This window comes from Tasmannia lanceolata, unplaced genomic scaffold, assembly GCF_043159265.1.
Source record: "Tasmannia lanceolata isolate RefF3 unplaced genomic scaffold, GAP_Taslan_0.1 ptg000037l, whole genome shotgun sequence".
NCBI classification, from domain to species: domain Eukaryota; kingdom Viridiplantae; phylum Streptophyta; class Magnoliopsida; order Canellales; family Winteraceae; genus Tasmannia; species Tasmannia lanceolata.
In genome coordinates, this window is record NW_027518714.1 from 62,705,024 (window position 1) to 62,829,155 (window position 124,132).

The window sequence follows — 124,132 nt, forward strand, 5'->3', positions numbered from 1 at the left end:
TGGAAGAATAGTTTGTTTAGGAATTTAGGTTTAAGGGAGCGGAGATAATAATAAACATTAGTTAAATAAGAGTTAATAATAAAATACGAGATAATGATAAAGGAAGAGGTAAAAATTATATTCGATATTAAAGAGTATTTCACTTAACACGGTACAAAAACATGTCGACACACCAACATTAAGTCTAACACTTCTATCAGTAAGTTTACACGTGTCAAAATGAGTGTCGATGTGTGTCGACCCGTGTGTCAATGTTGACATGTGTGTTAGCAGTAAATTCAAAGTGTCAGCTAAATCATAGCAAAACATAGTTTCACGCAATTGAGAAACAGACATGTCATAAGTGACAGATTTAATTTAGCAATGGGAAATGGCATATTCGACATGTTTTCCTCCTTGGGACAGCCCCTTGTAGCGTAAAGGTAGTCATAAATACACGAGAGGAGGATGTCCAAGGGAAGAAAAGGGGGCGAATATATCACTTCCCATTAGCGATATGCCAGGTTTGACGAATTAAAACCATGTTAGGTCAAACTTTGTGAAATCTAAGTGTGGAAATGAAGCAAAAAGTGTCTCAAAATTGGGAACCGCCTCCTCCTAACCTCCTAAAGTTTAACTTTGATGGATCGAGTTTCGGTGATCCGGGGGGGGGGGGGGGGGGGGGGGGGGTCGGTCTTAAGGAATGATCATGGGGAAGTAGTTTGGGCCTTCGGGGGCCTCCATTGGGGAGGTGGATTCATCGGAGGCCGAGGTTCGCGCAGCAGATCAGGGATTAAAACTATTGGCTGTGAATAGAGTAGATAATGTGATAATAGAAGGAGACTCTTTGGATGTTATTTAGTTAAATGGGTCACAAAATAACCCATGGAGATTTGATAGATTCTTTGATGAAATGTTCGATTGGATGAAGCCATTATCTCTTCAATTTAAGCATGTTCACCTCTCGGCTAACGAAGTGACTGATAAGCTTGCTAGAGATGGAGTTTCGAAAGAGACTTTGGCAGTGTTCGATTCTCTCCCTCCGTGATGTTCTCTAGCTAATCTTTGTATTTTCTTTATTTTTGTTGCTTGCTTATCCATGTACCTTGATCATCTCGGTCTTTTTTTGCAATGCAATTGGCCATCATTAAAAAAAAAATGCATGTATTTTTACCAGCACCTAGTGGCTTGCCCTGCATCTTCCAAGGTAGCTAAAGTGTGGACATTCTAGGCACCTCCAAGAGTTAGCATCTTTGCTTGGGCGACCTTGTTAGAAAGGATTCAAACTACTGATTTCTTGAGAAAAAGAAAATCTCTCATCATAGGCAATTGTGCCTTATGTATCGAAGATGGGGAATCAGTAGAGCATTTGTTCTTGCATTGCAAAACTGCCAGGGAAGTTTGGGGAAAGTTATTATGTAAGTTCGGGATAGAGTGGGTGTTTCCATCCACTCTCATGGACCTTTTTCAAGGTTGGTCTCTCGCCCCATGGAAGAAATAAGGTAAAATTCTATGGGCACATGTCCCTAGTAGCTACCTTGTGGGTTCTTTGGAAGGAAAGGAATGCAAGAATTTTCAAAGGAGAGTCAAAGTGTCCTTCCTTCCTCTTCATTAAAGCAATTGCCTTAACAATTGCGTGGGCAAGGTTCTTCCTAGTTTCAAATTTGTCTCCGCTTATGATTTATGGGAAGAATGGAAAGAAGTCTGCTCTAGCGTGGAGATAAAACAAAAGGTGGTGCAGGAGTGGGTGCCTCCTCCTTCGGGCTTCCTTAAGCTGAACTTTAATGGTTCAAGTTTGGGAAATCCTAGTCCAGCCGGTATTGGAAGTGTCCTTAGAAACGATATTGGGGAGGTAATTTGGGGCTTCGCAAGGCCTATTGGAGTAGCGGATGCATCGGAAGCAGAAGGTCGGGTAGCCCACCGAGGTATAAAATTATTGGAGCAGAATCAAATGGCTTCCTTGGCAGTTGAAAGAGACTCTCTGAATGTTATACGGTGGCTAAAAGGAGCGCAAAAGCATCCTTGCAGATTTGATAGGTTTTTTGATGAGTTGTTTGATTGGATTGGTTAATCGCTTATAGTTTTTCAGCATGTTAGACGTTATGCTAACTCTATAGCGGTTAGTCTTGCGAGGGATGGAGTATCCAAAGATGTTCTTGCATTATTTGATGCCCTACCCTTGATTTATGTTTTTGAGGGGAGCTAGGGGCTTTCCTTTTTATTCATATTTTGTACTTTGACCATCTCGGTCTCCTTTTCTTTAATAAACTTTTGTCTATCATTCAAAAAAATGCATGTATTTTGCATATTACAAGGACTCTTGAGATATAAAGCAGCTTCCCTTAATTGAAGACACGGTAATATTTAATTGAAGACACGGTAATATTTTGTTTCAAAACTAGCAAGGGTTTATAAAAAAATGCAAAAGAAAAAAGAAAGAAGGGAACTTGTTCCATTTCAAAAAAAAAGAAAGAAGGGAACTTGTGTGTAGAAGAACTATGACGTTTTTTTTTCCTGAACGACTTGAAGAACTATAGCTTCAAAAAAGAAAATTTTGAAGAATTAAAACTAAATTAGGTTAGAATTCAATTGTAACAAATGTGTGTAATCCAAATAATCAAATGAAACAAAGAAAAAGCAAATGTATGTTTTCTACCTAGTGCAAGGACTTTTTAGATATAAAGCAACTTCTTTAATTGAAGACATGATAACCTCCTGATTCAAAAATAGCAATAGTTTATAAAAAATGCTGAAGAAAAGAAAGAAACTTGCGTAAAAATCATATTCATGTGTAATGGAAAAAAGATGGTCCCAAATTGTCAAAAACACGAATTCCTCCACAAAATCCAAATGTGTGCTCCTATGTTACAAATATCTTAGTATTGAGAGAAACAAAAAATTAACATGAACATTTTTTTTTTGAATAGTAATTAACATGAACATATTAAACTGGTAAAAACATGAACTTGAAGATAAATTCTTAGAAAGGACCATGGATGACCAGCATGCCACGCAAGAACATACCAATCTAGGAGCAATAAGAGACGACAAGGTGATCATCTTCTCTGGTGGGATCTCCGCCTTTGTGCTCGCCATGATCACCAAGCAATCACCTGAAGGAACAGCCTTCACTTTTCCTTTCAACCATCCTGTGACTGCAGCTTGCGAGGCCATGTCAACTGCTAAAACCTGCATCAATGGAACACCCTCAAATAAAACAAGGGGACGCAAAATATCTCCACAACAGAATTATTTGGGTTTTCCTATTTCCAACACTTCAGTCCCCATAGCTCAAAAGAACACACATAGTCGCCAAGAATTCGATCAAAACATGATATTTAGTACTCGAAACAAAAGGGTAATCAAGACAGAAAAACAGCACAACTTAGAAACCTTATATAAACTTGTTTTAGAAATAGATTCAATCAAAGATGTCCTATCAACACGGAAATACTGTCTAATTTAAAAACTATAATCTCAATCCAGCTGCATGCAATCTATGAACACAAACAGAGAGTAAAAATCATTTTTTTCTTGATTCTAAACAATCAGTAAGCAGCATGGTTGTGATTCGACAATCAAAATCCGAAAAGCGCAGCAAAGACGTAAGTTTCTCAAAATATCATCTAACAATCGCCAAAAAAAATATCAAATACAAGTATTAATATCCAGATCCATTAAAAACAAAACATCAGAAGAATCGCATGAAATATCCATCATATCCTACCAGATCCAAGCCTCCTAACAACGATTTACAGTATATAATGGAATCACCTGATCCTCAACAACGGATTCAATTTCAGAAAAAATATCAAATAAAAGGCATCGAAAGCAAGCAGCAAAAGGCCGAGTACATTCAACTAAACAAAAGACACAGATTTTATGATGATCGCAACAAGAGAAGCTAAGGAAAAGAAAATATTTGCATGAAGAGAACAGATCTGAGCAGGTTTTCGAGAGAAAAACAGATCTGAGAACGACTTACCTCGATCTGCTAGCAGCAGTGTTCTCTAGATCGATCGGAGAAAATCAAAACGAAAGAGGTTCGATCTCGATCGCTTGAATCTCCCTCTCTCTCGCTCTCTCGACCCCTTCGCCTGCAAAATCGATGAGAGGAAGAAAAAGAGAAGAGAAGTGATTTATATAGAGAAAAAATCTCTATATTGGAGAACGGCTCGTGGAAGGGAGGTGGAGGCTCTAAAGAATGAATCTGAGAGAAGTGGAGAACGATTTGAGGGAAAACAAAGAAAGTTCACGGATAAGATTTGCCCCCCATAAAAGTACAGAATTACTAAACTGCCAGGACTTCTATTTCCTGATCGAAAAAGCTAAAACTGAAAAACGGTAGCGAAAAAAGATACGCCCTAGTTTTGGCATGAATTTACCCGAACTGTACACACCAACTTTGAGGACGAAAGGGAAAGCCAAAATTACTAAAATACCCCTGCAGTAAATAATAATAACAAAACTAAATTACCGCCAGAATGATTGTACAAGCTATCCCATCTCGGTTATGGATCTCGCCAAATGGACGGCCCAGATCATGTTGAGGTCGTGGGGATGGGCATAGTGTCTCATATTAGGTGCACCTTACAGCAACTGTATCTAGTGTTCAAAGCTTCATGTCCAAATTAAGTTGGTTGAAACTTCTAAAACTAGTTGTTCGAGGATCTTCGGATACAATCAAAATTGGCCCTTATTTACTGATATGATTATTTAAAGTCGATTTTAATTTTCAAATAGGAAATTGCAGCCACTTTGAAAGCCATTCATTTTAATATGTTAGATCATTACTTGCATATAAGATTATAGGCAAATTATGAGTGCTTGCTCAGAGAAATGTGTAGCTTAGATAGGAAGCCCTCCCCTCCATAATTTGTAGTGGTTAGCCGACTTAGGCCTCCTATGATGGCACTAAAATTGGTCCTTCTTTGTATATAATATTATCGGGTTTAGCGAGGTGATATATTTGCCCCCTTTTCTTCTCTGGGCCTACCCCTTAGTTTGTCACGTGGAGCGGTGGAATATGAAAAATCGGTGAAGGAACCCCGTATTGTAAAAATGGGATACACAAGGATTGCGAGGTGGGAGAAGTTCTCCCACCGTGTATGATTCCGTTTTACTTATAGATTATTAGCTAGATATACTATACTAACCATCTTTCTCTCCTTTGTCATTTCTTTTCTTTCCAAGAAAAATTTTTATTTTCGAAGCTTTTCTATGGAGAATTTTTTAACGTAATCTTTCAACCCCCACCCCAAATAGGATTATGCGCCCCCCTTAAATGTGATTTGACGTCAAAGGCGTTAAAGTCTGACCACAATTCAAGTTAAAAGGGGGGCGAAAAAATCGTCCCCCTGTTTTTACATGAAGGTTTTTTTTCCACCTCATGCATAGCGTGGGTGAAGCACTGACCCACCATTTTACTACCATGACTGGACGCACCACTCCTCTCAAATGTTAGAGGAATTAGGTCAAGCAAGAGGTTGCTTAAAGCATTACACCCAAGGTATCTAATTTAGAATACCAAGTTTGTTGCCTCCAGCCCCTATATATATTAGATACACTAGGGTTTTAATAGGTTAGTGGGCTCTAGCCCAAATAGGCCCACTACACCGGTCCATTATCTTATTGGGCTTATATTAGAACATACATGGGTTATATTATATACCCAACAATCTCCTCCTATGTTCTACATATAGCACAATCCAATAGATAGATAGTATAATGTTCAAAACAAAATAATTGAATCACCCACATCACCATGTGGTCTATGTCATAAAAGATCTGTAATCCAACTGAAAACATGAATCCTTTTATGACAAACTAAGAATTTTAGATATACAACAAGCTAGACTCAACCAAAAGGTAATTTCACATATAAGTGAACCCCACTGATCTTAGATGAATTCATTCATGGGGTATGATTCTCATCGAGATCCAAAATAAAGTTTCACAAAAAAGTGAACTCTATGCATACTGAAATGCAAGCATAGTTTTTATGACTTTAGAAGATTTACTAATCAAGTAAGTCATCTTCATCAAAGTCAAATCAAGACAAGCTCCTCCTTTTTCGCCAATCCCTGTGAATTACCAAATATGGATTTCATGAAAATGAATCCAATCATTTGTGTAAAACACTAAAGTATCTAGTTCTACCTGAAGAAGAACTTAGTACAATTCAAAATGGCTGAAAAAGTATCAGTATCACTCTCACCATAAGCATCATTGTCAAGTTTCAATAAAGAACAAGACCTAAACAGCTTATTGTGCAAATAACCATTCTGAATTATCAAGTTTCATTAAAGAACAAGACCAAATAGTTTCTTTTGCAAAGAATCATTTCATGTTTCTTTTTGGAATGTTACAGTCATCTTATCTATATTTGAGTTAAGCTGTATCATCAAGTTTGGAATGTACAACCTTTCCCAAAAAGGACATGTCATCAAATGTGGAATGACACACAACAACTATAAACATCATCGAAACATATCAGGTGCCTATCTTGGCCAAAAGAGAGATTCGAAGATTCAAAATAACATGGATGTAGGTTAAGTCCTGTCTATACAGACTTTAACCCCATCTCCCCCACAATTTTGAATATTCGATCGTTGGTCAATCCCTTTTGTGAGAGCTTCGGCCTATTGTCCTTCGATTTCGTATCAATCAAAGTGATAATCTCGTGTTCTTGAGATAATTCAGCATGGCATTTTTCAGCCTAAGATATCTCCTTTTACCATCAAAGAGTGAGTTCTTCACAACCATAGTTGTTGCTTGATTATCATAAAACATACTGAAGGAATTAATCGTCAACCGGGTCAGTGGAATATCCATAACCATAATTAGATTCTTTATTTCTTTTACTTCATTTGCAACTGAAGTTTATAGCATAAAGTTCAAATTCGACTTCCACACAACAACAGTAGATTTGCTGTCCCATAATTCTGATCCCCATGATTCATCAGAATATCCTCCCACAATAAGTGGATGGCCACCATAGTTTTGAGCATACTTTTGAGTATACGAAATGTATCTCATCAGCCTCATAAGGGCATCTCTATGCTCATGGCCAGGATTGTTAGTAAAACGACTCAGCATGCCAACTATAAAGGCTATGTCTGGCCTAGTGCAACACAAATCATACATGAGACTACCAATCAGTTTAGAATAATCTAACTGACTCACACTGTCTCTTCCTTAGAGATCAGCTGCTTGGTATAATCAAAATGGTGTCTCAATCGGTTTGCACTCATTGCATCCTCAAAATAAAGTAGGTTTTCATATAATGGGCTAGGCCAAGGGTGATTCCTTGCCATTCAAAAACTTCCTTTCATACCAAGAATGATGTTAACAACACCAAGGTCTTTTCATGTCGAATTCTTTACCCAAGGTTAGTTTCACATTACTCATCACAGAGAGAGATTGGAAACAAGAATCAACATCTACATACAAGCAAATAATTATGACTTTATTCGACACAAAACGATAGTAAAGGCATTTATCCGAGTAATTTGTCAGAAACCTAAAACTCTTTACTACTTTGTCAAATTTATGATGTCACAATTTAGGTGCTTGATTAAGACCAATCAAACTTTGTATAATCACATACAAATATCTACTTACCGCCCATAGTCTTAGCCCCTTTTGGTAAATCGACTAGCTGCCAAGTTAGATTTTCTAACAGAGAGCTCATTTCATCATGAATGGCTTCTGCCCACAACATTGAGTCCCTAGATCTCATCACTTCCTGATAGGATGATGGATCATTCTCCAATTGGTAGGTCACAAAGTTCTCACCAAACTCTTGGGTACTCTATCACATGGAGGAGCATGTAGGGTTTTAGGATGTGATTTGAAGTCAAAGCTGCCTCTCCCCAAATGCAACTATGCATGCCAGCTGTCATTAACATGGAGTTTAACACTTAAGTTAACGTCGTGTTCTTACACCCAGCTATGCCAATTGATTGAGACGAGTGAGGAGCAGTAGCTTCAAGGATTACACCCTGAAAGGCACAGAATTCCTTGAACCCTGTCAATGTGTATCTCATCCTTCTCTATCACTCCTAACTCTCACACTTGTCAAATTTAATTTACATATGTAATGGTATCTTATGAGTGTTAGTAAGTTGGATCATTTTCTGATAGTTTACATGTCCAAATCGGTTGTGTAACAACTTATGATCAATTAGCGGTGAACTATCCTAACTAACAATCTCATTTTCTAAATTTCAACCATACATACCATCTATCAAATATGCACAGCCAAAATAGTATGAGTTAACAATAAAAATTACTCTACCACACATAAATAAAGTGCATATACCAAAATAGTAGTAACTACTTTAACATCTTATAAATGTAGTTATTTACCAGAAGAAAGGGCCAAGTTCGTTGTACCAGTCTGAGTGACCTCTATGTCTGCTCCACTAGCCACTGCATCAGTCTCCTTTACTTAGGTAAAACCAGTGGGTTTTTTTTTTTTAGTTGCAAGCACGACAAATGGCATCTGTATCTAACCACCAATCTAAAGAAGTATTGGCCTTGTCTTTTCCCAACGTGGCAGTGAAACTTTTAGGCTCAATCTTATCTACTAACATAGTAGCTTCCTTATATGGTGACCAATCTTATCACAGGGAGAAAATTTAAGCTTAATGCTTCAAGATTGTTAGAGGAATTAGGTCAAGCAAGAGGTTGCTTGAAGCATTACACCCAAGGTATCTAATTTGGAATACAAAGTTTGTTGCCTCCAGCCCCTATATATATTAGATACACTAGGGTTTTAATAGGTTAGTGGGCTCTAGCCCAAATAGGCCCACTACACCGGTCCATTATCTTATTGGGCTTATATTAGAACATACATAGGTTATATTATATACCCAACATCAAATCCATGCGTGGGGTGGAGCCATCATTTCATACCATGTTTTGATTAGCCTGGGTCCTAATAACTCAACTTAAACTCATACATCAACTGCAGCCCACCATTTCACCTCATCTCCCCTCAATTACATGCATAGGGTGGGCCCACTATTTTACAGCTCATGATTTGATGGGACATGTCTCATTATTTTACGAGCAAAGAAAGCTAGTATTAGTAATATCATAGATAACATTGAAATTAGGTCTCTCGGAACATTGTAGAGACGCCTTGCATGTGATTAGAGAATAATGATTATACGGAGATGTAGTCCCTATTCTTTGTAGACTTAAACTGCTTGTCACCATAGCCCATAGGAATTATTAGAAGGAGATAATCTCTATTTCATGTAGTTAGTCTTCATTTTCACCCCCTTTTGCTTGCATAAATTTTTTTTTAAATGATTGCATCATGGCTCCCCTTTGTTTTATTTTACTGGGAAAGATAAACAAATTGGGGGAAATTGTTGAAAAGATGGTGGAAATGTCATTTCCCTGAAGAACGCAATCTCTTCCGCGAAAAATATGGCTCGTCAGATCAACGGCCGCAAGTAGGGGTGTAAACGAGCCGAGCCGAGCCGAGCTTGGCCAGGCTCGGCTCGGTTCATTAAGCTCAAAAGCTCGGCTCGGGCTCGAACCAGGCTCGGGCTCGGTCAGGCTCGGCCAGGCTCGCGAGCCTTATTGAGCTTGGGTATATTAAACAGTAGGTGAATGTTTGTACTTTACTAAAATATATATAGCAAAAAGAGGGAGTTTAGAAATATTTTTTTATGCGTGCGAAAAATGAGAAGCATGACACAAACTGACAAACGTAAAGATGAAAGCTCAAAATAAACTGCAATCAGCTTGTCAGTCCCCCAGGAGGCTGTCTAGTCAACTTGCAAAATCAGCTAGCTGTCTTGAATGAGTGGCGTTCATTATAATAATAATAATGAAAAACGCAACCTAGTCAACAGCATAGATGCAAGAGTGACAGCATTCCTACCTAGCTGTTGTTTAATGGCTCTACCCTCTATTTTTTAGTTTCTTCCAAATAAATTTATCTACTTATAATTCACACCCCTCATCTTCCCTGGACAGCCCTATCTAGTGTAATTTGACTACTCTTTTTACATTACGGGGGGTGGTCCAAGTAACAAATGGGGTTCAAAAAAAAGTGACATATTTTGCCTCCCCCTTTCACTCCCTGGACAACCATTTTAGTGTATATATTAACATATAATATATATATATATATATATATATATATATATTTAAATATATTAAATTCTTAACGAGCCGAGCCTGGCCTAACTCGGGCTCGGCTCGTTAAGCTTAACGAGCCTGGCCAGCCGGCTCGGCTCGGCTCGTTATGCTCTGTTTGGTTACTGGGTTTTTTTTGTTCCTGGGAGTTTTGTGGGAGAGTAAGTTAAATTTTGGTCCCATCCCATGTTTGGTTGCCTTTTAGCACTAGGTTTATTTTAATCCCACTCTTGTAATGATTACTTGTGGGGTGAATTTTTTAATCCCACTTTTGTAATGATTGCCTTTTCGTCCCATCCCAAGATAACCCCAGGAACAAAAATAAACTCAGGAACCAAAAATAAGCTTGAGAAGAATTTTTTTCTACCCAACAGTTCAAGCAACCAAACAAAGGTTTTTTTTTTCCCACCATATCTCCCAGGGTATTTTTTTTCTCCCACATAACCAAATATGGGAATTTTATTTTACCAGGATACTTCTAGGACTTTTTTTTCCCACCTATCTCCCAGGGTATTTTTTTCTCCCACATAACTCCCAGGAACAAAAAAAACCCGGCAACCATACAGAGCCAAGGATTCGAGCCGAGCTCGAGCGAGCTTCCGAGCCCGAGCCAAAATTGACACCCCTAGCCGCAAGTCATGTTACCCATATGATAACGTCTATAGGGGTACTTCTGTAGTTTTCATAATAAATGGGTTACTTTCTACTTTAAACACTAGGGATATTTTAGGAACTTCAAAATTTTAAGATGGGAGCAGATAAATAGCCAATGCCAAAACATTAAACATGTACATCTAGTATTCCCGTCCGTCACACGTAGGAAAACGGGGCCGTTACCGTCAATTGACAAACGGCCACACTTTCCGTCAAAACCGAGGCTTCTGATTCTGATAGAAACCGTGGGCTCTGAACTAACGGCAGGAAACGGTGAAAGAAACGCGGGTTCTTGTCAAAGACGTCGTTCGTTTCGTCACCAACAGATCTCATTGACACGTGGCATAATGCTGACGTCTTTATCTCTGTGTATGGTACGGCATTAGACATGGAAGTAAATCTAAGATTACTCATCGAAAATTGACTCCTCAAAAGAAATGATATTTTCACCCCCTTTTGTTTGTCTTTTCCTAAAAATAACTTTAATTTCTAAACCGGAAGAAAGATCTAAATACGTCGAACCCCATTGAGATACCATTTGTGAGTCCCTTTTTCTTCCTCATCCGCCCCTTTGTAGTTTGTGTAATCATAAATACAAGGATTTCTACCCACATGGAGAACAGCCCCATTAGATCTTGATGTTAAGAATTGCCTCATGGATGGAAACTTAAGGCCCTGTTCGTTTGAGATTATGATAACCGATGGTTAGCCCCTGAACGGATTATTGGACTCAAAATTAATGTAATTTGAGTCCCATAATCGGTTTGGGGGCTCACCATCGGTTGCCATAATCTCAAACGAACAGGGCCTTAGCCCCTGTTTATTTTGGATTTTGAAAACCGATTCGAGTCCAAGACTGATTATTGCTCAATTTTAGGTCCCATAATCAGTTTTGAATTAACAATCAGTTCTCAAAATCCAAAACAAACAGGGTCATTTAATTGGGAGTCGGTTGGAGGTTGATCTGCCTGACCATTTCTCATCCATACAGTGTTATTGCAATTAATTGATGTCGTTCATCATTGTATCAAGATCTATTTGCTCTTTTTTTAATATACAGGGAACATCATCTATTACCTATTTTATAAACCCGAAATTTATATAGAAACTCAACCAAAATACTGAAGAAATCTCCGACAGAACCACACCACAATATAAAATGAATATCTAATTCTAACATTAAGAATACCAAGCTGATCACATCTAACAGCCCAATTCTCTCTTGAGATCCAACCAGTTCCAAAAAGTTTCATTTAGTCTAGTGGAATAAGCCTAATTGGGCCAACGAATCCACGGCATAGTTCCCTTATGTACTTGTAATATAAGAATATTAACTTCCCTTATGCACTTGTAATATAAGAATATTAGCTTGGCATTAATATAAGAATATTAGCTTCCATTTTTGTACTTGTAATATAAGAATATTAGCTTGGCACAAGGCACTTTATGTGGAACTCTTTACCAGTTATCATTTCCCTATCGAGAATTATAAATTTATAATATCTAATAAAAGAGTTAGGTGTGAAATCCCCAAAAGGGGGTGACAATGATAGCTCCGTATATCTTAGTTTTATGTGATGAAACTACGAAATGGAACTTTTATACGTAAATTCAGTCCCTTGAAGGCTAGTAATGGAGTTTTAGCTAACATTTTTAAAAATTAGGTCAACCACCCATACAAAAAAATAGATGTTTTAGTGGGGTGGATGATTCAGTATGCACTGCATTATTTGGTGTGCAAGGCAGAAGGTGAATTGAGACCTAAGCTTCAAAACCTTGAATCTTATATCTGAAGGCTCGAACACAGATGCTCAACTTTTAAGGAGATGAGATGATACAAGACATCCAACTGATTTCAATAAATAATCAAACAACCACATATGATTTCTTGACACTAAAGATAGGACCAGTATTTAAAGGTAATAGACTCCAATAAGAGCCTTTGCTATCAATGCAACAACTATGCCATATGATTTGATAGGAACCCTCTGAGAAGGCAGAAACATCAAGCAAGCAAGTTGAGAATCCTTGCCCTCTCTCATTTGGTTCACAACACACAAAAGCCTTCACCAAACCATCAGTATGGCCTGCCCCACCGCGCACTCTAGTAGTCTTTTTAAGATCGCTCCTCATGTAAAGCAGTAACTCTTCATTCAAACTCACCATTTCATCACTCTTCATAGCTCGAAAGTCTGACTGGATTTGGCCCTTTCTTTCTTCACTTACTTTTGCTAGGCGATCTGATAGCCTAGCAGCAATGATGCAGTACAACTTAGTAACTCGAACATGACCCTTGGGTAGTGTATAATTCATTTGGACGCAGAGATTCAACGAGAGGCAGAAGCCTGGTGAGACAGATATTTCATCCGAATTCTGGGCATCCGCACTGAAAGCAAAGAGCTCGGCACCAGTACAAGGCCTAAGAAAATTCACAGTTTAAACAGTAAATATGGTTAGTGAAAAAAAGAAAACTTGCTTGATCAGAAAGTGGTATGCACATTTAGGAAATAAGACTAAAGATCAAACCATGTCAATGAATCTTTAGCATGACAGGGTTTTAGAAATGGACAGAATGCAAGCCATTACTTGAACTACGACACCCAGATCCTTAAAAAGAAAAGAAACATCCTAAAATACATCCATATTTATGAAACCCATTATCTTCAACAACATTTTAAGTTAGATGCGTTGTCTAGATTCAGAGTACAGAGTGAACGATTTATAAAGAAACTTCCCGAGTAATATTACCGGTTTTGAAAATAATTGGGAAGTTCCATTCACTTGACAAAATTAAGTCATTGATCAAAAGTCAAGCCTGAGTTTTGAACCATGGAACTAAATAGCTAGCACTGTGTAGGACAGTGCATATCACCAGTTGAAAAATAAATGTTTAAAGTTAAGACCCATTTCAAAAATTTGACTTCTTGATCAATGACTCTCCCATATGAAGTTCCAAGGAAATTTATAGCAGAGTTCAATTCCATACCTTACTCTAAAAAAACTCTTGGGAGTTTGGAACGGTATGTTTATCCATTTTCTAACTATGTTAGACAGAAGCTGTAGTCCAGCCCTGAAAACCAGACAGACATCACTCTCATCTTTGGCTCCCTTTGCCTCTTCTTGTATGTGGAGAACATTTGAAACAGCAAACCTACAAACACTTAATGTTGCTCTCTCTCCACGGCCAGAGTGAGATATCTGTGTTGTAGACTGTAAATAACTGCTTCGATCTCCAGTAACGGCCAAAAATAGCCAGAGATCCATACTAATCTTGCTGTCTATATGCCTCAAGCGCTCAGCTAGATCTTGTATCAGCACTGAACGTGAAGTTTGTTCTGAGTTTTCTGAAATATGGGTTCTGCCATTGTTGTAAGCTGGAAGGTTTGGGAAGTATATAGCAAAGCTAGTGCAAAAGGCCAGTAACGAACAGTTAAGTGCAAGTCTCGAGATGCTTCTAAAGCTTTCGCGGTCAATGTCCATGAAAGATGTAGCAAGAAGATCAAATTCTTTTGCCAACGTCTTCAACCGAAAAGAGATAAACATAAATTGATAGGCCAAAGAGCGCATATGTGGAGCCAGTACTGGAAGACTGGCTCCGGTAGGTCCGTCAAACCCCACGTTTTCATAAATGTTTCCCTCAGTACATGTAACGGAACTCTGGAGCCCGAGTACATCTACCACAATTTGAAGAAATTTAGCTCTTAGACTCAAAAACCACCTCTGAAAATAGAATGTTCTACCAGCAGCCTCCAACATTTCCTCTGCAGAGCAAACTCTGCTGTAAGCCCGTGCAAACTTTCCTCCATAGTCATGCATATCAGCATTGCTAGTAACACTTTGATCAACTAACCCTGTAGAATTATCATAAGGTTTCCCCCTCTCACTGTTTACCTGTAATCCATTGATTAACTGGATGCCTTGTTCTGGATAAAGCAGCAGTCGGATTTCACTTTCGGCGCCAGCGAATAGTGCCAGAGACTTCAACCAGTAATGACAGGCATCTGATTTCACCTGTTTTATTAGTAGCCTAAATGTAAATGTAGCTGAAAACCAGGCACCCTTACAAGCGGCATACTTTCCTGTTCTGTAGGCTGCCCAAAAATCGGTTTTTCTCATTAACTTCTTCGCAAACTCAAGTGTCATCCATTCATGGTCAACCCAACAATTATCCTGAGATATGCTTGAGTGAGCACTGATTTTTGGTTCATTTAAAGTTAGGTCAGTGCTGCCGCTAGTGTTATTCCCATTTCCACAACAATGACAAGTGAGACAAAACTGCAATCTAAGTGGGAAAACTATGCACATATCACGAGAAGAAGATCCAATTTGTTGTATGCATTCAAGAATAAACTTCACTGTCTGATATACTTCCACAGAAATTGCACCAGCTTTATCAAGTGTTCTAAGGCAAGCACCCACAAACCGGCAAAGGCATAACACAAGCTCTTCGGCCATGAGAGCACACTCTTTGCCTTCAAAACCTGTGAACTCACATACTAAGGAACTGGGTATTTCCGTATCTGTGTCCATTGTAGAGGCTTCCCCATTACCACCGGCAGCTTTGATGTTGAAACCATACATATCCACCAGTGCTTCCAGCAAGCATCTGACTCTATCCAGTACCAATGGGCCTAATGTAGGATACTCTTCAACCAAAAGCATAATAAAATTGAGCAAGCATATGCATTCTTGCTTCAAATCTCTACAAGGCTTTAGTTTTGGAGTAAATATTGGTCCTCCGCTATCAGGTCTAGCACTCAATTGGTCCACCAGCAAGGTGATCTGATCCATAACTAACAAGGAAACATGCTTTGGGAAAGGCACGAGACCATTTCCATTGGATATAAAACCTACACCACCTGAACTATCTTCAGAAGGCACATTTGTGGCTGACCGTTGTTCATGAAAGTGGTACGAATGTCCTTCCCTTACCATTTTCAGGTTGCATGATATCTCCACAAGTAGGCCAAGAGCTAAGAATCTTTTATCAGTGATGGGTGATTGAGCGGCAGTTTCAACAATCAACATCTTTTTCATGAATTCTGGCATATCCATGTAAGGCAGGCTTGGTGGATTACAACTAAAGATCTGCAAATTTCAATGAATACCATCCATTGGAATTAGAAATATGAGAATCAATTAGACACAGGAATGCCTCGGTGTCAGATGGACACTAGATGTCAGATATCGGGATCATGTAAAACCCTAGATACCGTAAACCTTCATACAGTAATGCAATATATAAAGGGAAATGATATCAGCACAACCATATTTTGATATTTTCACTTGTCTTTTAGCAATTAAAGAGCTGTCAACAGTTTATTACATTTCCCAAAAAGCTCTCACAAGCCAATTAAAAAAAAGAAAAGACAGTTGGGTTTGTGCAAATATCAAAATATGGTTGTGTTGATAACATTTCCCAATAAAAAATGTTAGTTCATAAAAGTAACATAAAAACAAACAAAAAAATGACTCAAGACTCTTTTCCTAATGCCCATGTCAGTGTGTCCAGCACATGTGCTCGATACAAGTACCTGGCATGGCGGCATTTTAGAAATAGAGTAGCCTTGTTATGTGGATCTTGAAGTATAAATAGAAGGCGACTGAAATTTTAAACTAGAAATAAGAGCAGAACAGAAATCACCTTACACAAAACCCGTAAAGCTTCATTCTGTGAATTGAGCGAAAAGTCAGCATTATCTAGCACATGGAACAATGTTCTGAGTACATTAGCATTGATAGGTAAATGACAGACTCCTGATGAGAGAAAGCGCAAACATCTCAGTGCCTTAGAAGGTATGGAGCAAGCGGATTCCCGATTAATGAATGATAAGAGCAACTCTACCTGCATCACAACAGATCAGTGAAACCTCATGAGATATTATGTTTTAGTTAAGAAGCTTCATTGCAAATTAGATGGTTCAACATAATTACAATGGTAAATTATCATGTTTTTCAATAAATTTCTAGAAATCCACCTCAGAAAAGTCGATAATTTGTTTTGGAGGAAAAAAATTTATTATAAATTGTCATCAGAATAGTCAGGGCCTTGGTTCCAGCATTAACAATAATAACTAGTTACCCCATCTACACTATTCCTCCATACCACTTACAAAATTAAATAGGAGCCCAAACAAAGCCATCCAGTTCTAACCCGTACGGGTGTGGCTCTTTGGCTTAAAGTCAAGGGTATGCTCCCCAGTGACGCGAGTTCAAATTCCCCGGGCTTACCTGATGCGCGTGATTTACGGGTGATTGTGTGCATCCATAGGGAATAGTCACACCCTAAAAATTGGGGTGGGGATCATAGTTAACAAAACGTGATTCGGAAAAAAAAACGGGATGGCAAAAATTTGAGTTTAATACCGCACAGGTTCAAAAAAACGTAATAAAAAAACGGAAACACAAGAAAATGAGTTCAGAATTTAGTCATTTGTAAAATATGATGGGGGTAAAATTGGAAAGTTGGCCAAAAAAATGTGTTTAACGTTTAAAACGCATTTTAAACGTGTTTAAATTGTTTGCCTCCAAAAAACGGAGTTTTATTCGTTGTAAAGTTTTAAACGGCACACCAATAAGATGCGTTTTTTTCAAAAATACCCCGTTTAAAACGGAGTTTTGCTAACTATGGTGGGGATACCCTATGTCATAAAAAATAAAAATAAAAGACATCCACTTCTGTTGACCAAACAAACTAGGATGGAACTTTAATCGTGCCACACAGTTCGTATTTCACAAGATCCAAGAACCAAAGATAATTATCTATAACCTATTACATTGAAAAGCCAATACAAAATATCAAAGATCGTAGTTTAAATTTATGCAAGTTGGCCTTGTCAGAGCAACTTTTCATAGTGATATTATATTCTACACAAGTTTCCAATATAAATTGCAGTGCAAGAGAACAGATATGGTGCCAGTGGTTTTTTTCGAAACAAGACATAGAGTGACATCCCTTATTTTCTTCCAAGAACAACATATGGAATCAAAATCTAGAATAAATACTCTGTATCAAATTGAATATGCATACCATACGAAAAGTAAATAAAATTCATGCCTTGACTCCCACAATTCTGCATGTGTGAACAGGATGGATACCTGTTCAGGAATCAATAGCATTGACTTGAAAGCAAGCTTTGAGAGTGATAAAAGCATCTCAATCACAAATTCCTCTTGTGATGAATCTAGAACCAGCTTCTTGCCAGCCTGTGATGGGACAAAAATGGATGGTTACGACATGACTACAGTCCATAAAGGTGACAGCCACTTCCAAAAAGGATTAGATGAAAATTATTTAAACTACATTATCAAATTTTATCATATAATCAAAAGTGATCTTCTACAAATTAGCAAATCCCCCCCCCCCCCCCCAAAAAAAAAAAAAAATAGCAACAAGGTTAAAGACACAACAGTAAGCTGGTTCGTCATATTGTAAACAAGCTTACGCGCTTACTCCACATGATTGATGCTATCAATAAGACTACCGTGCTTTATCTTCTCATTATCAAAACAACTAACAAGATATGCTACAATCAAGATCAAGACCTTTTAGTCGGAAGGAAGAGTTGTTCGTGTAGGATGGTCCCTATCAGCATGGTTTTAAATTTCTCCAAAATTTCCCCGAAACGACCGAAATGTTTCCATTTCTATCCCTACCGAAATGAAATCTACATAATTTCCTTTTACGTCATTATTTCCTTGAAATTTTGACCGAAATTCCCGAATTTTGATCGAAGTTCCCGAAATTCAACTGAAATGGTTGGAACAACAAAATAATTTTTGATCTGCTGTATAGCTTAAAACACCTTTGTACTGGGACATCTTGTCCTCTCTCTTCTTTTTAATAATATTTTTGTTATCTTTCAAAAAAAAAATGGTTGGAACAACAAAAGAATGGAAAGATGTTATTATTTGCATTTCATTTCATTTCATTTCATTAATGTAGAGAACGATATTTGGTAGGCAACATCATTTAACTGCACAACAAAATAACCGTATCTTATGCATGGGGTCCAATAATACCTCGTAACTCTATGGGGTATTGACATAGAGTTGGGGTCCTTAGAGGAGAGACTGCTCATTGTACTTTCTTATAATTCATGACATTGTACTTTATTGACTTTACTCTTCGAGGGCGACAACGCATGTCACTAGGTGTTCAATGTGATTAAGCCATTATGGATGGCTTTCTTACTTATGTGCTGGTTTCTAAGTAAGTATTAGGGCTTATTCTAACATTTCCCAAAGTTTGATCTTAAAATTTCATCGTTTGCATATGTTTTTTAAAAGATTAAAAAATTTCATCATTTGCATATGTTTCCGTGATTTTACCAGATTTCCACCGAAACCGAAATATTTCCGTTTCCGTGCCAACCAAAATCGAAATGTAAAACCTTGCCTATCAGTAGCCTTCCATTTGGTTCTATGAAGTAATCTACTATCAGTGCATTGCATAAAGCTCACTTCTACTTATGTATTCATCACAGAAAATAAGTCGAATCATTCATGGTTTCTGGTGGTGATCTTATTCAACTTATGGCCTATTGAAAAGTCAAAAAGCAGGCAGCTATTTTTGCCAGGATCTTATCCAACGATCTGTAATGTTTAACAACCCACTGATTATTTAGAACTTGCTAGGGTTGCTAAAGTTTCTTAGAAATCTAATACTTTCCCAACTGAGCATCCCTGGTGAGAAGGGAACTCCATTCCCTCTGCAGTATGAGCATTACCTACGGGTTCACACATGCCCCACACCATCGGGGATCAGGCTTGGATGAACTTCTTTTTTTTTTTTTGAGCGGTAACAAGTAACTTTTGCCAATTCGTCAGCCATTTTGTTGGATTATCCTGACCTATGCTTGAAACTTGGATTGTAAAACAAGTGCCATTATGAACCCCACAAGACCCACAGACCCGATGAGAGTATCTGAGCCCATGAAATTACATTTCTAAAACCTCCAACCATAAGATTACCAGATATTCAGAAAGTCTGATGGGGACGGCTCTAACATCTGCTTCGTTTGAGTTTACCTCTCCAATTGGGACAGAATTGTTTGGTTACTTTGCCTGAATGATTGCCCCCCGTCCGACTCGGATGAATTGGTAGGAAGTAAATATCCCTCGTTTCAAGTGACATTTTTCATAGCACAAAATCAAATTGATATTGTAAACTAAGAACCAACAACAAATGCATGAATACCATGAAGCGTGTATTCACCAACTTTTTTCTTGATATTGTAAACTAAGAACCAAGAACATACACAACAAATTTATGAATACCGTGAACCATGTATGTTACCATTCACCAGCTTTTTCCTCCCTCAAATTAAAGAGGGAAGCAGCATAAAATAGACATGGAAAACACAAGATAAAAACTTTACATTCACTAAATTAATAAAGAGCTCTAGCAAGCACACAGAAAGAAATGATTAGTGAGTATGTATGTTTATCTATATTTGAGATGGAGGTTGAAGGATTGTAGCACCTTGTAAGCTCTACTTGCAACTAGAGTTGAGCATCCCATTTTCGTGAAAGCACGTACAACTATCAGCTTCACATCAGAGGCAGTTTTAGATGAGGTTATCATGTTAATTAGAATCTCTAGAACAAAACATGAAAATTCCTCCGACAATTCGCAAAAGCAACCAGCAGCAAATAACGATGCTTTCACCTAGAGAAAACCAAACGCTCATTGGATTAAAGATGGAGTGATGACTATATCAGCAAGGATTCCTTATTAAATCAAGGGTTTATAGCATCTAATTTGTAAATGCAACAAACTTCCAAAAAACCATAAATTTCTGATATTTCTCACATGTATCACTTCACAATACCACATGGCATAAACCATACAAAGCATAAATGCATTGTCCAGTTTAGTAACTTTAGTTCCCCATTAAGTCGAGACGAATTTGAAAGAAATAATAACGAAAATGATTTGTTTTGACACCTCCTCGACCAATCTATGCCCAAGCATAATGTGCACTTTTGATTTCTTATTGTGATGAAGAAAGTGTTCATTGTAAAAAAAACTGAGTTGAGATTGTGAATAAAGTTTGTTGTAGATAAATTAGAGAAAGAAATGGCAAAGCCACAGATGAACTAGCAATAACAATATCTAAATAAAAAGCACTAATGGGGAAGAGATACTGACCTCACCTCCAAAACTTCACATGACTCTAAACTAGATAGTATCATATATCGTATTTCAGCACTATTCTTTGCAAGATCCGCCCAACAACCAAGGAGACGTAAAGTTAACGCTCTAGATTCAACACCACCATTGTCGAAAACTATCTTTACTCTTCTCAGCAGTTCTAAATAGTTAGGCACCCTCTGCTTCGCCAGAATTCCATTATATCTTTTACCCTTAGTCTTCTGATGCCTCATCTCTAAAAGAAAAATCTTCAGTATACATGCCCTCATCTGGTTATCCCCAGTCCTAAATGCATCTGCAAGCCGAAGAAGTATTGTGTTTGCAAACAACCTATCCTCCCCGGGGACCAAGCCAAACATGTTCGATATTCCCATTGTAATGAATGGCTCTCTGCTCCACTGTTGGAGTTTAGGCCCAAGCTGTAATATAGCCTCGATTGGTCGACCTGAAACAACAGAAATAAAAATACAATAAAGATGAATAATGAAAATGAGAGTAAAAAAAATCATTAAAGATATGTCCTGGCCGAACAGTACAGTACTTGTTTAGTAATAGCATTTGAGGGAACTTGTAAGGTATGTGCAACTGGTCTGCTAAAATATCACCTAAAAAAATGAAATAAAATGAAAATACGTATTGAGCTGTATTGCTAGAGTGGAAATTCAGTGCGAGAAGCGGTGCAAGGAGATGAAGCGGGAAGCGGGAGGTCTAAAAAAGAGAAAATGGCGGAAGCGAAAAGCTCTAAAGAAAATGTCGTTGAAAGTCAGAATGAAGAATGTATTAAGCCTCATTGAAAGCGAATAAAAAGTGTATAGGAGCATAGGTATAGTAGGTTAACGAGGAAGGGTTAATGTGGTAAGGGTTATGTGAAAAAAACAGTACTCCAAAAGCTTAAGCTGTTGGAGAAGGCGTCATTTAAAGTTGGCCTATGTGGCCCCTCTCTTGGGTTTGGCCATTGCATGTGGATTCTGCTATCAAGGAGGTTTGAACTCAGGACCTTTGGCTCTAATACCATGTGAAACAACCAGTTACTCCAAAAGCTTAAGCTGTTGGAGAAGGCGTTATTTCATCTTTGGGATTTGCTAGGGACCATCACAGAAGGCATTTCGCAGATGGTCTGTTGCATGTCAGACCAGCCACCTCGTGAATGATGACAAAATCTGCTGAAAAGTGAGCCTCTGTGGCTGGTCTGACATGCGACTGAACATCTGTGAAACGCCTTCTGTGATGGTCCCTAGCAAATCCCTTAATCTTTTATACTTTAACAGGTTACAAGTAGTAAAGATGACTTTGCTGCTGATTAAAATTACACGTTTTAGGAATTTCTAATTTCACATTTTTACTCATGCAGAATTAATGCTAAGTTTTTGGAAAAAATATCGATATAAGTTTTATTTGGGACTAAAGATGAGTTTGAAGTTTTAAATACAATTTTCTTTTTAAATATGCCCATTCGACATTATCAAAAGAAGAAAACACTCTTTTAGAAAAAAATAATCACTTGAATGGGAAGAATACTCTTAATTGAGAGGAAACGTGTGTGTGTGTGTGTGTGTGTGTGTGGGTGCGTGGGTGCGTTGGGAGAGAGAGGGGGGAGAGGGGCACTTCCCCTAAATTTGGAAAACAAGAAGAACTTAGCTTCTGAGGCAAGTTTCTCATCCAACTAGGAGGCAAGCTTCTCATCCAACTAGGAAATTTCCAATAACTATGGTATTGAGTGAACTGGGTTGCTTCAGATAATGAGAAATATAGGCTACTGATATTGGCACTACCTTGTTTTGATAATGGGCCAAACTCACCTTGTCATTTCTATTTTAATTAGCTGCTCAGAGCAAGGAGAACTTAGCTTCTGAGGCAAGCTTCTCATCCAACTAGGAAATTTCCAATAACTATGGTATTGAGTGAACTGGGTTGCTTTAGATAATCCCAAAGAATAAGATATTTAATAATATTATGATAAATATAGGCTACTGATATTGGCACTGCCGTGTTTTGATAATGGGCCGAACTCACCTTGTCATTTCTATTTTAATTAGCTGCTCAGAGCTTATAGTAAAACAGGGTAGTCCCAAAAAACTAAAACAATTCCCAAAAAGCTATAACAATTCCCAAAATACTCTAAGCAGCTAATTAAAATAGAAACGACAAGGTGAGTTCGGCCCATTATCAGAACAAGATAGTGCCAATATCAATAGCCTAAATATATTGCATCAGTAAACGTTGAAATTTTGTTTTGAAAAGATGTAGACACAGGTAATAAAGGCCTCCAAACTATGCAGTTTAATGTTCAACTGTCCGGAAACAAAATCAACCCAAAATATGTGAAACCACAGAACATGAAAAACAGAGCCAATGACTACATAGAGATCATTCAAAGTATCCTATGCATACTACACCTATCCTCTTTCTATGTAACTAGCTTTCGAAATTCATTTGTTGCATTCAGTGTTCCAAAAACTGATTCTAATCATGAAATCCTTATAACGAAACAGAAACAAGAAGTTACATCGGCACCTAAATTGGAAGATTTTTATTTTTCTTATCGAATTAGTAAAAATATATAAGAACTTATAAATATGAAAAAATAGCATATTTTGTATACAACCATATCCTAACACTCCACGATAAATTTTAGTTATTTTACAAGCATTTCTCCAATTTATGGTGTAGCAGTGAACCTAAAGAATTATCATATTTAAGCAGGTCACACTGTACAAGGAGTCAGTCTAAGTATGTTACTTGCAAATCCATTTCACCTCGCTTACGAACTTGCAAAATTAATATCGTTAACAACTTATCACAAAGACATTGTTCCCGACCCTGATTTACCTTAATTGTTATCTGAACAAAAACATCACAATAAAATTTTGGTAAAAGTTATGTTCTGGTCCAGAATGGGATATCATTTCTCATGTTCACGGAGTTTTGAAGAAAAATGATCAAGAAACCCAAGGAGTTAGATTTTTCTATAAATTTTGATTAAAAAAAAAAGATTTTTCCATAATTTGCATGATTAAGATATTGTTTTTTGTATAATAGGATCCAAATTAAATCAAACAACCATTTTCTGCAGAATTTATATTGAATCTCATATGCACATGACTTTAAAAACAGAATCCATGACACTCAAATTCAAGCACGAAAAGAGAAGTTTAGGCCTTTGACAAATAAACTAATGAGTGTCAGTCAAGATAAAATCAGCACAGAAATAAAGAACAAGAAGTGCGGAAATTTAGATTTAGTAATCCATATTTGAAAACTATCAGTCAATCGATGTTCTGAAACGCAATAGAATTAAAGAGCTTGTTAGATATGAATAACAGACTTTACTTTCTAACCAAGATTTAATGAAATTCTTCAAATGAATGAAGGATTTGATAGAGAAAGGGTTCAGATTAGTGACCTGGCTTTTTCGATCGGATGCCTTTTTCAAGCTCGATGCTCCATTCCATGGCGCAAGCTGCGGAAATTCTCTCCATCTTTCCTTTCAACCAATCTCTCTCTGTGGTCCGTGACACAGATGGAAAAGGGAAGTGATGGAAATAGGGTTTTCAGGGGGAGAAACCTTTTTCTTCTCCCCTGTGGCTTGACGAGGAGAGGAAGACTGTCCACCACTATAGAAAATAGAAAAATTCCATTCCAAGCCAGAAAATTTCTCAAAAAAAGTAGCTGATGATGAAAATTAGAAAATTTGCCTTCCCTCTTTTACACACCATAATATTGTCTTCTAGCCATTGTGTTTCCAGATCCTAAAGGTACATATATACCATTTTAGTGCATAATCAATCAAAAACAATGGATGAAACCCATCCAATGAATCAGTATAAGAAAATATATGAATAAATGAATTATACAAATATCCATACTAACAGTGCACACAAGTTGCAGATAAGTAGGTCTGGCTCAGACCCTAAAGAAATATAAAATACAGAGAGCTATAAGAGAGTTTGAAGACAGGAAAACAAGAGGGCTGATTGAAATTTGATGTGAGGGAGATTGGGGTGTTTTTCCATAACTGATAAATTGTGCTTGAATGTTTGGTGTGCAGATAAGAGAAGGAACTGGCACTCCACTCCATTTGAGATGAAGTTCGAGAGATCCATAATTCAAAGTAAAGGTGAAGTTCCTGATACAAGTTATTGATCGAGGAGGTTTCTAAGCAGATGTCTGATTTACATTGTAATTCTAACTCTAAACGTGTTTCTTACCATGTGTTTCTAATGAAGATCCAAACAAGATAAAAAAATTTACCTTGATTGCAAATTCAATATTTATTACGTTTTCAAATCACTTTTCTCATATAAGTGCTCTCAATTTTATGAATAGAGAGGAGTTAATAGTTAATACAAGGGTTGCAAGGATTGAAAAGTGAATGAAACCACGAGATTTTGCGTGAACTATATATTTCTATTACAAGTTTTTTTCTTTTTTTGTTATAGTTACCATTAGAGATTATTACAGTGCAATGTTAGAGATGATTTTAACCGAACCTTCAGGATTAGAGATGATTCCTTGTAAAATCATACTCTTTTATTACACACACACACACACATGTTCCCATCAACGCTCTAAAATGTAAGCTTATTCGTTGGATGGGATGGACTGACTTGGAGGCTGACTAGAAGATGGATATTGCAAAAAGCTCCCCGTAGCTCTATGAACAAAGATAACAGAGTGATTTCATAACCGTCGCTAGGGACCGCATGTTCTGAACCTACCCCACTTCGCATTCCCTACTTGAAGCACAGAGGAGAAGAAGTAAGCAAGGCGTGAGATAGATAACAAATCAAAACTGCATATTCGTCTAGAGAGCAGTCACATGGATCAAGTGATAGTTGAGAGAGACTCTCTTAATGTTATAAGTTAGGTTAAGGGGACCTATGCATTCCCTTGGAGATTTTCTCACTAGCTCGATAAGATTCTGGATCAGAGTGGCTGGCTCATCCATTGCTTTCTAGCATGATAAAAGATTGGCAAATAGTGACTACAAGGCTAGCTAGGACAGGGGTACCCAAGGAGAGCTTAGAGATGTTTGATTTTCTCCCTCCTTGAGGGTGTTGTATTATTGTGTGTATTTTTCTTTCTTTACCTTGTTGTACTGACCATCTCGGTCGCGGGGCCTCCCATTTTTCTTTCGTTAATATAATCCTTTTCTGTTTTTAAAAAATGTAAAAGCCTGAAGATTGAACACAAAGCAAGAATTCAAGACACCGAAAACAACCTCCAAACTAAATTCTCATTGGCCATGGGATGTCTGCGAAAGGCTCTCTAGACTGAACAGTAACAAAATTATCTATTAGTATTAACCAAGTTTTTTTTTCTTTTCCGTTGGAAACTAGTACAATGTTACATATTGGATTATGGGCTAAATTTTTCAGGAACTGTGCTCTTAGAAAAAGACTCAATTTCTTTGAACAAGTTCCCTATACAATCTGAAGATATTGTGCTTCCAATGAAAATGGGCTTGCACCTTTATTGAAATACATCATATGTCATTCCTCATTTTCCTTGTCACAAGCTTATAAAGTTTTCCTAGTCAAACTTCTAGTAGGACTTCCTTGTACTAAGAGAAAAGCAACAATTCCAAGATATAAAAGTTAATAGTTTTGTTAAACTTTCTCTTATAGGTTGAATGCAGGTGAAGACGCATCTATGCTACTCGATGGCATTCTCTATGTAGCTTTTTAGCCTCCACCTTCTCACAGTCTCATAGTGTCCATATGTTCAGTCATGTCCGTAGTATTTTATAGATATCGGTCCATGTTATTCTACAAAACTCTGTGTTGTTCCATGTTACTCTACAAAACTCTATGTTGTTCTCCCTCTCTCGCATGTTCCGAGTTAGGGTTATTTTTGTGCTTTTACTGTATCGTCTTTCTCATTATCTAATAAATCGGTAGGGGTCCCCGCTAAACCCCAGCTTACCCATAAAAAAAAACATAAATACATTAGGTTAATAAACTTTGATGGATAAAGTTATCTTCAGTAATTTAATTCCAACCAAAAGACAGAGGGAAGAGGAAGCACCATATCTAACTAACATGGAGAACATTATGTTAATGAAGTTAATGGAGATATCAGGATTAATATCAGCATCACATAATAATAAGCTGCGAACAATTTTACCTAGAAAACACAATCTCAGAAGTTATCATTGTATATATATTTTTTTTTTGCTCTGTTACCAGATAAGAGAGAAGCAAAGGGTGGAGAAAGGGGATCTACCTCTGTATTGCTAGGTTACCAAATAGGGAAGAACCAAAATAGGGTTCGAATAAAGATAGAGAGGAGAAGTGAGAGAGAAAGTGCGATGGTCTGCTCCTTATCTCTACGGTGATCGCTGCCACGACGAGAGAGAGAGAGGCACTTGTACCATCGGGGTGGCTTTGTAATTTGGGACAGCTTTGGGCTACAATTGGAAAGTCACGATATCAAACGGGTTTACTCAGGGGTGTCAATGGAGTGGATCAGACCGTCCGATGGACCATATGTAAACGGGCAGGATATAGACACATTACCAGGATCCATGTAGTAATTTGGTAGGTAAAAAAGAAAGGCTTTCACTTTTCTAGTGAAAGAAGCTTCCCCTAGAAGTCTCCAAGTTGCTCTCCATTTCAATATCCCTATCCATCTGAAACCTGATCTTATTCGGACCTCCTCCTGGATCAAGCCCCCTGTCGGTGTTGCCAAAATTAACACCAATGCATCCCTTTCTGTTAATGGTGCCTCCTTGGGAGGTCTCATTAGGGACCCCAACTCTGTCCTCGCCCTCTTCTCTATTCCTGCTTCTGGCGACGACATCACAATCTTGGAACTGAAAGCTATTGACTATGGATTATCTTTGGCTCAGGAAAATGCCCTCGACAGAATCTGGGTTGAATCTGACTCCCTCAATGCAGTCAATATTATCAACTCTCAAGCCCCCTCCCTGCCCATGGAAGGCCCTCACCTTGTTGGACAAAATCGGCCTTGGCCTGGCTGCCTCTGTTGACTGGAAAGTCACTCATGTTTGGAAAGAAGCAAACTCAGCTGCCAATTTCCTTTCAAAAGAGGACTGCCCTTGCAAGGGTGATGACATCCCTCCGTCGTCCATCTCAATCTCTCTCAAAGATATTATTGCAACTGATTCCGATGGAGTCCCCTACACAGGGATATAGCTCTGTGTCTCTTATGTTTTTTCTTGTCTCTTTTGTTCTTTTTGTTTCCTGGGAGCATGTTCCCCGCCTGTTCGCCTTTGAGCCCCCTTAGATTGTAATTTTCTTTCTCATTAATTTTAGCTGGTAGGGGTCCGCCTAACCCCAACTTACTTACCAAAAAAAAAAAAAATGGCAGTGGTTGGTACCTACATGATTGATTCCATTTCAAAAGCGTGCCAAATTATCAAACTAGTGTTAAACTAGAGATTTCCGACTAAGTTAACTAGTCAATTATTGACTAAATCAACTTTTCTTTTTAAAAGATTGGGGACCACCAAGGAATGCTTTAGCCAATGGCGTCTAATCTACGACTACTAACATGTGATCAGATTAGGGACGGTCGGGTAAAAATATCTGGGGTGCAGATATCAAATTAGAAGCCCCTACTTCCCCAAAGAAAAAGAAAAACAGAACCCATTAAAAAGAACATGGCCGGCTATTGAGAATCTGCGATTCTCCGTTATGTCTCACCAGGCATGGGCACTAGATATCTTCTTGGCCTTCCTCTCGGTGCAGTTAATGGTGGGTGCACAAAGTCCAGTCCAAATGGTCAGTAGCAAATCTCACCTTGTTTTTTCTTCCTTTGAATCTTGGTATTCTTTTCAATTTCTCTCATAAGCATAGACATTATGATGATGAATTATAAATAATTAAACAACACCAACTCTAACAGCTTAAGTTTTTGGAGTAATTAGTTGTTTCACATATTGAAATGTGTAGAGTTTCCATATCGTTTGCTTATTTTTTTTTCCCTTTGGTTCTCTCTAACTGGAATTTTATTAAATGGTGTATTCAACGATTGAGTCGTTCTGATATTAAAGGAGTTGGTAGAGAAGGTGAATTAATTAGAAGGAATGTTGATTGATACTGTATGTCGTGTATACACCGATTTAATGGTGTATATACAGAACGGAATCATTTGAATCGAGGGTTGTGGATCACAGTGATCGTCTTGGTATGACAATTGGGTGCTCTGTGTACACTATTTAACCGATGTTTACACTGTGTTTCATGTTTAAATACTCCCCGAGCCAGTAGTGGACTCACCCAAATTAAATCAACACCCTTTCGAGTTCTCATCCGAGTCTAGTTTTGTCCTTCTTAACCAATCAGAGTGCTCTTGACTTGCCTGAATTAGTTAAAAGAATTACTTTCAATCATTGACTTGCCCGAATCAAGTCTCTTGGCCAAATTGTCATGAAGTTATAGTTTTTAAAGTTTATACTTTGATCATTTTGGCAATGCAATGCTTCAACAGGGTGCACCTCATTGTAGTACAATGTGGAATGGGGCGCACCCACTATTACACAATGAGCCCCACATTTTGTTTATTTAGGCCTCTATCTGATAGGTCCTATGTTGGATCTTCAATGGTCAAAAAATCAGAACAATTAGAAAATTTAACATCCAATAAAATGCAATTTTGGTTGGCAAGTGTGTATGAATAGTAAAAAATTATTTGTCCGTTTCAACACCCAAAAATACATATTGTGGCTCTTCACATAGAAATCCTTGGATAAGTTGTTCCTTGGATTAATTGGCTATCATGGTTAGTTAATTTTATCTAAAACATTATCCACCACCAACTTTGTTTTGGTTATCCAATAATAAAGGTCGACGACGTGAACAAAGGATAACAAGTCCATCCAAATATAATGAACATCGGCTTGATATTTCTTGGTGAATAACCCTGTTATTGGATGCTAGGATTGTCTAGTTGGTGTAATTTTGGCATTCCATGGTGAATTGGATGTTAGGATTGCCTAGTTGGTGTAATTTTTGGGCAATTGGAGATCAAATGCATGGCATGTCAAATGGATGATATATAAATCAAACATGGGGCTTATTATGTAATAGCAGGTGTGCCTCATTATATTGCAGTACTGAGGTGCCTCCTTGCAACAACATTACTTGGTTTGGTAAGATAAAACCTTTGAGAATACAATTTACTATGAGTTGCACTTGAAGTTCTCATGAGATGCAGTGATGGGTGTTCTGTTTGCTCGCCTAGATTGAATGGGTCAATTATAAAAGATATGCAAAAAAATCATATGAGAGCTAGGGAGATAAACGACCAAGATGCCCATGTAGAGCTCCACTAAAAACACAAATAAACACTAGAGTATACTTTTTTATATATCAAAAACACTTACAAGAGATGTGTACTTCACCTTTCTCTAACTCTATTTTTTTCACTACTTTTCACCTTACTTTCTCTACACAAATGACTACATAATTATAGACACAAACCACTCTTAAAATAGCTAACCACATTAAACACATAGTTGTAAACTTGTAATTCCTATGAGTCTTTTAGGTATCCCAAACAACTTTATAGAAATTCCAATGACTCTACAATTTTCAATACATCATGAGTATCATAGAACACCACAATGACACTTCATTTACCAAGGCACATTGATTTTGATTTATACATTCCAACACCCTCCCTTAAATCAAAATCCCAAAAAACAAAATTAGAAAATTTTATCTTCCTTTTCCCAAATTTTTGCACATGCTCAGCTTTATCTTTAATAATTTCACCTTTGAGAAGATTAATGTGATTCTTCAAAGCTTTGAATTGTTCTGTTTCTTCCATGATATTGCAATGATTGGCATTGAAGAAAACGGTAGAGAAGCATTATGGCAAGAAATGCAAGGCAAAGAGAAGAAACTTATTCTCTTTCTAGGCATACAAAAGATGACATTTGTCCCCAAAAAATCAAAATTTGAGAAATTAGAGAAGAAAATTGTTCTTTTTCTCAATTCATTAAAGATGGTATAGAGAAGAAAATTGTTCTCTATTCTAACAAAAATACTAGGTAAATCCTATCCTTTAAAAGGGATTTGCTAGTGTCCATCGCAGAAGTCATTTCGCGGATGGCTTGTTACATGTGAGAGCAGCCACATCATGAATGAAGACAAAATCTGCTGAAAAGTGAGCCGGTGTGGCATATACATCCTAAAAACTTTTAAAAATGATTCATCCTTCTAAACTAAACACTTTACTGTGAAAAAATATGCTAGACGTGCCCAACCGGGTGAAAATTTTGAATTAGATCGTGCTACTTTGAAATCCGATGGTGTTTTTCGTAGCAGTCCAAGGGAAAGAAAATATTGACTTGAAAACGTGCATATATTTTTGGACTGAACTCTCAACACCCAATACTGGTCGCTCTAATACCACTTGTTAGCCGAGATTAAATGGATCAATTATGAAAGATATGCAATAAAATCATATGAAGAGGATAGGGAGATACACGAACAAAGACACGTGTAGAGCTCCACTAAAAAACACAAATAAAGATCAAAATATAAACTTTTATATATCAAAAACACTTAAAATAAACTTTGTGTTCTTCTCCCTTCTCTAAATCTCTATACTTATTTTACTACTTTTCTCCTTACCATCTCTATACAAATGACTGCATATTTATATATTTGATGATCCCTATAGTATGTGGTCAACTAGAATTAATTATTGGGGACAGACCTACTAGGGAAACAACAGTAGCCACATATACTATTCTCAATCAAAAATGGAAAAGCGGACCATTCTAAACACATGACTATAGGTCTCATGAGTCTTTAAGGTAAATCAAACAATTTCATGGAAATCCTAAGAGACTCTTGGATAATCTAGCCCAACATAAAGAACCCTAGAAAACATAAAAGGACTCTTCAATTTTTAATTCATCATAAGTACCCTAGAATACCACAATGACGTACACTTCATTTACCAAGCACTTTCATTTTGATTTACACATTCTATCAATTGGGCCCATCTTATTTAATTTTACAAAATGTCTCCACATCATTTTTTTGATACATTTTTTCTTGTGTTTTTTGCTGTATTTCAACATTGCTGATCACTCTTAAGAAAGAAAGTCATTTTCATATTTTTATCCTGGAAAGATACACATATCTATACTCTAACTTGCTAGCCAATTTTGCGGAAAGCCATTTCGCGGCTGGGTTTTGCATGTGAGAACAGCCACACATGTTGACTTTTTTGCATATTTTATCTTATTCATTTACATCATCCGACCGAGATGGCTGTTCTCACATGCAAAAGCTAGCCGCGAAATGGCTTATCCAGAAATTGGCTACCAGGCCCCTTGTGTAACACATGTGAGTCATTGTAAGGAAAAAAACCAGGGGCCTATTTTGTCGAAAAATCTTTGTTCATGATCATCTTTTTCAAGTAAAGTAAGTTCTTTAAAGGTGGAAAGGAATTCAACTGATAATCTCCATTCTAATCAATGAATGTTCCTTGATCAGGGAAGAGAGGAGTTTATATCCAACAATGCTACCACATGCTCAGATAAAGGCAGTGATATTGACCTTCTTAAAGATGCTTTGGAGTTCTTTGATGCCGATTTCTTTAATGATACGGAGGTGACGAATGCCACTGAAAGATCCATCTATCACTCTGCTATGCTTAAACCTTTTGTAGTGCTCAAGTTTGTTTTTATTTTTTAACCTTTTTAAGTGAAGCTAAAATATTAATTTGTTAAGGTTCTCTTCCACTTTTCTCAGGTGAAGGAAATGGCAGAGGGTGCCAAAGAATTGAATATACCCGTGTTTAGAGTAAACCGGAAGTTGGTTGCTTCTGTTAATGGAGGATTGCATAACCCCTCCGTTTTAGTTTTTAATGCTGACTGGAATGTCAATACAACAACCCATCAGAGCGGAAGATTTAACTACCCTTCAGTATCTGGAGTACAGAGACCAGACAGAACAGAAGATCTTGCCTTCTTGACTGTAAAGCCTTTGCCCTATATATCATAAATGGACTCTCTCTCTCTCTCTCTCTCTCTCTCTCTCTCTCTCTCTCTGATGCCATGCCATGTTTTGACAATGAGACAAACTCACCTTGTCTTTTCTTCTTCAATGGACTGCTGACAGCTTTTTGGGAATTGTAATAGCTTTTGACAGCTGATTAAATAATAAAAGACAAAGTGAGTTTGTCTAATTATCAAACATGGTAGTGGGAATATCAGTAGCCTAGATTTATTACACAACGGGAATTGATATTTGCATTAGTAAAGGTGTTCCACTCTTAATTTACTTTTCTGATTATTGGTTAATGGCTGTTAGAATTTCCAAAAAAACTATATATCAACAGCCAATTAAAAAAATAAATAAATAGGGGACTGCTATCTACACTACAATATTTTGATATTGGCACTACTCACTTGGTTTTACACTTACCTGATTGGATGCTGATAGCATCTTGAACATTGCAACAGCAGTGCGGATATCAATCCCCTAAATGTATGTAGTATGTACATATGGAATATGGAGAGTTTTTATATGGCAACAACTCATAATCAAGGTGTCACCCTTGATATTCAATCCAACAGCAGCCGAATTTATAAAAGGCTGCTGTTGGATCGATATCAGAAGCGGCATTTTTGTCATGCCCCATATAATTTCACTGGTCGTATATGTAGCCTTCCACTTTGTCTGCCCTTGCATTTTTAATTTGGAGTATCTATCAGATTCTTGAACTGGGGGACCTAATTAGGACAAAGAAAGTTACATCTAGGGAGCTTACTGACATCTTCCTACAGAGACTAAAGAGGTAACAAACACAATTGAAACTATCAACTGTTTTCCTTTGCTCAAATGAAGTTGATATTGCTCTCTGAGTTGTGTATGCTGATCATGCATTGTGGATTTGACTAGGTATAACCATGTTCTTGAGGTAGTGATTTCATATACAGAAGACCTCGCATACAGCCAGGCAAAAAGCGCTGATGACCTGCTTGACCAAGGAGTGTATTTAGGTACTTTGATTAAAATAAATCTTATGTGAAATATGCTAGTTATCTTTTTACCAACCTGTTGTATATCAGTAAAATTAATTAATGACTATGCTGATACTGTCATTGAATTTGACTTGGGTTATAGGTCCTCTCCATGGAATTCCTTATGGATTGAAAGATATAATTTCAGTGCCCCAATATAAGACAACTTGGGGCTCGACCACTTTTGAAAATCAAGTTCTTGACATAGAGGCTTGGGTCTACAAAAAGTATTACTTAAGTATTTGATAATTGCACTTTGGAGATGCATTTGGTTGTTCATAGCTTATTTAGGTCTTGATTTTGTTGCAGGCTAAGGTCTGCTGGGGCAGTCCTCATAGCAAAGCTAGTTTCAGGGTCACTGGCATATGATGATATATGGTTTGGAGGAAGGACCCGGAATCCATGGAACATTGAGGAATTTTCTACTGGTTCATCTGCAGGACCAGCTGCAAGCACCTCAGCAGGTTTATTTTGGGGTTCTTGAAATGTTGATTTTGAGATTCTTCTCTCTATTCTTGCTCTTCCTAGTGATTTTGTCAAAGTTTTTATAAAGTATCTATTTTTTTCATAAATCTTTTTAATGTTTAATGAAATTTCTGTTTCTACCTCGCATCATTTCCCAGGCCCAATCATCTGCTTCCAAGCATCTTGAGAGGTTTCTATTTGAAAATTGAGAAAAGCTATTGAATTTGCCACTAAGACTCTAGCAAATGAAAACTTTTTGGTTTTACATCCATACCCATGGTTGTATTGGAACCCAAACCCCTCTGGATATTTTCCATTTCTGTGGCAAGTAATCCACGTTGAGTTCTTTAATCAGGGGGAATACTTGAAGCTTTGACTGGTCTCAGATAATATTGGTCTTCCTAGTTTTGAGTTTGGCTTGCCAAGTAATGAAAATTTCACCAATTTTAGAGAAAATCAACCAAGTTGATCAACTAGTTGGATCCTGGAGAAACAAAGTTGTCTTGGCTGATTACTAGATTGATACAATTTTCTTTAATTAATATTGATCAAAACAGGAAGAACTTATTCCCCAAGTGTGAGCTGCTAAGTTGCAAACCTGATTTGCAAGAAATTTAGATATTTCTAAGCACAGTTTATTGTGTCGTTGCTGCAGGTCTGGTTCCATTTGCGATTGGATCTGAAACAGCAGGCTCCATAAGTTACCCAGCTGCTCGTTGCGGAGTTACGGCATTGCGGCCAACCTTCGGGGCCGTTGGTCGTACTGGTGTTATGAGCATCTCTGAAAGCTTGGTACCTTGATAGTGTTCTTGATTTATTTGTCAGCTATTTTTGCATTAAAAAAAAAGAATTCTTAGATCTGAAGTCCTTCTTTTTAACAGGATAAGATGGTGTTCTTATTTTATGTATCAGCTGTTTTTGCTTTAGAAAAAACATGAAATCACAGAATCTAAAGTCTTTCTGGTTAACAGGATAAGCTTGGTCCTTTCTGCAGAGCTGCTACAGACTGTGCAATTGTTCTGGATGTGATTCGTGGAAAGGATCCAGATGATCTCTCATCTAGAGACCTTTTCTTGAAGGACCCCTTCTCTATTGACATTAAAAAACTTACAGTTGGGTACCTTGAAGATGCCGAGATGGAGGTCAGTTTACTTCTTCTTTTTTCATCTATAAGATTAAATGAAACCAAAGTTCTTTTGCGTTCATACCATTGCTTCAAAAATCCCTGAGTGTTGACTTTTTTTAGTCGGACTCCTGTTTACCTTGGTCAAGTTCTTGTGAAAGTCCCCCTTTTCCCTACAAAGTCCATAAAAAATCCTGACTCTCCAATTCAAAAGATCTATGGCATTTTTCCATCTAGAAATTTACATTTGGACACTAGGCAATGTCATGCACCACTCCAATCCACCAAATCCTTTGACTTAATCACTCAGGGAACTTAGTCACACCATGAGCTGATGCTCAAGACTGCGAGTCAATGCCTGAATGTCGGGGTTAACTGGATACAGTATCATAGCAAGTTGTGTTGTTGAGAATGTGGTGGTAAATGAAAATGACTTTGCTTCAATGTGCACTACTCGTTGTCGCTTTCCTTAATACAATATTTGCCCCCACCAGTTGAATATTTGATATGCAAAAGGGATTTGCGAACTTGCCTTCAAGATAGGCTAGCTTGTCAGCCTGCTCATGTTGCACAACACAGCCAGCCTTCTTGTCCATGTCAATTCGAACCAGTACATTCTTTATGTATCTCATTCGTGAAATTTAGCTTCTTTTGCTTCACATCTATCCCTGTGACAGGTTGTTCGAGTTCTTGCCTCAAAGGGTGTTAATATGGTTCCTTTCAAGCTAAATTATACAATTGAATCTGTCCAAGCCATATTGAACTTCACAATGGATGTGGATATGTTATCACACTTTGACGAATGGCAACGCGCCCGACTTGATCATGCATATGAAGCTCAAGATCAGTGGCCTGTGGAACTGCGCCGTGCACGCTTGATACCTGCAGTAGATTACCTCCAGGTATGTAATTTTGACACATTTGATGTTCTGAAAAAAAATAAAAAAAATTTGACTACAAAATCATAGACCTGGTATCAAATAATGATTTCCAGTAATCTGGAGGTGATTACAATTGATCCTAAATGGTGCTTATATAGAACACTTAAGGGATGGATATTGGAAGATACGGATAAGCATTAAGAGAATGATAACTCTAATCTAACCTCACTGACTAATCATCAAATCTAAAACCCCAGATCCAACGGTCAGGTATACTAGATCCGATATACACTAACAATTAGCAGTTTCTCAGAAATGATGATTGAATTGTCCGCAGGCACAAAGAGCGAGGGGTAAATTGATCAAAGAAATCAGTGAGAGCTTTATTGTCGATGCTTTTGTAGGAAATGCAACTGACTGGGAAAAAGTTTGCATGGGGAATTTGGTCGGCATGCCAGTCATCGTTGTTCCGACAGGATTGAAGAATATTACGAACCCACCAAAAGGCGGCACTCGACGGAGAACCACCATCACAACAGGCATATATGCTCCCCCTCACCATGATCATATTGTAAGTTTTCACCCCTTACCACGATCATATTGTAAGGTTTTTTTCACATACCATGATCTTATTGTAAGTTTTTTTATTACTGAAGCATCTCTACTTGTCATTTTCGTCAAGAAGCAAATTAAAATGTTTCCCATCCCCAATTAATCTGCATTCAACTTCATTAGTCATCTATCCTTTTAGTCATATATCCTCATACCCGTTATAGCTTGCTGATTTATTTGTTAAAAATAAAAGTAAAAAACTGGCTTTTATTTTCTTGATAGTTTTTTGTCATTAGCCGATGCTGTTTATTTTGAGCTGTATGTCATAGCAACTACTTCAAGCTGATAAAGGTTTGGGTACTGTCTCTCTCTCTGTTAGGTTAATGGAGCATGTCTTTCTCATCTTCATGTATTTGTCAATTTTACAATCTGTTTATTGAATTACTCATTCTTTTTTTTTTCTTGAATTCATTGAATCTGAAAACAAGAGACGAAGCATATATATTTGCATTTGCTGATGAATTCAAATATAGCTATCAACAAGTTGCAATTAAGTCCTATTATAAACTGCTGTAAGTGTTAAATATGAATCAGAGTATGCTAAGTGGTTTTAGTTTTTTATGTTTGCAGGCTCTAGCATTAGCTATGGCCTACCAATCAGTCACCAATCACCACAAGCAGAGGCCACCCATTGATGATCTTGGGCCGAACGATCCAGTAAATATTCATCTCACAGTGCCCTGATTTATTCCCAAAATTAAGGACATAACTTGTGACTGGTGCTGTTAACAATTCTACAGCTCCAGATCCAATGATTGTTTCGTGGGGCTTTTATAAAAGACCACCTAAGATTTTGCTTTCAGAAAACTGACTCTAGTTTTCAGAATTTTAAACAACCACTTGCTATTTGCCAATGTTCTGCAAAACCACCTCTTGTTAAAAACCACGGCCCACGTCACATGAATTTTGACTCTTAAAAATCTGTGTTTCAAAACGCGGATGCAGGCCGAAAAGCACAGTATGATCAAGCACTTGGTCGACTCGACTAGTACTCAATTGATGCAGTGATAACTTGGGAGAGCCAAAGGAGTTTTGGACAAGATGTGAATTTGGACAAGAATGCTGCCAAAGTAAGAGGGAGTCAATTCGGGCGAGTTGGATGTAGCAGAGTTTTAAAACTGTGCTTGAAATAAATAAATTAGTGTGGTATGGAAAAGACAAAATAGTCTTGTGTGCTAGAAGTGCATTCTTTGTAACATTCATTCTCTCTTCCGCTTTCTCAACGTTCCAAAAGTGGCAACCGAATTCCCAGAAGCTATGATCATGGCTGCAATGCCATGAATTGTCCTTCCATCACCCAACATCACAGAACCCATAAAAAAAGTCATTCACTGAAACAAGAAGAAGCTCGGATGGACTAAACTTCCAAATCAAGATACATATTCAGATATCATTTCCCATTTCTTTTCAACTAGGAATCCGACAGTACATAAAAGAGCTGTGCGGTACAACGACTAGCATCTGAACATGCCACAAATCAAAGACAAGACCACTGTAAACATCCAATTTAAGAGAGGAACTGATTTCTTGGTAAAAAAAAATTACATAAAAGAGATTCAAGACCAGGTGAGTCCAATTTTGATCCAGTAAGGACTTGCTTGTTTCCGATTTGAGAACCGATTGTGACTCCAAAACTGATTATTGGACTCAAAATTAAGGCCCTGTTTGTTTTGGATTTTGAGAACTGAATTTCAGTGCAAAACTGATTTTTGTTTGGGACACAAAAATGGGTTCTCAAGATCCAAAACGAGGGCTTTAGGATTTTGATTACCGATTGTGAGTCCAAAAACTGATTATTGGACTCAAAATTAAAAGTAAAAAATTGAGTCTAATATTCAGTTTTGGACTCACAATCAGTTCTCAAAATCCTAATAAACAAACAGGGGCCCAACATAATTTTGAGTTAAAAAAAAAAATCAGTGTTGGATTCATAACCAGTTCTCAAAATCCAAAACAAATAGGGCCTAAGCAGGGCCGGAGCCAGGAATTTACATTTGGGGGCTTCATGCTATATGTGCCTCCGCCCCTGGACTGAAGACCTTGTTCACTTGAGATTATGGCAACTGTTGGTGAGTCCAATAATCAGTTTGGGGGCTCACTTTAATTTGAGACCAATAATCGGTTTGGGGGCTCACCATCTGTTGTCATAATCTCAAACGAACAGGGCCTAAGTGTTTATATTTCGAACCAGATTCCTCCAATCCATAATCAGAACCAGTCTCGTCTTACTCATAAAGGTTGTCAGGGCATGGCTTACTCTTAAATCTCTGGTTAGCCTTAACAAAGACCAAAAATGATAAAAGTTAGTTTAAAGAATATAAAATTAGAACCATTCAAATATATATATATATATATATATATATATATATGAGGAATAAGATTGTACGCTCGACCGTACCTAAAGTTAGGTACGGTAGAGTGCCAAATCACATGGGTCCCACATTTTTGGTGAGCATCTAAACCATTCATTTGCAAGGCCCCATCATAGATAGGGTGCATACCAAAAATCAGCTCCATAGGATCATCCTAACCCATCCATTTGTGGAGGCCAAAATGGACAGACAGTGTTTGTCCACAAATCTGCCCATTTTGGCCTCCAGTTTTGGAGGGGTTAGGATGATTCAATGGTGCTGATTTTTGGTATGCACCCTATTTATGATGGGGCCTTGCAAATGAATGGTTTAGATGCCCACCAAAAACGGGAGACCCATGTGATTTGGCACTCTACCGTACCTAACTTTAGGTACGGTCGAGCGTACAATCCTTTTCGTCAATATATACTTTAGGTACGGCCAAAATGGACGTGTATAAAACCTTCATTGGATCATCCTAACCTTTCGAACCGTGGAGGTAAAATATGGATAGATTTGTGAAGGTTTTATACACGTCCATTTTACCTCCACAAATCGTAGTGTTGGGATGATCTTATGGAGCTAATTTTTTGTGGACACCCTATCTATGTGAGGGCCTATCAGATGAATGGTTTGGATCACCCAAACAATATGCCCTCCACTGTATTTTAAGCCGGTGGTTAGAAACCGTTTTCTCTTCTTTTTTTCTTGTTGTTGAGAAACGGCTATGTAGTGTCTGTATTTTCTTTTGTGACTAGAAATAGGCTTTGTTTTGTTATACAGAACGGGAATGCCATCAGCCGTCCTACTTGCCTCTGGCCTGACAATGGGGCACGATGGTTATTTTAGCGAAACCCGGGAGTAATTTTGAGATGAGTTGACAACTAAGGAATGAATAGCGAAAGAGCATCTGTGGCTATAATACAAGTAGTTAGATTTGGGCGATGATAAATTCAATTCACCTTAAAGGGTGCGAATTATCTTATAGGGGGTGTGAATTTATTATTTCCTATAGATTTTGCCACATTTTCCTGGATTTACAGCGTAGGCCGTAGGGTTGGACATGGTTCGGGTCCAACCCGAGGAACCGAGCTGAACCGGTCACTTTGGTTCGGTTCGGTTCCAATTTTAAATGGTTCGGTTCCGGTTCAGATTTTTGGGAACCGATTATATATGGTTCGGTTTTGAGTTTGGATTCCTGGAACCGAGAACCGCAAACCGAGCGTGCTGCCCCCCCTAGCGGATAAAATCATCCCCCCTTTGGCCCTTTACCATGAACCCTTGATAATTTGCACCTTCCAAATGTCCCAAAATATCATCTGGATTCGATCTTCTCCCACGGCCAACCATGATAAATCTTGAAAATCATAGCTTGTCGAGGCTCTTATGCCAATTTGATGTGGACACAATGATGAATATTTGATAGAAAACCAATATAACTGTTTGTAGTTCATGGAGCAGAAACATCACGAAAATTTTCTCTATTGAGAAGATTAGGCAAAATATCTCCATTTGGTTGAAGGTTGGGTAAACCCAGAACCGAACCGAACCGATCAAGTTCGGTTCTGGTTCGGTTCGGTTCCAAAGATAAATGGTTCGGTTCTGGTTCCAATTTTTGGGAACCGATTATATATGGTTCGGTTCTTAGTAGTTAGTGTGCTCCAGCCCGAACCGAACCATTTCCCTAGGCGGCCGTATGCTTGGATGACACGAATTGACGGAAATACCCTTGTGGGTTTTTGAGTTCGTGGAGCCATGGCTGGTCGCGGTGTGGGAGTGTTTAGTAAGAAAATATAGTGGGCCCAGGTGGATATCCAAATCATACATTAGTTGGGCCCCGACTTAGGGAGGCCATGCCATTAAATTCATCTCCGGCGATAATCTTAACCCTCCACTCTGTTGATATTTCAATAATGTGCCATTCTAGAATAGATCGAAGGGTTATGATCATCCAATAAAGATGATTTCCAGGGGTATTACTTGTCTAAGCCCATAAGAAATTAGGAGCTTAGGAGCCACTGTTGGATCCAATATCAAGGATGATGAGATCAAATATCAAGGATAGGATGACGAGCATGGTTTTAAATTTCGACTGAAAACCGAAATTTGGCGAAATTTTGAATTTCGGTCCGAAATTTTGAGAAAATGCAAAAAAAATTAAAATTAAAATTAAAAAAAAAAAAAAACAAGAAATGTTACAAAATTTCAGCCAAAATTTCGAAATGAATTAAATAAGCTTTTAAAATTATTTTCAAAATTTCGGAGGTCCGAAACCTGTACCGAAACTGAAATTTTAAACCACGATGATGAGTACATGTTTATAAGCCTGCTAAAAAAGTGAGCAGTTTCTTCTCTGTTCGGTTGCACTACTTGATTTGGAAAGGACATGGAAACACATGTTATATTTTAATTGCGTGGATCTGTGAACTTCTTTGGTAATCTTAGAAGAAAGAGAGTTAACTATTGAAAAAGAGAGGGATTGACAGTACTCGCAAAAACATGAGAAAGGAACTGTTTGACAAAGTCGTGAACACACACTTTCAAAAAACGTGAATAAGAATTGTGTGAGCCACTAAAAAGAAATATTAACAGCACTCTGTTGGAAGTTACTAAAGTTTAGAGTTTCTAAATTTAAAAGTTTCGTTTGATTTGAATTGACTAGAACACGAGTTGCCATGTTTAGAGTTACTAAAGTTGTATGACTTTGCATATTTAATAACCTTTCATGTTCATAGGGTAATCCGTTGAACTTAGAAACGTTTGGAGAGGGAAAGTTACCTCAATTACACTTGCTAATTGGAGTGTAAAATAGCCAAACGAATTGGGCACTGGAATAGAATTTCTATGGGAGCTTTTTGCCTGTAAAGCAGAACCTTTGTCCCTCTTGCTACACACCACAACTCATTGAGAAAGAGAGAGAGAGAGAGAGTTCACTTTTGAGGTTTCCCATAGACCTATTAGTGTGCAAGGTAAGAGAAGTATCAAGGGTCGTTTCTGGGCCTTTGCCGTCCTTTGAAAAGCTACTAGGATTGTCGGATTTATACACATTCAAGCACAAGCCATGTTGAAAGGCACATCAAACCCATCTATTAAAATTAAGTTTTTCTTTGATTTCATTGCCAAAGATCCAATGGATCACTAAAGTAATGTTTATAATAACACACACTCTGCCGTGGAAGCACTCTACAAATTGAAACCGTGGAAGCCATATTCTTTGCAAAAGGAAGACATGAACCGCACTCTCATTTTATTCAAACGCCCAACTTATATATAATACATCAATTGATTTGTATTGGGTAGCCCCAACCAACTTCCCGGATAAAACCAATCTCTTTTGACCGTATCTTCTAGAAGTCCAATTAAACATAAACTACCTAGTAACTAATCCTTCCTATTCTAAAAACGCAAACCAACGAAAGTTCGTCAACCAACTTTCACGAAAATTCCTTGCCCTTCCATTTTTAAATCTTCCGGTTACATCCTAAATTCTACTGGGCATTTTTGCCATTTCATTGCTGGGTTGCCCTGGAAGATACATGTAAAGAACACTTCGGCATGTCAGCCACGCGTTTCCATCTGCGAGTCGTGACGGAGCCAACCACTTCGATTCGAGGAGAGAGAGAGAGAGCAGAAATAATATAGAATTCGGGAACGGATTTTATCCCCTCTGTTTGGTGCTATGAAAGTTGAAGAAGAAGGATTTCAAGGAAGGGTTTTATCCCCTCTATCTGTTTTTTTGGAAGGTAGATTAGATGAAATTTATTTGATGCCCTCTATTTGCTTCACTTCTGTTCTTTCATTTTTTTTCCTGCAAATTTATTTCTTAGATTCAGTAAAGTCTTCGTAGAGATGTAATTCCATCTGGCTTTGTTACATGCACACTCACTACAGGCATATGCGTGGGGCATTTGGATCGGCTAACAAGAACATATAGCTGATGTTGTAGGCATTTTGGCTTGTCTATGTAATTGGTAGATTAGACGAAATGCTGATAATTTCCTGTCATATGCAGAAAGGAACTATTGAAGGAAGATAAGAAAGCACCAATTCTTTATGAAGTCAACGGAAAAACAATTCTTTATCAGTTTCTGAAATTTCATTCAAAGCAATTTTACACTGTAAGGACTATTTCTGACCTCCTCACTTGATTTTTGGTTTCCAGTTCTTACTCAGTTTCTGAAATTTCATTCAAAGCATTTACAGGAGAAGGCTTCCTTAACTGGATGAAATGACTGTAAATTTTTATTAGTTCTCCATTAATTAAAAGAGAAATTCTAGGAGACACGGTGCACCTGTGTTCTGTGTTTGCTTTAGAAGGGATTGAAGATGGAATTGAAGGTTCGATGTGTTTTTATAACTGCCCAACCGTTGAGTTTATATTGGTTCTAAGATAACAATGTTTTAAGCGTCGTTAAGATAAAATTGCTCAGGAAAATTGTTGTCCTTTATGTTTTTATTATGTTCCAAGGATGACACTAGATGATCGTGATGCCTCTAAAGTTGTTTTAGAGGAACTCAGAGGTAAAATGGGATGCGTGCTTATCACAAAATATCTGATATTATTCACGTGTTAAATATTCCATTAAAAAAAAAATCATGTGTTGTATATCTGATGGCATTCATGTGTTCACTTTGTATTGTGCATGATCATATTAGATATTTTCACTTAAAGTTACTCAGTTCAATTGCCTCTGTCCACGAAAGTTTACATATGAGTAACATCATCTTAATTTCATGCTGAGAGATTAATTTAATAGCAATCAGTTGTTATTCATTATGTCTTTTGAAAACGTTGTTATAGATTATTATTTAGAGCAATTTAGTCAGAGCTTGGAAAATGAACAGGCAAATGGTAATAGATCTGAGCAAGTTAGGTAGGTTGATCATGACGAGAACCAATTGATTTTTGGGGGTAATTTCACTGAAACTTCAGTGCATTCCATGAGCTGAGTTTTAAATTTCAAATCAAACAAAGTTTTATTTTTTACTAATACAATAGGATGTTTTGGGTATTTTCATGTCTCCTTTCTTTCTAGAAATGGATGTTGTCCTCGATTTTGGACTGCCCTGCTCTCCAAGGCTAAGAATTCATTGGGTTTGGAGTCCACAGAGAATTGCATCTGTTTCCTCGAGGATGGTAAGATTTTTTCCTCGAGGATGGTAAGCTGAGCTCTTCAATACATTCAATTTGGAGGACACATACTTTTGAGGTATTTCTTCCAAGTGGGCATGATTCATTTGAATTTGGTCCCACTGTGGTTAAACCAAATCCATGGAAGAGATTGGCTTTCTAATCTTTCTATTTAGCTTGAGACCTCTACAATTTAAAATGCTTTTGTTTTGCACTCCATATTTACATTGGGTAGCTACCCAAATCATTCCAAATCATTTTTTTTAGTATGTCAGACTTCACACAGGACAAACCTATCTTAATTTCAAGGTGAGAGATGTATTTAGTAGCTACCAGTTGTTATTGGTTGTTATTTAGAAAATCATATTACTGATATTTATATATCTTTGTTCAAGATTTTAACAAGTATGTTAACTTTGTTTAGAACGAGTTATTATCAGTCAAGCAATCATGTTGTCCCAATTTGCTTCAAACATGCCAAAATGGACCAAAAATCATATCGAGGTGTCTTCTTATCATGCCATGCGTTCTTCCTCATATTGGCAGAGTAATAACTTCTCTCCAAATTTTAGGGGTTCCGTGTTTTTTTTTAAATGGTCATTTTAGGTGTTTTCTTCTCTTTAATATGTCCTATTTTTTTCAATCCATCATATAATGCCCACCATTTAATCATGCACCATTCCTTTCATCACCATTTTTTAAAAATTCCATCTTACATTATGTTTAAATTATAAATAATAATATAAATAGAATACCATGAAGTTTTTTACTTCCTTGTATTAAAGGAAATAGTTTTAGATTGTTGATCTCTAAAGGAAGTAGTTTCAGATTGCTTACATAAAAATTAATTTAGTAGCAATATTTTTCCCTTCACACACATTTTCCTCTCAAATTAATTTATTTTATTTTCCAGCCTAGATCCTATTCTTGGCTATATACACATCAAAATATTCTGTAACTCAGTCGCCAATAAAAGTAAGCTTCTAAGCATATAAAATACGCATTTCATAGGTTTGCCTCTTTAATGGTTTCTGAACTTATATGGGATGCCTATTCTCTTCCACTAAGTTTTCTCTTGCTTGGCTTGAAAAATAAATGAATTTTCTATTGTACTCTTCTTACAGCTCCCCACATCGGCCTCTGTGTTCTGTAACAATATAGGTTTAATAAAAGATAGACCAAATGGAAGTAGAGGATCAAAACTATGGCATTTCTGAATGTGAGCTCCAACAAAAGACAACTCACTAGCCACCTTTTCCCTGTTTTTTCTTGGTACACTTTAGGCCCTGCTCGTCTAAGATTGTGCCAATCGATTGTCAGCCCCAAACCTGATTGGTACTCTTCGTTGCAACAGAAAGATACAAGTACTACCTTCTATAAGAAGACAAATTTGATTCAAATCCATTTGAACATTAAAATGTGAGGGAACAAACTTCGCATCTGGCTTCGGCAAATTGAAGCTAACCTTAGTGAGTAAGCAAAAAATACTCTTTTTTCAATCATTGAACTACTTGAGCTTTGGCTTCAATTGATTCTTTGAACTCACAGACCTTAAAATGCTTTGGTTTCCTCAATACGTCATTATTAGTTGCACCATATGCTGATAAGTTGATAACAACATCACAACTACTACAAGTTTAACCAAATGCTAAATATGAACTCATTTTTTTCTGAGTGAGCCACTCATTTAAATTTCTTTCCCTTGCTCTCTTTTATTTTTCTTGAATCATCTTTTTTTTCTCCATATTTTTAAGTAGTGGGCAAGTTTAAGCAGATGCTTTTCAAGCTTTTTGTGTTTCTAAATTCTTGGTAGTCTTTATGCTCATACAATAACTTCTAAGCATGTACTCTTAGACAAAGGTTGCTATAAAAGTTGATAAAATGATTTCATTTTACTTATTATTGCTTCTCTGCCAGTTTTGAGCCATATTTTTGAAGAGGCCAATTACACAAGGAGTTCTTTTGTTGTTGGATGACTTCATTAAGATGTTCCTTTCATTCGGAGATTTAAACTTAGTTTTATATGGAAAAATATAGGCTCCCTCCCTCTCTCTTTTTTTCTGTTGAAAAATTGTTCAAGTTTATACTTTTGCACTTTTTTTCTCTATTTATTAAAGTATGGTGTCTTCGTCTACTACATATAATTTCAATGTACCTAATACAGTTATTTATGTATGATTAGAAAATGTGAGAGTCCTCATTTATATCTGTCCATAAAAGTTTTGAAGAAATCAGATGCTCTTAAACAATGCGTGTCGTTTGAATTTCGCATTTGAGTTTGACTAAGCAACTATGAAGAATACTTTTCTTTTTCATTTATTTTTGCTGCTTTGTTGTAGTCATTAGAAAAAACAAAAAAAGGAATAAAAAGATGTCTCCTTAGGCTGGAGAGTCGAAGAGAAGAATTAAGAGATAAAATCGAAAAGCCAATGATGTCGAATTAGGCAGGCTAAGAATTGAAGAGTGGGCAACAACTTTGGTAATAGTTTCTATTGGATCTGGTGTTTTTCATTTTTCTAAGGCAGGGAATGAATATGATAAATGAAAGTAGTAGTTTTGGTAGCTATTAGATCTGGCATCTTTTGGCCGGGTTGGAAGATTCCAACCACGTATACATGGCTATCAAATTGTAAATGTGACCTCAGTTTGAGTACTTGATTGTCTTTTTAATTGGTTGATATAATGATAATTTATATTAAAGCTACCTGGTGGCACTGGTGGTGTTCTTCAATCTGTTTTAGCAGAATACATGTGGCCATGGCATCTCTTATGGGCGGTGCCTAAGACAGTCACAGAGGAGTCAGCTAATGAGCATTTGCGTCAAAACTTCCATTCCAGTAGGAATATTAGAAAATAAACTGGTTTTGGACTGCCATGCCTTTGTTGCTAACCCTAAAGAAGGAGGCTTTGGAAGGAAACTGTGAATGTGGGCTGAAGGTCACAGGTGAGGGTCACAGGTGAAGTTATTTTCAAGAAAGAACACTTAATTACATGATTGATAAATGTTATTGCTTGTTACGTGCTCTGCTTGATGTTGTTGTCATTGCAGTTGTAACTTGTAAGGTGGTTTCTGCTTTCATGCAATCATCTGACTCCATGGTAAGAAAACTGGTGTAACACATAGTTGCACCCTCTCATAAAGAGGGTTGTTCTCTAAGTTCCTGTGACTAATCAGTTTGAAGGAAAAAGTTGAATTACATCTACTTGGGCGATTGAGGTCCAATGATCTTGAAATGGCAAACGATTGAGGTCCAATGATCCTGAAAAAGCAATTCTTTGAATAGCTTATTCCCTTTCTGTCTACTCCGCAGGAATTTTTATAACGGAGTCACTAGGATTTTTTTCCATGGGGTAAATTAGTAAAGCCACTTTAAGGACCACTTGAGAGGATGCTTTTTCTTACATGGTTGTTTCTTGTTTCTGTACTTTGACACCCATGCAATGCTAACATCAGGTTTGATTATAAAATGTGCCATTAGCTACATGCAAATTTGTAGTTGAACACTAGCTGAATTCCAGAATATGGCTCCCATGAAACATATGGAAACATATGGAACATATACTGATGCAGTTTCTCATATTTCTTAAAAGAAAAGAGACATTGATGCAGCTTTTGGTAGTATCAAAATGGCACTGTTCCTTAACTTTGTGTTCTGAATCATTCTGCAAGATTATGGGAGAACTAGGTATCGATGATTGATGGGGCCCGTTGTGGCTCAGATCTAGAATGACCCCTCTGGATGTATTGGTAGAATTCAATATATTGTTGGTGGTCGCTGAATGTGGAGATGCTAGATAATGACTAGGATAAGATAAAGCTGGGATATGGGTGTTGTTATCAATGGTACTAAGGATTGGAGGTCTAGATTCCTCTCCAGACACTAACAAGAAGAGAAGAAGAATAAGATGGTCATAATGGGATCTTAATTGATGAAGAGGCTTTCACTACCAGTAAAGACAATGCTTTCTTTGAATCCACGAAGAGAAAATAAAATGGGCGTCGCACTCCATAAAGTTCAAAGAAATTGGTGAAGAAAAACCAATTGAAGCGTATGGTATGGGTTTATTTCTTGAGACTGATTGGAGACTATCAATATTCCACCTCTCGTCGAGTTTGTAAATGTAAGCATTTATTAGTTTTGGATTTTTTGTATGGAAGTTTTACTACCTGTTTATATTATTTTGTCATTGAAATTGCTATTAGTAAACAAAAAGAAGTCCGCTTGAGAGATCTCAATAGATATCTATGATATCAAATAATCTTGACATTTGCTTGGATTTTTTCAAGATAAAACAATTATTTTTCATTTATTTTTAATATTTAGAAAAATAAGCTATCTTCTTAAAAAATATTGGACGGTATTCATTTAAATTACTGCCATTCATATAAACTACCGGCATGCCAGTCTTCTACAATAGTGAGTGTTTGTGATTAGTTCTATTGTCCCAAGATCATAACCGCAATATGATTCAAGACAAAAACTATTGATGCTTTGATGCTTGTATATGTTTCTCTTGGAATCACATATATGAATTAATCATTATTTAGTTAATTAATGAGCTTATGGTGTCAGTCATGTTTTGTATGCGATGTTTATTAGTGTTCTCTAATATGGATTATGGCCTTTCGAGGTGACAGATTGTTGGATGACACAATGGAGTAAAAGTTACAGCATTTGGAGTCTTTGGAGAACCAATGCTTCCTTGATGGAAATAAGAAATTGCATTGCACTTTGACAACTTTTTTCTAGCTCAATGTGGAGTTTTTGGAGTAGTTGCAACTTGCAACAACACCTTGTGAATGTATCTAACTCCAATTTTCACAAGGCTATCGGCCACCCCATATTTGTTTAATGTTTACATGGGTGCTGGCCAGCCAGGCACATAACACTATGAAAATATCTGATATAGTATTGTCTTGTAAAGTAAATATGTTTTCTGTAATTTTATGTTGTAAAATATCTCATTCAAACACGTGCAACGCACGTGCCCTTTTACTAGTCTATATATAATGAGGAAGGGAGGTTTACCGTTCACCGCTAATGTGGCAGCCCTCTCCTTCCTCCCTCAAGTCCATGTGGCATAAGAATTTCCTACGTGGCATTTAGATTTCCCAAATGAAAGAAATTACGTTTCAATTTATAACGCTTGGAGTTACCATCACCGTTGAAACTCTTCACTTTTTTTCTGATAAAATCTCAGTTTCCCACGTTTACCACCATTCCCATTAAATTCATGACATTTCAACTCCACGCCTTTCTGTTTCCACGCATTAGGGTTTTTATTTTCTTTATCAACAATGCAGAAACTCAGAATACGCATTTCTCTCGCTCCTGCCTATTGAACATAATAATATGCAGTTCCTCTATAGATCAGAGGGTTGGGATCATCCTATAGAAATGATTTTTTGGGCACAACCTATTTACGTTGTAGCCCATCACATGGACGGTTTGGATCATTCTATAGTGTGGTCCATACAGTAGAGGAACTATACAGTAGAGGAACTGCATATACTATTTCTTTCTCACTCCGTACAGTACTTTTTGAAAAATATATATATATTTTTTTTGAAGAGAAACAAAAAAAGAATAGGTGAATGTGCCGTTAAATAGGCTAAACAGAAGTTAAATGGGACCACCATTTACACATCATGTTTTTATGCGGCCCAACCTCAACCCATGCATGCATAGGGCACACCATTTAACACTTCATGTTTTGATGGGTTCATTGGGCCTAGGGGGCAACTAGGATCGGGTTCAACCCGAAAAAAAAGAAGTCGGGTCTGGGTTGAGTTGGGGCCAGGTTCTCATTGAGGGTTTGGGCAACCTGACCCAAGTGAAACCTGACATTTTTTATCAAAATTTTTTTTTGTAAGATTAAAAACTCGGTTTGGGTCGGGTTCGTGTTGGAAAAAAGGTTCCTCTAGTCGTGTCGGGTTGAACCTCATATGGTTGGAAATCAGGTAAGGTTGGGTTCAGTTGGAAAAAAAGGGTTTCTTGGGTTGAGTCGGGTGGCCTTAACCTGACTCGAGTTGAACCCCTAATTTGGCCACCATATTGGGGCCCACCATTTCCACCCAAATCCATTCGTAAGGTGGGGACCTTTATTTTACATCTTCGGTTCCACCATCTCCACCCAAACCTACTCATAGTGTGGAGCCTACTATTTTACACTTCATGTTTTGATAGAGTGGGCCCACTACTTTACTCCATGCACAAAGAGCTATAGCTGTTTCTTAGGTAGTGTCTTCTGTTTTTTCCTCTTCCGCTAGGGTTTTGTATGATGTAAGCCAGTACTAAACGGCTTACACCATAGGATGATACCAACCGCCCATTTGAAGGATTATACCAACCGTCCATTTGATGGCCACAACGTATCGGAAGGTTGGGATCATCCAATGGAAATGATTTTTGGGCACAACCTATTTACTGTGTGGCCCATCTAATGGATGGTTTGGGTGATCCTATGGTGTAAGCCATACAATACGTTTTGAAAAACACCATATAAAATCAAAATCTCGGCTTAGAAATGGGATGGAATTAGGGGTGCAACTAGGGTCAGGTTGAGACCAACCCGACCCAACCTGAGGAGCCCATTTTTCCAACCCAACCTGATTTTCAACCCGGCTAGGTTCAACCCGACCCAACCCGATCTGCAATTTTCTCAACCCGACCCGACCCAACCCAATTTCCAATTCGGGCTTGGTTGGGTTGGGTTGACTCGATTTGATATGGTACCAATAGTTGACCACCTCAACTCAAGCCGGGTTGTTTTGGATTTTGAGAACCAATAGTGTGAGTCACCAATAATAAGTTTTTAACTCACAATCGGTTCTCAAAATCCAAAACAAACATGGACTAACAATTAACAAAGGGAAATGTTATCCGCACTACTATATTTTGATGATCACACTCCTCACTTTATTAAAGTAAGGTATGGCCCACACCATAGGATTATCCAAACCGTCCATTATGGACTGTGAAGACTATTTCAATGTTGAAAAAGAAAAACACATACAGAACTTCTTCAATGGAATACAATAATATTAATATAAACTAGGATCATATGTATATGCTGGAATTAACATCACTACTAAATGGGAATTTGAAACTTCCAATACGGGTTGGGTCGTCCGACACCCCAACCCGATTTGCGAAAAGCTTAACCTGACCCAAATTTGGGTTGAACCCGACCCGCGAATTTGAAATTTCCAATTCGGGTCGGGTCGGGTCGGGTCGGGTCGTCCGACACCCCAACCCACCCGATTTGCGGAAAAGCTTAACCCGACCCAAATTTGGGTTGAATCCGACCCGAGTTGCACCCCTAGATGGAATGCACAAATGGTATGTGCACCACTCCTTGCCGCTTTCTCTTCAGCTTCTTCCCTACGCTCATTGTCCCCTCTTGATTTTCTTCTGCCTGTGCATCGGAACTCGATTTGCGAAAAGCTCTAGTCTAACTATAAACCAAAACAAAAAAGGACTCTAAAGAGAACCTAAAATCAAAAGGAGACCAAGTGGATGCGAAGTCGGTGCTGGTGTTCCACTTGACAGGATCGGATTCCACCGAATCTTTCGGTCTCGTACCTTTTTTAAAAGTCGAAATTCTATCCCCAATCTATACAAAAGGCCCAAATTCGTGCACGACTCCTTTGTGATCCATTCTTGCTCGCCATTGCTGAACCAGGTAAGGTCTCTCTCTCTCTCTCTTGGGGTTGTTGATGGGGTTTTCATGTGGGTTTCTAACGGAATGTTTATGCTGTGTTCTCTTGTTTCCTTTCCCGTTGGGTTTCCAAACCCGGGGAAACCCCTTATTTTTCCGCGGAAACTGATATTTGTGGTGTTCTTTTAGTTTCCTCGGAAACTATTTTATCAAACGTTGAAAATGAAATAAATTACGTGGAAAAGACTTTTCCGCGACTTTTCTCCCATCCCATTTCCGTTACAAACTATCGGAAAACCCTACTTTCCTCTCAAGTTTCCCCGATCGTAGCTGTGTGGAGAAAAAAAAGAAGACAAACAACTTTGTCGTCTCCATCCTCCGACTGTGGCGAAAAAGCCTCATCTCCGACCTCGCTCACGGTACATCCTCTTACTCTCTCTTCTCTGTTTCTTGTCTCTTTTCCCCATTCTTTCATTTTTTTTTTTGAAACCTTTGTGCTCATCTTCTCCAATCTGAAATAGGGTTTCTATAAACCTGATTTAGTAAATCTGAAATAGGGTTTCTATAAATAGCTCTGTAAAATTGATTTGAGAAATCCTATTTCATGTTTTTGAGAAACCCTATTTGAGAATATTTACAGAAACCCTATTTCGGGTTTCATAAAATTAAAATAAAGTTTCATTCTCCCTCTTTTCCGAGTCTAAGAACCGATAATCCAAGCTCTAGGTTTGTTGGGTTTTTTTTAGATTTAGGTATTTTTTTATTGCGGGTTTTGGTTGCTTTTTTTTTACTTTTTATGCTAAAAATAGGCATAAAAGGGGTTTGTTGGTATGTCTTTGCTTGGGGGTTTCTGTACAATGCATTTTGCTGGTGTTTATTTTTGTGATTTTGTTGTACTGAGCTTTGTAAGTTTAACCCTATTTCATTTCCTTGAAATAGAGTTTTTTCGAAATCGAAAGGTACTGAGATTTTTTTTTGGATCTTGGTGGTGGGTATGTTTGATTCCTTTATTTTGGTGGTGTTTTTGTGTTATATAGATTTTTGTGATTGAAACCTCTGTTTTTCTCATTTTTTTTATTCTGTTTTTTCCCTAGTTATTCAAAATAAATTTCTTCACATGCAACAAAAGTGAACAAATTTCTTTCACCCCTTGCGGTAGCTTGATTTACTTGCCCGTCTTTGAGATCTTTGTTATATTTGGGATTTGAATGTGTATTGGGAAGCTCGGCCTTGTTTTGCTCTTTTTGTTTACATTTTTTTGTTTACTTGGATTTGTCATTCTATTGTTGCATTATCATCTTTCTTAGTCATTTTTTTTGGGGCTTCTTCCTCTTGTTGTTGAGCACTATCCGCTTGTTACATATGTAGTTTTTATGTCAAGTCCATGTTGGTTGCCTGATTTATATCTTGGCAATTCTATCTTAGCAACTCTATATTTGTGACAATTTGATTGGCATTGTTATTGTTCAACTCTATCTTGGCAACTCTATATTTGTGACAATTTTATGTCAAGTCTATGTTGGTTGCTTGATTTATATCTTGGCAACTCTATATTTGTGACAATTTGATTGGCATCGTTATTGTTCAACTTCTGTTTGTCATGGTTTTCTTATTTTGATTGACTTCAGAGGGTTGGACCCACTTATTTTAGACTAGATTCTATGTTGGCATCATTCTGCATATCAGTTTGTCACAGTTTCTATTTAACATGTTTCTATTGAGTTTCCCTGCAACGAAACACATATTTCTGTAGTTTCTGTGAGGTTTCTGTGAGGTTTCTGTGAGGTTTCTATGCAACGAAACGCTCATCTGACAGGTTTCTGTCAGGTTTATTTTCCTTCACTTTCCTTTCTGCCTCATCAGCTTACTTCCCTTCACTTCCCTTTCCTTTCCTTTCCCGACGAGAGAACAGAGCATTAGAAACGCATGGAGGTGGAGGGATTCGAAAATGGAACCCTAAAAACAGATGGAAAAAAAGGATTTAAAAAAAGTATCATTCCGTGTCAGTTAAAACACGGGGAAATCATTGCTAATCAGAGGAGATAATGTCTTCGAAGATAAAAGAAAACTCCTGCAAATTACGTTGTCTTCTTTTCTCTTTTCTTCTTTAAATCAGGAAAAGAATATCTTTTTGGACATGCGTTTTAACGTGGAAAACGAGGGGTGAGAACTTAGAACACACTGCAATGGAGCTTTCTAAAGAAAAAAAAAAGGGTTTGCTGCTAGTGGGTTATCTTCTTTGTCTTCGGAGGTATAAAAGGAATTGATACATAATTAGCTGAATCTGGAGGGCCATGGTGGCTTTGGCTGCTTGATTAGCGTTATGGAGCTTTCTAAGGGGGAAAAAAAGGATTTCCCAACTCGGGTGTGGTGAGGTTTTCTTTTTATGATCTGAAGTTGCTTCCTCTTTTCTCCTTCTCAAGATGAATCTAAATTCCCTTCAGGTTTCTTTAGGCTTTTGTTGGGGTTCTTTTGATCTCATTGAACTTGCAGGTCTAGTGGTGAAAAAAGATTGCTTTTCTCTTACCTTTTGGGGTTATTTCTTTTCTAGATTCCGATTATCAATGAGAACAAGATAATTTGATGGCTGTATTTTATTTCGATTTATGTGTTTTCAACCATTGTTAGTTTTTTTCTTCTTTCCTTCTTAAATTGGGTTTTCTTGATTGCACTGATTATGAAACTCTCAGTAATTTGAATCTTTTGAAGCCTTTCAATGGTCTATTTTTCTTCATTTGGAGTCACAGTTTTGTGGGGGTAAGATGTGTTCTCCGGTTGAATCTAAATGTGAGGCTATATCAGAGTTTTTCTTTTCTCGTATTAAAACGAATCAATTTCTATGTGATTTTTGCTTTGTTTATTGTGCTTTCGTGATTATATTGCTTTGTAACTATGAGTAATTTGAAGTTTTTAAAAGTCTAAATTCCTTTGCGTAGATAAGAGGTTATGCAGAGTGAGATGATGAATTCTTTTTTTTTTTATAGGCAAACTGGGGTTAGGCAAGACCCCTACCAGAATGAAGATGATGAATTCTTTGCTATGGTGCTGACTTGAAATTGTATTAGAAGTTTTGACCTTTTTTTTTTGTGGGAATAGCAAGTTTAGTCTATTTATCAATCAAATGGTTCTTCATTTCTATGTAATTTCTCAATTGTTTATTGGGGTTATATTGAGATTTTTGTTAAGGTCTCATAGAGATCAAGTATGAAAAAGGATTCTAATTCCTACTTGGAATTTTTGCCCTTTGTTTAAGGATTCTCTTGATTGCATTTACTTCCAGTTTAGTAATTTGAAGTTCTTTGGTGGTGATGTGGATCAGCTAGATAGAAGAGTCCATCAATAACAAGTTTGAAAAGGTGGATCCCGGTTCTCTTTGACATTGTAAACTAAGGAAGGATCTAAAGGGAGTAATTCAGTTGTTGGTCGATATGCATGTAAGATTCTTGACTGATCTTAAGGAGATCTTTCAAACTATTACAGTTCATTTGTCGTAAAAAATAAACGATCGTAAGATGAGTGAACATGGAGAAGGATCAAAAGACAGTTCAATGGCTTTGGAATTATTGCAAGTAAGAGCAGAACTTAGAGATACATTAGAGAGATGCTGTCAACCAGAAACACCATTCGAAGAAAGGGAAAGGAAAGAACTGTGGATCTACTACATCCAATCCAGAAACAGTAAAGAAGAGAAGGCATGGATTTGCAAAAGAGAAGATTTATAAGAATGAAATGCTAACCGTAATAGAACTTTATTTGCAGAGGAATAGGTACAATCTTGAGGAAGGGCAGATAAAGAAATTTAAATTCTTCCAAGAATGTCTTCGTCTATTCCTTACACGATTCTCTCTCTCTCTCTCTCTCTCTCCAATTCTCCTCTAAACTCTCCTACAACAGAGAATTTTCCCTGCTCTGTCCTCTTATTCATTCCTCCAAAAAAAAAACCTCCTGACTACAGCCATATCTTGCCGATTTATAGGCAAAGTAGGAGTCTTCTAGAGGATCAGCTGGCTGCTAGCTGCCCATGTGAGTTGGTTGCTAGCTGTTCAAGTGATTTGGGTGAGTTAGTTATCTCCTTTGTCCAAGTGGCAGCCCACTTGCATCCTATGTGGCATTTCCTTCTTTCCCTTACACAAACAAAACACACTCACCCACATACATCACATACCCGCTCACAACATGCCCTACAAACATGAGGGGCGGCTCAGTGCACGAGGCTCCCGCCATTGCGGGGTCTGGGGAGTGCTAGATGTATGCAGCCTTACCCCTGCTTTGCAGAGAGGCTGTTTCCGTGACTCGTACCCGTGACCATCAGGTCACAATGGAGCACCCGTAACGTTGCGCCAAGGCTTGCCCTCTTATGCCCTACAAACATGAATTTTAAAAAAAAAATGCAACCACCCTAAGCTAGGTAAAAGCCTATACGCCTCGGTCGCCCCATGTCTACATCAGATGGCCCATGTTTCTTGCTTTAGAGTTGTAGATTTTTTTTGGAGTAAGAAACAGCAATTTTTTATTTTAATTTGACATTGCATTGACGATATTAGTGCTTCCTTGTATATAGACGGATTGCCATTTGTATGAGGCCTTTTCTTTGTTTATATTAGTGCTTTCTCATATATATAGGCAGATTGCCATCTGTATGTGGTCTTTTCTTTGTTTGGTTTTCATAATTCTATCGAATATGCAATTATAATGATTTTGAGTTTCAATAAAGGTCTACTGGGGATGATGATTCTAATTCTTTTCTCCTCTTATGTTCTTTTCTAAGGATTTATTTATTTATTTCTTGATTCAGAATCTGAGAATTCCTAGAAAGGAGACATCCTGATTGTCCAATTTAATTTTCAAGACGATGCTCAAGGTCCCTGATCATCAGGTAGGTGGTCACCAAGCCCTTGATGGAAAGCTTGGCCCACTCGTAGATGATTCGGGCCGCTTCTACAAACCCCTTCAGAGTGATGACCGTGGCTCAATAGAGGTTGGCTTCTACAGTTCCTTCTCTTCCAACTCCAGAGTCCCAAATCACATTCGTGGATTCTTCCCTGCCTTCTATGGGACCCAGCTTCTAGAAGCTTCCGATGGTTCTGGTCTGCAACCCCACCTTGTCATGGAAGACCTCACCTCAAAATTTCACCACCCATCTGTATTTGACATTAAGATTGGTTCCAGAACATGGTACCCAAAAGCAACTGAGGATTATATCCAGAAATGTCTAAAGAAAGATAGGGAATCCACAAGCTTGCCATTGGGTTTTAGGATTGCGGGCTTGCAGATCTATGAAAACAAAGACTCTGGGTTTTGGAAGCCCGTTAAAGAGCGGGTCAAGCGTTTTACAGTGGATGACGTGAGATTGGTTTTGAGGAAGTTCGTTTCTTCGAATCCATCTTCGGATTCGGACCCAGATTGTTCGTTCGCATCCATTGCCTATGGAGGTTCTGGTGGGATATTAGCACAGTTGCTTGAGCTGAAAGCATGGTTCGAGGATCAAACCATTTTTCATTTCAATTCTTGTTCAGTTCTTATGATGTACGATAAGGATGCAGTTGAGGCGGGCACGTCCGGGGCACAAATAAAGCTTGTTGATTTCGCTCATGTGGTGGAAGGTGAAGGTGTTATTGACCATAATTTCTTGGGGGGCCTCTGTTCTTTGATAAAGTTTGTTTCAGAGATACTTACTGGCCCAGATGCATACACAATCAAAGGTGGTTTGGAGAGATCTGAGAAGAACTGATCTTATTTTGGAAGTGGCCCCTACAATGCAAATGTAATTCAAAAGCTCTATATTAGTTTGCTGAGCTTCCAACCCACCCTATTTCACCTGCATTTAACATAATTGTCTTCCTGATTGGCTTCTTTTTTGTTTTGTTTTGTTTTACTTCTATCCGGTGGAAGGAAAGTTATGAGTACATTGATATTAATGAGGATGATTAACATTTTTTGTGCCATCTTATGATTATATTGTTACCTTTTTTTTTACTCTGTTATGGTGTATCTGATGATAGATATGGCATGGCCATGCTTGACCAGATGCCATTTATTGCACAAGTAAAAATTTGTGCTTTCATCTCTGAGAAGGATTCCGTAAGATGCTTGTAATGTAGATCAATGAACATCAGATCCATTGGCAGTCAATTATCATTAAGAATTACATCTGATTCCGAATACTGCATACACTTTGTAAAGGGAAAAGCAAAACTCCACTAAGCTGACGAGAAACAACTAAATAGCCAGAGCAGAAAAGAACAGCCCGTTTGCTTCATTTCTGTATTGGCTGCAGTCCATACATCTCACATGTTTGACATGCTCAAAGATTAATGTTGGAATTGCTGATACAGGTATTGGCACCGGTTCTAGTGACAAACTCAATCCATGAACACTGGTTGGGGGTTTGGCATTGTAGAAAAGCATAAATAATATCCAAAATAGTCTTTTGCCCTGACAAATAATAAACTGCAAAAATTCTCTCTGCCCTGACAAATAATATCCAAAATTGCCCTCAGCTAAGTTATATCTCACGTTTCCGTTCTGCCCCAACTCCCTCTGTCTACCCCATGGAAATGGTTTCTTCTTCCTATTCCCATGTCTTCCTCCAATGTACAGAAACTATTGCTAATGCTAGACCGATGTTCCAATGCGGCCAACCTGAAACAGGCTCATGCTCTAGTCATCGTAAATGGACTAGACCAGAGCTTTGGCTTGGTCGCAAAAAAGATGGGCCTCTGCAGTTCCCTATCTGATACCTCGGCTTATGCCTCGGCGATATTTGCCAGTGTTCATATGCCCAACACATTTTTGTGGAATACCATGCTAAAGTTCTATTCAAAGAGCAACAATTCTCTCACAGCTGTACTCTCCTATCGTGAGTTTTGTGACAAAGGCCTCCGACCTGACCATTACACTTTTCCTCCACTTCTTGAGGCCTGCAAGGAGACATTGGCTCTTAAAGAAGGGCTTCAAATTCATTCCCATATTCTCAAGACTGGCTTAGAATTGAACATTTATACGCAGACCCAGTTGCTCCTTTTTCTAGCTGATTGTGGCAGTGTTGAATCTGCACATCGTGTTTTCGACGAAATGCAACATAGAGATCGGGTGGCATGGACGGCTTTGATCTGTGCCTACAGTTTGGAGTGTGGAGATATCAATGAGGCCCATAGGCTCTTTAAAGAAATGCCTCTGGAAAGAGATGGGGTTTGCTGGAATGCCATGATTGTTGGCTTCATTAGATGGGATGGCATTGTCACAGCTAGAAAACTGTTTGAAGAATTTCCGCAGAGAGATGTTGTTTCTTGGAGTGCGATGATCAGTGGTTATGCTCAAAGAGGGGACTACAACGAGGCCCTCACTCTCTTTAATCGGATGCAAGTTTCAGACTGTAAGCCAAATCATCTTACCTTGGTAAGTGCACTTTCTTCTTGTGCCCATTTAGGCGCCCTAAGAGTAGGGATGTGCATACATGAATACATAGAGAAGAGTGGTATTTCTCTTGATGTATACATAGGGACAACTCTCATAAACATGTATTCAAAGTGTGGGAACATTGAGAATTCTATGAAGGTATTTCATCTTATGCCTGAAAGGGATGTGTACGCTTGGAATACCATGATCGACGGACTTGCAATTCATGGGCTAGGACAGCGTGCTTTGGAAATGTTCACAGAAATGCAAGAGGAAGGGCTCAAACCGAATGGGGTAACATTTGTCGGCATTTTAATTGCTTGTAGCCATATGGGTCTAGTGAGAGAGGGCCGGATGTACTTTTATTGTATGATCAACGAGTATGGGATTGTTCCTAGGATCGAACACTATGGTTGCCTGGTTGACCTTCTCGGTCGAGCCGGGTTTCTAGATGAAGCAGAAGAGGTAGTCAATACCATGCCTATCCAACCCAATGCGGTTGTTTGGGGAGCTTTGCTTGGTGCATGTAAGGTGGGTGGCAATGTTGAACTAGGAGAAAAGGCCTTGAAGCATCTCTTGCAGCTTGAACCTCAAAATGGAGGAAATTACATACTTTTGTCAAACATTTACGCGGCTGCGAATTGATGGGGTGATGTTGAAAAAGTGAGGAAAATGATGAGAAATCCTGGGGTGGATAAGATTTATGGGTTTAGTTCTATTGAAGTGGGTGGTTTGGTATATCAATTCATCCAAGGGGACAAAACACTCTCAAATGATGTTTATGAATTGTTGGATGAAATAGCAATGAGGTTGAAGGACATGGGTCATGTTCCTCAGACAGGAGAGGTTTTACATGACATAGAAGAAGAGGAAAAGGAGCATGCTCTCTCATGGCACAGTGAGAGACTGGCAATTGCTTTTGGGCTCCTAAACACAAGCTTTGGAAGCATGCTTACTATTGTGAAGAACTTGCGTATGTGTCGCAATTGCCACTCTGTGACGAAGCTTGTTACGGGGATCTTTCATAGGAAAATTGTCGTTAGAGATCGCATTCGATTCCACCATTTCGAGGATGGGACTTGCTCTTGTGGGGATTTCTGGTGATTTTGTTTTGTTATAGAACAAGGGCCTAAAAGAATATATGTTTGCTCTCCATGCTGTTTGTAATTGCTTAATCTTCAGAAGAAAAAATGAATTATATAATTCTCCAATCAAGCAAAACGTCGTTCTTGCTAGGAAACCATGCAAGTGAGCCCCATCAAATGAGATCCATACCCTCTGATGGCACCAAAGGGATCAAAACTCGAACTTATACCTTGAAATCGACTGGCAAGGGATCAAAACTTAATGTTATATTGTTTGGGATTTTGAGAACCGATTGTGAGTGCAAAACGGATTATTGGACTCAAATTTACGTTTGATTTTGTGTCCAAAAAATCGGATTTGGAGACAATCGGTTCTCAAAATCCAAAACAAACCGGGCATAAACATAATTTTGAGTCCAGTAATCAGTTTTGGACTCACAATCAGTTCTCAAACTCAACTCAACTCAACAAAGCCTTTGTCTCAAACTAGTTGGCGTCAGCTACAATCAGTTCTCAGAATGAAAAAAAAGGACCTAAGATGGGTTAACCAATGTTGCTTGCTCGATTTCAATAATCAGTTTTGGACTCCCAATCGGCTCTGAAAATCGAAAACAGACGGGGCCTTAGTGCTGCATTATGTTGCCTCGGTATGTAACCTACCTGTGGCAATTGAAGAAAAGGGATATCGAAGATATGGAACTTGAAGCTAAATTTCTCTTTCACAATAGTGCCATCTATTTCACGATCCGTATAAAACCAGTTTAGAATTCTAATACAATTCTGTCGGGTCTTTACAATAAGATAAGAATTAACATAAGCCATGCAGATACCTTCCTTTGTTTGGGGTGAAGAAGAATGAAAAATAAATTTGGAGGAGAAATGAAGAATCCTATCTTGTTCAATATTGGATTCTTCCTCATTGATTATGAACTGTTGGGGAATCCAAAGTAAGGCCCACTAGGTGGACGGATGAGATCGATCCATGATTGAACTGTTAGAGTCGGATGTACCATAGTTGCCAGGTCGGGAAACGGAACATGAAACGGAAACGTGAAACGCTTGAAAAAAATCAAAGGAGAAACGTGAAACGCGTTTTCTTGAAACTTTTTCCCTCTTTTTATCAATATATTAACCGAATTTTTTACTTGTAACAGCCCACTTTAGAGTATTTATGGCTCCTCTTTTACACTAGATGGGGTTGTCCCAGCAAACTACTGGTGCTAATACTTTATGCAGGTAAGTGATATACTCACCCCATTTTCTTACTTGGAACAGCCCCCTTTAGTGTATTTATGACTCATCTTTTACACTAGATGGGGTTGTCCCCAGTAATTTAATATCTGATTAAACCATCTGTCTTTTTTAGTATTTAAAGAGCTGTCAAAAGGCATTGCATTTCCTCAAAAAAGGCTCTCAAAAGCCGATTGAAGAAGAAAAGTCAGCTGTGCAAATCAAAATATGGTTGTGATATATTGCCCCTTTTGTTTACTGGGGACAGCCCCATCCAGCATAAAAAAGGAGCCATAAATACACTAAAGGGGGCTGTTCCAAGTAAAAAAGTAAAAAACTGGGGCGAATATTTTTAATATCTAAAGAACAGTCAAAAGGTTATTACATTTCACAAAAAAGCTCTAACAGCTCACAAGCCGAATAAAGAAGAAAAGACAGCAAATAAGGCTGTGATGTATAGCCCATTTCGTTTACCGTGGACAGCCCCATCTAGTGTAAAAAATGAGTCATAAATACACTAAAGGGGTTGTTCCAAGTAAAAACTGGGGTGAATATCTAACTTCCCTACATAAAGTATTCACACTTCTTTTTAATGGGACAGCCCCATATAGTGTAAAAGAGGAGTCACGAATACACTAAAGGGGGCTGTTCCAAGTCAAAAATGAGGTGAATATATCACTAAACTTTTTTCAACAAAACCCCAACTCACTCACTCACTCACACACACACACACTCTCTCTCTCTCTCTCTCATTGCTGCCGGCTGAGAACTGAAGAAAGAAGAAGGGAAAAATGACCTCTCTCTCCCCCCGCCATACGTTTTACGTCCATTTCCCAGGAGTTTTCAGCACGTTTCTCAGGAGTTTTCAGCACGTCCCATCCGTTTCACGGATTTTTTCATCTCGTACCGTTTCCGTTTCGGCCGCATTTCCCACTTTGTCCCGACGTTTCCTGCATCTATGGTATCTACCCATGTTTTTACTTTATAATTTTGTATTTGGATTTGGATTTGAGTTTTGGATACAAAAGACATCAATCATCCTCATGTTGTACGAGAGAGAGAGAGAGAGAGAGAGAGAGAGAGAGAGAGAGAGAGAGAGCTGGCTGCTGGAAGGGAGAGGGTGAAGGTAATTGCCACAAATATTGATTTCCAAATAATGTCTTGCAGAACAGATTTGAAAATTGGATTTTTTTCACTGGCTGATTTGGAAATTTAAGGATCTGATTCAGTTCAAAATCTCAATTGCAATTTGCAAATGTGAGAAATCCAAATTTAAATCTTGTAGGTATCCAATTGTATTTATGACTACTCATTGACACCGGAGGAGGCTGTTCCCTTTTTTTAATCATTCACAGTGATCACATAAAATCCCTAACTTTGCGTCTTGACACATCCACGTGGTCCATATGTAGGTGGGGGCAAAGGAATTGAACTTTACCAACTTAAGTAAGTAAGGAGCGTCTGCTGCATGAAAGAGCAGCCACCTGATATGGATTAAAGGAATAAGACAAAATCTGAGCCTATCTGGCTGCTCCTCCCTTATGCAGCAGACTCTCTGCGAAATTCCTTGTGCGATGAACGCTAGCAAATCCCATTTATCTAATCCGAAGTATTAAAATGCGAATGCGGTCATAAGACATAAATAAGGAGAGTCAAAGAAGTGTTGCTTGACTTTTGTAGGGCAAAATGCGGACTCGACCAGGAACGCGGAGCAAAATCGTAATCTGGGTGCAATTTGAGCGATTTTGGAAAGAAGGAAAAAAGGGAAGAAAATGGGAAAATTGGTGCAATTATCTACGGTGGCCGTCCTGGTTGCGATTATAGCGATTCTCGGAGTTAGAAGCAAGCAGTACGGATGGGAGAAGGACGAGGTTGTGAAGATATTCCTAGACTTGAAGGAGAGGTTAGGGTTTTGGGCGATCCCTCTCTACGTCTCGATTCACACCCTCTCCCTCTCTTTCTGCCTGCCTTTCGCCGTGTTCTTTGAGGGCGGAGCTTCTCTCCTCTTCGGTTTCTTACCTGCCGTGTTCTGTGTCTTCGTTGCCAAGGTCCTCGCAGCTTCTCTCTCCTTTTGGATTGGAAGGTATGATTTATATATTCAGGGCGCGTTTAGCAGTTAAGGGTTTTGATTTGGTCTTTCTAAATTTCAATTTATACAAGTTTTGGTCTATCTAACTTGCAATTTGTACAAGATAAGAAGGCCGAAATTGTATTGAGATTGAGATTGAAATTTGGGTTTGCATCCAAACGTATCATGGTTTTTGTTTTTGTTTCTTTTTTAAGTTTAATTCTGTCAATTGATCTGCTTTTGATGATTGAAATTAGGAGTTGATAACTTTGTTGAATTTATTTCGAGCAGTTTGTTAAATCAGAATTAGGAGGATAGTAGACTTTGATGTGAATTATTATTATTAGGTTGTGGGAATTTGCTAAATTTTGAGTTTTGATGATGGTGATTGATGAGTTGGGGAGCTTTTGATAAGAAGAAGCTGTTAGGTTGAAATTGGCAGATGTGAGGAATTGTGTTCGATAAGAATGCTGTTTCTCGTTTCTTTGGTTATCTTTGAATTCGTAGGATTTGGTTTGATCTGAGATTCATCGGATGCGAATGGTGATAGCAATTGCGTTTGTGGAAGATGTTGAAAAAAGGTGGAGTATTTTGGCATTTTTTTCATTTGGCCAATGAAATCATGATTTTGAAGTTTTCTGGTAGGTGGGCATTTAATTTTAATCGTATTTGTCGATTTTGTACTTTTGAGACTAGTCAAACTGGCCTAGATAGATCAGTTTGAATGTCTCAAGAAACTTGGTAGGCAGGTCTTTAAATTGAGATTTAGGACTGCAAATCCCTTTTTCCCAGTTCAAATCTTGGTGTCTCCTGGTATGGATTATCGAGATGAGAGGAAGTTGGGTGTACATCATATTTCACTAGTTCAAGTCCGACTTCAACGCCCACATACCAGCCCCCACAACAATCAAATTAGGCAATGGATCGTTTAGCTTGTGCATTAGAGAACGCTGACGAGTATTTGAGTGGATGCTCCCCACTTTGATGGTAAGCTTGATCCTGAAGTTTATTGTGATTGGGTTGCTTCTTTGGAAACTTTCTTTGGGTGGAAAGAATTACCAGATGAACAGAAAATTAATATTTGTGACCACAGAACTCAAAGGACATGCGTTACTTTGGTGGCAAGAATACCAAGTCGTGAGCGAAGGGGAAACCAAAGGATCAATACATGGGCTGAGATGAAAGTAAAAGTAAATGACAAGTTTTTGCCCTAGATTACTCTCAAATCTTATGCTGAAAGTTCCACCATCTCCAACAAAAGAATGATCAGAGTGTGACCAACTGTATTGAAGAATTTATATGTGTACCTAAGCTGGGTTGATTTTGTTGGGACCCAGGTAGAACTCGCCCTCAAAAGCTAGCCGTTAAGGGGAGGGAACCCATTCCCTTATAAGCCCATCCGCATCGTTACACTTTTCCGATGTGGGACTATTTTGCTTTGACATGGAACCGCCAACAATCTCCCCCTCCATGTGGAAGCACCGTGGACAATCTTGTCCCTCCACGCGGTAGGAACGTGGGAACTACGAGATCTTCCCCGAGGGATTTTTCCGTCCTTGGAGGCATACCAGGGTTACCGAGATATTCCCTGGGGGATATTTCCATCCTCGGAGGCTAAACCGGGGTTACCACATGCCCGGCTCTGATACCACTTTGTCGGGAAAAATAGTTACTATTGCGGAATTATAGGAGAAGATAATATTTTTCCAAATATGAACTGTGAAATTAAATAGGATAAAATAAATATGGAAGTGAAAAATAAATGACAAATAACACCATAAATTTTACGTGGAAAACCCTCCGGGGTAAAGGGAAGAACTACGGGACCGTAGTGCACTTGAAAACTTCCACTATAGTAATAATGGGTTACAACATCACCTGAAGGGTGGGTCTCTTACAGAGTGCATACAAAATTTGTGCCTTCAGTCTGTGGCTATGAGTAACTAATATTCCCTCATACACTGGCTCTCACTACACAGCTATCATAGAACTGTGTGTCTCTCTCTCTTCTCATTACACAGCTATCAGAGAGCTTTCTTATCTATTTGCATTTTGTAACTCTGTGCTTATATGTCTGTTCTAGTTTTCTTCCTCTGCTTCTGCTCATATTTATACGTGAAACAGAGGAGACATGCGCGTGCAAGTGCTGTATAAACTAACGAACGAAATGATGACTTTCTCGAATGCATGCGCCGAAAGCAACCGACTTTCGTCCGTGCTTCGCCGAAAGTTTAGATTTTGCACATGCATGTGCGAAATACGTCGATATTGCACATGCATTTCATTATTTTATTCTTCTCATCTCATTCCCTTCTATTTATTTATTAAATCTTCTTTTCTCTTGTCCCCCTCTTATTTCTCAAATTTCTGTCTTCATCCATCAAATATGACAAATCATTCAATATTATATTGAATGTTAGTTTGAAGTGGGCGACACCTCCAAATGGGAGGGCCCCACTTCAACAAATATGGAGAGCGCTTCCGAGTGTTCTACTTTGCATAGTGCAAATATCAGTATGTACCAGATCTAGAAGATTAGCCTTTCTAGATGGTGGGGAATTTCGAAATGCAACTCTGTGTTGTTTTCTCATAATGCAGTCAACACAAGTATGCAAAGGTGTTCCTTTCATTCCGGGCAAGAGTTTTTTTCTGGCGAGAATCTTGAGCCCTTTCTTACTCATGTGGCCGAGTCGCTTATGCCATAGCTCGGTCGGTTCTTCTTTCGCCATTGCATTCACTTCACCTCCACATAGCTTGGCTTCTTTGATGTAGAGGGTGTTACTTTTTACTCCTTTGGCTACCGCCATATTACCTTTGCAGGGGGAGCTGTATCGTGGCAGTCCTGATTACAAAAGTGTGTTGCCTTATCCACCACAGAAGCAGAATACATTGCTATAACAGAAGCATGTAAGGAGGTCCTGTGGATGAAGAAGTTTCTACAAGAATTGGACCAGAGTCAAGAGAAGTATGTCCTATACTGTGACAGTCAGAGTGCACTTCATCTCAGCAAAAATTCTACGTTCCACTCTAGATCCAAACACATCGATGTGAGGTATCACTGGATGCGAGATGTGTTGGAACATGAGTTATTACAGCTTGAGAAAATTCACACTTATAAAAATGGCTCCAACATGATGACAAAGACCCTACCAAGAGAAAAGTTTCAAGCTTGTAGAAAAGAAGCAGGCTTGACGACCCTCCCAAAGTGGTCGTGAGGGGGAATTTATTGGAGTGGGGCCCTCCCATTTGGAGGTGTCACCCACTTCAAACTAACATTCAATATAATATTGAATGATTTGTAATATTTGTTGGATGAAGATAGAAATTTAAGAAATAAGAAGGGAACAAAAGGGGGACAAGAGAAAAGAAGATTTAATAAATAAATAGAAGAGAATGAGATGAGAAGAATAAATTATAAAATGCATGGGCGATATCGATGTATTTCGCGCATGCATGTGCAAAATCTTAATTTTTGGCGAAGCACGCGCGAAAGTCGGTTGCTTTCGGCGCATGCATTCGCGAAAGTCAGCATTTCGTTCGTTGGTTTATACGGCGCTTGCACACGCATTCCTCTGTTTCACCTATAAATATAAGCAGAAGCAGATGAAGAAAAGCAGAACAGACACAGAAGCACAGAGTTACGAAGTACAAATAGATAGGAAAGCTCTCTGATAGCTGTGTAGTGAGAGAGAGAGAGAAACACAGTTCTCTGACACCTGTGTAGTGAGAGCCAGTGTGTGAGGGGGTATTAGCTACTCATATCCATACACTGAAGGCACAACTTTTGTATGCACTCTGTAAGAGACTCAGCCTTCAGGTGATGTTGTAACCCATTATTTACTATAGTGGAAGTTTTCAAGTGGACTATGATCCCTTGGTTTTTCCTTTCACCCCTGAGGGTTTTCCACATAAAATTTATGGTGTTATTTGTCATTTATTTTTCGCTTCTATATTTATTTTATCCCATTTAATTTCACAGTTCAGATTTGGGAAAATATTATTTGGGCCTGTAATTCCGCAATAGTAACCATTTTTCCCAACAGATTTACAATAACCAGATGATGAATTGGTTGCAAGATACTTAAGTGGCTTAAAGCTATCAATCCATGATGAGATAGTTTTACATAATCAAAGTAGTTTGAAGAGGCTTATCAAATGGATCTAAAGGTCAAAGAAATACGTTGGAACGTCTAAATTTAGGCAGATTATTGCACGGTCTGCGAAAGCCCAAACCCAAAAGATGGTAAAGACTTTGGGAACATATAGTAGCTCCACATGATTAAAATTGAAATGGTAATAAGTTCACAGCATGCTTTTGATGTGGCAATGGGACATTTTTCTTATGAGTGTCCCAAGAAGAAGAATGATAAGGGGCGGCCCACTGCACGAGGCTCCCGCCATTGCGGGGTCTGGGGAGGGCTAGATGTACTGAAGGTGAGGATGAAGGTCATCAAGAGTTGTATAATCTGAATAGTGGACTCAAAATCGTTCTCATAAGACGAGTCTTGACTGCTTCTAAAAGTCATGATGAAGACTGTTCGGCTATGTGAAAATATTCTTTGCAGCTTCTGCACAGTTTTATAGTTGAAATTGTATGGTGTATTGGTGTGGAAAAAGAAATGTTCTGAAAGTTAAATTAAAATGTGAAATGTGCTTGCAATGCTACAAAATCTCTTGGTTCAAGATGGGGGGGGGGGGGGGGGGGGCGAGGGCCCAATCAATGAAAGAAGTTTTCCATTGGAAAATATCAAAGATGAAATTTGGTGTGATGCTAATACATATTACTTTTGTCTCAAAAGGGTGACATATATACTAACTCCTCTAAAAGATTTTCCTCCAATAGTTTCCAGGGAAGGACATGTGTCTTCTATCCCTAAACGTTTTTGAGAGAGCATGTTAAAAAGATGCTCTTCTGTTTACCTGTTGACCCTTGCTATTAAAGATAAGGGAAAAAGGGGAAGAAGTGCCGAAATGCATAGCGAAAAACCTTTGGATCCGCGCCACTCAACCGCTTTTATTACTCCTTTAATTTTGCATTTTTTGTTTCTCTGTTACAATTTATAAATGTGGCTGGGTGACATGGATCAAATTTGGTGTCCATGCGGCTGGGTTTTTGCAAGGTTCCCCTTCCGTTTAGCATCCCCCCTCTCTCTATATATATTATAGCGTGTTTTGTGCGTCTTATCGTTGCTCTGTTTAAATAGGCACCTTTCCTTTAGTTTGCCCTTGTTTGAATTGATGTGTGTGTAATATCTTACTATCATATAAGCATGTGGAAATGTCGGGGTGTGGGGTTGCCAGCATCACTCTGTCAGGCATCTCATGTCAGTTTCTAGCACCAGCAATGTGTCTATGCGCAAGTCACATGGGTTATTTATGAGCAGCCTGATGGTGATGAATCAGTTGATACATTTTTTTTTTTTTTGAAAATCGATTTTTATTGATATCCAATGAAACCAAGAGGGGAAAAGCTGTCCCCAAACATAGCAAGATTACATTGAAATTGAAAATAGAAAAAAATTGTCGTGCTTTTAATTATCCATCAGGATTCACCATCGGTTTATCGGTGAAATGAATGGACATTGCTTCCAATGAGACCCTCTTTCGCTAGTTGAATCAGTTGATACTCACTTGTATACTTAAACATAAGCAGCGTATTTCGTTATTTTTCCTTTCCAATTAACTCCAAGAGGAGTTACCTGCTGCTCAATTCTGTTGATTACTCATTTGATTATCACCTTGGATTTCTTCAGAGCTGTTTTCAGGAGTTCAAGCTCGGCAATGGCGTGGGTACAGAAAAGCCGGTACTTTCATCTCGTTGTGCGAGGTGTTGAACGAGATGGCTGGAAATTCGTCCTCTTAACTCGTTTCTCCCCAATGCCATCCTATGTCATCAACTACGCTTTAGCCGCTACAAAAGTCAGGTTTCTGGTCGATTTTCTGCTCCCTACAGTTCTTGGCTGCTTTCCAATGATCCTAAAAAATACATCTATGGGAAGCCTTGCCAGTGCTGCCATAGCTTCCACCACTGGCTCGCAGAAATCTCATGTGTTTTCTTACCTCCTTCCCCTAATTGGAATATTGTCCAACATTCTCATCTCCTTAAGGATCAAAAGTTACTCGTCAGAAATCTCAGTGGCTAAGGAATTAAATTCCTCAAAATCCTTGTCAGGTGAGGACATTGATGAATGTAATAACACTGTAAACTTATCTCAGGATTCATCCGATAAAACAGCTCGTGGAGCACTGATAAAAGGACACTAACTTATTGTTATTACTTTTCTTTTATCCATTTTCTTAGATATAAAAGATTGATTGTTTTTTAGGAAGAAATCTAATTGCGAACAATGACTAATCTTGCACTGATTGGTGGCCAGTTCACTGTGGAAGTCTTTATATCTGTATAATGTCATGTAGACTATTTGTATAAAATGTTACTTGGTTTTTCTTCTCCAGAAAATTTAACCCACTCCAATATGTGTTTCTACCAAATGATTGAAATTCCGTGGTGTGTGCTTCATATGGACAGTTTTTTTATTACCTTGTCCCAATGAATTCATCTGACCTATGTGTGACCATGGGCGAAGGTCTTACTTTCCTATATTGGCAAGAAAGTTTGCTGGTTTTGGCCCTCCATCCTGGAACTTTGACATTTGAAAAAGTCTATCGAGCAATTTAGCCTACGTGGTTGCAGCTTTATGGGAATTTCAGACAGTGACCTTAGGAAAGCAGAACTTGGTAATGAAGTTGAATCAAAGGACACTTGATTCAGAAAGGTAAGAAGCCCAGAATCTCTTCTAAGCAATGGACTCCTTAAAACATAATCCATACCCAATCCAGTAGTGAACTTCAAGTCCCAGGCAAACTTCCCATCTTTCCAATCAGTCTTCTATTTAAACAATTAAGAAAGCAATAACAGATAGTTTACCACCAGAGAAAACCAAGATGAAATGCTCCATGTACCTTCCTTTATCACTTCTCTTCTGCCTCTGTAGCTATATTCGAACATGCTTTGCTGACAATGCTCCTCTCCAAGACATCTGCCCGACTACTACACAAATTGAAAAGAACATCTTCATCAATGGCTTCCTCTGCAAGAACCCCAACAATGTCACTGCTTCGGATTTCAAGACTTCGAGACTTAACCATTCTGGAGATACTGATAACTTCCTTCGCTCTTCAGTAGATTTTGTCACAGCAGCAGAATTTCCCGGCCTGAACACCATGGGCCTGTCGGTTGCGAGAACCGATATGGCGGTTGATGGCATGGTCCAGCCTCACTATCACCCAAGGGCCTCAGAGATGTTTTATGTAAGTAGGGGAGTCATAATTGCGGGATTCATCGACACTAGAGGCCGTTTATTTCAACAGCATCTTAAAGAAGGGGATGTGTTTGTATTCCCTCGCGGGTTGCTTCACTTCTGTCTGAATGCTGGGTTTGATCTCGCCACTGCATTCTCTGTGTTGAACAGCCAGAACCCGGGTGTCATGAGATTGGCCGACGCCATGTTTTTGACTGACTCTGATGTGTTACAGAAACTCATGAAGAAGATGATTGGCCTTTCTGCTATGGAGCTCGGGCATATGAAGAATACAACCCTCATGGGCCTCGAGGAGAATGTTAGCAGTTAGATTTACAGTTACAAAATTTGTGATTTGTGAGTAATTGAATTTGGTTTAACCTGTAATTATAGTTCAGCCACAGGGTTGATTTCTTGTAAGTTTGTTAACTGTCATGATGTATTCTAAATATGTAAATATAGAAAAAGAACAATAAATAAAAAAGAAAAAATTAGGATTTTATTATTACTAGTTTAGTAAAAATAACGACTAAGATCTCCATCTGAGACCATGCTATTAGTCTGACTAATCATAGGAGAAATCTTTCTTTTTAAGGGATTTGCTAGCGTCCATCGCAGAATGCATTTTGCGGATGGTATGTTGCATGTGAGAGCAGCAGCACAGATTCACTTCTCAGCAGGTTTTGTCTTATTATTTCATTCATTGAGGTGGTTGCTCTCACATGCAACAGCCGGCTGCGAAATGCATTTCTGAAATGGTCTCTAGCAAAAGATTAAATTAAATTAATCAATGATTTTTTCACCCCCTGTAGGATGATGCGCCCCACTTGCACCGTGAAGCGTTGAAGTCTGCCCATAAATCACGTTACAAGGTGGGGCGCATCATCCTAAGGGGGTGAAGAAATAATCTCCCTAATCCTATTTGCAAATAAAGGGTTAATTCCAAAGATGCCCTCTCTTTTAAGTTGAGCCGATACGATGGGAGAGGTCGAGGGTGGTCCTTGCAATGAAGGCCAAACCGATCAGGGAGTTTTCGGTAATTATAACCCAAAAGGTGACTACTCACTACTAGTACATCCCATTCCCGCCGACAATGACGAAACTCAACCGTCTCTAAAACCTCAGTTGCGGAAACCTCATGTGCAAAAGCAGAAACCATGGCGCTGCTCTGCTTCTTGCTCGATCTCCGAACCTTATCAACTCCACTTCTCAAGGATTTGAAACAGGTAATACTCCTTTGATTTTCTGAAAAATATCTCTTCTAGCATTTTCTCCATTCGTGATTTTTTTTTTCAAAGCATTTTTAATCACTCGATCTCGATCTCGGTCTCGACCTCGACCAGTGCCTGTTGCAGCTCGCGAATCTCTACGCTATCTCTTCCAGAAGATCCGAGATCGGATCGGCAGCGCTCCAAGATCGGATCGGTCTGTGCTATGTCCATAGAAACAGAGCTTCTTCTTCTGATGAGGTACTCTGCAAAATCTGATCTGTTCCTAGTATTTGGATTCTTCATTTTTAGCTGAGATTTCTCAGTAAATCGACCACTTTTCCATTTCATCAACTTCGCTTCCATCGTATCAACTTGACTAGGCTTGTTAGTTCTTTTTTGGCTGAGCTGGCAGAGAATAATGCATGCAAATTTTTAACGATGGAAAAGTTTCGTGGCTATTCTAATTGATTTATCTGAGATTAGTCAGTTATTATTTTAGATCTTAGAATTTAAGGATATGTATTGAGAATTATTTCAAATTTTTACGAAGGCCATATGTTGTAATTTACAACCCTAGATGCAATACTTAATCGTTTTTAGAATTCAAAATGGTTCCTCGTGTGTGTACTTAAATCTGGAAGTTTTGATTAATCTTGGATTTATTTTGCTAATGATGGAATGCATTTTCATTAGTTGAAGATCGCATACTGTCCGAGAGAGAATTTCAATCTCCGGGATTTTCATCATGCCGTTAACAACTTGCCAATAGATTGCTTCTTGCCTGAATCAACTGAACTTAGAGTTGCCGGAACTGGCGATCCTGGTAATAAACTAGATCTCGGTAATATACTAGCTCTCTTTGTTATCTCTTTAAGTTTCCTGACTATTCTAATCCTGAACGAATTAACTGTGAATATGATAGAGGAAAGATCCACTCCAACTTCCAATGTTATTGTACTACTCCTAAAACATTAGACACTAGGAAGCCTAAAAATAGCTTTGATTGCGTGCTCCTCATTATCCAAGAAAAACTTACAGATGGATGATTTGAAGAAGGCCGTAGATCCAGTCAGCATCTAAATAAATTCATTGATTAGATGGCAAGGATCATCTGATTAGAGGAATTTTCGGGCAATTGACAATACGAGACCTGCCCCCATCTATCCAAGTGGTCCAAATCAACATTTGGACCATTCATATGCACAATACATGAGAGTTGCATCTATAGTTTAAAAACTCACTATTTGAAAGCTCCTTCAGTGACTCATCGACTCCCCTTTCCCTTGAATTCTCAGTGATGGTTTGGGTCATTTTTATGCTAATCAAGAGGTCACGGGTTCAAAATTGAGTTGCCCTTGGATCCCATCATCAAAGTGTATCCACTGGTTCTTATACCAATTTCTCTTGACACAGCACTGATTCCTTTGGTGTAGATCTAGTTGTTAATGGTTTGTAAGAGTAATCCGATGGGCTTGCTATCCTTTTTCACGTTGAGAACAGTCCTAAAGGACCCATTAGGACGAAGGCTTAAACCATGCATAGCCTTATCTTGAAAATCAGAGCAAGAAATAAAAAAGCTATTTTTAGACCTTAGAAAATGGTTTTGCTAGCTGACCCCAACTAGTTAGGGACGAAGGCTTATTTTAGTTGAGAAAATGGTTTTGCTCTAAATCTTTCTTTTTTTTTTTTTTTTTTGCATTTTAAAAGCTCAATTTTTCTAAGTCTACATGTCCTTGCATGACTTGATAGCAGATGTAACCCTCTCGAGGCTCCTCACCAAGGAAGCTTTGTACTCGTGGGGTAGCAAAGACATCCTACGGAAACTCATTCTCATCAGCTCTTGCTTACTACAAAACATCGATGCTCTACGGAAGACTCTCACGGCAACAATTTCAAATTCTCTATATATTCCTCCTCCCATCATTTTTATCACAAGTTAATCTATTAACTTCTGCCCTTGGCTCTTTATCTACGATAGGACGCGGCAGAGGAATGTGTTTCGGTAGAGTTTGTACTGTTGGAACCAGAAGCATCCCAAGTGGAGGATATGTCTGAGTATGTCAAGGAATTTACTAACAATATCTCCGACCTCGAGAACTGCTTGCTTCGAAGGTATTTTCCAGGTAAGGACGTCTGTCTCACCCTACTTAAATGATTAGAGAATGGCTGAAAATTTGGGCTGCTATCTGATTCAGCTTGGGTCAGGCAGGGTTGAGATTTTGCTTAAAATGAATTGGATTCTGACCAGACCCGACCTAATAAATCCAAGAACTTGCACCCCTAGACAAAATTGTTTTCCCAAGGCCTATCAAATGTGGATCGATAGCCTTTGCTGATTGAAACAGGTCACTTGATGGCTTCTTCATCTATGTTTTTTAGTTAACTCTCTTTTATTCATGAAAAAAGAAACATGTGATCTTAATCTCTAGGTCATTGACATGCACAAAATTTTAAAACCTAGGTTACATGGTTTGCTCAATGCCATACACCATTGTGAATGGGTACACATTAACCAGTTTGTAATGCTGTTAACGACAATTTGCAAAAAAATAGCGAGTAACCAACTCATGTATATTTTTTTTTCACTACGCACTTATATAGGAATTTTAGAAGGATTTGAATGGTTTTCCTAAAGTATAACCAAAGATGATGTCAAAGTGAATTTGGTTTGCAAATGAAAGAAACTACCCCTAACAAACAGAGTTCATATGAAAACTGCAAACCACGAATCCGAACCAAGTGAACTTATGAAATATGTAGTATATGTTAAAACCAATATGGCCTTTTTTGGCTTTGTAGCCTCTGAATTGGAGAAATTGGAAGACACTACCATGGGTGATCCAAACTATAAGATTAGTGGTATGTAGACAATTTAAATAGGAAGGCCTTTTCTCTTTGCAAATGGTAAGATTTTCCAAGTAGCGAGGTTTATGCATCTTTGACCATCCCATTAGATACATAACTTTAAGAGAGATCCAAACTCTATGTGTTGCTAGACCATAGTTGCCGGAAACCCTTGGGGTGCTGGGGAACGGGCCTTTCCGAAACATGAAAAAAATGGGGAAACATTTCTGAAACGCTTTGGAAACATATGGGAAACTTATGTGAAACATGTGTGAAATGCATGAAAAACGTAGGTGGAAAACATATGTGAAACACACAAAAAACGTATATGAAACGTGTGGAAAATGTGTATGACACATACGGGAAATGTTTTGCAGAAATCACACCAAAAAAGTTGTGGAATGCATATTAAAAGGAAAACAATATTATATATAGTGATAAAAAAAATAAAATATGTAAGAAACATACATTCTTTTTTTTTGAATGGCAAGGAACATACATAAATAATCTATGTATGCCTGTAATTTAAAAAAATATGAAAAAAGGTTACCTGAATTTCTCTCACATATTTCTCTCGTGTTCCCCTTATATTTCATGTGTGTTTCCCTTGATGTCTTTTCCTCGTTTTTTTAAAATGTTTCTACTGCATTTCGACGTTTCTCAATGCATTTCTCTTGTGGTTTTTTATTGCTTCGCCGTTTCTCGTTTCCCTCTAATTTTTTCCCTCGCGTTTCCTACTTTCATTTCACGTTTCACTTTCCAAATTCATTTCCCAACTTGGTAACTATGCCCTAGACGATATCTCCAAGACCATAGAAGACAAAGACCCATACTCAAAAAAGAAGAAGAAGAAGAGAACACATAATGGAGAAAGCCAATAAGAAAAACTTCTATTCAGCTGAACAAAATATAATCTTACACCTCAATTTCTATTGGACACTTGTGGAGGTGTATATAGACCTTAGAGAGGTTTCTGGACCCATTCTAAAATATTAGCTCTCAATCACCATTGAGTTTTCTCTAGCACTACATTTACATAAGAATTTCTACACACTTCTTCTCTAGATACTTCTAACAAGTGGAACTTTTCATACAAACCTCTTCTAAATTATAAAATCGAATATTCCATTTAAATTAATCGAATATAATTCTCATTCAAGCTAGCACAATAATTCAACACACCTCCTTTATGCTAACTTCAGGTACCACATCCAACAGTAATCTAAGGTCTTTATACTTAACTTTTGCCTTTTGGTAATGGCTTGGTGAAGGTTGTTTCCACTTGATCTTAAAAGTCCATGTCAATCAACATATTGTACTTCAATATGTTTTGTCCTATCATGAAGTATCAGAAGTTATGCTAACCTGATAGAACTTTGATTGTAACATTTGATTTCAATCAGATAATCAATTTCTTGAAAAATTGTTACCGATAAGATACCTTAGCCATGTCCACTATTGGGCTACAAGAGTTGCAGCTTTATACTGCTCATGAGAAACTAGAAATGCACTTCTTATGATATGCTCATCAGTGAAGTCAAGAAATTTTTGGCATGTATATAACTTCTTTATACTTCTGATAAGTTCCTTAAATTATGGTCGGAAACGCTGTGTTGTTGTGGTGTTCAAGTGCACTTCATATGATATTCTCATAGTTGAAGTCAAGAAATTCGTTTGAAAAAATATTCCCTCCCTTGCCTGTTCTTAAGCACTTATTTCTTTCAACTTTCAAGATGCTCCCATCAACAACACTTTTATAGATTTTGAACCTTGAGAAAACTTCAAATTTTTCTTTCATGTAAACCGCTTGTGAGAAATGGAAAAATCATCAACAAAGACAAGCATACAACGAAATATTCTATGACTTGTTGTAAATGGTCCAAAATATCAAAATATCTGAATGAATTTCCAAAGGCCTAGAGCTACTTATAGAAGAGTTCTCAAATGGTATGTGATATGCCTTACATATTAAAAACCTTCACAAATAGCATCCTGGTGAAAATCAGTTATAAATTCCATTCAACCTTTTGTAACAATCTTCTTGAGCTTACCATATCCGACATGGGCTAGTCGTGAATGCCATCGTGCCCCACTATCATGTTGACTAGCCCACCTACTAGCTGATAAAGCATATGCATACTTAACCTTATTCCTTTTTGTAATAATATTGACATCTAAGGTTCTTGTTTATTTTAATGGCATCTAAGGTTCTTATGTTATCCAAACTTTCACATCATGTGGCCCAAATGTAACATACTTTCCAGAATCTGAAATTTATGTCACAAAGATTAGGTTTTTTGTCATACTCAAAATAAGATAGACTCTCTTCAATGGGATGACTTTCTCTTCAGATCCTCCAATCTTCACGTTGACGCTTCTTTCATTCTCCAATGAGTATATGGAATTGTCAACGGTCACAATTGTGTTTTTCCCTTTTCATTTCTGAATTTTTGAGGATAAAGAACTAGCTTCAATTAGGTGATGCGAACAACCCCAGTCAATGATCCAATCTCATTTGTACTCTATGGTTGCCAAAACAACATCTATATGTCTTTTGTTCACGAAAGATAGTCGGAGTTCCTCAAGCATGATCCTTAGTGTCTATCACCGTGAAAACTAGACAAGTCACACAATCTGCACCGCAATTCTTTTTTTTCATCCCTTGGTGTTCACACGAACCTTTGATTGTATTCTTCTTTATCTAATTCAGATTATGACCATTCTTTTGGATTTTGGAAACAAATGCTTCATCTTTATCGAAAATTGAAACATTTTCCATTTGTATCGCCAAGGCTTCATGATTTGATAAAAGATTCTAAGACACTTGGAGTGTGGGTTGCGTTGTTCACCCTTAGAGAGAAGTAACAAAAAAGAAATATACTCCTTTCGAAGACAGCGGATTAGACATCCTTTCAATCTTGTTTAGCAACAATCTTCCGCAGATATTGTCCCTGAAGATAAACCTTCATACATAGCTCCCAATATTGACAATTGGATTTGTTGAGCTTCTCCATGCCGGAATGACTTCATCCACTGTTGAAGTCTGTCCCTAGCAACTCCGATTGATGTAACCTTCTTCTTCTTGGATTTTAACTCCTTCAAAAACTGTTGAATTGCTTCTTCATCAAGCAAACCTCCACCGAGCTGGCTAAAATAGCTTTGCTACCATGAAAGAGAGATCCAAACTCTCTATGTGTAGCTAGACACCCTAGAATCCTAGATTGCATGCCCAAGACCATAAAAGACAAAGGCCCATGCCCAAAAGAACAACTAGAAGAGCAGTAGAGCACACAGAATGGATAAAGCCAATAAGAGCAACTTCTATTCAATTCAACAAAATTACAACCTTAGAGCCCAATTTCTATCTTACTCTTTTAGAGAATGACCCCTTGGTATGCAAGGAACTTAGGGAGGTTTCTAGACCCATTCTGCAACATTTGCTTTCCATTAAAATGGTGTTTTCTAGAGCATTCTATGTACATGCAGATTACTATGCACTGTCTCTAGATACTAATAGCAAATGACACTTTGACCTTTCCTATAAACTTTTACTAGATTACAAAAGTACCCTATGACAAAAAAAGTCAAAGATAACCATGTACGTAAATTAATCAATTACGTAAATCAAATAAAAATCCCATTCAAATGAATCAAATCATGGTTTTAAATTTCCCTGAAACGACCGAAATGTTTCCGTTTCCATCCCCACCAACACGAAATCTACATGAATTCCTTCCATGTCATTATTTCTGTCAAAATTCCCGAAATTCGACCAAAATTGTCTGTAAGACAAAAAAAATGGAAAGACGTTATGATTTACATTTCATTTCGTTTCATTAATGTACAGAATGATGTGGTAGGTAAAATCATTGAATTGCGCAGCTAAGTAAGAATATCTTATGCCTGGGATGTTAGATCAGCATGGGACCATCGCATGCCACTAGGTGTTTGATGTGATTAAGCCATTATGGATGGCTGTCTTGCTTATATGTTGGTTTCTAAGTATGTATTTGTGCTTATTCTAGCATTTCCCAAAGTATCATCTTAAAATTTCATCATTTGCATATGTTTTCATACATTCCCGTGATCTTACAAGATTTCCACTGAAACCAAAATGTTTCCGTTTCCGTGCTGACCGAAACCGAAATTTAAACCTTGATTCAAGTTACCGCAATCTTTCAACATGGTCTCAATTGTAGAATGTTGTTCTGGATGTAGTTGTATGTTTGTTCAGGATGCATCTTTAGACCATGCGTATGTGGCTAGCATTACTCAATTATACAAAATTTATAGATAGAAACTCAAAACCAGGTATAGGCATTCTAGTGTTCACTAATGACTGGTAATTCCGTAATTGTTTTCATTGAAATAATGGTTTTTCTGCTAAATTCCTATTTCCAACAAATTCATCCCATTTCCGTTCACCCCATGTTGATTAGATGATTTAGCCCCTTGATCCATCAAGTCTCATTTAGGTTCTGCTAAGAAAGGCTAAACTGTTGATTTTTGTTAGCCTTATATTACGGATGTGATGTCTCTTCGGCATGGGGCCAGTACCAAGTGGGTTGCTTGATGATGGTCTACAAGATCAATAGTTTGGATTACACATGAATTCCCTTGTTTTAGACCCAATAATTGATCGTTGGGATTGATCTGATGGTGACTGACAGACTGGTTGGACTCATGCTTAGAAATCATAAAAGTTCAGAAAATTTTCGGAAAAGCTAAAGTGTAATTTTAGATTTAAAACCTGTAAATCTATTCCTATAACATAATAAAAGTGGACAGCATAGTTCAGCTCTTCATGAAAAGTTCGTGAAATTTTCAAATAAATGCGGAATTTAAAACTGTAGTTAAAATCTTAATAGCAGATGATGGGCTTAATAAACCATTGAAAATTTGAAACCTTTCTTTCTTGCATTTCTTTACAATACTTTGTCATAGAGACAATTTTTTTCCATTTGTTCTCTCGTTCTTTTTTTCTGTAATTTATATGTGGTTCTTGTACATTCTTAAAACTCCCAACATGCAGTAGATACATGGGTGTTGCGTGCCCTTGTGAGGAGATGGCTCCAGGAGCTCAAGGATGATGGAGAGGAATCATGGCAAGCAGTTTTCCTCTTCAAGAACAGTCTGGTGGACTCCAAGAATCAAATCTTTTGCAACTTGTTTTCTTCCACCAACCAGATAATTGACGGATTCAGCCACTGCCAGGTACTAAAGATGGAAGGTTTGACACAGCACTAATACAAATCGGCACAATAAGCCACGCTAGGATATTGTATTCTGTCGTGGAGATCTTTTTCTATGCATTATGCATGGACTCACCGAATCCAATGATCTCTATCATGAATTACATTGTTTCCACCCTTTGCAAGTAGCCAAAGGTCTCGGGGCATTTTTTTGGTAAGCTGGGATTGGACCTCTGACCTCTGGGTTGAAGAATAAGATTCATCTGTCCAAAGGTCTCAATTGTCCACCTGCTTTTTTTTTTTTCAACGAATTGTACCGAGTATGTTGTTTAAAAACTCAGCCTCGGACCAGGCTTAGTTTTTCATCGATCCAGGCCATGTTTTTCAAATTTTTATCAGTTTGGTTGGAGCAAAACTGGGTTCATCTGCAGAATTGCGGTTTACTGGAATTTTTAAGCATGATTTATGTGATCTTTTTTAGAAAATTTCTACATGTTTCAGAGGCTTTTATTAACAAAAGCTATTTTTATGTAGGCATGCAGATGTCATGGTTTTCCTCTAGGTGGGGCTGTTAGTAATAAGATGATGATGCTTTCTTGTCCAGTCACGTATCATGAGCTTGGGGCACATGATTTGGTGGAAAATGTGGTGAAGGTGGGAGAACAAACGCTCTTGTTTCTGCCCTCCTTTAAGAGCTGTCCAAAGCTTCAACGAATTTCTGCTCCCATTTCCTTTAATGTCATGGAGCGCACCAACTTGGCTTCTCTAAGTGAAGGTAAATCCCACACTGGGTTTCGTTGCTTTTTGATAGGTTGCTTAAAATAATGACTTCTTTTAATGTTTAAACAGGGTCCGAGATTACTTGCAAGAAGTGTGAAAATATTTTATAAAAAGGAAAATTTAGTTGAAACCGAATATCCGTGGGAGTGGATGTGATTTTTAGTTGAAACCAAATATTCATGAAAATATTTTAGTTAATAATATTTTTTTGTAAAATTAACTTTAGTTTCTCTATTGAGTTTTTAAATGATGATTATTAGTTTCTAGTACTGTCACAGCTTTGTCTTAAACATTTATTAATTCTATGCAATCCCCCTCACGATGACTGTAAGCAGGTGTGATAATAGGTGCTTCCTACATTGTAAGTCCATTGGCATGTGATGAGATGGAAGCCATCTCCGACGAATGCGATAAGCCAGAGCTGAATGTCCAACGTGGGTGCTATTCCTAGTTGAATTTATATTTCTGCTTCTCATGTTTCTTTTAGTACATAAATTTGAGTTTTTACACTTTTCATTTGGGCTGTAATGTTTCTCTAGCCTATGTGATTTCCTTTCTATAAGTTCTTGACTTTGGCTCTGAATGTTTCTTTAGCATCTTTGTTAAATTTTCTTTGAATTCTTGACTTGGGCGGTCAATGCTTCTTTAGAGCATGCATTACTTGTTCTTTTCTTTTATTTTTGAATTCCTGAATGCAGCCTTGAATAATTTAACTAGTATCATGCTGTCTGTACTTTCATTTGAGTTCCTGATTGGGCTATGAGAAATTTCTGTACTCGTTTTTCCTTATTTGGATATTTGCCTTTACTTACTTTTAATTCCTTATTTGGGATGCGGATTTTTCTTCAATATGTCTCCTTTGAAGTTGTGATATGGGGAGATGTTTCTTTGGTGTATGTTTGTCTTTGAATTCCATATTTGGGATTCGAATAATTTTTCACTATATTCCTTTACTTTGATCCTGATTTGTGTTATGTTTATTCATTGCATGTGTTTTCATTTCCAGATTCCTAATTTGTGGTGCTAACAATTCTTTAATATATAGCTTACTTTCTTCTGTCCATGGCAGTTTTTCATGCGCTTTGTAGAGCACTTTATTCTCTGGATCAGGGATTGGTATGCTCGTCATACTGTAATTTAGAAACCATGGCAGAAGCAACCTTCCAATGCTTCTATATTCTTCAGCCTTCAGATAAAGGGCCAATGCTTCTGAGGGTGAATCCTCATCACCTTTTTATTGATCTGCGTCCTATGATTTCTTTTAGTTTTTTTTTTCCAATCTTTGTTGTTGTAGATATTCGTCCCCTGGGCTTGCTTTTTCTTTTCATTTTCGTTATGTAATGGTGAATATTTTAAGTTATAACCTCTATGTCACTCATTCATGTATTATCGTCTTTAACTTCTTCGAAGTTGCAGAGGCTTGTAGGATCAGAGGAAATTTTGCCCACTCCTGATTCTATTGGATCAATTGATTCTTCAGTGCCAAAGGAAATAGAGAACTCCATTCAAGCATCTTTATCGAAGGTACGATCAGTTTTCCTTGTCTTGCATGTTTATTCTGTTTGCAATTTCTTTCTTTTTACCTTTTCCTTTTCTCCCCTTTTGTATTTTTCTGATTTTATATGGTTTACGTTTGTTGGACTTCAGATTTACATGAAGAAATTATGAACACAACAAACAAATGTATATTAGATGCATTATAATAAATGAAATTTTGAACCAAGTAGGGATTTAAACTCCGTGTATGGTGTTTCAATTTTTACACAATAAAGTTAGAGTTTTGTAAATATCAACCGGGGTATAAATTTTGCAAACAATGTCCACACCGATTGATTAATCCGTTAACAATTAACATTTGCTTTTTGAAAGTACAGAACAGTAACCATCATTGCATGCATGGGAAATGAAACAAGAAATAACAATGTACCGAAACTAGAAAAAAAAAATCTCCACACAATATTGCTTTCCAATAAAAAATTGAACAGAAAATAGGAACAAGAGTGAAACAACATTATAAATGTATTTTGGGGAAGGATTTTGCTACCTTCTCAAGGGTAGACCACTACTTGTGACACGAGCACTCGGTAACACATTCAGAAATCTTGATTTGACTTTTACAATAGGTGGGTCCTCTACATCTACAGTTTATCAGTAGGCAAGCTGGACTAGGTTTATAGGGTAAACCTCTCATAAATCTAGTTAAATCACACGTACATTTCCTCCATGAACAGTTGAACACTTTTTTCTCAGAATGCAATATGGGCTTAGTTTAGGCACATGTTACTGTAGCAAAAACACAATGTATAGAGATTATTATACAAAGATACTACAAAGAAGTGGATTGTTTCTACTTTGTTTTTCAGTTGCTGTGATCAGTAAATCATGTTGCTTTTACATGGTTGTTTTTTCAGATTGAGTTAAAAGACTACAACCCACTTCTGCATGAACGAGGGTTCCATCCAAAGCTAAACTGGCTTGTTAAAGAAAGCTTACATTTCGGGTAAGCTACTTATCTCCACTTCACTTAGATGTTCTTCTGAAACTCACAAACGAGTAGTGTCATCCTTTCTCGAACAAGGAATGCATGCGGGTCTCTCTAAAGCTACACACTTCGTATAGGGCAGAAGCAAGAGGTTTTCAGAAAGTCTTCATTTCATTTCCCACTCTATCGACACTAAATTATCTAAGGTCTAAACAGCCATTGCTCTCCCTTATAAGTAAACCTCCCCATTTGAGTTCATTATTTGAGGTCAATTGGTAATTGTTGGGAAGTAGTTTATGCAATTAAGTGGTAGGACTACGTTGTCAATTTTCGATTTTAGGCTCTGATGTTTGCCCTCAACCAGGTTTGACTTATTCTTACAACTGACCCAACACTGTAGTTACCACCCTTTTAAGATCATCGATGCACTTTTCATCAACTTGCCTCTACTATTTAGACCATTGTAATTTTTCTGGGCTCTGTTTCTTGAGGCCCTTTTGGGGACTTCTTAATAATAGTCATTTTCCAAAAAAAAAAAAAAAACTTGCCTCTACTTTCAAAATCAGGCTGTTGGATCCAGGTTTTCATATGCAGTTTCCACTATCACGAATTTGTAGGGAACTTTCTCAAGAATCCAGTTTCCATTCGAGTCCTGATTTTATCAATTAGCGGCTGAGAGTTTGATTTACTGGATCATCTATTTATGTACTCTGTTAATTCGGCCAATTTGAGCTTGGAAACCAAAAGATTTTAGACACTTGACATAAAAGGTAAGGATGCATTTAAAGTAAGCAGATCTTTCTTCAAAATATTTGGAAAAATGAAGAATTGTGTCACTGGGGTGACAATTTTGAGGCTAAGTATTAGCAGGTCTATGACCAAGGTTTTAAATTTCTACCAAAACCGAAACGAAACAACCGAAATGCATAAGCCAAAATTGTAAGGGCATATTATATAAGTATGTGTTGCATAACTATATTTAGATGAAGGGGGAAATGTTTGTGAGCTAGAGCTCATATAAGCTTATATGAGCTAGACAGCTAACATAGGGGCTCACATTGTTTGGATGATCCAAAGCATTCATTTGATAGGCCCTCGTATAGACAGGGTGTGTCATAGGACCATCCTAACCCTTCCATTTGTGGAGGTTAAAAATGAGTAAATTTATAGAGGTTTATACTCGTCCATTTTAACCTCCAGAAATGGAAGGGTTAGGATGATCCTATGAAGCTGATTGTGTGGGCACACCCTGTCTCTATGAGGGCCTATCAAATGAATTCTTTGGATCATCCAAACAATGTGGGCCCCCTATGTTAGTGAGGTCTAGCTCATATAAGCTTATATGGTGCATGTATTATTGATATATATTTATATGAATCACATGGGAAATTTGGTGTGTAATAAATTACCAGACATGCATGTCAGTAAGTGTTCAATAATTTTAAACCATAATGGATGGTTGTCTTACTTATGTGATTGTTTTTAAGTGTGTGCTTGTGCTTATTCTAGCATTTCCTGAAGTTTCATCTTTAAATTCTATCATTTTCCATATTTTTCTTTGATTTTACAGAATTTCTACCTAAATTTCCGACCCAAACTGAAACGTTTCTATTTCCGTGGCGACCAAAATCGAAACTGAAATTTAAAACCTTGCCTATGACAATGTGCTTCATTATGCTGGAGTGCTTAACCAGTCTCACTACACTTCCACACAATCATTTTCAAAATCTAGGACATTCTGTTTCCGGGTTCTTCTTGGCTGAGTTAATGAGAAACACTTGATTATGCGTCAGCAGTGTCGAATATATAACTCAGCTGACTTTTTGTAAACTCTGAATTGAAATTCAATCCTCAAATCTATGTCAAACCGGGTTGAATTATCCATGTTAAAGTATTCGATAACACATCTAATCTTCCAAAACATGTATTTCCAGATCAATACCAACAAAACGAACTGAGAAGAGCCCAAAATCCAGTTCGCCAAGATCACAGTCTTCAAAAACACTCACGCGAACTCCAAGAAGTGAAATAGCTATACAAGAGAGAACACAACCCAACCAAACATCAGAAGATGAAGATGCTGCTAATATTGCAGAGGAATGGGAGCAGTTGATAGTCCATAAAATTAGCGAGAGCTTTTCTCCTACATGTATCTCCAACCCCAGGTTGGACAACTCTGTATTACCATTAGATAACAAACAAGTGGACGAGAAAACTTCGAGAATCTTGGAGAGATTGGAAGCCCCAAGACAGCAGAAGAAAACAAAGGGGTCTTCTCCTGTTGTTGTAAGCAACGCATGGAGAGATGCTTGTGGACCCATGAAGAAGCCTCTGGTGCCATTTGGCTCGAACCATGTGGTGGACCAGGGTGTGAGCTTGAGCCAGCCCATGAAACCTAACTTCCAGCGGATGAAAAGGAAGTTGAGGTGAGAAGAAATTTGTTTTCTTGTACTTCTTCCATGGGTTGAAGCCTTGATTGCTAACAGATGTATGACACCATTACCATGCATGCATACCAGGCATAAATACCATTGACTTGTATATAGAGATGAAATAGCAAGATGATATCTTGTTGATTTACAAAAAATGCCATGATTTACAGCTCACGTGTTTCTTGATCAGAGCCGTTGATCTGGGGTCATGACTATGACACCCATACATCTTTTATATTACCCTTGATCAAGGGCTAGGATCATCTGATGAGGGTGAGATTAGGAGCAATGGACTGGACTTGTGATGCCCGACAAGATTAGATTGCTTTCCATGTTGTACGATGACCAATTATCTTACAAAAATGGTGATTGTTTAGTTGGATTTTCTCTTCAATATAATTGGTGATCTCTAACCTCAAGACACAACGAAGAAAAGTTGCATTTAGCAACTCTTCATGGAAGGGACTCTGCTTTTCTCAAAATCTAAGAGTAAATGGTGCTTACCAATTGGATTTTCCTAAGATACACTGAGTTGATTTGGGAAATGCTGAGTCTCCTGTTTCTTCTGCTGAAAATAAGAAGCATTGCTCTTGATAACTCAGAAAGCAGGGCACTCCTTTTGTGGCTGATACATGTTTCTTTTTGTTACTAGTCTGTCATTCCCAGCAGTGAAGGGCTGCAGCGGAAAAAACAGTTCATTGTGATAATGTGATGTATCACAAGCAAGCACAATGGACGATGGGACCATCTATGGGTGGCTCGCTCTTATCATAGATGGCCCACCCACCAAACAATCTCAACCATCTGGACTTTTACATGTGAAATGTTGGCCCTTGATCATTTGAAGGCCACTCATCCAACGGGCATAATGGTTCGATGACCGTGAATACAAAAGGTAAGGCCGATCATTCAAGAGGTTCATTGATCAGGATCACTCAACTAGTAGGCCCCTGAGAAAAAAGTGCCTGAAAATATATCAACATGATAATCTTGCTATTAATTTAGGGCGATGATATTTTCTCTCCCCCTGCATTACGCACACACTCCCTTATAACATTGTTTGACGTCAAATCACGTTATCAGGGAGCGTGTGCGTAATGCAAGGGGAGTGAAAATATCATCTCCCTTAAGGTCTGTTCTGTTGCCAAACTTGGCATGGAAAGGAAATGGAAAACACCTCATTTTTCATGGAATTTCAATTAATTGGATATTCTTTTGTCCATTTTAGCAGATTCATCAATTCCACGTGTAATCCGTCATTGATGGCGTGGAGCCTAACAATCCGTGCTAATCTTCCGCTTCTCACCAGCGGAAATCGCTAAAAATCAGAGTAGAATCCGATGAGCAAGTACTCAAGATATAGATAACACTGAGCCGGTAGGTCTGGACAACATAGCAGACAGCTTTACTACTCAGGAACCATCACCGATACCACAGGAGCCTATGCCACCCACTCCATTGGGCGAGAATAGTAGAGGAGTACGTGACTCATCCCCACTTCCAGCGGATAGACAGGAACCGAATCGAAGGCAAAGGAGGCGTAAGACAGGACAATACATGGGTACGATAGAGAAAGTTGCTACGGGCATGGATAGGGTGGCTATTGCAATTGAAAGACTTTCTGTTCAAGTTAACCTTGAAGATCTTAGCACGACGGGGAAAGGGGTTCAAGGATTTAGCTCAGAGGTATTGTTGAGGACATTGGAGTACCTCAACCGTAACCCGATCAAAGCTCGCCTGTTTCTTATGTATAACGAAGATGATAGGAGGTCATTCATTGGGCGGAAGATGGCTTGATTTATCTAGTAGATGATAGTTCTTTTATAAATAATTTGGTTCGTAGGATTAGGATGTGTGGTACTTGAAAACTTCTAGGAAAACTTTGATATGGGTTTATTTGGATATTTTATGTTTGTGATGTTATTTGGATGTTTTAGATGATGTTATTTGGATATTTTTTATGATATTATTTGCATTGTTAATATTATGATGTTTTTTAGATATTTTAGATAGTATATGTGTTGGTGTTACTAAGCTTCCCGTGCGTTTTCCACCCAACAGAACTCATAATTTCATGTTTTTTGCTTATTTTCCTTATAGAATCCTGGCAACAGAACGCGTACTCCTTTCCAATTCCTTTCCATTTGCCACGTCATTTCATTTTCCTTTCCCAGAGAGGTGGCGCAAAAGTACAGACCCAAGGGCCCGTTTGGATACCTCAGATTTTGTATTTGGATTTGGAATTGAGTTTTCAGTACAAAATGAATAGATCTGCCAGCTCATGTTGAGGGAGACAGAGAGAGAAGGGGGTAATTCCTGCTACAGGGGAGAGATTGAGGAGCCAAGAGGGTGAAGGAAACTGCCAGATCTGTTGATTTCCAATTTCTTATTTCCACAGCTTATTTAGAAATTTGATTTTTTTTCACTGTCAGTCGCTGAATTGGAAATTCAAGGATTTGATCAGGATCCAAATGTCAACGCAAAAAGGGCTGCAAATGTGAGAATTTCAAATCAAAATCTTCTCGGCATCCAGATGGGCCCTAATTTAATTCACCGTGCTATTCAATTTAGACAGTTTGCAATATTTTCTTAATGAACCATTTACAAGTCACCAAAAAATGTAAAATCTTGTGGACATTTTATTCAGTTCTTGAATGAGTCATTTGCACTAGTATTGGTAAAGGTGTCAATTTTGGCTCGGGCTCGGAAGCTCGCTCAAGCTCGGCTCGGTAAAAGCTCGGCTCGAATCCTTAATGAGTCGAGCCGAGCCGGCTGGCCAGGCTCGTTAAGCTTAACGAGCCGAGCCAAGCTAGGCTAAGCTCGGCTCGGCTCAGCTCGTTAAGGCTCGTTAAGGATTTAATATATATATATATATATATATATATATATATATATATTATATATTAATATATACACTAAAAGGATTGTCCAAGGAGTGAAAGGGGGAGGCAAAATATGTCACTTCTTTTTTGGAACCCCATTTGTTACTTGGACCACCCCCGTAGTGTAAAAAGAGTAGTCAAATTACACTAGATAGGGCTGTCCAGGGAAGATGAGGGGTGAATATATAATTGCCCTAAATATAACCCGAGCTTGGTAAGGCTCACGAGCCTGGCCGAGCCGAGCTGAGCTCTTGAGCCTAACGAGCCGAGCCGAGCCTGGCCAAGCTCGGCTCGTTTACACCCCTAACTATTGGTTGCTTTTACAAGGTTTTAAACGGACCTTTTGGCCATGGTTGGCAACATTAAAAATATTCCATTGAATATTTGTGGGGCCACTTGTGGGGGAGCATGTAAAAAGTTCCTAAAATAAGGAAAAGAAAATATCAATTTTGAGTAGGCATTTTTTAGGTATTGCTGATGCTCTCTCCACTCCCACCAACTCCATCTCTCTTCCCTCCTCACCCCCTTTCACACGCTTGGGCCCACGATTATTCCATGGGATGATTTTTCATGGTTGCCAAACATGGCCTTTGTGACTCATTTTCTGGGTTGTCTTCCACTTGAAGTTGGACCACGCGGCGTAACAAAGTCAGTTCATTCAATGGCTATGTTGATGATGTGATGGAGTGGGTGGGGAAACATGGAACGGGTGCACATTCTATGATGATTTCAGTGCTGTGTAGTGGAAAAAATGGAATGCCCCTCTGAGGGTGCATTTAAGAATCGGTATTGGATTCCTTTTTAGTTTGCTAAAAATATATTATTGTCACTTGTCATTGTTCTCGTTAATATTGGATGCTTGGTCGAGGTTCTTTGGCTTATTTGCCCATTTTTTTTGGGTTTCTTTGTCTTTTGGTTTATTTATACACTTGCAGCTTGAGATTCAACTTATGAAAAGAAAAAGAAAATTTAGTTCATGGTTTTGATAATAGCAGCTGCATTTTATGTCTAGTTTGATTTTGGCTTTCCTAAGTTGATCTCATTATTTTTTTCCTTTTTATCTTTTTAACATTGAATACCTTTCATTTTTTATTGCTATTATATCCAAGCTGCCCTGATGCTTGGATTTCAAATTTTAAGAATAATGTTTGGAGTTTAGTAAGATAAGTCTTATTAAAAATTTGATTCCATTCCAATGTTGGTCCGAACATTACCTTTGGAATTGGAATCACGACTGATTCCCTTGTTGAATCCAAATCCTTATCCAAACACTAGAATCAGAATAATCATTCCGTTTACGGAGAGAATTGGAATAGGATTGGAATGTGAAGTCGATACCGATTCCTGATTCCGGCAATCCAACCGCACCCTAAGTCATTTCTAAGTCATTCCGAACTTGGGAGTTCTTTTTCTTTTTTGGTAGTGTAGACACCCTGTCTTGTCCATGTGGCCCCCTTTAGGGATAATTTTTTCTGAAGACCTCTCTATCAGTCAATCTAGGCATGGTCCACAATGGCAATGTATGATAGAGCACGATTAAGATGTTCAACAAAACTCCAAGAAGAAATATCGAGGAGCTAGCTGTCTCAGATTGGCATCCATATAAAATTAGGGTCATAAAACATTAAGGGCTTTATTCCAGAAGTAAAAAGGTTGACCGATATTGGAGATATAGTGTTATTTTCATATGACATGTTATTGGTGATTACTGTGAATGAGATTGGCGATAATTGTGATCATACTAAGTCATACAAGGTTTGATAGGATTATTGACCTCTATGGTTCATTATTAAGATCATTTTAGAGAGAATCATAATTATAAGATATTATTCATGTTAATCAATGTTTGCCATAATGTTTATCCAATCTATTTACGTGTTAAGCTTATTCTCACAGTCAATGATTGCCCACTTAAGACGAAGAATCAAAGTAAGAGCAAAGATTAGCACGTCTGCCAATCACAATAATATCAAAACCCCAGTACTCCTGATCTAGACGAAACAAGATGAATCAGAGTAAGAGCGAAGGTGAGAGAGACGAAGCATTTTATCAATTGACGTTTGACAAAGAACAATTTTGTGGATCCAAGCGTACCTAATTGGGCCGGGAGGACCCTACAAATGGATTTGTCTCTGTAAAAGCCTAGATAAAAGGGTCTTAGTTTAAAATTGATCTTCAGATCACCCCGTGTGAAACACAACCAGTTACTCCAAAAGCTTAAGCTGTTGGAGAAGGTGTTATTTAATCTTTTATACTTTTAACACTCTTTCTCATGTGTGACCCTCTTTCTTTTGGTTGGCCTACACATGGCACATGTGGCCCCACTTTTGGATTTGGCCATTGTATGTGGATTTTGCTATCAAGGAGGTTTGAACCCAGGCATTTGCTCTTATACCATGTGAAACAACCAGTTACTCCAAAGGCTTAAGCTGTTGGAGAAGGTGTTATTTAATCTTTTACAATTTAACAGCCCGATCTTAGAGAGAAGAGCAGAGGGATCTCATATAGGGATCAAGTTATGTAAACGCCTTGTTTATGCTCGAATTGCTTCTTGAATGCGTCACTTACACTCGTAGTGATAGCATTTACAAGGTTTAGAGCAATGTTATGTGTGTTTTGCACTTAAAGTGAGGCTACATGGCATGACAGCATCCCCACGCCTTCCCCATTATTGTGTTGATGATGTATATATTGATCCGGAGTAACCAGGGTAACGACAAGTTGAACGAGTCACTACACTAGTGGACACATGAGATGCTCCTTTAGTCGTTAGTGGCTCGAATCCAAATGGCGTTTGCTGTCACAAGGTTCTTTTGAATGATCGCCCGTCGTGATTGTGGTTCACCCTCCCCACAATCGGTCACGTACGATTCCATGTCGACAATGGCTGTAAATGCTCATACAATAACACGTCATTTATGTTATTAAGATTATCTGCAACTGGTTTGTGTGTTTAGATTCCTAAACATCATTTGTCATGATAAGAGGGGTAAATAAACCAGTTGCAGATGATTTCTGTCACCTGTGAGTTCCATCAATTAAATCCAGTCAGCTCGTGAAATTTTCAGTTCTAATTTGCGTGGGTTAGATCCAAAATCTATACTTTGATGTTTGTAATCAAGGGGCCGGGGGCATGTGTGTGAAATCAAAACCGTTGATCCTCTATAGGCGACTCACTTGGTCTTAGTCCCATCCCACAGGGGCATCCCACATGATAAAGAAATACAAAAAATCAGTTGTGTTGCTTTTCTTGTTGGAACCCTAATCGAGGCTTGAAGGATCAAGGGTTTATATCATCTAATCAAGGTTTTCGTATAAGTGCGGTAGGAGTAGGAGTTGGGGTGGTTTACGTATAAGTGGCTAAATAACACCAACTCTTAAACGACTTCAGCTTTTGGAGTAACTGGTTGTTTCACACTTACGATTGTCTATCGGGAATCGGGCCAATGGATCTGATTGCATAAAGGAAAAATTGCCAATGGGGGGGCATCAAAATATGAGAGGCATCAAAATATGAGAATTGCCAACGGGGGACACACTTTTGAAAAATTGTTAAAGAGGGTTTATACCTCCCTTTTGAGAGCTTGATAACCCCATTTAGAGGGCTGATGACCCCCTTTTAGAGACTTGGTAACCCCATTTCATCCCTCTCTAACAATTTTTCAAAAGTGTGTCTTCCGTTGGCAATTCTCGTATTTTGATGTCCCCCACTGTCAATTTTTCCTTGCATTAATGAGGCAAAATGGGGCTCAACAAGTTTCTTTTAGTATTTCCCTAAACTGCGATATACCAATTTTTGAAAAATCCCACTGGTGTTTGATTCGGAAAGGTCCCGATCCAACCAAATTTCAGCTTAGGTTGAAATGTAATATATTAATAAATTAATTTAAAGCTTAAAATAATAAATAAATAAATATATATATATATATATATATATATATATATATATATATATATATATATATATATATATATATATATGAGAATAGTGTTCCTGTGCAGCTGCTCAGGCATCTTATCTGAGCAGCTGCTTCAAAAACTCAAGTGGCCCACATTTTTGGGGTGATCCAAAGCATTCATTTGAAAGGCCCTTCTATAGATAGGGTGTGTACTAAAAATCACCCCTATAGGATCATCCTATAGGCCCTTCTAAATGAATGGTTCGGATCACCACAAAAAATGTGGGACCCATGTGTTTGGGCACTCTAGCTCATATAAGTATGGAAAAGGTGGTGTTGACAGGGTTTGGGGTTAAGTGAGAGCATTGCGTTTTCATTAAAGGACAGAAAGGCAATGTAGAAAAGTTGTCATCTTCTTTTCAGTAGAGTCAATCATATAGGAACTACTTTGAAATGTCGACCACCCTTTTTTTTGGCAGTGTTTGAAGTCATACAATTCCCATTAGTCTTTGCCACATTTTCTGATATTGCAGCAAAGTGGAATGCTTCATTCTCTAGAAAGCTGAAAGCTTCTCTGTTTTACCTACCATTTTACTAAAATTCGGGCCACAAACTCGTGTATTAAAAATCACATCTACCTACTCCACAAGATTTTTAACAACAACAACAAAATATCAAAAGGTTTGAAATTTCTCAGATATTTTAGGCCAGGCAATGCAGTAGGACGACCCCCCCCCCCCCACCGGGCGCTCTTCTCTAGTATTATAGCAACCCTGTCTTTCTTTGTTGGTCTGCGAAACAAATCAACAATCATACATGGTAAGCATTTGTTTTTCCTTTTTCTGAAAAGACTTTTTCTACCATTGAAAAAAGGTGATGATATTTTCATCCCCCCTGAATTACGTGTACAACCCCCTTATAACCTGATTTGACATAAAGTTGCCCACTTTTCACGTCAAATCAGGTTATAAGCGGGTGTGCACGTAATGCAGGGGAGTGGAAATATCATCTCCCTTAAAAAAAGACTTTCCTCTAGGAACGATACTGTGTGGATAAGATGGGTTGGGAAGACTTGGGTGGGCCCTGAATGAATTTAGAAGCTTCTAAGATCAAGGCTCCTTTAACTATTATATAACTTATATATATATATTTTTAAACCTTTTAAGTGTAAGGTTCCTTTTTACTAATTATATTAGGGCTACTGATCTTGGCACTACTATGCTATGATAATTGCACTAAATCATCGTGTCTTATATTATTTAAACAGCAATCAAATGTTACAGTTCCCAAAAGCTCTCAGAAGCCAGCTAAAAAAGAAAAGACAATACGATTTTGTGCAAGTATTAAAACATGGTTGACTTTTGTAGGGATTTGCTAGGCAATTTCGCCGGAAGCCATTTTGCAGTTGTTTTTTGCATGACAAAACATCCACCCTTTTGCATGAGAGAACAGCCAGTCAGATGAATTAAATGAATAAGACAAAATCTGCTGAAAAGTGAGCCTGCGTGGCTATTCTCTCTTGCAAAAGTCAGCCGTGAAATGGCTTTCGCGAAATTGCCTAGCAAGTCCCATATTTTGTGTACTGTGTATGATGGGAAACTTGGGTGGCCTTGAGGTTATTTAAAGGGAAATCCAATGCCTTGATATTGAAGCTTTATGCTCAATTTGGTTGGCTATTTTTAAGGAGATTGAGGGAAGAACATCTTCTTGAGATTGTTTGGTTGCCTTTTAAGGTCTTTGACCACTAGCACTGTCGGGCGACGGTCGGGTGATGTGGCGCGCTCGAGATCTTCTCTCCAAATTTCTTCAAATCAAAGAAATTGTGGAGAAGATCTTGGGGAGATCTTTTTGCTCTTATCCCAAACCCCCCCAATATTTGCAAGACAAACCAAACAATGTTTCTTTCTTCCACCCTTAATCTCCCCGTTGACTAATCTGCTTTAGATCTCCCCTTTAATCTCCCCTTTGACCGTTGGGATATAGATCTCCCAACGAATTAATGGCATCCAAATAGAGTAATTATTTAAAGGGGGTTGTGGAGAGCTTTTTGGGAACTGCAATAATCTTTTGACACCCCTTTCAATACTAAAAGACAACGAACTTGAGCGTGAGTATAAGATTAGGGAGATGATATTTTCACCCCTCTCCAGTACGCATTCGCCCCCTGTTAACGTGATTTGAGGTAAAAAAGTGTTAAGGTTGCACACTGTTCACGCTATAAGGGGGCTGCAAAGGGGTGAAAATATCATCTTCCAAATTATTGGAGCCCTGATCTCATCTCCCTATTTAAAACCTTATATATAAAATGCAAGGTCTCTATCCGTACCCGTTTGTAATTTTTGCGCCTTATTTAATACATCCGGTTTGGGTCGTGCCTAACCCCAACTTACCTACCGAAAAAAATAAAAATGCAAGGTCACCTTTTTAACTATTAAATACCTTAATTATATGTACACTATATATGACGCCAAGCCTCTAACTTTTAGGGTGTTAATTAAAATCGATTTTCTAAGTTTGGGATGGAGGGGCAGATAATCCGACATCCACCCACTCCCACTAAATTACAAACTCAAAATCTCCTTTGTTTTAACTTGAAGAGCTGCTAGCAAAACGGGTTTCGTTTGGAAAATAAAGATAAGCTCGAATCCTCACGAAATCCCGTTTTGAAAGTGTTTTTAGGAAAGTTTAAAAAACGAAATACACTTCCAAAATGGGATTTTCTTTGGAAAATAAAAACCCAAGTGGAATAACGTATGCATTTTAAGATGGGAAGTGATATCCGCCCCTTTTGATCACCAGGAACACCTCCTGTCAGTGTTTGTGGCAATCAGAGGCATTGAATTCTTCTGACATAAGTACAACAGCCCCTATTTTGTCATTGATACACTGACCGGAGGTGCTCCTGGTGATCAAAAGGGGCGGATATATCATTTCCCTTTAAGATTTACTCTATTAATACGTTTTAAATGTACATGTTCTACTCTCTTAAGTGGTTCCAATACCGGATAAACTGTGGCGACCCCTGTGGTGTTGGTCCCATGCTAAGGAGCATCTCATGCATAATACATTTTGTTGGATTTATGGTGGCTAGTGACGTCATACACGTGGCGGGTCCAAAGAGTTTTTGTCATGAAGGAGCCTGTGAGTCACTCTTCTTATAAAAATTTCCCTTTTTTATGCAACCTTTGGGTTGTGGCCTAACTTTATGGTGGGGCCTAACATATAGAGGAGTTTTAATCATATTTATTGATCACATGTTTAATAGAGGTCACTCTCGCAATAAACCTTGACTTAAACCCTAATCACTAAATCCCAAAACGTATCATTAGAGAATCAAAGGCATCATAACAAGCGAATCAAAGGTGTCACACAAATCCTCAGCGATACGTAATGACTCATGATCGGTCACATGGTCTTCACCCCTATTTTTCAAAATGGCCTGTATAACCCAAACCATAGGATGATCCAAACCGTCCATTTGATGGGCCACAGTGTAAATAGGTTGTGCCCCAAAAAATCATTTCCATAGGATGATCCTAGCCATCCGATCTATAGAGAAACTTCATATAATCAACCTCTATAATCGGATGGATAGGATCATCCTATGGAAATGATTTTTGGGGCACAACCTGTTTACATTGTGGCCCATCAAATGGATGGTATGGATCATCCTATGCTGTGGGCTGTACAGTCCATCATGAGAAGGTTAAATTAACCAGCTGTTGGGTTACGAATGATAATAGAGTATACCAACTAAACCCCCAGATCGAAACAGTTGATATTAAAATAAAAAATATCATGGCATTTCCACCGTTTTCCCCACCATTTCCACTTCCTATTATTTGTCTTTTCCTAAAAATGAAAGTATTTCCACCGTATTCGGTTTGTCATTTCCCGAAAATAAAGGAAAAGACAAACAAAAGAGAGTGAAAAATGCTGAAAAAGAGGAAGAATGTCATTTCTCAAATAGAAAAATAAAAATGAGAGAAATCCAACCAAAATGAATCAGAAATGGGGAAATTGAAGCAAATCCCAAAAGCTGTTATACTGTGAATGTGCATCTCTTTACTAGTTAAATACATTAGAAGGTAAAACTAAAAATAGGACCAACCTATATGATGATCGGAACCATTCATCTCCCAGGGGCCCACTCCATTGCTAAATGTTTCCCTCTAGTTGGACTAAACTAATCTCTTATCTAAGGATACTTTCCTAATTAATGTAATCCATCCAAAATTTGTTCGTCAAAGCAATAGTCGTCCCACATCAATCGGACATGTGAGATGGATGTGGATGGGTATAAGGGAATGTGCACCCTCCCTCTTAGGGGTGGACATGGTTCGGTTCGGTTCGGTTTTGGGGTATACCCAGAACCGAACCATATATAATCGGTTCCCTGAAATTGGAACCGAACCAGAACCATATATGTTTGGAACCGAACCGAACCAGAACCATATATAATCGGTTCGGTTCGGTTCGGTTCTGGGTTTACCCGACCTTCACCAAATCAACGGAATTTTTTCACAACAGTTTCCCTCCTTGTGTTTGAATGCTTGGTTTTTTTTTCTTAAGATAGAATAACTTTCTGTTTCCAGCCTATCATTGATAGGAAAAGCAGAGCACAAAAGTCTGTAATGAGCTGATGAATATGACTTTGTGGGGGCGTTATACATGAGATTTTTAAAACACGCTTTTGATCGGTAGAATGCTATCTTTCACTTTTTTCTCATTTGTCATCAAGACATGGATTACATGATATTTGACTCTTGATCGAAAGGGGAAGACGACTCAGTCCTTCACCAAATCCAAGTAAAAACAGGCATATTTAAGGGTTTTAAGGTGGGTCGGTTCTCGGTTCCGGGATCCCAAACCCAGAACCGAACCGAATTTCCATCGGTTCCAGGTTATTAGAACCGGAACCGAACCATATAACTATGGAACCGAACCGAACCGAACCATATGTGCCGGTTCGGTTCGGTTCCTCGGTTCGAATCGGAACCATGTCCACCCCTACTCCCTCTAACAGCTAGCTTTTAGGGGTGAGTTCTACCCGGTTTAATTATGATACATGCAAGTATAGTGTATATGATGTAGTTACAAGTAGTTATTGTAGGAGTATGCTTTTTTGATTTGTGGGTGTTAGTTATTGATTATATGTCATGTAAGTGGGTAGTGGTTTATGGAAGTGCGCAAATGGGTTAGTGATGTGGCACACCTTTGTGTTTGTATTTAAGCTCTTTAATTTAATGAAATGAGAGAAGAAGAGAAAGTTACAGCAAACAAGGGAAACTTTGTTTAGGAGAGTCATGGTTCCTCTCGATTTGAACCACTAGGAGGTCCGGTTGCCTCGAATCAACCATTCCCTCATCTCTTTCTATCTATTTTCTTTGTTTAATTCTGTTACGGCCAATTAGGCACGTAACAAATTGCCAACAGTAGTTTCATTAATGGGTTGATTCATTTCACATGCTAAAATAAAATAAAATAGTGATTATTTTATTAGATTAAGAAGACAAAAACAAAATAAAATATGCATTTATGTTGGGAGATAGACTTGCAATATTCAATTCAATTAAAATATAATTACCAAATAAAGGATCCCCCACAGTTCTACAAGCATTGATTTTATTTTATTTGTATATAATTAAAGAAAGAATTAAAAAGACTAAGCCAAATAATTTGGAAGTGGACGACCTTACGGCCGAAAACATATAATAATGAGTAATATAAGACTAAGCTTAGGAGGAACAAAAATAAACTCGAAAAGAACGTCTAGTTACATTTCTTTTGAAAATCTAGGTAAACGCTTTGGGTGTGGGCCCACCATTATCAGAAGGTAGGGACCACACCGCATATCCTACCATGTGGTACGTGTCACGTGCTTTACCTAACGCAATGTGTGGTGGCTGGCCCACCTGCACCAAATGTGGTAGGTGGGTCCTATTGGAGCTCCAAGTCGTTGCTTACGTCAGCCGATGAAGGACAAAGAAAAAAAAAAAAATTAGAGAAAGGGACAATGAGGCTGTACATGGAGAGAGAGAGAGAGAGAGAGAGAGAGGGAGAGGGGGAGGTGTTGTGTTGTCAGAAGTTTTCCTTGTGAAAGTCGAATTTGGTGGCGGTTTTGCGTGAAAAATCTGAAGACAGCTGGCGGAGTTCCTTGGTGGGCCCCGGTGGCCCACAGTAGAATACACCTGCAAGAAACAATTATTAAAACCAAGATCATCAGCATAATGGGATCTTCATGGAGATAGAAATGTAGAAATGGAAATGAATAATTTTGCTCCATGCAATCTTAGCCATTAGATGAGGTGGCCCACCATGGATAATAATGAAGTAAGACAAAATGTGCTTGAAAATAGACAAGAAGACTCACCAATTCGTGATTCCCTGTGGTTGAGTGCGATCCGCTTGAAGACATTACGCCAATTGGGCTTGGCAAAGTGGGACTTAACGTGGGTCCCGGACACGACATCTACACCGTTCTTTGCATGATTGAGCGATTGTAACATGGCGATGAGGGCCGATCGTGCGTCACCTTCCTCGTACACGCTAGTGCAGTAGTTGTGGAGCTCTATCACACCCTTTTGATCGTTCATAGCCACCTCGTTCATCACCCCTTTGAACCAATCGAACGATCCTTGCTCCCGAGTCACCCAATAGAAATAAGCCCGACTCGTCTTGAACGAACCCTTCTTCCTATTGTGGCTACTTCCTTTCACTGCAACGCTACAGCTTCCTCTCTCTAGCTCTTCCTCTTCTCGTTCCTTTGCTCTTATGTTGTTTACAATGTCCTTAACAATGCTGATGAAAGGGGTGGCTCCAATTCCCAGCCCCACTAACAACACTACTTCATATTTCTTGTAATCCTGAGCTGGCGCGCCATATGGACCGTCAATCAACACCTTTGGAAAACTGCCCATGAATAAAAAAAATACAGATAATAAGAATTTAGATCACTGATTTTAGTCACAAAAAATGGCAAATGCTTTACGCAAGCATTATTTACGCAAAAAATATGTTTTTTTTACTAATTTTTTTATGTGTTAAATATACAGCAAGAGCTATAAATAAATTTAAATTTATAAGAACTTAAATGGCTATTGAAAAACTTATATCTTTATCACATTTAACAGCTTTTAAGATATTTACATATATAATGTAAATTAATAATGAAAGGAAAGTTTAAATTTTGAAGGTTTTAAATAATCCCGGAGGCCCCACAAGATTTGCCATTATAGTTTAATAGAGAAATGATATCAGCTCGACCATGCTTTAATACGTGGGCGGTCTTAGCTTGTCTTTTCTTTTTTAATTGGCTTGTAAGTGCTTTTTGGGAACCATAATAACCTTTTTACAGCTCTTTAAATACTAAACGACAAGCATGTATTAAAACATGGTTGTGCTGATATCATTTCCCTATATATTCCATATAATATAGATAGATTGATAAAATATGGTCTGGGTAGCTTTTATTGTAACAAAAAAAAATGTTAGAGAAGCTAACCATCTTTCTCTACCCACAGTTTGTTCAGAATTGTCAATAACTTGAATTCCTTACCTTGGGCTGTTGTCTCCTTCCATGCCCTCTGCTCTTAGCAAGCCGCTCTTCCCTGCGGGAGGAGGTTGACATACCTAAAAAACAAATGCACAATAGTCAAGATTACAGTCCATTGATTCTTTGGGTGTCTGCCACGTGTATGGTTCGAGATTGAGGAACACCAACTTCTCTATGTCCATCTAACGACTGTGAATTAATCTTTGCCTATATGTGTATCCATTAGTCTGGACATACCTCGGAGAAGACGGTTTTAAGCTGGAGTGTCCAATCCCCTGCTGTGCGAATGTGAACGCTGAGGTAATCGTCTCCGGGAGCTGATGTGATCGAAAAAGGATGCCTGTTTGTCAAACACATCATGATTAAGGAACCTAATTCTGTTTAGTGGATGAAAATGGGGGAGATGTGGAAATAACATTCTCCATGTACAAATAAAAATAATATAAATACCATTCAAAAGGTGAGACGGCTGCACAGTTGACAAACATGTACTGCCCACTCTTGTATTTGAAACCTTGAGGTTTGGACATGTGCAACGTCAATACATTGCCAGGGTAAACAGCAACCTTCAATGAAGTAGAGGTAAAGATTAGTACTAGGCAATACTGTTTGATTACAATATAAAAATAAACATTAAGGAAATTAATTGATCCCCATTAATTAAACAAATGAGCCATGTTATTGAGCTTAATTACCTTGATGATCTTAACAGGCTTGATACTTGATCTGAATGCCCTAATTAACCTTTCACCCCCGTAAAGTAGTACTGGAACCGCCAAATACATCCATGTCTGTGAATTCAAATTCAACAATCGTGACATCGTTTTAACATCAATAATGAGAAAGAAGTGCTGGAAATAAATTTTGGAATGTGTAAATCAAAATCAATGTTCCTTGATATGTGAAGAGTCATTGTGGTGCTCTAGGGTACTTACTATGTACTGAAAAGTGAAAGGACGTTGTATGTTTTCTAGGGTCTTTGTATGTTAGACTAGATTATATATCTAAGAGTCTATTTGGGGATTTCTATGAAGTTGTTTGGGGAAAACTAAAGTGAACTACAACTACGTGTTTGATGTTGCTAGATCATCTTTCGTTTATTCTCTAAAATATGTGTCCATGTCTATCAATTTATCTGTTATCTTTGAATCATGGCTTATAGGGGTTTTGAGAGAAGAAAAGAAAGAGGCATAACATTTGAAAATCTAGATAGATACTAACCGTTTTCTTGTCCCAGTCCTTAGAGAGATAGAGCTTGATGCCATGAACGATGAGGAGAGAATAGACGACGATGAAGAGGTGGTGGGAATACCAGAAGGCATTGAATCCGGTGAGCTTTTGGAGGGGTTTTGGGAGCTTGAGCTTGTTACGGCGGAACCACGGGGTGGCTAGAGTGAATGCAATTGCCATCAAAACAACCATTATAATTCCAGTCCACCCTTCAACGCCTTTGACAAACCACCAGTAATTCGGAGGCTTCTCGTTGCCAAAGAATGGCGTCATGAGTGCATATTTCTCTTCGCTAGCGTGAAGAATACGAGGGAAATCGCACGTTAAATGAGAGCCTGCGTGCAATCCGACGCCAATGGCGATACCAACTGCAATGACCTGAAGACATAACATCCAATTTGATCAAGATCAATCTCTTAGGGATAATAATTGGAATGTTTATGTTTTGCAATGCACCAATTATCTCAAACTTGTGCATTTTCCACAGTTTATGAGCTTGAGATTCTGTCGAGTTGAGTCAACTCGGCTGAGTCACTCTATAAACATAATCATATTCTCTATATAGAATTGAATTTTTAGAGTATAATACATAAAAAATCATATTTCTAGCAGAAATTGTATAATTTTTTGCTCAATTGAGTCAGGAACGAGTCAACTCGTTTTCAGTTGAGTCGACTCAGTTCAGCTGAATTATCTAAACATATTACCTTGTGGAAATTGAGGTTATCGTCGAAGGGCACGGCAACACCTAGCTTTGTCTTATTCCTAAGCCAGGTGATGGTATTCCGACAGACTGGTAGTAGAATCAATGCCATGTTGAACTTGAGCGTCTCGGCCGCGCCTTTGGCTACGCAAACACAGTAGCCCATAACTTCATACGCTGCCTTCCTTTTATACTGCATGAATTTATATGTGAACAGGCCACTGAGTATACCGAGCCACAGCGCAATGACCCATAGCCTTTGCCAATTATCCTCTACAAAGTACTTGATCTTCTGATAACACCTCCGAACCGGGTTGCTCTCTTTCGTGGGCTTAAGCTTCTGACTCAGCATCTGACTCAGGTTTCTACTGTTTGTTGTTCCTCCTCTGATAGATTGGCTTGGGACTTGTAATAGCAGAGTCTCTAGGTTGTGGATCTGTTAATAAGCCCGATACAACATGTTGTGAGACTAGGCAAATGGAGGAGGGAGGGTGAATTTTGTTAGAAATGTTTGGTTATATACTTATATCTCTAGTGTTCTAATTTATGATTACCTCAATGTAACCAAGATTATCTGGATCGAGCTCTTCCATGATTAGCGCAGCATATTCCTCGGCCTGTTCTTGGATTTTCGAAAGCTTGTTCGCAGAAGCGCTGAGTGTGATGATCTGCAACAGAAACAACATATTTCTCAATTTCTTTCACTTGAAGATACAAACAAGAACAACCAACGACGTATTGAAACTCACGACTCGGTGAGTTAACTCGTCCGCGTTAGAAAGGGCAGGGGGTAATTTAATGAAATCAAGAAAAATTCAAACATATCTCCCTTGAAATTTTTGGGAAGTGGGTTTGAAATTTTTGCATTTGACTGTAAAAAAACAGAGTTGAAACTAAGGGATGTTTAAGTATTTTTTCACAAGGTTGAATGGGATTGTTCGAGCGAGTCATGGCACCGATTGCTTCCTTTACTCATCTTACCTCTTTGACTTCTTCCTCTGCGATTCTCCCATCTGCATTTTTGTCAACCCTGCAATTTAATTACGGGTTAATTATCCTGCTAATTGTGAGATCCAAAGAAGATGAAGATTAATTGATAGAAATCTCGTTGTAGCTAGACATACATGTCAAAGAAAGTTCTAAGTCTGGAATCAAAGCTCTGATCGGAAATTTGCTCCCAAAACTCTTTCAGCTCCGATTTGGTAATCGAATTCCCTGTTATGTTCCTCCTCCGTGCAAGCGCATCGAAAAGCTCCCCCGCAAATTCCTTGGATTCCTTCATCCCTGCAATCAAATAATTAAACCAAACAAACCATTAATTAAACAAAATCATTAACTTGAACCACATTAACCTTTGTTTACTTTCTGGGTTTATTCATTTTTTTCGATAATCCATCTATCTATTGAACTCATAATTCATTAGAAACTTTTTTTTATCAATGTCAACTAAGTATTGTAAGCAAATTGATCCCCCGTTGTTCAATCATTTGATAATCAGTCATTAATTCTTTGATAAATGATCACTATTACAAAAGAATTGAACCCAATAATTGCTCAATTAACTTACCAATGCATTGTCCGAAGAGCGGACGGGGGAGAATCCCCTCGGAGTTAGCGGTGAGGTCATCGAACCGTTTTTCGACCGCCGGCCACCCTGCCCCACCATCAGTCTTGCTAATAAACTTAAGTCCTTTCAATGCATGAGCAGCGGCGGACTTGGACCGATCGATTTGGCCGACGGACGACGGTCGTTTAGTGAGCGAAGCGAGTCGCCTGAGCTCCTGCGACACTTGCCGGATCTTCGAAGACGCACTCCGAATCACCGACGATCCCACCGATGTCGACCGCCTCTCGAGCGTCTTCGCCAGAAGCGTTACTTCCGGGTCCTCGTGGACTCCACCGGCGGTCTTGACGCTGTGGACAGCGACTGAGTCATCACGTACGTCGAGAGTGATCTCGACGTATGCCTCGTCGACCATAGAGCTGCTGCTGCTGCTGCTGCCTCCAGCGATGGCGATGGTTTTGGATTCAGGGATATTGAATCGAGCGCTCTTTCTTTGGCCTCTTTTATTGAGAGGCCCGCTTAAGGGTCCACTAAATCCAATCCGGTCACTACCCACGCTCTCAGAGTCCGAGTAGTTATCGGAGATTGCTCCCCTCCCCTCATCTGTTCCCATCTTACTCTGCATTCGAATAGCTCTGGATTTTCCGGGCTAAAGAGGAGTTGAGAGATCTCCAAACAGAAGGGAAAAGTTTCAAAGAAATACTAAACCTAAGACTGAAAATTAATAAAAGAGATGGGAGGACTTGTTGAATGGTTCTTCTAAGTATTTAAAATCGCGTTATATGGGAACTGGGCTTGCTTCTATTTGACTAAAGTTGATCTGATTCTAGATTTAGAATCAGTTCAAGAGCAAAAAATGTTCATAAACTGACGCGGTTTAGAAGATAAAAGTATTATATTGGATGGAAATAGCTCTATCAAGGAAAATTAAAAAAGGAAAAACAGCTAGGCAAACAGAAGAGATTTAAAAGAAGAAAACGGGAACTTGTGCTTCAATGGTTGAGGTGAAATGGCAAGGAATTGATAAGCATCTGCAGAATAATTTAGAACTCTCGTTGAAAACCCAAATATCTTTCAGGGATTTGGGAGAGGGAGAGAGAGATGAGGGGGCCTCTTCTGCAAATGGAAGCGTGTATTTAAGTGTTTATAAATTGTGTGAGAAGCTGTCTTTGCTTCGCCCTTCTGAATGCGTTTTGAGGGTCAAACGCTGTTATCATCCTCAGTCATGTCTCTTAAACTTGATTAACAAGATACTTAATTAAACGTAATGATTTTTTTAATGGCATTAAACTTTAATGATTTTTAATTAACTTAGTTACTACTTACAGGAGCGGCAAATAGAGAAGATGGGTGGAGGCGGATTAAAAAAAAGCGGGGTTAGAAATGGGCGTTAATTATGGGTAGAAATGGGCTTCAGAAAGGACGTCGTAGGTTCTGGACTACAAAAGACTCGTTATTTTCAACCTTGATGGGATCAGCGATATGGCTTTTGAAATATTGATTTCTTGATTTTTGATATTGACACATCCTCCTTTGGTTGATATCCTTTTTCTCATTTTTTTGGAAGGGCTTCTTATAATCTTATTATTTTCTTTGTTTTTATCCGAGAGTCTTAGCTGTAAAATGTTTCGCCGGAAAAAAAATTCTGCCACATCAAAATACCCGTTGTGGCAAAAGAGGATAGATATCCGTTGTGATGTTATCCGTCACTCCCTTCTTTTGATATCGGCACTCCTCTCTCTAGGGAGTGGAGATCAAGGCTTTAAATTTCGTCCGAAATCCGGGTCAAGGCCAAAACGACCGAAACCCGAAATTGTCGAAACGTCCCAAATTTCGCCGAAATTTTAAGAAAAATATTAATCTTTTATTCATTTACCAAATTTCAGCCAAAATTTCGGGCTTCTGTACCGAATTTTGGCCGAAATCCAGAAATTTCGGTTTCGGCTGGGTCCAAAATTACCCCCAAAAATAAAATTTAAAACCTTAGTGGAGATATATTATCGAAATTGGGATTATAGTGCCATTTATTACTTATACTCTTAGCTATTTTTTTAATGTGTAAGGTGGGGCTTTGGTGGGGATCCATACCGGTTTATTAGATAAAGAGAAAGATGTTACATTCATAGGTATAAGTGGCCATTCCTAACTCATAACATGTGAGAGGGAGATCCAAAATGAAAAATAGAACACTAAACCTAAGAGTTCAAACTGCTCAGTACTCTTGAGTTACATATTCAGCTAATTTGAAGGGAGGATGATGGGCTCTTTGGGAGTCTTAGGCCGTTCCTTTTTGGAACCTTATGTGCTGGTTCACCTTCGGAGTTGTTGTGGTGCGATGCATTTGAATCCTCGAAGTCTGGGCGCTCTCCTTCTCCTTCACTATCCTCTTGCTCAACTTAGAGCAATGTGACTAGATAACTAGATGGTCCTAACTAATTTATTAGAAAAGGGATTTATCGATTTGCTAGGGACTATTACCAAAGGGAAAGGCATTTCGCGGCTGGCTGTTGCAATTGGGAGCAGCCACTTCTGATGAGTAAAATGAACGAGACAAAATCTGCTGAAAAGTGAGCCTGCAAATGTCCCTAGAATAATGATGTTTATTAATATTTTAAGTCAATTAAATAAACCTTAACGGTTGAACCACTTTACAAGAAGGATTTATACCATGAAAAACGGAATACGGGGAAGATTTCTATATAAAGAATCGTATGGATGAGATAGGCATGATATTCTTACTCTTATGAGTATATCATAAATTCATTACTTATATGCTCAGTCCTTGTTTTAATGTCACCCCTTTAATTTTCAATTCTCTAATCAGCAGTTAATGCTATTAAAATCCCTCCATCCTCCCCCCCCTCCCCCCCCCCCCCCCCCCCCCCTCTCAAGCAAAAAAATAAAATAAAATAAAATATTGACACCCAGTCATCAAAACAAAGCGGGTGTACATATAAGAAAACGGGGTCCAAATATCAATTAACACAAGTCTAAATTTTATGTAGAGTGAAGGTTAAAGTATCTATAACTATATAAATGGGATTTGAGTTGAGTTTGATAAACCTAACAGTAATTGAGGATTGAACTTGCATGATATGATTGTCTGATAATAAAAACTAGTTTGAGATTGCTATCAGTTTTCTAGAATTATACCAGGACATATGGATCGTACAACACATGCTAATGATCATAACGTATACGTACATGGCTCATAACAATTCAAGTTACTATATATATATAAGGTTTGTTTTAAAAGTTATGTTGGAAAGTTTCTAAAAGTCTAGTGTTTCTAAACTTGATAGAATCCCTAAAAGAAAAGGATTGCTATGTTTAGGCTTGCTGATTTGAGTGTGGCCTTATATCTTTAGAAACAATTCATGTTCATAGGGTTATATCTTAACTTTGAAAATGTTTAGTGAAGAAAACTAAGCTCAAATATCACTTTCTGTGTAGGTTTTAGTTGCTAAACGAATTTGGGCACTTTAGGAAAGCTCTATGGGAGCTTTTGCCTATAAAAGAAACCCTTAGTCCCTCTTGCCACACACCACAATATTAGAACTCATTAAAAGAGAGAGAGTTCACTTTTGAGAGGTTTTCTGTAGATCTATTGTTGTGCAAGGTAAGAGAAGTATCAAGGGGCGTTTATGAGCCTTCACCGTGCTCGGAAAACCTAAGAGGATCGTCGGATTATATACGTTCAAGCACAAGTCATGGTAAAAGGTACATCAAACCTATCTTATTAAAATCAAGTTTTTCTTTATTTTTATTACCCAAGATCCAAAGAGATCATTAAGCTAATGTTTAGAATAACAGGTTATCCTTGTGTCATCGTCAAACCTTCACCTTGTTAAAAAGTTAAAACTAAGTGATATCTACTTTAGTGTGGTTACAGAATAAAATATGTACTAGCTAGAAAAAAATTCTATGACATTTATATTATGAATTTGGAAGGTATATTTGTCAATTAGCTAGGTTATCTAAATGTAAATAGACAAGTCATGTCGCACACCTAACTTTGCTTATTAGTCATAATAAATTTATCTAGTTAAATTTATGAGGAATGCTAGAATGAAGGGAACCTTCCAAAAATGAGATGAAAGGGTTCTCATTGGCTGCACATCACCAAAGTGCATTTAACACTCGTGACTTTTACATTTTAAGCCAACTCCAACAGCTTAAGCTTTTGGAGTAATTGGTCATCTCACAAGAGAGATATTTTTTGCAAAATAAGAAAATAATTATCAAGAATAAAAAAATTGTGGTACTAGAGAATGGAAATACATTAATTAATAGGAAAAAAATGTCCTAATTTATTATTAATGCAAATTGCAAGTGGAACAATACATGTAGCATGAATCTGGCCACAATTGATGTTTTTTCTTATGTTTGTCAAAATAAAATAATAGAGTAACATAAGTGGTCTGTAGTAGGTAGGAAAAGAACATGCAGATCTATTTTCATGTTATAATTTATCGTCACAAATAAGAGGAATTAGATGCTCTAATTGATCTCCTGTCTTATTCATTTCCTCAAAGAAAAATAATGGCAGGCAAAACTCTTCCTGCAGGCTCACATGCCCAGCCATGCCGGATGGTTGAGTGATCAAAACCATCCCACTGTGCAAATCTCTTCTCCATCAGACAATCCTAAGCCTTCGAATTGTGGCATATGGAAGGCAAAGGGTGGTATCGAAGATCACCAGAAATCAGAGGATTAGGATTATCTAACGTAGGAATATTGGAAGATTAACGCTTTAATTTGATCCCCATTCGATGGGCCTTTGGTGGCCAATTTGTAATTCTTCTATTTTAAGACTAAAGCTCTCTCTCTTACCATTTCTATTTTAATTTTTAATGAAAGACTGATTTTGTTAGACTTAGAAGTAAAAGGTCGTCTGTGGTCGAAGTCTAGCAGCCATTCCATCGTTTAGAAATGGAAAGAGTAGATTGCAGTCTTTGTCGCGTTCGTATTTGTAGGCTTCGCCGCGTTGAATAAAACACGAGCAATTGTTGCTGGTTCCCATGCCGTTAGCAATCTTCCCATCCAAAGTCAATAACCCTCTCTTTTCGCATCCAATTTTCTTCAGCTGTATATTATTATATCATAAAGACACTCAAGGAGACTCGCGTCCTGGCACACATGCCCAGCCCTGTGATTAATTGTGGTGCCCCCACTACAACATAGTGCGTCTCACCTTTGATTGATAGCCCTATACTAGCCAAAAACATGTCCAAACCAAATCCTAGTTAACTTGCCGTGACGCAATTGATTACTCGGTTGATGTGGCTGAGTACTCGGCTAATGTGATTCTAACTCAGAATAAAAAGGAGTTTTGCTCTAACAAAAATGTTGGTAAGGTAAAGGAAAGTCAATTTAGGCAAGTTGTCGGTGACTTGAGTGGAGTTTCAAAACTTTGCTTTGGATCTCTTATGACTAGAAATCAGGTTGATCACGCAATTTTATAACATCCAATAATGTAATTGTTTGTCGTTGAATGTGAACCATTGCTTATACGTAATAACGAAAAATTACATATGATTAGATGTTAGAGTTGGAATATTGGTCTGATCATTGGGCCATCAAAGATCCATAGCAAAAACTATTAAGTGGATTGTTCAGATCAATCAAAGATGGGACCCACGGTGATGAAATGGGGGCGCCACATTGTAGTAATTACAGTAAAGTTGCGCCCCACTGGAACATTCCTCTTGGATGGTAACTGAATCAGAATGAGGCTTATGGTGGGCTACACATGATATTCAAAGTAGATGCGTGGTTACGGGGTCTGCTATGCTGGGTCACCCACATATCTGGCAAATCCTGATGGCCCACGGCAGTGGGATTTTTTTTAACCGTTGATAGAAGGACTTTTTCTAATTGAATTTGGTAGGGACGGCTTGAACCCAACATGGAGCACCAGCTCAAGCCCACGCTACTTATATACGTTGTGACTTGTGAGGCTCGGGAATCCTTAATGTCTAGCGGGGCCCAGTAAGTGAATGGTGTGGATCAACCTAGTATATATCCTTGTCTATAGTTGGGTCCAGTGAACAATAAAAAAATGGCTAAAGTCACGATTGCAGTTTCTTATTTTAATGTGGCAACGGGCTAGGCCTTGATATCCGGCGCATTAGAACGAGTCAAAAGCCCATCATATGCCATCAAGATCATTTACCAGTTTACCACCATGTGTCAAATAGAAAGTTTCTTTCAGTCAGAAACATGGAATATTGAAAGTGTTTTAAAACCGGGGCAAGGGAAGGCCAGTTTCAAGGTTATGATACTATGGTTGGGCCCACTTACATTTTACATAACTGATTTGATGTGTCCTTCCTCGGAGATTAGAAAATGACCACCCCAACCCCATAATAATAATAATCAATATAATAAGTGATTTGATAGGGACCATCACAGAAGGCATTTCGAGGACTGTCTGTTGCAGGCTTGCAGCCACCTCAGATGTATTACATGAATAAGGCAAAATCTGTTGAGAATTGACCGTATGTGGCTGCTCTCTCATGCAACAGATGGCCCGCGAATTGCAAATGCCGATTGCCCCTAGCAAATCCCTAATAACAACAGTGGAAATTCAAAAAATAAAGGAATGATAATTGCAGGTGGTGACATGAATCCAATGGGACGCCGTTGCTGCAGGATTTTTGCAAGTGAGTCCTTCCGTTCAGCATTCCTCTAATAATAATTATAATAACCGGAATGCTAAACCAAAGGGCGACCTTGCATAAACCCAGCAGCAAAAGGGGCCCATTGGATTAACGTCATCCAACTGCTCTTATCATTTCTTTAATTTTGTATTTTTAGTGCCGTTATAAATTTTGTTGGTGACATGGATCCAAATGGGGCACCCTTGTGGCTAGGTTTTTACACAGGTGAATGCCCTTCAATTTAGCATTCCACCAATAATAAATCCAGCCAGAAAATTCTTCCATTGAATCTGGATCATCGATCACCGTAATTATTTTGCCATCCAAAATAGAACACTGAACAAATGGAAGGAAAAATAATACCATGAGCGCGCCCCCTGATTTTAGAATATGGTTTCACACTCCACAGATCAGATCATCGGATTATTCGAGTGATGTGTGCATAAGGTCAAAGAAAAATGGGTGGCTTGCAACCTACCCTCTGAAGGAATTTAGTTATGTTACATGCATCTACATTTCAAACGGAAGAAATTTCCTTCCTTTCTATTGTTATTTATAAATTTACAATTTTACTAGGATACTGATATTTGCACTACCATGTTTTGATAATGAGGTAATCTCATCTTGTCTTTTCCTATTCACTTTGCTGCCCAGAGCTTTCTGCGAATTGTAATAGCTTTTGACAGCTGGTTAAATAATAAAAGTGAGTTCCTCTCGTTATCAAAACACAGTAGTGGGAATATGAGCAGCATGATTTGAAGATCTAGCCATATAAAAATTCACTAATTTTATTATTATGGACAATATATGGTTTTGTCTGATAGTAAATTAGTAAGAACTAATTTTTAATTAATTATTAAGGCACTTACTAAACCCAGCTTACCTGCCAAACAGAAAAGGAAAGACTGACTTCAAGACTAGTACGCATAGTTAATTAAGGAGGTAACTACGTGTTCAAAGGAATTCTATACCAGATTAATAGGTTCCTAAGCTATGTTGACTGTTAATAGGTTTACTTTGACCAACCTAATATGTTTGACTTTGAATAGGTGAACGCTTGGAGTTAGCAGCACAAGGAGATAATCTTACATTGAGTTTTGCATGGGATGGTTATTACGATCGAGACACGTGTTGGGACAAAAGCATGAGTACTGCCACCCTTGGAAGACAAAATCACCACCACATTTTCAATTTTTTAACCTTCCAACTTTCCAAGGGAGAGGTAAGCTAACGCCAATCGCGATAATAAGTTGGTCTTACAAAGGCAAATCTTTTAATTTGTTGTTTAACATTGCCCATATCCCTTTCCATTATTTATGTTGCATTCTTTAGCCCTTTTATGCAGCGCTTTTGAGATTTTTCATTTCATAAAAAATGGAAAACAAATCGGAGAATGGCTAAAAATTTTGATTTTTCAGAATGAAGCGGATTTTCTCTGTTGAATTCTGTTTTGCCCATTTCATAGCTTTGAAAAGCGGAGGAAGGAAAATCAAACACAGCCGTAGGGCGCGTGTTCGGTAACCGCTATTTTCTGGGATTCTTCCCCTTTATTAGGTGCAGAGAATGACTAATATAAAAAAATCTCCAAAATCTCACTTTCCAAACCACCAAGTCTGTTTCTCATTTTTGACTCAGAGTTGCTACCGAAGATTCTCATTAATCCAATTCTGCCAGTTTAATTGGGCGAGAATGAGAAGCTTTGCTGAAACACACCCATATCTTTCGAACCACATACGCAATGGAGCCTAGATGATTGATTGTCATTACAGAGTAATGACTATGTAGAATGCACATGAGCATGTCATGTAGCACAAACTTGTAATTTGTGAGAATGTATACCACAACCATGCCCCAGTTGTATGAAGATATGGTCCAGAGGATGGGTCAGAAAAATATTATAATAGCTGTTATAACCATAGTTTGAAACTTGCCTATTTCACTTGGATTTCCCACTCAACCCGGATACTTTCTACTTGACCGGTTAATATATTAGACCGGGTTTCAACCGTTAGGTTTTAACCAAGTCAGCTGAGCCTATGTTTGTTGTCTTGGAATGTGTTAAAGAGTATTTTCAAAATGCCATTAAAAAAAAATAGTATTTTCAAAATAAAAGTGGTTTTGAAAATATTTTAAAAGAAAACTGTAGTTTGTTTGTAAAGGGGGTTGCTTTTGAAAGAGAGGTGGGAAGTGCTTTGTGGGAATAGTCCAGCATTGGAAACTCAAAAAGTTAGAGATGGGTATATAAAGTTTTACTCACTTTCCTCTCTTGCTTTGTTGCACAGTAGATTTTGGAATGGTGGACTGCGGGATAGTGCAACCGCGCATGCGGGGCATGGGTTTTAGAGCGCTAGTAGCGCTTTTTGGTGCACTCTGCACTTCGCACGACGCATCGTCTTAACGGCTAGTGATGATCGGGTGCGATGTGGATCGTTGGATTGCGTCCCGTTGCATCCCAACGATAAAAGCTGATCGAGTGCAATCCCCACAACGGATCAATGATCTAGCAGTTATGGGGGTGGACGGAGGTTTTACACAAACCAAGTGTCACTCCAAAATCAATCTGGAGCGTAAAATCGTGGATGAGCATCAAACATTTTGGTGAAGGATTCAGTGGGCTTCGATGTATCTTGGAGGCAAATATCGTCTTAAGGAAATCGACTAAGCGCCTTGAAGCATCTCATTTTTTTACATTTCCTACCATATTCACCAACACATTTCCTCCAACAGAAAGTACAATGGTCAGTGGTATGGAGCCAAAAGAAGATGTTTGATGCAATTATTAAAATGGGTATATACCTATTTTATGAGAAGTAAAACTTTATATATCTAGAAATTTACATAATCAAAATATACCTAAATGTTGTAGAGTTCATCCCAAGAGGTGGGCCCACATGCCCACATAATAAGAATATTAAGCGGAAGGACGGCATACTATTTGAGTCTAAAAGATATGATATCCATAGATAGTGGAAGCATAGTTTCTCACTTGTAAAAGGGAGAAATGACTAGCCTGTCCCATCTCGAAGAATCAAAGTGTTTTCCCATTTCCACCGTATTACCTCAATTAAGTCAATGTGACGTGATGATTTGTTATGCCCATCGCTTGGAAGTGAGATGATCTCTTATGTGAGAGTTAAGAGTGATGGATGGTGACTTTCGACTCATAGAATGAGATGAAAAAATGCTAATGGAAGTTTATTTTATACGGCCAATATAGCCTGAATGCCCCATAATACCCCATAACAGATGCTTTTCCACTCACCAGCTATTCGCATCACAGCATGATTTAGTGGTTCCTTCATCGCGTAGGGCTAGAGAACAAGAAAAACGGAGAGAGGATCATGACAGCATTAAATAGTAAAGGGCGAGAGGATCATGAGATGAGGTGGGAGAAAAATGAAAAACCAATCAGAAAAGGTGAAAGAGAGAAGAGAGAATAAGGAACAGAGAAAGAAAAACATAAGTGTTTTTTATGTTTGTATTCTCGAGAGAATTTGAAGTCGTCTAGAAATCAAATCAACCCTAGTTTCAAGCCTCTTGACGGAGAAGAGTAGATTGCGGTAGGATTGTTCTCACAGAGTAACGTCATAACTTTGGTAAGATCTTCATCTTTAATATCAACTTTTTTCACCGGAAAAGTGGGTACTATTGCAGTTGTATTTTTTTATCATCTCGAACTTATTGGAAGTCATATTTTGGTGATCCTTGCGGGAGAAAAGTGATTTATGAGGTAACCGTGAGGAACCGAACAATGTAATGGAAGAATAACTTTTTTCACAGTATGTATTGTGTATACATGATACAAATATTTATAGATAATACAAAGATCTCTAATCCCTTGATTGGGGGATTTCACACAAGAAGAGTGGAAGCCTACAAATGTAATCATCTATACAAGGCATGTGTGAAAAAGGGCAATAACCTATACAAGGTAATGAGGTATGTGTGGAATAGCAATAAGCTATACAAAGTATGTGTGAAAGCAGCATGCCATACTAGGCATGATATCCATAGATAGTGGAAGCATAGTTTCTCACTTGTAAAAGGGAGAAATGTCTAGTCCGTCCCATCCCGAAGAATCAAAGTGTTTTCCCATTTCCACTGTATTACCTCAATTAAGTCAATGTGATGTGATGATTTGTTATGCCCATCGCTTGGAAGTGAGATGATCACTTATGTGTGAGTTAAGAGTGATGGATGGTGACTTCCGACTTAGAGAATGAGATGAAAAAAATGCTAATGGAAGTTTATTTTATACGGCCAATATAGCCTGAATGCCCCATAATACCCCATAACAGATGCATTTCCACTCACCAACTATTCACATCACAGCATGATTTAGTGATTCTTTCATCGCGTAGGGCTAGAGAGCGAGAACCCTATTTTAAATAGTAAAGGGAGAGAGGATCATGAGATGAGGTGGGAGAAAAACGAAAAACCAATAAGAAAAAGTGAAAGTGAGAAGAGAGAGAATAAGGAACAGAGAAAGAAAAAAAGAAGTGTTTTTTTTAATGTTTGTATTCTCGAGAGAATTTGAAGTCGTCTAGAAATCAAATCAACCCTAGTTTCAAGCCTCTTGACGGAGAAGAGTAGATTGCGGTAGGATTGTTCTCCCAGAGTAACGTCATAACTTTGGTAAGATCTTCATCTTTAATTTCAACTTTTTTCACCGGAAAAGTGGGTACTATTGCAGTTGTTTTTTTTATCATCTCGAACTTATTGGAAGTCATATTTTGGTGATCCTTGCGGGAGAAAAGTGATTTATGACGTAACCGTGAGGAACCGAACAATGTAATGGAAGAACTTTTTCCACAGTATGTATTGTGTATACTTGATACAAATATTTATAGATAATACAAAGATCTCAAATCCCTTGATTGGGGGATTTCACACAAGAAGAATGGAAGCCTACAGATGTAATCATCTATACAAGGCATGTGTGAAAAAGAGCAATAACCTATACAAGGTATGTGTGGAATAGCAATAAGCTATACAAAGTATGTGTGAAAGCAGCATGCCATACTAGGCATGTGTGAGCTACTATTGCCGTTAACACCCCCCCACCCCCCGCAAACTCAAGATGCTTTTGAATGCATATGAAGTTTGGAAACAAGAAAACGCATACGAGGGAATGAATGAGATTTGGTAAATAAATCAGCAATCTGATGTTCTGATGGTATAAACGGCAAGGAAATCGTCTTCCATAACACATGATCACGAATAAAATGATAGTCAACTTCAATATGTTTGGTGCGTTCATGGAAGACATCATTGTGAGCGATGTGAATAGCACTTTTGTTATCACAGAAGAGGGGAGTCGGATCAGAAAGAGAAACACCCATGTCACGGAGAAGTCACCGCAACCAAATAACTTTTGTAGTAGAATGGGCAAGAGCACGATATTTAGATTCAGCACTGGAGAGAGCAATGACCGTTTGCTTCTTACTTTTCCAAGAGATAAGAGAATCTCCAAGAAAGACACAAAATCTAGTTGAGGAACGTCGATCAATAATATCACCGCCATAATCAGTGTCAGAGTATGCGCGAAGAGTAAGTGGTGACTTAGAAGAGTAAATGATCCCTTGAAACATCGTGCCCTTAAGGTATCGTAAAATCCTAAGAACGACAGTAAAATGGACAGAGCGAGGTTCGGCCATAAACTGACTGACAACATGAACGACATGATTGACATCAGGTCGGGTAAAGGTGAGATAGTTGAGACTCCCGACCAGCTGGCGATACAGAGTAGGATTGGGAAGAAGGGTTCCATCAGAAGGTCGAAGCTTCACATTTAATTCAAGAGGAGTGTCTACTACCTTAGCATCAGTAAGACCAGCTCGACTAATAATATAAGATGCATACTTCACTTGCAAAAGAAAATATCTAGTGGGCGTGGAATCAACTTCTATCCCAAGAAAATAACAAAGAGTACTGAGATCTTTCATCACAAAGCATTTGTGCAAATGATTCTTAGCATCATTAATGCCGCATAGATAATCACCGGTAATGACCATATCATCAACATATAAAAGAAGAATGACGAGTACACGAGTTGATCTTTGGATGAACATAGCAATATCATATTCACTTTGACAAAAACCATAGTGGAGAATGGCGGTACAAAATTTCTCAAACCAGGAGCGAGGGGCTTTGTTTGAGACCATACAAGGCACGGTGAAGTTTGCAAACTTGTCGAGGCTTGTGTGAAAGACCAGGAGGAGGTTGCATGTATACTTATTCATGAAATCACCATTTAGCAAGGCATTTTTAACATCCATTTGATGCAATGACCAGTGTCGAGTAGAGGCAACAACAATAAGAGTTCGTACAGTTGTCATATGAGCAACAGGGGCAAATGTCTCCTCGTAGTCAATTCCGTACTCTTGGGTGAATCCTTTAGCAACAAGGCGAGCTTTGTACCTTTCAATAGATCCATCTGATTTAGTTTTGATCTTATAAACCCATTTACACCCTATAACAGGCTTTCCAGGAGGAAGATCTACAAGGTCCCAAGTATTAGTATTTTGTAAGGCTGTGAGCTCTTCTGGCATAGCTTGCTGCCACTTTGGGTCAGAGGCAGCCTCTCGGTAAGATTGGGGCTCGTGAAGAGACAAAATAGTAGATAGAAAACAATAATAATCCTTAAGTTTGGCTAGAGGACGGTGATCACGTTATCGGTAGTGATGCATATGAACATGTGATGGATCACTTGTGGAGGTAGCACCGTTGGTGTCAGGCATAAACTGGTCAATAGTAGGATCAATAGCTGTAAGATGATTTGGGAGAGTAGGGCAACTGTTAGGGGACTCACAAGATGTGTCAGAAGGAACATCAGGAAAGGGGTCTATAGGTTGAAGAAATTCAGATGATGGATTGGAGGAGAGGGAATAAAATGGTATTTTTTCCCAAAAGACAACATGCCGAGAATTTCTTAATTTTTTTGCTTCAGGATCATAGCAATAATATCCTTTTTCTTGAATGACATAGCCTAAAAGCACACAAATGGCACTTCTCTTACCCAACTTATTTCGCTTTCGTGTAGGAAGAAGTACAAAATATGTGGATCCGAACACTTGAAGTTCAGAGTAGTTGGGAATAGAGTGATAAAGACGTTCAAAAGGGGACATGCCAACAGTGACAGATGAGGGAATTCGATTAATGAGATAGACTGAAGTTTGAACAGCATCACCCCAGAAGTGACGAGGGGCAAAAGATGACCGAAGTAGTGTTTGAGCTGTCTCAATGATGTGATGATGTTTCCGTTCTGCCAAACCATTTTGTTCGGGTGTATCAGTACAAGACAATTGGAGAAGTGTACCTTCATTTTTTTTAAAATGCATGAAATGCAGTTGACATGTATTCTCCACCAGAGTCGGAACGAAATTTTTTAATGGATTTGGAAAACTGAGTTTTTACCATATTGTAGACACCCCATTTTGACCAGGCCCTAAAGTTTCTAAAAATAGAGTCGAGGTCTCGAAGTTGAAGAAATTCCTGAAGAATGGACCCAGAACGAGAAGAAGGCTTGAGTTTTTTAGCAGCTAATTATGCGCATTTGTGGGTACAAATTCCTCAAAAGGTTGATAATGGCCTCAGGGATACCCCTGCAAAATTCCATGGCAATCGAACGAAAACTGAAAAATAAGACAGGTCAAGTTTATGCCATTATCAATGTTGTATTGTTTATCTTTGTTAAAGGAAGCAGAAGGGGAGTGAACCATCTAGTTTGGGTGTGCTAATATCAATTCCTTTTATCTATAAAAGGCAAGATATCTTGTTTGGTAAAATGATGATTTGCCATCTTTAGAAGGGTGATGTTGTAATTCTGATATTACTTAAGGTGTAAGCAATCTTTATTGGCCAATGGATCAAATCAAGGGGTCAGGATCATTTGAAGAGAAGAAAATTTCCGCCCTATTTTCTACCTGGACCCCCCCTTTATAGGTTGAAAAGAGTAGTCAAATATATTAAGAGGGGCTGTTCTAGGGCAGAAAAGGGGGTGGAACATATCACCTCTCTTTCGAATATAAGGCTCGGCTAGGGTTTCTCAAAGGAGGGAGGTTCATTTTTTGCAAAAAAAAAAAAGGAGAAACAGAGAAAACCAAGAGGGAGAGGGAGAGAGAAGGAGCTGGAGCTCCACCTTCGTTCCCCATTTCCGGCAGGCATCTCCACCACCCTCGACCACTCCTTCTCCGGCCGCGCCTCCACCTTGCCTTTTTCGTCCCCATTTCTCCACCCTCATCAAACCCATCTCATTTCCCCCATTTTTTTTTTCATTACAGATTCAATCCCCAATCTCTTCCCACCTTGCCCAACCTCCATCGCCCCTATTACCTCTTGAGCCACCAAATCCACATCCGACAAGCTACCCATCTTCTCCGGCGAAGACCACCGGAATCCGACCATTTTCTTCTCTTTTCCCGCACAGTCGAACACCATCTCTGTTTCTTCCATCCTAATCTCTACCATCCATCTTCTCTAAATCATACATGGGATCTTGAAATCCTCATCAAAACCCCATCTTATTTTCACAACTATCATCAACAGACCCCATTCCAAGGCCCTTTTCCATCGCTATCTCCACCATCTTTCAAATTCATTTAGAAACCCACATCAATCTTCGCCTTCTCCAACCAACCACCTCTGCAAGCTTCAGCCCTCTAACCAAACTTGTAACCACCATCTCCGACCAGCCCATTTGAGAGAGATTTGAGCAGAGAGATATTGAAGAAGAGGGAAATTAAGAGAGTTGCAGAGAGAGTAATTGAGTTAGGGTTTGGATGAGGAAATAGAAAGAAAAACAAGGGTAAGAGCTACTGATTTAAGAAGAGATTTTAGCGGGTAGGGGGGGGGGGGGCTGATTTGTTTACAGAAGAGTCTTTGGTTAGAAAAAGAGAACAAAAGGAGTCTTTGGTTAGAAAACCGGAGAACAAAAGCAGAGGAGAAGGGAGGATTTGGAGGAGAGCTTTAAGGTTAGGAGAGAAAGAAGGAGAAGAGACGCCACCATTGTTGGTCACTGATTGCCTCATCACCTCCGACCACCGCCGCTACTTCTGAACCCATTTCATTTTTCTTCATCTTCCCGGCTCAGAGGTATCAATCCCCGTTTATATTCACATTTTTGCTCTATGCCGAATGTTGGTTTCTGTGTTTCTTTTATCATGTCATGCATCTGAGTGTTTGAATTCAAGAAGTTTAACCCTCTTGTAAATTTTTGTTTCTCATCCAATTTTCATCTTGGATTTTCTTTCTCCGTCTTTACTTCGAAAATCAGAACAGAAGGATATTAGTTAAATTTTCATTTTGGTTTGGCAAACCATCCTTGGGATTGAACTGAAAAAGATTTGTTTAGATTTTTTTTCTTGGTCCTAGCGTGCCTCATTTGTTTAAATGGTTGTTACATGTAAAATGTTTTGAGCTGTTCAAGCATCCCATCTTAATTTGTTTAGCCTAAGCCCAATTTCTCTGAATTGATCGGGCATTTCTCACAAAGTCACAAGTGAAGGTTCAGGTGTTATTCCTTTCACAAAGTCAGCTGAGCCTATGTTTGTTGTCTTGGAAAGTGTTAAAGAGTATTTTCAAAATGCCATTAAAAAAAAGAGTGTTTTCAAAATAAAACTGGTTTTGAAAAGATTTTAAAAGAAAACTGTATTTTGTTTGTAAAGGGGGTTGCTTTTGAAAGAGAGGTGGAAAGTGCTTTGTGGGAATAGTCCAGCATTAGAAACTCAAAAAGTTAGAGAGGGGTATATAAAGCTTTACTCACTTTCCTCTCTTGCTATGTTGCACAATAGATTTTGGAATGGTGGACGGCAGGATAGTGCAACTGTGCATGCGGGGCATGGGTTGTAGGGCGCTAGTGGCACTTTTTGGTGCACTCTGCACTTCGCACGATGCATCGTCGTAACGGCTAGTGATGATCAGGTGCGATGTGGATTGTTGGATTGCATCCCGTCACGTCCCAACGATCAAAATTGATCGAGTGCAATACCCACAACGGATCAATGATCTAGCAGTTACGGGGGTGGACAGAGGTTTTACACAAACCAAGTGTCACTCCAAGATCGATCTGGAGCGTAAAATCTTGGATGAGCATCAAACATTTTGGTGAAGGATTCAGTGGGCTTCGATGTATCTTGGAGGCGAATTCGTGGCTCCCTTGTACACAATTGGTTTGGGCGAATGTCGTCTTAAGGATAGCGACTAAGCGCCTTGAAGCATCTCATTCTTTTACATTTCCCACCATATTCACCAACACATTTCCTCCAACAGAAAGTACAATGGTCAGTGGTATGGAGCCAAAAGAAGATGTTTGATGCAATTATTAAAATGGCTATATACCTATTTTATGAGAAGTAAAACTTTATATATCTAGAAATTTACATAATCAAAATATACCTGAATGTTGTGGAGTTCATCCCCTGAGGTGGGCCCACATGCCCACATAATAAGAATCCTAAGCGGAAGGACGGCATACTATTTGAGTCTCAAAGATATTATATCCATAGATAGTGGAAGCATAGTTTCTCACTTGTAAAAGGAGAAATGACTAGTCTGTCCCATCCCGAAGAATCAAAGTGTTTTCCCATTTCCACTGTATTACCTCAATTAAGTCAATGTGATGTGATGATTTGTTATGCCCATTGCTTGGAAGTGAGATGATCTCTTATGTGTGAGTTAAGAGTGATTGATGGTGACTTCCGAGTCATAGAATGAGATGAAAAAATGCTAATGGAAGTTTATTTTATGCGGGCAATATAGCCTGAATGCCCCATAATACCCCATAACAGATGCTTTTCCACTCACCAGCTATTCGCATCACATGATGATTTAGTGGTTCCTTCATCGCGTAGGGCTAGAGAACGAGAACCCTATTTTAAATAGTAAAGGGATAGAGGATCATGAGATGAGGTGGGAGAAAGACGAAAAACCAATAAGAAAAAGTGAAAGAGAGAAGAGAGAGGATAAGGAACAGAGAAAGAAAAAAAGTAGTGTTTTTTTTATGTTTGTATTCTCGAGATGATTTGAAGTCGTCTAGAAATCAAATCAACCCTAGTTTCAAGCCTCTTGACGGAGAATAGTAGATTGCGGTAGGATTGTTCTCACAGAGTAACGTCATAACTTTGGTAAGATCTTCATCTTTAATCTCAACTTTTTTCACCGAAAAAGTGGGTACTATTGCGGTTGTATTTGGGATCATCTTGAACTTATTGGAAGTCATATTTTGGTGATCCTTGCTGGTGAAAAGTGATTTATGAGGTAACTGTGAGGAACCAAACAATGTAATGGAAGAAGAACTTTATTCACTGTATGTATTGTGTATACATGATACAAATATTTATAGATAATACAAAGATCTCTAATCCCTTGATTGGGGGATTTCACACGAGGAATGGAAGCCTATAGATGTAATCATCTATACAAGGCATGTGTGAAAAAGGGCAATGACCTATACAAGGTATGTGTGGAATAGTAATAAGCTATACAAAGTATGTGTGAAAGCAGCATGCCATACTAGGCATGTGTGAGCTGTTATTGCCGTTAACACCCCCGCCTCCCCTTCAAACTCAAGATGCTTTTGAATGCATATGAAGTTTGGAAACAAGAAAACGCATACGAGGGGATGAATGAGACTTGGTAAATAAATCAGCAATCTGATGTTCTGATGGTATAAACGACAAGGAAATCGTCTTCCATAAACATGATCACGAATAAAATGACAGTCAACTTTAATATGTTCGGTGCGTTCATGGAAGACATCATTGTGAGCGATGTGAATAGCACTTTTGTTATCATAGAAGAGGGGAGTCAGATCAAAAAGAGAAACACCTATGTCACGGAGAAGCCACCGCAACCAAATAACTTCTGTTGTAGAATGAGCAAGAGCATGATATTCAGATTCAACACTGGAGCGAGCAACGACCGTTTGCTTCTTACTTTTCCAAGAGATAAGAGAATCTCCAAGAAAGACATAAAATCCAGTTGTGGAACGTCGATCAGTAACATCACCGGCATAGTTAGCGTTAGAGTATGTGCGAAGAGTGAGTTGTGACTTAGAAGAGTAAAGGATCCCTTGAAACATCGTGCCCTTAAGGTATCGTAAAATCCTGAGAACGGCAGCAAAATGGACAGAGTGAGGTTCGGCCAAAAATTGACTGACAACATGAACGACATGATTGATATCAGGTCGGGTAAAGGTGAGATAGTTGAGACTCCCGACCAGCTGGCGATACAGAGCAGGATTGGGAAGAAGGGTTCCATCATAAGGTCGAAGCGTCACATTTAATTCAAGAGGAGTGTCTACTACCTTAGCATCAGTAAGACCAGCTCGACTAATAATATCAGATGCATACTTCACTTGCGAAAGAAAATATCCAGTGGGTGTGGAATCAACTTCTATCACAAGAAAATAACGAAGAATACCGAGATCTTTCATCACAATGCATCTTTGCAAATGATTCTTAGCATCATTAATGCCGCATAGATAATCACCGGTAATGACCATATCATCAACATATAAAAGAAGAATGACGAGTCCACGAGTTGATCCTTGGATGAACATAGCAATATCATATTCACTTTGAGAAAAACCATAGTGGTGAATGGCGGTACAAAATTTCTCAAACCAGGAGCAAGGGGCTTGTTTGAACCATACAAGGCACAGTGAAGTTTGCAAACTTGTCGAGGCTTGTGTGAAACACCAGGAGGAGGTTGCATGTATACTTATTCATGAAGATCACCATTTAGGAAGGCATTTTTAACATCCATTTGATGCAACAACCAGTGTCGAGTAGAGGCAACAACAATAAGAGTTCGTACAGTTGTCATACGAGCAACAAGGGCAAATGTCTTCTCGTAGTCAATTCCGTACTCTTGGGTGAATCCTTTAGCAACAAGGCGAGCTTTGTACCTTTCAACAGATCCATCTGATTTAGTTTTGATCTTATAAACACATTTACACCCTACAACATACTTTCCAGGAGGAAGATCTACAAGGTCCAAAGTATTAGTATTTTGTAAGGCTGTGAGCTCTTCTGCCATAGCTTGCTGCCACTTTGGGTCAGAGTCAGCCTCTTGGTAAGATTGGGGCTCGTGAAGAGACAAAATAGTAGATAGAAAACAATGATAATCCTTAAGTTTGGCTGGAGGACGGTGTTCACGTTGTGGGTAGTGATGCAAATGAACATGTGATGGATCAGTTGTAGAGGTAGCATCGTTGGTGTCAGGCATAAACTGGTCAATAGCACGATCAGTAGCTGTAAGCTGATTTGGGAGAGTAGGGGAACCGTTAGGAGACTCACAAGATGTGTCAGAAGGAACATCAGGAAAGGGGTCTATAGGTTGAAGAAATTCAGATGACGGATTGGAGGAGAGGGAATAAAATGGTATTTTTTCTCAAAAGACAACATGCCGAGAAATTCTTAATTTTTTTGCTT

The 124,132-nt window shown here is 38.4% G+C and overlaps 7 protein-coding genes, 1 long non-coding RNA gene and 2 pseudogenes across 27 annotated transcripts in view; 7 read left to right on the forward strand and 3 right to left on the reverse strand.

The window, feature by feature from the left end:
• The window catches only part of LOC143860028 (ribonuclease TUDOR 1-like), a 16,983-nt gene extending 12,793 nt beyond the window's left edge, over positions 1 to 4,190 (reverse strand). Inside the window, exons 1-2 of the mRNA XM_077370532.1 lie at positions 3,965 to 4,190; positions 3,004 to 3,168 (exon numbers count right to left, since the gene is read on the reverse strand). Coding sequence (XP_077226647.1) covers positions 3,004 to 3,153 — 150 coding nt within the window. The 5' untranslated portion in view covers positions 3,154 to 3,168; positions 3,965 to 4,190. The remainder of the gene's footprint in view (positions 1 to 3,003; positions 3,169 to 3,964) is intronic.
• Positions 4,191 to 12,625: 8,435 nt separating this feature from the next.
• LOC143860711 (uncharacterized) lies at positions 12,626 to 27,729 on the reverse strand. Of its 2 annotated transcripts, XM_077371504.1 has the most exons (8): positions 27,173 to 27,729; positions 24,351 to 24,696; positions 20,950 to 21,392; positions 20,276 to 20,461; positions 17,890 to 17,997; positions 16,436 to 16,636; positions 13,778 to 15,879; positions 12,626 to 13,210 (listed from the first exon to the last, which is right to left on the reverse strand). In XM_077371504.1, exons 2-8 carry the CDS (start codon positions 24,424 to 24,426, stop codon positions 12,658 to 12,660), a joined length of 3,669 nt encoding a protein of 1,222 aa, XP_077227619.1. In that variant the 5' UTR covers positions 24,427 to 24,696; positions 27,173 to 27,729; the 3' UTR covers positions 12,626 to 12,657. The 2 variants fall into 2 exon arrangements, with proteins under 2 accessions (XP_077227619.1, XP_077227620.1); XM_077371505.1 differs by lacking the exons at positions 24,351 to 24,696; positions 27,173 to 27,729 and having other exon boundaries at positions 20,945 to 21,082.
• Positions 27,730 to 28,527: 798 nt separating this feature from the next.
• LOC143861132 (Amidase family protein) lies at positions 28,528 to 38,233 on the forward strand. The gene is made up of 13 exons (XM_077372056.1): positions 28,528 to 28,692; positions 32,425 to 32,541; positions 32,683 to 32,907; positions 33,648 to 33,730; positions 33,835 to 33,935; positions 34,060 to 34,183; positions 34,266 to 34,420; positions 35,077 to 35,213; positions 35,393 to 35,563; positions 36,222 to 36,446; positions 36,763 to 36,996; positions 37,608 to 37,694; positions 37,983 to 38,233. The coding sequence occupies exons 1-13, from the start codon at positions 28,606 to 28,608 to the stop codon at positions 38,043 to 38,045; spliced, it is 1,809 nt and encodes a 602-aa protein (XP_077228171.1). The 5' UTR covers positions 28,528 to 28,605; the 3' UTR covers positions 38,046 to 38,233.
• A 4,543-nt stretch (positions 38,234 to 42,776) lies between these two features.
• LOC143862129 (uncharacterized) lies at positions 42,777 to 49,515 on the forward strand. Of its 2 annotated transcripts, none has more exons than XR_013240171.1 (4): positions 42,777 to 43,131; positions 43,401 to 43,506; positions 47,261 to 48,641; positions 49,159 to 49,515. It is a non-coding gene; the product is annotated as an uncharacterized LOC143862129 (long non-coding RNA). The 2 variants fall into 2 exon arrangements; XR_013240170.1 differs by having other exon boundaries at positions 47,264 to 48,641.
• Positions 49,516 to 51,894: 2,379 nt separating this feature from the next.
• On the forward strand, positions 51,895 to 58,126 carry IPK2A (inositol polyphosphate kinase 2 alpha). 7 transcript variants are annotated; one of them, XM_077372038.1, is made up of 4 exons: positions 51,895 to 52,205; positions 52,371 to 52,600; positions 55,166 to 55,239; positions 56,977 to 58,126. In XM_077372038.1, the coding sequence occupies exon 4, from the start codon at positions 57,034 to 57,036 to the stop codon at positions 57,910 to 57,912; it is 879 nt and encodes a 292-aa protein (XP_077228153.1). In that variant the 5' UTR covers positions 51,895 to 52,205; positions 52,371 to 52,600; positions 55,166 to 55,239; positions 56,977 to 57,033; the 3' UTR covers positions 57,913 to 58,126. The 7 variants fall into 7 exon arrangements, with proteins under 7 accessions (XP_077228153.1, XP_077228154.1, XP_077228156.1 ...); XM_077372039.1 differs by having other exon boundaries at positions 55,166 to 55,223; XM_077372041.1 differs by lacking the exon at positions 52,371 to 52,600.
• A 634-nt stretch (positions 58,127 to 58,760) lies between these two features.
• Positions 58,761 to 60,224, forward strand: LOC143861675 (pentatricopeptide repeat-containing protein At5g66520 pseudogene; annotated as a pseudogene).
• Positions 60,225 to 60,251: 27 nt separating this feature from the next.
• On the forward strand, positions 60,252 to 60,683 carry LOC143861676 (pentatricopeptide repeat-containing protein ELI1, chloroplastic pseudogene; annotated as a pseudogene).
• A 2,846-nt stretch (positions 60,684 to 63,529) lies between these two features.
• LOC143860657 (germin-like protein 11-1) lies at positions 63,530 to 71,768 on the forward strand. 4 transcript variants are annotated; one of them, XM_077371424.1, is made up of 3 exons: positions 63,843 to 63,977; positions 70,550 to 70,738; positions 70,958 to 71,768. In XM_077371424.1, the coding sequence occupies exons 2-3, from the start codon at positions 70,704 to 70,706 to the stop codon at positions 71,592 to 71,594; spliced, it is 672 nt and encodes a 223-aa protein (XP_077227539.1). In that variant the 5' UTR covers positions 63,843 to 63,977; positions 70,550 to 70,703; the 3' UTR covers positions 71,595 to 71,768. The 4 variants fall into 4 exon arrangements, with proteins under 4 accessions (XP_077227536.1, XP_077227537.1, XP_077227539.1 ...); XM_077371421.1 differs by lacking the exon at positions 70,550 to 70,738 and having other exon boundaries at positions 63,530 to 63,977; XM_077371422.1 differs by lacking the exons at positions 70,550 to 70,738; positions 70,958 to 71,768 and adding an exon at positions 69,716 to 70,295 and having other exon boundaries at positions 63,541 to 63,977.
• Positions 71,769 to 72,329: 561 nt separating this feature from the next.
• On the forward strand, positions 72,330 to 88,207 carry LOC143860655 (uncharacterized). Of its 9 annotated transcripts, none has more exons than XM_077371412.1 (14): positions 72,330 to 72,489; positions 72,607 to 72,732; positions 73,168 to 73,315; positions 74,224 to 74,357; positions 74,453 to 74,597; positions 80,351 to 80,532; positions 81,045 to 81,285; positions 81,626 to 81,724; positions 82,360 to 82,505; positions 82,701 to 82,814; positions 83,702 to 83,790; positions 85,707 to 86,198; positions 86,857 to 87,099; positions 87,433 to 88,207. In XM_077371412.1, exons 1-13 carry the CDS (start codon positions 72,421 to 72,423, stop codon positions 86,906 to 86,908), a joined length of 2,037 nt encoding a protein of 678 aa, XP_077227527.1. In that variant the 5' UTR covers positions 72,330 to 72,420; the 3' UTR covers positions 86,909 to 87,099; positions 87,433 to 88,207. The 9 variants fall into 9 exon arrangements, with proteins under 9 accessions (XP_077227527.1, XP_077227526.1, XP_077227530.1 ...); XM_077371411.1 differs by having other exon boundaries at positions 87,436 to 88,207; XM_077371415.1 differs by having other exon boundaries at positions 82,707 to 82,814; positions 87,436 to 88,207.
• A 10,332-nt stretch (positions 88,208 to 98,539) lies between these two features.
• On the reverse strand, positions 98,540 to 105,154 carry RBOHA (respiratory burst oxidase homolog A). The gene is made up of 12 exons (XM_077371136.1): positions 104,041 to 105,154; positions 103,598 to 103,757; positions 103,455 to 103,503; positions 103,028 to 103,141; positions 102,478 to 102,909; positions 101,762 to 102,148; positions 101,236 to 101,331; positions 100,991 to 101,106; positions 100,778 to 100,880; positions 100,544 to 100,617; positions 99,359 to 99,897; positions 98,540 to 99,176 (listed from the first exon to the last, which is right to left on the reverse strand). Exons 1-12 carry the CDS (start codon positions 104,660 to 104,662, stop codon positions 99,067 to 99,069), a joined length of 2,802 nt encoding a protein of 933 aa, XP_077227251.1. The 5' UTR covers positions 104,663 to 105,154; the 3' UTR covers positions 98,540 to 99,066.
• Between the last annotated feature and the right edge of the window lie 18,978 nt (positions 105,155 to 124,132).

Bases quoted from the DNA above. Each gene is read 5' to 3' on its own strand.
- LOC143860657 (XM_077371421.1), top strand. From the start codon at position 63,667: ATGGGAAAATTGGTGCAATTATCTACGGTGGCCGTCCTGGTTGCGATT. The intron at 63,978-70,957 runs GTATGATTTATA...CTGCCTCTGTAG, and splicing joins CTCTCCTTTTGGATTGGAAG to CTATATTCGAACATGCTTTG.
- RBOHA (XM_077371136.1), bottom strand. From the start codon at position 104,662: ATGCAGAGTAAGATGGGAACAGATGAGGGGAGGGGAGCAATCTCCGAT. The intron at 102,149-102,477 runs GTAATATGTTTA...TTATGTCTTCAG, and splicing joins ATAACCTCAATTTCCACAAG to GTCATTGCAGTTGGTATCGC. The intron at 99,177-99,358 runs GTGAGTCTTCTT...TGTTTCTTGCAG, and splicing joins CCACAGGGAATCACGAATTG to GTGTATTCTACTGTGGGCCA.
- LOC143860655 (XM_077371412.1), top strand. From the start codon at position 72,421: ATGGCGCTGCTCTGCTTCTTGCTCGATCTCCGAACCTTATCAACTCCA. The intron at 72,733-73,167 runs GTACTCTGCAAA...CATTTTCATTAG, and splicing joins GAGCTTCTTCTTCTGATGAG to TTGAAGATCGCATACTGTCC. The intron at 82,815-83,701 runs GTACGATCAGTT...TTGTTTTTTCAG, and splicing joins TTCAAGCATCTTTATCGAAG to ATTGAGTTAAAAGACTACAA.
- LOC143860711 (XM_077371504.1), bottom strand. From the start codon at position 24,426: ATGGAGAGAATTTCCGCAGCTTGCGCCATGGAATGGAGCATCGAGCTT. The intron at 20,462-20,949 runs GTGAGGTCAGTA...GGTTTTCTCTAG, and splicing joins AGTCATGTGAAGTTTTGGAG to GTGAAAGCATCGTTATTTGC. The intron at 15,880-16,435 runs GTGATTTCTGTT...TGAAATTTGCAG, and splicing joins CTTTACGGGTTTTGTGTAAG to ATCTTTAGTTGTAATCCACC.
- IPK2A (XM_077372040.1), top strand. From the start codon at position 57,034: ATGCTCAAGGTCCCTGATCATCAGGTAGGTGGTCACCAAGCCCTTGAT.
- LOC143861132 (XM_077372056.1), top strand. From the start codon at position 28,606: ATGTCTCACCAGGCATGGGCACTAGATATCTTCTTGGCCTTCCTCTCG. The intron at 33,936-34,059 runs GTACTTTGATTA...CTTGGGTTATAG, and splicing joins TGACCAAGGAGTGTATTTAG to GTCCTCTCCATGGAATTCCT. The intron at 34,184-34,265 runs GTATTACTTAAG...ATTTTGTTGCAG, and splicing joins GAGGCTTGGGTCTACAAAAA to GCTAAGGTCTGCTGGGGCAG.